This window comes from Chlamydotis macqueenii, chromosome 7, assembly GCF_036417535.1.
Source record: "Chlamydotis macqueenii isolate bChlMac1 chromosome 7, bChlMac1.mat, whole genome shotgun sequence".
Taxonomy (NCBI): domain Eukaryota; kingdom Metazoa; phylum Chordata; class Aves; order Otidiformes; family Otididae; genus Chlamydotis; species Chlamydotis macqueenii.
In genome coordinates, this window is record NC_141562.1 from 23,614,631 (window position 1) to 23,758,068 (window position 143,438).

At 38.1% G+C, this 143,438-nt stretch overlaps 2 protein-coding genes across 2 annotated transcripts; both read right to left on the bottom strand.

Moving 5' to 3' along the window:
- Positions 1-43,491: 43,491 nt before the first annotated feature.
- Positions 43,492-44,510, bottom strand: LOC147600099 (homeobox protein HMX1-like). Its single transcript, XM_086752004.1, has 3 exons — positions 44,297-44,510; positions 43,919-44,139; positions 43,492-43,803 (listed from the first exon to the last, which is right to left on the bottom strand). The coding sequence occupies exons 1-3, from the start codon at positions 44,508-44,510 to the stop codon at positions 43,492-43,494; spliced, it is 747 nt and encodes a 248-aa protein (XP_086608130.1).
- A 14,059-nt stretch (positions 44,511-58,569) lies between these two features.
- KNDC1 (kinase non-catalytic C-lobe domain containing 1) lies at positions 58,570-120,954 on the bottom strand. Its single transcript, XM_086751981.1, has 30 exons — positions 120,798-120,954; positions 115,827-116,025; positions 112,540-112,598; positions 97,843-97,989; positions 95,557-95,674; positions 94,186-95,201; positions 86,135-86,249; positions 82,949-83,020; positions 82,785-82,846; positions 80,494-80,652; positions 80,032-80,109; positions 79,312-79,405; positions 78,972-79,134; positions 78,047-78,876; positions 77,786-77,930; positions 76,343-76,434; positions 73,965-74,365; positions 67,930-68,023; positions 67,715-67,812; positions 67,207-67,418; positions 65,777-65,890; positions 65,239-65,386; positions 64,840-65,019; positions 63,472-63,687; positions 63,076-63,158; positions 61,656-61,806; positions 61,092-61,214; positions 60,930-60,989; positions 60,134-60,291; positions 58,570-59,861 (listed from the first exon to the last, which is right to left on the bottom strand). Exons 1-30 carry the CDS (start codon positions 120,894-120,896, stop codon positions 59,630-59,632), a joined length of 5,718 nt encoding a protein of 1,905 aa, XP_086608107.1. The 5' UTR covers positions 120,897-120,954; the 3' UTR covers positions 58,570-59,629.
- Between the last annotated feature and the right edge of the window lie 22,484 nt (positions 120,955-143,438).

Genomic DNA, 143,438 nt, shown 5'->3' on the forward strand with positions numbered 1-143,438 from the left:
CCCAAGTTCTCTGGGCAGCCTGCTCCAATGTTAATGCAAATCGGTCCTGAAACAGGATGACTAAACTATCTCCTTTGTTTGATCAGACACTATAGGGTAGTAAAAACACTAAAGGACTATGCTGAATTTTGGTGTATAAAAGACGTGAAGTCTGATTCCTGGCAAAAGCAAAAAATCAAACAAATTGAACAGCTGATAGACATTCAGCAGGGCACTTCTTCCTCACTTAAAATGGCCATGCTGGGTGAGGCTCTGAGCAACCTGACCTAGTCAGGGATGTCCCTGCTCCTTGCAGGGGGCGTTGGACTAGATGACCTTTGAAGGTCCCTTCCAACCCTAACCATTCTATGATTCTATGATTCTAAGAACACCCTTGTAAATACTCTTTGAAATACTGACCACTTCTTTGCCTTTATTCCAAGTTATCCAATTTTTCTGCTTACCTTTTTTTTTTTCCCCTCTGACCTAATCCTTCTTGATGAGAGGCAAACTGAGAAATTCTGGACAGGTGCTAATTCAGGTAACATCCATAAGGCAGTTTTTTCTTAACATTCAAATGGCTGTACATCTAAATAAAACAAGACTGAAAAGAGCAGGTCTTAATTATTTCTTTCAGCAGCATCATCTGGCAGACTGCATCTGAAAAAAAAATTACAAAATTAACTGGTAGGATAAGAAATTGGTTTGATCTCAAAACACTCAACTGAATTATGAAGTAGCCCCCTTTGTATTTAACTGCACACAAATGCTTCTTCTCAATACCAGAAACCATGTTAAGGCCCAAATAAAAATCAAGACTGAGGCACTCAGAGAATACTCAACCTATATTTAAATAATTTCCCGTCTAAATATCTGTATAAAAAGAGCAAATTATGCATATGCATTATCACCTTCCATAATTGTGCATTTCACTCTCTTTGGCAGTAGGTAAAAGAAATTAATATTCAGAATTAATTGCTTAATCTTTTCCAAATTCATTATTTCATTTTTATTAGAAAATACATTACACAGGTCAATTGTGAGAAACAGACAATGGAACTTTAAATTCTTTAAGTAGGATTAAATACGAAAATCCTTGTGCTTTGAATGAAAAGCAATATAATATGAAAAGAGAAAAAAACATTTTATACTGAAAAATTTGGAACTAAATATTGATACTTGTTTGCATTTCTAACTTTGCAGCTATCAGTGATCAACTGGAATGCATGTCTTATTTTTTTTCTCAAACTCAGCTTCAGAGGAGCTGTATGGGCTTCAGTCATCACAGAGCAAAACAAAGTATCTTCTTGAGAAGAAAATACTAGATAATAGGGAATTATCTAATTCCTAAGGAAGAGCCTAACAAGAACCAATAACAAGAAGCTGAAAAAGACAAAAATGCAAATCAAGATCTTAAACAACGTGATTAATCAGAGGGGACAGGGGGAAGGGAAAGGGGTGATAACAGAACTACCAAGAAAAATAAGAGTTTCATCTTTTGATGTTTCAGTCAAAACTAGGTAATATTTTAAAAGACAAACTATGGTAAAACAAAATTACTAGGCTCAACAGCAAAGGTGACTGGGTGAAAATTAACAGCCTACTAAATGACCACCTCATATTAAACCTTCTAAGACTTCTTGTCACTTCGAGTTCCACAAATTCCAGCTCATTTGCAATGTTTTTGCATCAAAACAAAATTATACTTTATAAGTTTCAGAGTACCTTCTAGTGTAATTATAATAGGAGAGAGGGAATCAAAACAGAATTAAGCCAGATCTTAACTCAGGGAGAAAAGCAGAATAATCCCAAGAGGTTTTTCTTTTCTAAAGCTTAACATCTTCAGAAAGAGTTCATTCTAATAAGAAGATACAAATCTTTCCACTACATTGTCTGCTAAGACTTATTTTCTGGCTATAAAATGCAAAACAAATGTTGATATTCCCCTTCAAAAGAGTAATTTTTACACAGTAATTCTGGTCATTTCTATGTAGTCCTAAATTTCACCAGTGTATTTCTGATTTGAGATGATGTTTTGCAATAGTTTGTGAGCAAGGGCACAACATAAATGGCTTTTGAGGTTATTAATAGATTCTTTCTGAGAATCTTTTCCATCCAAAAAGTCCTTTCTGCAAAAAGGGAAAACTTTTCACCACAAAAAAACCATCAGTGTTGTCAAAGTTCTGGTTTGTATACATTTCAACAAGCTTCAAATATTTATTTTTACTGACTTATTTGTAAAGATATGTACACACTGAAAAAGGAATTTCATTTTGTATTAATAAACCTTTTCAAAATAAATTCAGTGAAAAAATAGGTTTAAAAAGTAAGTAAGATACAAAATAGTGAAAGGTCTTTAAACTCTACTCAGTGAAACCGACTGGGAAAAAAAATATCTTCTATTCAGGAAAATATTTTTAATAGTTAACTCTGCCTTAAATTTTTAGTCAAAATAGCATTAGACATTTTTCTGATCTGTTTATGGCACACACGTATCACCTAACATGCTTCAGAACTTGGCATAAAGAGTTAAGATTTGAAACAACGTCTAAAGAGTGATTGTTTACTGCACAAAAAGGAAATATTTTTCTTTTTGCTGTTTATCAGTCTCTCTCTCAAAAAAAAAAAAAAAAAAAAGGTTGGTGCAGATGGTACAGAGGCTGCTTAGAGATATTCTCAGCCACAGATACTGCCAGACATTGATTACATTTGTTCACAAACTGAAATAGTTTGCTTTTTTCTTTCTCTGTTTTACGAGCTCACAGTTCTGCTATGAAGGGGAAGAAGTCTGTTACAATTGAACTTATGATTGAAGAATAGACCATTGTGTAATCTTGCACTGGATAATTTTTTTTGGGACAAATGAGCCATTACCTGGTACTACTTATGGGAATCCCTCAAAGCAAAAGAATATGTTGTCTGTCTGTATAACTACAGATGTGTCAGGAGGCTCTTGGGTTCAGGAGCATGAAAGACAGTGAAATCATATCTGAACAAATCCATGTGGACATTTGTAGCAAAATCCTGGCCTAACTGCATCCATCAGAAAAATATATTTTTTACTCCAATAGAGCCATAACTTTTTCCTGATGTCCATCTATTTCTATCAGTCCTTAGTCTATAACAACTTTCTCTCACATACCCCATATAAAGTGATCAAATTTACATACACATGAAGACAGCTTTCTGTCTTGTCAAAAGGGCAAATCATCATATTACTCTCTCATTAAAATTGAGGGAAACATTTAAGCGGTAATATAATTTTCTCTAATTCTTCAGCAAACCAAGCCTAAATCTTGAAAACCTAAGTAAGTAAATTTTGCCACTGCAGTTGTCACACTGATACAAAAGGGCAGAATATGTCTAAAAGCTCATGAAAGTTAAAATCCTTCCAAAATGCATTTATTCTCATGCAGTTATTCACTATAATTCTCCTTCTTTAACTTCATATCTCAGTCCCCTTCATGGCTGTATAAAGTAACTTCTAGCTAATCTAATATTCCCCTGGATAAATAGAAAATTGAGTCATTTTTCACTTGTTCTTTATGTTGTCCTTTTCTCTTTCTACTTGCACATGCTTGTTTTGTTAAGTGCTAGAATGCACCAGTAGAAATTTGTTTTTCATCAGAATGGCAAAACTGTCCATCATCATCAAATGGCCAGATAGAAGTTTTCAGACTTCAGTCTTCAAAGTACGTTCCATCTCCCATGCAACAGAGAAAAATATTGCACTGTAATTCATTATCTTCTTTAAAGGTTCTCCAAAGAAAACAAATGAAGTATGAACTGATAAAATCACAGATCTACAGAAAGAATGTATTTTCAGTGCAATATTATACAGGAGTTTCTCTATATGGCTTCTGCAAGCCTATAAACACTTAATATTTTAATAGCTTTAATTCAAACAAAAATGTTTACTTTTAAGAATAGTATTGTTCCAGAATAGCATAAAATATATTCAACCTTTTTCTATGCACAATATATGCTAATAAGCTGAACATAATGTTTAAATGGCTCTGAAACAGTCACAGAATAAACAAGATCACACAAAACACGGCCTTTAGTCACTGCTGAATATATGCTAGTGGGCCAAAGTAGCTCCTACAGAGTTTAAGGGGAGCCTCTTTTCTCATAGTGAGTGAGTTTCTGGGTTAAGATTCCCAGAAGTTATTAGAAATATAAGTGCCTCATTTACATATGTGCCAAATTTCATGGTTCTATGAAATCAGATCTCATTAAGAAAATTCTGCATTAAGACCGCTTAAAAAAATGAGACATCTTAGGGGCAGCTGTAGAGGAGACATTCAAAATCACTAGCAACTTCTTAGTACCTTGGGCTTGTTTTTTTATTAATAGGATTGTTGTACGTCCCAAAAATGTTTACCTCTAATTAGATTACAGCATGCAAGCTTGCAGGATCCTGCTGTCAGCTACATTTACAGTTATGTTATTGATTAATAACATCCTGAAAAAAACTAAATTCAGTGTAGAGATACTCATTTGTAATGTAATAACTCTATACGGTGAGAAAGGCTGAAAATTTAATGATTTTTTTAAAAGTTTCTAACGAAGTGTGAATTACACTTGTTACTGAACTCATATTTTTCTTTAGCTGTTAAAAATGAACCCGGAATTTTGTGTTCTATGCTAAACTTTGGAGGAGAGGTACCTCCCCCCAAAAACCTGAAATACAAAAGAAAGGAGATAGCAGCTACATTTCTATATACAGAACAGATTTCACCTTTCAGAAACAGAGAACTGTTAAGTTGGTTCAGCAGTCTGAAAGAACCACGCCTGAAGGATGGTCTTCCACAAGTTTAAAATGTCCTAAATTTTCAGTCCAAAACCTGTTGTGTTGCTCAGGAGATTAAACTGGCAAAACCAAATACGTCCCATTGCAGGATTTCCTGTTCTTCATCAACACTCAAGAGAAAAAAAAGCTACTGCTAAGCTGGGCAAGTACTCCATTTATTTTTCTGATATAGAAGTACTTTCAAAATAAGTACTTTCCAAACATTTGTTGTCTCTAGAAACAGAAAACTTAGGGAAAATGATTTATTTTTTTTTTTAACAGCTCAAATTAGGCTGTGTTACGTCCAGGTACATTTATACCTGTGCTTCTTACCATGCAAGTAGAAATGCATGTATATTTGCTATAAGCTGACACATTAACCTCTAACGCAAACATGGTTATTTCCATCCTTCATATAAATTAGCAGACTGATTTCACCGTAATAATTACTTCAAACCACTAAACTTCAGGGAAGCTATAGACAACTAAATGTATTTAAGAATATTATGCGTTACTCACTGTGAGATAACCAACATATGATAAGAATACTTTTTCCTAGTAAAGACTATTTAAATGGCCATGCTTAGTTCACATTTAGCCAGTACTTGTTAAAATTGAGTTTTGAAAATAGAAATGCAATGCTTTGTGGCTCATTTTAGTTTTGGTTTTAGTATAAAAATTTTCCTGTAATACTATATATCAGTTATGCCATAACCATATTTAAACTAAGACCTGAAAACATATAATGAAGGCACCAAAATTATACCCTAGGACATACTATTTCTGAAGGAACATAAATTCAAAAAAATAAGTCTTCTTAAAAAATTGAGAATAGAATACTTTTTATCATAACCACCAAATAGTAGCAATTGTGTTTAAGTTAGTATGCCCTATTGACCTAAACATTATATTAAAAAAATCTCACATCTGGAAATATGAATTCCAATCATGGCATATGGAACTTGTGGTTGATATTTTCAGCAGGTTACTACAAGTAGGAAAAAAAAAAAAATCTCAAATATATCAAGCAAGTTTGAATTTTATTCTTACTCCACTTAATTATTTAATTTCCAGACTATCTGAAACCGAGCTTGAGGCAGGAGCAAGAATTTTAAGTTTGACTAAGCTTGAGGTGCCAGGTTTCTGACATGTTCAAATAAGACACCTGAATGAAACATTGCTTTTATAAAGAGAGGTGAACAATATTATAATTTAACAAATCCTTTGATCAGGCTACAGGAAATGAGAAGATACTGTATTTGCACTCAGAAATCTTAGCACAAATAAGTCTGCTGTAACATTACTTTAAAAACACAGTAAATAAAATAAAATGTAACTGCCCACAATCAGTTAAGAACTGTTGACCTCTTCATATCCATAACTTTAACATTGTGTCATACTGTTTTCACAAGCATGCTCTCCAAACAGTTTTCAAGGTTAATTTTGCTGTTACTCCCTCTGGCAGGGTAAGAAGATAATTCTGTCTCCTCATTAATTTCTTTCCCAGCTTGTTTGATATCAGTAACTTGTACCAATGCTAAGTGAAGTTTTCCAAGGCCACTGTTTGAATTTGTCTGTCTGTTGTATTTCTAAAGTTAATGTTGATACTTCAAAGGATGTAGAAAACACACAGGATGTTTCTTGTTAGTGAGATTGCTGAGAATGTTGTATACCTTCAGCAACAACATTGTAGGGCAAGCTGCTGTATTTTTCCATTTCTGTTTCTGAGTAATTAAAATTAAAGAGGATTTGCTTGAACTTGATCAAAAGTATTTGCCTCTGCGGATGTATAATAGTTTGAAAAAAAAAAAAATCTATTAGCCACAATGTCAAACATTAAGATATAAATTAATTGTATAAGCCTTAAATTTTTACTTTTCAGATCATATCCACAAAAAGGTGTTCCATTCCTCATATTACTCATAATTTTTTTTTTTTTTTTATTTTGGTGAGGGGTGATGCTTTTGGACACAAGCAGCTTAGTTGTTGACAAAATTAGTAGATTCAGACTTAAACTAAGGACTAGGTGTAATAACAGTACTATATATTCAGAAATCTCTTTTATTGATGTACATCTTTCAAGCTTGAACAAGCTCCTAAATACTAAAATATGAACTTTAGTTCAATGTACAGCACAAAAACTTTTTGGCCTGCTGCTGTGGATGAACACAATTTCAGCCCACAAATCTCTACTCGTTTACACCAGCTGAGGATCAGGTCTACAGGAGGTGCATTACTTTGCATTTGAGGCTAACACATTGTTCAGATCCACTACCACCATTTCCTAATCACTCAGGAAAATGCTTGAAGTAGTCAAAATCTTGTGAGCCAAGTCACATATTTAAGAGTTAAGGAAATAGTCACATCTTATAACACGTAGGTATTTTTCTACATGCATCTGAAACGCATTTTTTTTTTATTTTATCCAAGGACAATAATAATGTGTAATATATATGGAACTATTGCATTATCTATAGTAAGAGCTCAGGCAAACAAATTACAATGAAGGCAATCCACACTTGCTAATGTTTTATATTAACAAAAGGCCTTCAGCTGATAAACTGACATAGAGCTACAACAACAACAGAGAAATAAAATAATAACAAAGGTTTTGATTTCACTATGCTGTTTAGCATACATTACCTACTCCATTTCCAGTTGGAATAGAGACAAAACCCAGTCTGTGGGGATTGCACACAGTTACCAGTTACACCATTCTGAGACAAGATACAGAAAAATTACTATTATTCTGGGTATTCATACTTTGAAGGTGTGGTTCTGCAATCAGGCCAGCTGATCTTGCTTTTACTAAAATGAGGACTCATTATTTCTCCTTCTTTTTCCCTACACCTTGCTAATCTGTCTGAAAGCTACTTTTCTGATTAATTAATCCTTCATTGAAAACTAATTAGTGAGTTGAGCTAGGTTATGGAAAGGTACCCCAAAAGCCAGAGCCAGTGCAGAATAAGCAGCAGGAGCATGGGGCTGGCATTCAGAGAGAAAGAAAAGAGGTAGCAGTGAGCTGTTGAGATTATCTCAGCAGATGTCAAGAAACTGAATCTTTAGAAAGATTTATAGCTGACTCAATTAAGGATTTGTCTCCACCGGTATCTTCCTCTAGATTTCCACAAACTTGAATAGCGAGGTTTAACTTTCAGGATGATGGCTTCCCCAGTATTATTTGTTAGTACTTCAATTACTGTACTAATGAAGCACAATGAATGAAGACAATGGTCACAAGCAAACAAAGACAAATTGAGAAGAATTTTAAAAACTGTTCACACATGCTCCTTTCTCATGAAATACAAGGTGCCAACGGTTCAAATATTGCTGACAATGCTCAACTTTAAACATCACTTTTTTTTTTCCTTTAAGTCAATGAGTGTGCAGGGACATAAAATGAAAATTACGTAAGACTATACCTACATTGCTGAATTAATCTGAGTGATCCACTCAGGTCATATAGGAAGACGTAGTTCAGATATGAGAAGCTAGTAATGCAAAGCCATTTTGTAGAGTGCTCATTCTACTGTACATATTTGATAGTGATACAGAGGCTTGGGACAGCTTATCCCCCCAAACATAATATTACAATAAGCTCAACAATCTTTTCCAGGGAACTGTGGAACAAGTTGTTTGCCCTACTGAGGACACAAGGGAATTGTCGGCTACTGAGCTGTCTACCCTGTTCCCTCACTGATACTCTGAGGAAGACCCCTGCCTGCAAAAGCATCTTGCAACCTTTATCGTATGCTTGAGTCGGATCACCTAACACATGAATAATGGAGCACCACATTTTAGTTCAGAGATACCACTTGCGAGGGACAGAGTGGCTGGCATCAATACTTCAGTAACAGTCCAAGTGTACCTTGGCCTAATGTGCAAAATCAAAACCAGCTATTTTTTTCCCCTCTAAGAAAGTTGAACTGGTATCCTGGTAGCCCTTGAAACTTGCAGTTTAAGAGAACTCTGTGAAAAGTACAACTGTGTATGTTCAAGTTCTACTAACAGATCACCCACACAAACACACAGCTAAGCATGAGTTAACAGTATTTAGGGAAAAAAAAAAAAAAAAAAAAAAGAGTCACACTTGCAGGAAAAAAAAAACTGATCTCAAATAAAGTATTTAAAACAATGACAGACTTTCCTTCTTAAAAAGAGTAGCAGGGGGCAACTGAGAGGTAGAAAAACTTTGTTTCGGTAGTTTTGAAAAATGCTTGTATTGGTTAATATATATCAAGTAGAACTTAAAAATAATCAGATGGAATTCTATTAGTTGTGCTGAATTTCTAATGCATCTGTACAGTCAAGCCGGGTTTCAGCTTTGCTTTGTAAAATACTGCACTTCATACATTATTCAGACAAAATGAAAAAAAAAAACCAAAGATTTTATTTGAGGCTTCTCTAAAGTGCAGTGTTTTCACTAGGATTCTTTCACTGACTTCAGTGAATACAATCAGATCTCTGAATATGAGTTTATTCCAGTTTAGTTTCATAAGCTGTTTTCTGCAGTTTGCATACAGTCAACTTTGTTCAGCCTACTTGGCCCAGAAAAAGTTTTGAAGGCCAGCTACTGTATCTTGCATTCTTTTAGTAGTTAAGGTGCTTGCCAAGTTCTTTCAGACACGAAATATGCAAGCTTTCTTTCCAACATCTTTGACCATTATCATTCATGTCAGTAACACATTTTTTATATTTATGCTTCAACTATCTGGGCACAGTCCATGGATGTTCATTTTAAGACAATTTAATTGAAAAAAAAAAACCACAGAATAATAATGCATCTTGTTACATAATTAGAACTTGGCATTTGCAAACAAAATGCTCATTCTCTTTTCCTTATATAATGCTTATATAAATGGATTTTATGCAACTTATATTTTTTGCAAGGATCACTCACCACTTGCTTTTATGGATTCAGTGTATTTTCCTGAAATAAACTAGCGCAAGTCCTACTTTTAGCTAAACATCTAAGACTTTAGGCACTGATTAGTGAAAGAATTTACATCCATTAAAAAAGGCTGAACCTAGTTAGAACATTGCTATATGAAACTTTCAAAGCAGCCTAATTTTACATACAAATACCGTATACATCTTCTGTATTTTTTGTTATGCTCAAGATTATAAAGTTTACCTCAAATACTACAAATAATAGTAATTTAATTACATGTTTGTCCTTTTAAGTATGTTATGTTACAGAATAGATTAAAAACTTACAACCTGACTGGGTCATAATTTAAACTCAGCAGTTTCGCCTCTAAAGCCCTTGGCAGGTCCCTCGACCATCTGTTAAAAGGCTCTATGTTGATTTTTGTTTGGTGAAACACATAGAGCAATGCAGGGCTGTAGTTTCATTGAAATTCGTTAATCATTAGAAAGAAAGACCCTGACTGGATTCTATTAAGCACATTACAGAATGAAAAAAAAAATTAATTCTTGCTCCATTCAGTTAAGTACAAAAGAGAAGATGGGGAGCAGGTGAAAACAACGACACAATTAGTCTCACAAATTAGTGCTGACAAATCAGTCAGCATAATGAGCAATATCATCAGCTCTACAGCAACCTAGCTATCAAGAAAGTTCTTGTAGGCACGATGGCAAAAGGTGAATTTTAACAGAAGATTTCTGGAAAGCTAATCAGAAAGATTTGTAGATGTAGAAGCAAAGCCACATTATAGAGTAGAAAGCCAAAGATTCCGGTTTGAAAAAGAAACAATGAATGTCGTCATCCTTGGGTAATCAGAGGCATAAATCAACTTCTCAGTAGTGAATGAAAGGAGACAGATACAGGTACTGATTGTGTAATGAAAGGCCTTGAAAGCAAAAAAAAAAAAAAAGCAGCTCCTGTTTTATACAATAGGAAAGACAAAGGCAAAAAAGGCCACAACTCCCTTCTAAATAATATTGCTGTACCTGATGTCAGATATTTTACCTTACATAGGGCAACATATTAAGAAACATTCAAACCATGTCCAATGTTTAAGAAGGAATGTCTCTCTTAGGCACTCACAGAAAAAAAAAAGTTAAATATAAAAATATTTCTTAAAGCAAGAAAAATAAGTCATCACATGCCTACATCACAAAGTGCATATACATTAGTCCTAAAAGAAATCCCAACTTATGCCACTGTAACTCAAAGCACTTTTAGAATACAGCAACAACAATTCTTCAGAATGTTTTTAAAACTATCTTGAGAATGTGCATTTTAATTACACTCATTCGCAGCAGCTTAGCATAGTTAAAGACAGAAACCAATTGAAATCACACATATATACCTATACAAACACACATGCACCAACCACACATTTATCAGGAATGTCAAATTCATTGTGGGTATTAAACATTCTTACACATCATCATGTTGCTAATCAGAAAAGGTCCAGTGGTGCAAGAAAATGAAAAAGTATACTTTAAAAAAACTATAGAAGTTAAGATAAAGGAGAGAAGAAACCATATATACGAGAGTGTGTATGTTCAATTGTGAAAGCCACCGCTGTAGGCTGGCAGATCATATTCCAGTTAATATTTCTCTTCAGTCCATATTTAGAAGAGTAACTCTCATAAAAAAAAAAAAAAAAACAACAACAACAACAACAAAAAAAACCCAAGGATTGCTTTCTGATCTTCCTCCTTTTGGACATTACACAAAATGCACAATTATGAATGAACATTTAAGTTTTAATTCAGATGCTACACTAGAAGGTCTAACAAATATTATTTCTACATTTAAAATGTATAAAAAATGCATTAGAGAAGGACCAGCCCTGTTACATGAAAAGTTTTTTGAGAAGCACTGTTCTAAAAATTTGGGCTTAGTTTAATCATATTATCTTAAGATAACCGCTCAAACTGCTACTACATCTTCAACTTCTAAACTATGCTTTCAGCCTAATCATGCTTTTCCAAGCTACCATGCAGGTCCAATGAATTTCATTCCAACTTATTTTGTTTCAAAGCTACAATTCAAGTATTATAAATCTTGTGGCTGATGGCAGATAAATCCGGGGCTTTCTCTCACGTCTGTGTGTTACAGCCCAGTTAGCTTTCCCTTCTGGCTGCATCTACGCTTTAACAATCATTCGTGGAGGGGAAGAGTTTGAAGTATTTGTTTTAGATGAGCAATCTAAAATAGCTTTTAACATTAAAGAGGGATATTCAAACAGAGTGCTCAAAGATTGACAACTACATACAATTAAGAATGTTTTTTACTTAGGCCATTCAATTTTAAACATCAGTTTAAAAATGTCAAACTCCCCCTTCCCAAGGCAATGACCAATAAATTAATGAAAACAAGAACACTGGGATGGCTTTTTTTCGGATTCTTTAACCCTGACAAATATGTATGTCTTTATATTCCATACCATAAGAACACCAAGCACTCTTTTAAAACATCACTTACGGTGATTAAAATGAATTGTTAGTTCTACTTAAAAAAATAACGTATGATACACCATATAGAATGACTGAGGGTTGAATGGAAAAAAGTGCATAGATTTATTCAGGCTATTGTCCAGCCAGTGCAGGAATCAGTTTGGACACGTTTGCCCAAGATGCACATGCTGAAGCTAAAGGGAGGTTGATCACTGACTTTAATGAGAGTACTTTCAATCTTACAACCACTCATCTTTGGATTTGTGTAAGAATACAGAAATGAGTTTGCCAAGCATTTGAAATAACCAGCATTGCCTCACATGTAATGCCGTTCATGTTCATTGCAAATATAACCAAACAGCAAGGTTTACATACTAACCAAGAGATCACTACTTTTCCATCTCTGCAGCTATTTACAGTATTAGGCTATTGAAAAGATAATATTATCATGGTCCTGTCTCTTTGAGGACAGTAAGCTAGTAAATAATCTCTTAATAATAAGTAGAGAGCTGATTTTTTTTTTTTTTTTTTCAGGATTAGGGAGTGGTTTGGGAGAGGAAGTTGTGGGGGTTGGAGGGGGAAGGCTGGTAAGGGGTTTGTGGGTTTTTTGTTGCTTTTGTTAAAAAAGAAATTGATTTATCCTCTCTGGTCAAGGTTCAAATATTTGGGCTTTTTAGGGGGAGCTGGATATTGACAGGACAGAATTTTCACACCTAGTATGCTTGAGACAATTGTTCAAGTAGTCCACTGTCCTGGAATATAAAACTCTTCCTATCCTATTTGTTGTTCAGCATAGAAGCAAATCTCTGCAAGATGTCTTCTGCCTGCTTGGTGCTGTGTATCCTACCATTTTACTGGTAGGAAAACTTCATCAAACACTTTCTTCAGACCTCACTTGCATGTTCCACTGAGATTTTATGTGGTAAATAGAAACTCATGGCAGCCCTCAGCTTTAACAAGACATTGTACCTCAAAATATTCACATTAGAATTTATGAATAATCAAAATATTACAGTACTTCCTTATTTTAGGGGGTTATAAGGGGCAACAAACAAATAGCTCTATACCTCTGCAGGCTGTATTAACAGAAAGTTTTTGATCGGGAAAAAAAAAAGTAGATTCAGCAGTACCAATAAAAGTTTGTAACCAAAAATCCCTTTCCCTTTCCCAACTATGAACTTACTTTATTTCTAGAGGAAGCACTCATGTGGTGTTTTAAGTGAGTCTTTTTCTAATACACTTCGACTTCTCTCACACAAAGCTATAAACACTGAAAATGAAAATTCTGTACAAAACCGTATGTGTTATAATGCAAAAATAAAAAAAAAATAAAAAAAAAAAAACCCAACGCCATTCCCAAAGCAAAAAACAACTTGAGGCCCATAAATCCTTGCAAAAACACACATACACACACAGAACTGCCCATAAATGAATTTTAAAGTCCCTTTCACACTGTTTAAAATGGAGAGCACTGTGGTGTAAAATGATGAAAAATGTGTTCTAGAGCTTCACAAGAACTATAATCTGCCCTTTTGAAAATACATTACAAGATAGTTGGGATTTCTAATTCTTACTGCTAAGAGGAGCCTGAAACAATAAATATCCTCTAAGATAAATTAGTGCTACATAATTCATTTCACTATTTTTCTTTCTTGCTTTTTTTTAAACAGCACTTAACAGCCATGATCCACAGGTCTACATATACACATGAAGTGACGTTTGCATGAGGTTTTTTTTATACAAAAAGGTTGTTAAATATATGCATTTACGATATCAAGTTACACATACAATGCATACAAGTATTGGAGACATCAATCCTTGTATGCATTAAAAATTCAGGCTATTTATTTTACACTAGCTACCGACTTTATGTGGCTTTCAGAGGAATGCCTGAATGGAGTACATTTCAGAAATCATGCCTCGAGGTTAAGAGGGATCAGATCACTTCTTTGTATTCAACATCAAAGGCAAAGATTGACTAGTGTGTTCATTTATTTTTTTTTCTAAAATTTCAAAGTTGCCTGCACTATTTATATTTCTAAATAAAACACATAATTTAACAAGAATTTAATTCTGCAATCCAAATCAAAACCAGTTTTGCTTGTGTTCTCAAGAGAGACTGATAAATTACAAATCAGCTGTACTAGGTATTTCCCAGTCCATATATAAGTAATACCAATGATAAACCACAAAAATCAAAAGGCTGGTCCTTCAAACACAAGTAAGCAATCTTATTACTCTCAGTGAGAACACTTATCTGAATAGTCACTCCTGTTCATCAAGATGGAAGCCACAGACCCCACTCCAGGTTTCATTAAGGTCTGCTGTAGATATAGCCCTTAACCAAAGCTTCACACACCATCTACTGTGAAAACACAACATTCCCAAGTTTGGTGATGCTTTCACCCTGCATTAGACAGCCTATCTAGGCCAAGACTAAAGCATAAAAAGTGCCTATATTCCAGCTGCTAATCCAGCAATTTAGTATTCAACTTCTCAGGAAAAAAATGCACACACCCCCCTGCCTCTATTTATGAGAAGAATACATACCAAACTCAAACTGATAATTCCTCTAGCACGTCCGTTACATGAGAAGCTATTCAGCACTGCTCTGAACAGTCTCTATTTTTGTGCAGGATAGGTTTTCTTTTTCTGGGTGACAGTATAACTGAGTGAAGGCAGAAAGCCCTGCAGAGCTGAAGTAAGCATTGCATATTATAAATCACAACATATGCAATACTTGCTTCAGGAAACAACTAGGATGGCTTCAGGCCAGAAGCACAGAACCTCTCTGAAGAAAAACTGAAATAATAATTGTATCCTTTTTTTTGTAAAAATCTAAGGAAAGACTCATCCTAAACTGAAACCAAAAATACTTTTAATTCAAGACACTGTAGATGAATCAGAATGCAATGACTGTTTGTTATGACAGGAAGGAACAAACTGAACCTGAGGTTACAAAACAAAAATTGGGAAATTAGGGAAACTTTGACAAATTTTCTGACACTGAAAGAGCACACTTAATATATTTCAGGAGTCTCCAAACTTATGAATATATAACAGCAGGTAACAATTAGTATTATGGCTACTTATGACACTGTAGTTCTCTGAATTACTTTGAATCAATTCCAAAAAAAAAAAGTTACCTGATCACTGCGGACTTCTAATACATAAAATAGATCACCCTTACACAGGAGATCAAGTGTTACAGTGTAATAAAGTTCCTACAAGAAAGACAGCAACTTGAAAGCAAATGGTTAAATAATTGGATAGCAAACAGGATTAAATATGGTGAAAGATGTTTCCCAGCCTTGGCACCCAGCAGGGAGCCTCACTGGTGCCTGGATAAGCAGAGGAAAGCCTTGTACGCAGACCTTGATATCTCCCCAGTAAAGTCATATTTGCAGTGAAGGACATTGATAGAGATTCTCAAAAAAAAGTGTGCTGGGGAAAGGGTGGGGGTTAGAGAGAAAACATAGCACAGGCTTTGAGAACAAGAAGTCCTCTCCCAGATTTACATTTTCCAAACACCATTGACGCATGTGAAAGAAAACACAGACGATAAATTCTCATTCTCAGTGCACAGTTCAAGCCATCGCTTTAATTATTCCTATCAGTTCTTTTGTCCACTGCACTCCCATTCCTACCTCCCCCAGCATATGAATGATACTTTCCATGTTTTCAGCAGTTTTACAAAGCAGCGCTTTTTGTGCACCCAATCTGCAGGTGCAGCAAAGACCTTGGCAAGGAGCAAACCGATTATCACTTATGAAAACAGATACACTGTATTGTTCATACTTCTTCAAGGTCTTAAGCAAAGCATAAATTCTCATGAAAACGAAGTTATTGCAGTTCAAGCATCAGACAGCTAACCAGGTAAGTCTTATAGTTGTTTGTAGAGATGATTTTACAGTATTTTGTAATTTTAAAACTTTTTTCCTCTCTCTCATGCATTTGTTCTGTAATTCAAATAGGTATTTTTGCAGCTCCTAAATGAAAAAGCCTCGAGTACTATGCAGTAGTGCAATATACTAAAAACAGGATATTGCTACTGACTTGTAATTCATCTTCAAGTCAATTCTATGGAGATGAGTCTTCATTTTTTCTAAGAACTCTACATTTTCTTTTATGTATTTAAAAAAATTAGATTGCACTGATGAATTCTAAACTGTTGAGTTCCTGCTAAATCCTAGGCATTAATGTTGGTTGTCTCGTACTTTAACCTCTGTTCTAGCCTGCACTAGTTTTTAACAGCCTTATAGTTCAAACTAAAAGACATTGTGTAAAGAATAGAATTTATTTTTATTCTCCTTAATCTATACATTTATATTCCAGGTTGACTTTTGCCAGAAGTGGAGCTGATCTTGATCTGGCTCGTTGTTCCTTTTTCCTATGCATATACTTCTTTGAGAATTTAATCTAAAGAGGCATAGGGCATGGGAAAATGGGGCGACTGAGGTACTTCGCCATTCATTTCAAACAGCATTGCCAAGACGACTGTAGAAACGTTTCAAGAAAATAGATGTATGAAGAAATGAAATGTTAATTTATGAAACTCTCACTTAACTATCAAAAACCGAACAAAAAGATACTGCTGTTACTTAACTCTGATATAGTAGCAGTTGAATGTTGGTTTCATCTTGAAATCTTGATTTATCCCAAAAATAATATTTTAAGCATTTATCCAACTACAATGTTTAATACATCCCTTGGTTTAATGCATTGCTAAGAAGGTCCTTCCGTAGTCCTTATTCCCATAAACCTCCACCTAAAAATAATGGGAATGTAGTAACACAAACTGCAAAAATGCAAGTCTTTGGACCTGTCTCAGCTGCTGGGAATCAAGTCTTCACTGAATTGAGTTAGTGCTGATTCTAGTGTGTAAGGCCCAGTCATGCAAATGCTACCCAATTGGGCTGTCTTCAATGTACAATTTATTCTTAGGACTTAATCTTTTAAGATTCTAAGTACCTTTTACATGATGCATGCATATGTAGAATTACAAATTCTTCTGTTGTACCACCGTTAATAGACAACCAAATAATAAATATGCTATTTTTTTTTCTCTTTTTCACTTACAGGTGTCTTGGAAGTGGAAGTGTAGAAGTTCCCTTGGCTTTTTTCATTCAGTAGAAGAACAGTCATTTAAAATATTTTTTATGTTTCTGTCCAATTACTGTTATTTACCCTAAATAGCAATGTATCACATCACTTCTGGGGGGAAAAAAATACTATTATGAAACAGTGTAACTGTACATACTGCATATCAAATAAAAATCTAACATTTCTTTCGTAGATCAAAAATTTGCATTACCCTGCATCACAAGTTCTAACAAGTCTTGTAAAGCTATGTGTTGAGAAAAAGCAATACTAGGTGCATTACAAGTAATTTTACTCAGTGGTTATTGTTATGCTATACTATTCAAACCTAAATAAATATTTTAGAAGTTTCTGCTTCATTTATCTATAACATAATAGTGTCAGAGGACTATTCTATTACATGTCACTTTTTTTTCTTAAATTAAAAGGCAATAAAAAACTTGCATCCACAACTGTATCTTTATTCACAGATTTCATATCAAAGCTTGTGGTAAAGGGGATGAAAGTACATAAACAATATACAACTTCATTAACTTGTGAGAGAATTGAAGGATTTTTTTAAATATAATAAAATACAAAATCTAATAGCTGTCATTAAAATCAAGAGTAACCTCCAGAATTACTGCACATAAAGGTGTAAAAATATAAATAAAACAAAATATATAAATAAACAAGATCAAAACCCCATATAGTGTTTCATATTCCAGAGATTTCACTTTAATATAACATTTTAAAAATGCAATTGTATTAGAAAAGTGTGTATTTTATCTTTAATACATCTCTTCTATAACTTAGCCTATAACAATTCCCAGAGCCCTATACAATAAGACTACAACTGATGCATTTTTTTTTCTTTTTTCTTTTTTTAAAGACATAGAATACACAGTTTAAATTAAAAACTAATAAGAAAAGAGAATAAAACAATGCGTGTGAGTTTGGAGTGAAAACAATAAAAATATCAGGCTGAAGATCAACCATATCAAACATGCTAGTAGCAAGGCAAGTAGCAAGATTGAACTGAAGGGGTACAACAGGAATGTCAACAAGAGGAGAATTTTAATATTTGGTATATTTTTTCTTTTAATTTAAAATTAGCAGCTTTTATAAAAAGAAAGTGAGAACAATCAGATAAGCTACCTAAAAATCAAACAAGAAAAACAAGGTTTACATTTACTCACTATATTATGGGAATCTTTTCAGGTCAGTTACAAAAACTCAGGGGAGGGAGTGTGTATGAACAGACAGACAAGCATATCATTGATTCTTTTAATGGTTTGGGGTTTGGGTTTTTTTTTTTAGCGTTTTTAAAGTCTTTTGGGGAGAGCGAATCTAGTTCTCACTCTTCCTAAGTACCACTGGTTACTGATCCCAGTTTTCATGACTGAAGTCAAAACTTTACAAACAGTTAACATACCTCTAAATGTTCTCAAACTTCACTTTTTTTTTTTTTATTAAGTGCAAGACATCAGTCTTTGTAAGCATATATAAAGTGATGAAACAACAGAACATACAAATGATAAAACTCAGGACAGATATAGGGAGCAGATCTAGTAAATCTGGAGAAGGGAGGGGACAACAATGAGATAGCAAAGCACAGATTTTCTACAGGCTTTTCCACTCCTATTCAGTTTGTGCTTAATCTCTCAAACACAAACCACAAACCTATGCTTAAACACTTTCCTGAACAAAACTGAAGGCAGAGTAAAAGACATGGTTAAAGTGCAGGTGGAGAAACCTTTTCCCTTTTTCTTTGTGGCACAGTGTAAGATCCAAACTAATTATCATAAAAAAATAATTACTTTAAGTAGGAGCAATAAAGCTAGGAGGTAAGGACAGGAGGATCCCATCCTATAAGCCTAAATAGAAAGGCAGAACCCTAGCTGTAAAAGTCCTTTTTACCTCAACAATTGTATTGCAGTTTGTACCACTGCCTGAGTTAAATGGGCAGTGAAAGCTTTAACAAAATTCCTTTGCAGAAATATACTCCTACTGTTCATCCTGTTTGTCATTTCTCATATAACTGTTGGGAAATGGGAAAAAAAACGGGACACAGGAAAGGGGAATGTGTGAACTTACCTCTATCTGCAGATAAAAGTACAAAATGACCATTACTAAAATAAAATAAAAGTTAAGTCAGGTATAAAAAAAGACAGTGATTAACACTAACACTATATCAGTTGCACAAAGAGGGAAGCACCAACTTGGAAAGGACTTTTTATTATTGTTCTAAAGCATTGCAAATCTACCTTTAATACAATAACAAATCCAGTAAAATTCACTAGCTAAGGGTTTTAAAGTAATTTCATTAACAATTTTTCTTCCCACAGATAGGGTCTTTTTCTTTCTATCAGCAGAAATATGATTAGAGCATTACCATTCCATAAGAAAGCAAAGATTACTAAAAAACAAGCTTTGGTGGTATTACAACAAACACCAACGCTTTGTATTGTAATAACAAGAGTGTAATCATGTCAGGCTCCACACGCTTAACAATTGCTCCTCTGTATTCTGTAACAGGTAACAGAGGCAGATTTTCTCTTTTGGAAATTTTTTGCCATTTTATCTCAACTGAACCAAGATTTGTTTCAAGAGTCTATATCGTACTGATTTTGAACCAGATAATTTGTATGTATTTTATGCACAAATTGATAATATCAGCTTGTAATTACGTGATACTTAAGCTCATCTAAAAGGAGGAGGAGGACGCCTCAATTCTGAAATCAGATGTACAAATAAATGACTTTACAGTGGGAATAATCTAAAACTGGAAGCTTTATAAATAGGAATACTATTATAAAAATAAAATATTAAAATTATCAGCTCAATAAACAATATAACATGTGCACGTCTCAGATAACAGGAGAAATCACTCAGTAAGGAGAGATATATCATCTAGAAATCCTAGTTATACATACTGCCATTCAGAGCAGGAATGTTACATCTAACCTAGTGTTATATCTAACCTAGTGCTATCTAACCCATCTACAGTTCCAGCAAAGCAACAGTCATGTTAAGGTGTGTTTGTCTGGAACACGCAATTATCTTCTACTTTTAACTGCATTGTCCATTCATCTCCCCACACAAATCCCCATTGCAAAAAGAGAAGGCGCACAGTGCTGTATATGTTGTTTATCACTTCTACATACAAAAAAACACTTAAGCCATCCAGTTTTGGATGCGCATTAAATACATAACAGAGGTGATGAAACCAAACACAGCACAAAAAAAAACTACAAAGGTTAAATTGTGAACCACCTAGAACAATAATTTCATTTCTAGCTTCATAGAATAATTTTTCAAATTGAAAAATCCGTATTTCATAATACAGAACAGCCTTAAAATATTCCCAAAACAGAAGACTATTTCATCAGTACTAAATCTGTAATATTAATTATGTATAATATTGCAGTTCTTACAGAGTTATTCTACGTAGCATGTTATCTGTAGAAATATCTGGTAAACAAATATAAAAAAAAAAATAACGCAGGTAATTCCTGAATATCTCTGTTGGTTTTTGGTTTTTTTTCCCCTAAATGCTCTAAGGCACCTCCAAAGACAAATACATTTACCTAAAAAAAAAAACTATTGAAGAAAATATATTTATTGTATATTACTGCAGGGAATATTATGAAACTGATCCATTGTCTCCAAATAAAGAGCACAGCACTAGGAGAAGCAGGAAAGAAATTAGCTTAATTTAAGCTACAATGCCTACAATTTTAAAAATTTCTCAACAATTGGAATTTCTTATTTGTTATAGTACTGCATTCTGTAATCATATACAACTTAAAAGCAATGAAGAGGGTAGAAGGGGTGACATCTCAGCCTCTTTCTTCCTGCATGTACGCTGCATATAGCAGTTTTCAAACTCTTCCATATGTGACTAACTTAGTAATGCAGCAGTTAAAAAAACAAAACAAAACCATAGTTTTCTGTTATGGTAGTGGGTTATGCACTAATAAGGCCTCCTCTAATACGGGAATCCAAAAAGCATCAGTCCTAGCAAAAGTTAAGGAGCAGGAGTGTGCAACCAGCAGCAGTAAAGGTAACTGCAACAGTACTGTAAGCTATTACGGAAGGTCACATACAGTTGAAGAACAGTTCTCTAAGGAGCACAAACAGTTCAGACAAATCAACTGGAAGTAGAAATTACATTTTCTGAAGAAGAAATGCTGCAAGAGAAATTAAATGCTGCTGATAACACCACTTCAAAACAAGTCTCTGGGATCTGACAGAGTTAGAACTCTCAACTAATCCTGTCAAGTTTTGAGCTGGCAAAGAAAAGGTGGCCTTCAGCTGTTTGGTATATTTTGCCACTTCGAAACAATGATTTTCTTAAACACTTCTTCTTTACATATTGGGAGATGCTGATATAATGAAGGAAGAGAAGCAGAAGTTACTTAAGTTGTAAGTACACTAAGGAACATCTCTGGAATTGCAGTTTGAGGAAAGAGAGAGTGTTTACATTTTCTCTGTACTCACTTTCTCTAACACAAATACCTGTGACAGAGCTCCCCTAGAAAAAAAAAAAAAGAGCCAAGACTTGGCTAGAGCAAAATACGATCATCTCTACCTTTTCCAAATACTCACACTCAGGGACATATGTAATTTTAACCCATCTGTAACATTACCTGTCAGCACTGGCATAAGTGACAGTGGTAAAGCAGTGAGGAATCATGGTCTGTTCTGCTACAAAACCCAACGCTATTAGCAGCAACATACTATACCATGAACATTTAGATTCATTTTTAACTTAAACTAAAGCTAAGTATTCAAATTCATGTTTCAGCATCTTTTTTTTTTTTTCCCAGTGCCAAGAGGTCAGTTTCGTTACTACATGTGAACAAGAAAGATGCAGCTCTATGTGGAGAGTTGAGCCAACTAAACAGTTCATAGAGCTGAGAAGTAACAGTCCCTCATACCTTTCTCCTGTGCTTCATACTTACGTTGCACCAATTCAGGCTAGTTTTCTGACCCTCAGTTAACTCTTACCAAAGACATCCAGAAAGAGGAAAATTCTTGGGTTTAGGTTTATTAAAAAAAAAAAACACACACACAAAAAAACCCTCAAAATAACTTCAAATATTTTGCTTGTTAACTTGGTGGGTGGCTTTTTTTTGTTTGGATTTTTTTTACTGAAGAACAGCAGTTTAATGAGCATTTACACACCACACATGCGTGCATAGGAAATGGGGCGCGCTGGTGGGGGGACCAGCCACCAAACCAACCAGGCCTGATTCAATACCTGACCTAGAATCTCAGTTGGGGACTAATCTGGTTTTGTTTGTTTGTTTTGTTTTGTGGTTTTTTTACTACATCAAACAAATGCTACAGCAATTTAATTAATGAGCTCTAAATCTTTCAGTTTTCAATATTTGGACAAGACACGTGGCATAGAAGTACTAGGTGTGTATCTATTCTTTTCCTCATGAAAATTGTGTCAACCTCTAACAAGTTCTAGGTGTACTTGTGCCTAAAAAGCCAAGTCAAAGCAATTAGCTTTCACACGGAGTCCAGAGAGGACCTGCTGAGGTTCAGCATTCTCCAAAAGCTCCCCTCAGCTCAGCTCAGCCCCTCCCGCGCTCTCGGCGCTCCCCCTGCCGACCTCTCCCCGGCAAACAGGGAAGGAGGAACCGGCTGTAACCACGGATGGAAAAACAGCAGATGCGGCGTGTCAAATCAAAGGAGATCGGATTTACAAAAGCAGAGGTGAAGGAAAGAAAGGACTGGATGTTTATGAGGCATATAGGAAGACAAGAGCTATTGCTAGGAGGAAAGAATTTTGAGCCTTTAGTTTTTTTTCTATTTCCTTCCATTTCTGCAAGTCATCTGTTTCTATAATACAATTTCATTTAGAATTTGGGATTACAATGTTTATTCCTGTCAGCAAAAAGTATATTTTACCATCTTGATAGTGAGCTTTGACAGACATCCACATTATGGATTTATTTTATTTTTTTTTAATTAAGCTTTATAAATATTAACCAATCTACTAGGAGCAGAAAAGTTAAAACATACTGGAATTACTCATACAATCTTAATTCTGCTTCATAAAACATGTTACAATGTGGTCTGAATTCAATCCGCTCAGTCCTATAAATTATTACTTTTTTTTTTCCCCCCATAGCCTCCTCGTCCATTGTTCAAGATCAAAGATTTATCAGCTGTAGATATGTATATAAGCTGCACATCAAATGAAGAGAAAGCATAAAGAGAAAGGAAAAATCTTACAATGAAGAAAGGTTAATGGCATATCAAGCAACTTATTTCTTCTGTCAGGGACAGATTTCCTGTGAGATGGGTCAAGGGGTTTTTTACATGTATCCTTTCATTGGTTTGGGGTTTTTTGGGTTTTTGTTTTGTTTTGTTTTTTTGGGTTTTTCTGGTTTGTTTTTTTTTTTTTTTTTGCTATCTTATAATGTGTCAAGGGAGGCTAATTTGAGATTAAGCACTACTTGAATTTTAATTCTAAGAAAGTATTGTTTTGCATTAAAAGTATGTTTTTCCATTACCATATGATATCCATTAGGGAAGAAAAGCATTACCCGCTGTCAGAGGTAGCCTGAAAGCAGTAAGAGACTACCCCTTTATCGGAGCACAATGCACTACTAAAATTAAGCTGTTACTCAACTGTTGCTGAATCACAGATGTATAGTAGTTAACAACTGGAAGTGCATGCTTTTCGCCTTTGAGTTCTGCGAAGTGCCACTAGGCGGCGCAACGCAGCACCACCGTCAGCGGCCCGGCGGCAGAGCAAGCAAGCGGCGTTCAGTTCGCACAGTACTGGAGCAAGGAGCAGAGAAGATACTACAGGGTCAACTAAGCTAATCGGAACATCTAGAAAATCTGGCAAAGAGGAAGCCATGAAAGCAAAAATCATATTCATTTACTAGTGAGTTACATATGCATCTGCACATCACTCCAGTTCTTACTATAGTCTCTCTATCTCAGTGTTACACTGACCCATTGACTGTAAAGGCAGCAGTATTTATTTATATAAAGCAACAAAGCTACTCACTACTAAAATGAGTCATCCTGCTTCTTCCTCTTCCCTTCCATGCTCCAAGCACTCCTCCGTTGCAAGTTATACAGCCCATCCAGCCTTTCAGTGAGTGGGTTTAGCTCTCCTAGCTGTTAAAAAGCGTTGGGCTTTTTTGTGTGTGTTTTTTTTTTGTTTTGTTTTATTTTGTTTTCCCCTGTTTGTTTCCTGCTAGCTTAGAAAACTAAATTAACTTCCTGGTAGATCAGTGTTACCTAAATTCAAAGCATGTTAGAAAAAGCATGCCCAGAAAGAGGGAGGAGGAGTGAAACAACTCCTTTCAACAGCAGAGAGCTCTTAGTTCTGCTCAACACAATTCGTTTAGCTAGGTGTGTCCTTTGTATGAGGCAGAAAGGAATGTGGTACATAACATTTTAATTGAATGAATGCCCTTACTATTTATTCAAATTACTGAATTAACCTGTTTTCAGTGTTTTTCACTGCTTAGATGCTTTCACTGCTAGCATACTGACAAATCCTAAGTACAGCTTCTACACATTAGTATTTTCCATAATCAAAGCAACACCACAAGAATAACTGCTGCTTTTTAGGAAATTATCTTCACAACTGATGCAATTACTAAAAAACATATTGATTACTATGAGACACTCCGTAAAGTTATTTCAACGAAAGACCTAAACAGACAAAAGAAAAAAACATAGCTATAAGTGATACCTACAATTTCATTGAGATCTCAGTCAAGAAATCATAGAATAGTTTGGTTTGGAAAGGACCTTTAGTCCAACCTCCCTGCAAGGAGCAGGCACATCTTCAACTAGATCAGGTTGCTCAGAGAATGTTATCATTAAATCGCAGCAGTAAACTGTGAGTCGGTTACACCTCCACTACACTTCTCTAGCTTGCTATTTAGATTCAAAGTGTTGGTCATTATGCTTTTTGTAGTCTATGTTTTCACAGAAAGTGCATCAATGGAAGATGGGATAAATGTTTCATCACAGGACCTGCTGATAGTTAATTGCTAACTAGCAACACGCAGCAATTATCCTTTAAATTGTAACTGCTCTCATGTGATGGTCGCTTATGGCATTACAATCATTTCATCAAAGTCCTTTGAATGGGAGCTTTGCCTCAAGCCATATTCTGTATCTTAGGTAAATCATGGTAACACTTAATGCATGAACATCAGCATTAAAAAAAAAAAAAAAAAGTAATACACTCCAAGCATATGTTTTCTTGTGTTTATCACCTTCATAGCCACATTGTCTTTTGAAATGAAGGCTTTTCTCCTAAAATCGATTACTCCAATCTAGTCAGATAACAACATGATCAACGATTAAAGGATTTAAAAAAAAAAAGTTTCATTAATACTAAAAGATAAATTTAAAAACTGACATCATAGTGGCAATTCTTTTGTTGCTTAAAAACATTTATTCATCTATTAAAATATGCACAAAAATAATTAACTAGAAACAATAATATAATAAAGGAATTATGTCTAACGAATCCTTCTGATTAGATGTTACCTGTAATACTAAATATATTACAATGATTCACTTCAGAAGTTGTCTATGACTTTATTATTTTTCCAGACCAAACTTTATTCTTTCCAGGACTCTTACAGGTGTGTAGACTAGGAACCATGCTAAGAATATATATAATAGTCCAGTTCAGACAAATAGTTCTGAACACTGAATTATTTCCCAGTACTTTTTCCATAAAGTTACAATAAGGGTTCAAGACCATACCTCTTGATTGTCATCAAAGTAGACTACTGAGCAACAGTCTCCCTCCTGGGTTTTGTTCATTTGTTTATTTTTACCTAAGATTGTTTTTTTTCTGTTAAATGCAGAAAAATAATCTGTAGATTTCTCTGTGGGTTTTGGTTTTGTTTGGGGGGCTTTGGTTTAGTTTTTGGTTTGTTTTTTTTTTTTCATTAAAAAGCAAAGCTGTAACTTCTGACTTGCATCTTAATTGTTTTCAAAAGCTGTAGACTGCTGTGGGTGGAATTAGAAGCACATGAAGACAATGCAACCACCATCTCTATTAGTCTATTCAGATAAGCTTTTCAGTAAAACATAAGTCTGATCTATGCAAAGTAATTTCTTTACTTCGAAACATATGTAATCATCACCTAGAAGTTTCATGCTGATAAAAAAAAAAAGAAAAACAGACTGCCCAGGTGGATATTCAAGAGGATTTTTCTTGTTATTACAAGGAGAAGAAAATATTTTGTAAGTGCAGATGTATGTATGAAGAATATTCAAAGTCAGCATCTAAAAATCTCTTACTTATGTCATACCTCAGCACACTTAACAAAAGAGTACATATATCCCATTACATTTTATGGGAGAAAATATTATTCCTGCCTGAGAAAATACAGAAAACCTTAGAGGAAAAAGAGCTGGAAGGGTAGCACTATCTAACTTTTGCCATCTCCCTACAAATACATCACTGTTCATAGAAGGTGACACGAAGTTCTTTGAAGTCTAAGAATTAACATGTTGTCTCAAACATGTTCAGCTCTGCGTGAAAGCTAGTTCATTATCTCTGACTATATAAACTCAAGCAGTCGTGACTGTTTACTGAAACAACCTGTAAATGTGTTAGCCTGTGTTTGCAGAGGATAAGGACTGTGCCATCCCAGGCCCACTTCAGACCGTAAAAGTGGTTCTTTTCTCACTCTTATCTAAATCATGCTTGAATAGACTGCCTCTGTTCAGAGTTTCCACGCCTCTTCTTTGATCTGCTTTATAAGAACATCAGAACTGTTTACTTTGATATGCACACATTTCTTTCTTGTGGTGCAGGGAAAGGAGATCATGTTTTAAGAAATTAACTGATAAATTCAAGCCAGCTAGTCAGTTTCTCAGTGTTTCTTATCCTGTCCAATACCCTGAAATATAACTGTTCATTGCTTAATCTTATTCTTAAATAAATTCATAAGAATTAACTCATTCTCCTACCTACTAGATAAATCAAAACTTCCCACCGACTTTCTGCAAATGACCTAACAAATTGCCATGCTAACGCCACTGTCATCTAGTTTCACAACTTCTCCCCTTGGAGACTTCTTTAGATCTCTAATACTACATAAACTGAAGTCAACAACTGTACTTCACACTTCAGAGGAAGACGAGAGTCCTGATTGCAGCACTCTGCCCCACGGACAGCACTGAAAAACACATAACCTCGCATTTCCAACTAACTCCTAGTTCAAACATCTACCCACCCTGGCTTGACAAAGAGTAGTGTGTTACTCAGGCATATTGGGAAGATATGAGTCTCCAGTACGTCTCCATAACTTTTGCCTGTTTGCAAACTAGACGACTACTTACTTGTTCCTATCTCCAGTCAATCTCTTGTACTGGTGGAAAGGCAATAGGATTCTTCCAAACTTTGCTTCAAACAGCCAAGAGGGGCTCCAAATTTGGGTTTAGCTCTAATGAAAGAAGCCTCTCTATATCCTCCATTGTTTCCGGTCCTTTCTGAATCCTTGTCCTTCATACCAGGAGATACCGACCGAAAATCACGGCATTGGTTCAAGAGCCGAGGCTAGCTTGGGCAGCACAAAAAGCGCAGGCCATGATGCAATTGCCGGCAGCGACGTGGTCAAGAGACGACTCGGAGCTGAACTTGGCGCCAGGTCAGGCAGCCTTGAGTCCTGCTAACTACCGCGTTCAGAGATTAGGCGGATGTAACAATCACCTGAAAGGGGAGATTAAAGCGCCTCTCAATGGGGCCCTTTGTTCTCGGCCTCATTTGATGCTTTGCGGCCTTTTCAAACCACGTCGCGGAAGGCGCTTTAAATGTTTGCCCCTCAAAGCCGGGGCGGCTCAGCGAGCAGAGAGCGCCGGTAGCAGCGGCGGAGCCGGGAGGGATGGAGAAGGGGCCCTTCTCGGTGGAGTGGCTAGCCCAGAGCAGCCGCGGCAGGCCCCAGCCCATGGCGGCTGCCCGCCGGCCCCGCTCCCCGCCCGGAGGCACCGGCGGCCAGCAGAGCCCGGCGGACCTCGGTGAGTCCCGCCTCTCCTCGCGGGCGGGTCGCGCGGCGGAGCCGTTAGCGGCCGCCGCATGCCAGACCGTCGCGGGACAGCGGCCGCACGTGTAGCTGCTGCCTACGTCACTGCCGGCGTGGCCCGGTGCCCGCACACAGGGGAAGGGTTTCCCCCTCCTCCTTCTCCACCCTGACGTCCCCATCTTGTCCCTGTAGGCGCGCACCGGGACCGGGAGGCCGCGGACCGCAGCAGCCGCGGGCGGGAAGCGGAGACGGGCGGTGCCGTGCCCGGCCGGCCCCGCACCAAGTTCTCGGCCGCGCAGCTGCAGGAGCTGGAGCGCAGCTTCCGCGAGCAGCGCTACATCGGCGCCAGCGAGAAGCGGCGGCTGGCCGCCGCCCTGAACCTCTCCCAGAGCCAGGTGAGCACAGCCGGGCCGCCCCTCCACGGGAGGGGAGACGGACCTTCGGGCCTTCTGCCCTGGCACCCTGCCTAAAATCCGCGGGGGAGGAGAGGCGCCCTCTGCCCGCGTTTGCCTTGGCAGGCGCCTCGTGATCCCCGCGGAGCCGGAGCAGCGGCAGCCTCCGCAGGTGCGGCGCGTCAGGCCACCCCTCAGCCCTGCCCCGCCGGCAGGGACCAAGCTGCCGTCCTTGCTGCAGCGGGCATAGCTCTGCTGCCCGCCGTGGGCTGGGGTTAAACCAGAGACAACACGCAAGTGGAAAACGGTGAATGCAAACTTTAAAAGGTGAAACCTTGTCGGAGGTAAATATAATTGTGCAATCACCAGAATTTCCATTTTCGGGCTAATTCTTCCATAAAATTATGTATATACTTGGTAGTATTGCCGGATTTCTCTCTGAACAGAACTAGCCCTACCCAGCCCTTTTAATCCGACTGCACCAGTCTTGAATTACAGTCCTGGTCTGGATCTGGTGTCTGAGTAATCGGCTTGCCACAGCTCGATTCCTCATTCTAAGACCATTACTTTACACTGAACATAGATCAATGTTATTAGTCCTAAATATCATAGCTGTTAACGTATTCTGTTAGCCTGGTAGTAAGTCTGACTTCAGGATGTATTAATATATGGAAATGGGACAAGTCAGTTGGTTCTTGACTTTTTTTTTTTTTTTTATCCTCAGATAAAAACCTGGTTTCAGAATCGTCGCATGAAGTTCAAACGTCAGACTCAAGACGCCAGGGTTGAAGCTCTTTTCTCAGGCTTGTTTTTACCCTATCATTGTTACCCAGATATTGCTGCCTCCAACTATTCTCACAGAATGGATGTCAATGTCTCTTCTACCTCTACTGTTTCTCTTCACCCAGCTATGCCAAGCCCGGCTTTGTTGTTACCTTCTGTTCCAGCTCAGTCCCTTCATCCAGTTTTACCAAATCCAGCTTTACTGTTGTCTCCCAGCCCAGGATTATCTTGTTGTTCTTCGGTAATTCCAGCAGTGACTCTAACCGATGACCATAAAAGACTGAGGTTCCAGCCTTATCTTCCTTCCTGTTAAAAATGACAAAGATTACCTGTAATCTAAATAATAATTGCCAGATATCTCTAAGAGTAATTATTTAACTTATTTTGTTATATTAAATAGATTGATGATTCAATTTTATTTTTTAATCAAATTTTGGTTTTTATGTTAAAGAAGAAAATAATTTGCCTGTATTAGAGAAGTGATACTAAGAGTGCAAGCAGAGAACTTGAAACTTCCCTTTAATCCTACTGTGTCTGCTATGTGGTATTGAAACTTCTGTATACATTTTCTTATGCAAAAGTTCATTTTCAGAAAACCACCTATAATCATATGGGGATCTACACTGGAAAAGTGGAGTACTGTTGACACTTCAATTTACATAGTAATTTTATCACGTAATAAACAACAGTGTTAAACTTTGACCATTTTACTTGAGTGGGGGTTTTTAAGGTAGTATTTGTAAACTACAGCAAAGGCATTAAAATAAAAATGGTACTAAAGGTGGCAGTCCTATGAACAAAACTGAGCAAGTTGTCCAGTGTTGTCTTTTATCTGTATATTCTGCACCATTCCTGAAGTGGTTTCCCCTGTTCATTGATGTGGATATTTCTTATGCATTGAAAGAGAGGTCAGGCTAAGAAAGTAATTGGCAAGCATGTCTTTTGATGTCAATGTCAAACATATGTGTAATTTAAATCTGGTGATTGAAAACATTGGAGATGTTTGCAAGTACAGGTTCCCTGGGACACTCAAAATGTTCTAGTTTTTACTTGTAAAGTTTCAGCTGTAACTTGGCAGCCTCACTCATTTTAAACTGCAGGATTCTGTTAGGCTTGCTATCAGGTATAGTCCTAAAAATCCTAAAGCAAGCTTTATGGAGAATGCTAAACTGAGCCTTTACAAAATAATGAGGAAAAAAAAAAAAGATCTTGCATCAGCATAAAGCAACTGCAGCAGGTGTGATTGTATCTCCTTCCCTGCCCCCAGACATCTCAACCTACTTGCCAGATGACAATTTGACTACTTTGCCATTGTCCGGAGAAAAAAAAAAGAAAAAAAAAAACACAAACCAGACAAAATCCCCCCTCCCTTCCATGTAGAGATTGCTGGGGGAGGGGGGTGGAGGGGTTGACAAACAGGGCCTACAACAGCCTTATGTCACACCTACCCTTCTTCCCTGCTCTCCCCTTCCTTTAACAGCAGTGTTGTAGGGCTAAAGAGAACAAAGTTGAAATCAGTCTTTGGCAAACAACAGGGATAGAGATACAGGAGGGGACCTATTTCCATCCAAATTCCTGCCTTCTGTATCTCATCTCCTGTCTGATCATAACCTCTGGTGAAAAGAAAATGCCTGGGCACAGCATAGCAGGGCTATCTCTGAACCTGCTTTCTGGTACCCCTACCTTTCCTATGGGGAGAGGGTGGGAGGCATTGAAGGAAGAATTTTCCCCTCTCCCAACACCTTCTCAGTGCCACACCGGGACAGCACTGCTCCGAGGTGCAGCTAGGGAGCTGAGTGGACAACATCTCGGTCACTTTGACCACAGATTGTACAATGCAGGGAAGGTGCAGCATGACTATTAATGAATTCACACCTCACTTTCCCCAACTACCAGCAAGTTTGCTTCTAAGATGTCAACATGGATCCTCTTGCAGTTAAGACTGCATCTGGTTTGGAACAGCATAAATGGAGAAAATTCCTTTTGCTGCTTCCAAATAATCATATCACAAGCAAGAAGCCCCTAGGCTATTAAATCGAAACTCTTGATGGCTCACTGAAGTATAGGGTGGAGGGGGAAAATTTAGACTACAATGCAGCTATCAGTTTAGCTTCTAACGCATTTAGAAGACCCTTTGGGTGAACTAAAGAAACTTAATTAAAGTCTAAAAGATCAAGAAATAAGTGTTAACTAGGTAACTACAGGAGAGAGTGAAATCTGATCCCAGGAAGAACTAAAAAAAAAAAACCCAAATTTCAGGACTGCTAAAACAAAAACTTGAGATATTCCCTTTAAATGTTTCTTCTAAAAGGTTCCATTTACTAAAAGTTTCAAAATACACAATTATCACAGGCATTTAGTGGTGAATCAAAGGCCAATTTGCAAATCCCATTTAGATTATATGGCTACAAACAGAACACGGTCTCTCCATGTTTTATGAAGTATTTGTTTTGATAATTGTAGAACTTTGACATTCTGTACTGAAGGCTTAAACGGTTTAATTTCTGTTTAAAGACACACCTACTTCATTAACCTATGATTAACACAGCTGATACTTTCAAGTGGAAGATGGGACTGGAAATCCCTAGCAGTAAATTGAGTAATATTCAGAAGAGAAACTCACCGTTTATCCTTCCTCCTGGAGGATGCACTTAGCCAAAACCACAGCGCAATGCAACTGGTAAGGTCCAGGCTCCCAAAAATACTCAACAGCAGACAGAACATATCTCAGCATGACTGTAGTTAAGTCGGATAAGATGTATTAAAAAATCAAAATGTTTCTCCATTACCTGAAACCAGTTTGGGTGACCATGGTCATTTTCACTGCGCAAGTGCAACCTTTATAGAGTTGGCACATATAAGTGTTCAGAATTTTTTTTATGTGGATATACATGTAGAAAACTGGGGATGTGCAATGAAAACTAGTTTCTTAACATCCCCAGTTCAGACTCAACTTAATAGCTTTTCCCTATACCATGGGAAATCTGGAAAAAGCAAGTTTCTGCTACCACTTTTTCTCTCTCTCCAGTTCCCTTTCAGCAGCTTCCTTTCAACATTGAAAAAAAAAAAAAACTAATAGCCTATCAAACAAAAAATTACTGAGTGGCATCATATCCAATAAATTTTAATATTGATTAGTACAAATATAATTTTTTTCCTTTTGACATTTAAGTTAAAATAATAAACACATTTTCTTCCAAATCAGACAAGAGATTCTGAGCACAAAATAATACATTACAACACTTTTCCCGTTTGAGTGCCCCATTTTTTCACCCCTATAATGCATATACAGGGTGGCATTGTTTGTCCATTTTGTTCTGGAGAACTGGGTGGAAAGAAGGTTGGGGAAGAAAGCGTTGGTGGTAGAACGGCAGCTCATGTGCCATGAACCCGTAGGTGCTTTGTGATGCATCGTATCTGGGAAAGGAGAAGCTGAACTGCACAGCAGGCAGTGGGGTAAAAGGCAGGAGTCTCTGGTGCTGGGGAGTGAAGGGGTAGCGGAGAGCATCCTGAAACAGACTTGGGGGAGTCCCCGGGGGGCAGCCGTAGAGCGGAGCAGGAGACACGAGGCTGTGCTGGTGGTCCTGTATCTGCCGCTTCAGTTTCATCCTCCGGTTCTGAAACCAGGTCTTGATCTGAGTAACAGAAAGAATGCGATGCGGGGGAGGGGGGTTTGGAAGAGACAAATCAGGGACCTTGCTTAAAAGTAACGTGCAAACTATGAACAACTGTATCTCAGCTGCTTTTGCCATTTTCCTTCACTTGAATTGACAGAGCTGGACAGATGCTTTCGCCCTAGTTAAACGCGGGCAGAGCATCTAGGGATATAGGGGGGGGAAGAGCATCCACGTTCAGCGATTTTAGATTAATCACTTTGAGTCTTTAAGACCGTGTATAAGCTTTGCAAGGTCTACGCAGATCGCTGTACACCAAGGACAAGCAGTTTGCCACATTAAGAAATAAAGGAACCTTGATACCTCCCCCGTAGGAAGTCCACCCCCCAGGTTCCCCGAGTGTTAACTCGTTAATCCCCGAGGGATCCCACTGCAGGCAGCTGCCTCTGCCCAGCTCGGCTAACGCAAGACCGCCGAGCCCTGCTGCCCCTGCCCGACGGCCGCGGGAAGGATCCGCATCCTCCGAGACCCACCTGGATCTCCGAGAGCTGCAAGGCAGCCGCCAGCTTCCTCCGCTCCGAGGCCCCCAGGTACTTCTGACGCTGGAAGGTCTTCTCCAGCCGGCAGACCTGCTCCGAGGTGAAGGCTGTCCGCGCCCGCCGCTGCCGCCCACCGCCAGCCGCCGCCGTCGGCTCCCCGCCCGCGCTCTCGCTCTCGTAGCCTGAGGACTCGTCGGCGCTCAGGCAGCCGCCGTCGGGGGCTGCAAAGAAGGAGGGAAGGGGTGGCGGTGAGGTCTCTTCTCCCGGCTGGGGAGGGGGTGTCTCTCCGCCTTCCCTAGTCCTGCCGGGCAGTTGCCTCGACGGGAGTCGAGGTTGTGTGTGTCGTGTGTGTCCCCTCTCCGCCCCCTCCCCTCTTGTCCCTCCTTGTCCCTTCCTCACCCACCTCGCTCCGGGGGGTGCGGATCGGTGGGCTCCCGAGGACTGGCTCGGTCGGGCTCCGCCGCGCTGGGGTCGTTGTCCGCGGGCTGGCTGGACCGCGGCCCCCCCCTTCGGGGCTCGGCTCTGACCAGGAGGGGGGTGCTGCCGAGAGAGGTGGGGGCGCGGGGAGGGGCCGCGCAGCAAATGTGGGGCCTGACCCCGTGCAGCTTGGACTCTGCCGAAGGGAGTTCGGCCTGGTTCATGGTGCAGAGGGGCTGGGGGACCCCCGGGCTCGGCCCGCTCTTATATGGGCGCTCCGGTCCCGGGCGGGCTCGTTTGCAAGTGTGAACCCACATCAAAGTGGGAATGGAGCAGAGATAACAGCCGCCAGCGAGGAGAGTTCACACGTCTGGCAAATGTCTACAGCCCCTGGCTCCAGTGTGTCTGCGGGGCCGGGGAGACCCCCTTGAAGTGCAAACCTGCTCCTCTCCCCCAGAGGGCAGGGCACGGGCAGGCCCAGCCCCGCGAAGGGACGTTTAGAGATACCGGCGGTGCCGATAAACAGCGCGGTTTTACCTACTCCCATTTCAGCTACCGGGTCCCGCATTGAGCAGGTACCCGAAACCGAGGATGATGAGGGATAACGTAACGCCGGGAAGGCCCACCAGCCCCGTCGCCGAGCACCTCGCCTCGGGGGAGCTGCGGGGACCGGCCTCCCTGGAAAAAGCTGTCGGGGGCCGCTGTCGAGAAGACCCTGTCCCCCAGGCTGAGCCCTCACCCCCGGGGCCCATGGCCGGGCTGTGGGGTTAGCAGGGCCACGGGCCCTCTCAGCTTGAACTTGGCGCCGTCTGTCTAGCCAGAAAACGCAATCGATCCCCCGAAGAGTTTAGCCATCAAAGCGCTAAGTGAGCAGCAAAGATTGCAGCTCATCAGCTTCAAACTATCCCAAATCCACAGGTCACTTCCCGAGAAGGACGATGCCCTTGTAATGCAGGGAGGACACCAAGACACCCCCGCAGCGAGGCCTGGTTGGGGAAAGTCCGGCTGGAAAAAGGGGCATCCGGGCAGCTCAGCTCATCCTCGAGCTCTTGTCTCCAGCTTACATTCAGCTTTTAGCAGCCCCAGTGAAAAAGACCGCACTGACCACGGACCCCACTGGCGGTACGAGTACTTAGATGACACACGTTCTAACACTCAATGCTTCTTAAAGACCAGGGGAAGTCACCACCATCCCTGTAACTGGGTAAATGCACTGACAGGACCTCAATTTCCGCTAAACTCCTCGGGGCTCCCTGTGGGATGCAAAACTGAAAGCAGTGGGCACCATAAACCTACATTTGACAGAGTGGGAGCTTGGTTCTTTCCAAGAACAGAGCAATAATCTTGGTTCCCACACATAAGAGTAGTTGTGAGTTTTCTTTCTCTCTAAAAAAAAAAAAAAAAAGAAAAAAAAAAAAAGGCTCTCTGGGGAGAGACTCTTCAGTGGGCCCTGTTGTGACAGGACTAGGGGTAAGGGTTTTAAAATAGAGGGAGGTAGATTTATACTAGATACTAGGAAAAAATTTTTTACACTGAGGGTAGTAGAACACTGGAACAGGTTGCCCAGAGAGGAGGTGGATGCCCCGTCCCTGGAAACGTTCAAGGCCAGGTTGGATGAGGCTCTGAGCAACCTGATCTAGTCGGGGATGTCCCTGCTCCTTGCAGGGGTGTTGGACTAGATGACCCTTGAAAGTCCCTTCCAACCCTAACCATTCTGTGATTCTATAAAATAAGTCAAACAACCCAACCAAACCAACTCCCCTCAATACTCCCCAGTTTATAATGAGAGATTAGAGGAGAAAATCATATTCATCCTACCCATTTTCATTGTTTCAAGCATTTCGGTAACTTGATGGCCACTAAAACAGACAACACATTATCAATGCCTCCCACCCGCAAAAGGGCCACATCGGCTTATCCCAGCTCTGGCCCCAGGGCAGCGATAAAGCCCAGGCACCAGAGCAATGCAAGCACCTTACCGAGCCGGGGAGCTGGATTCCTCCTGGAGCTTGGCTTGCAACACCAACCCCTAAGGGCAGAGCTGGGAGAGGCTGTACCTGCCCCAACACAGCCCTGATAGAGAAATCGGCCTGCTCCTCCTGGGGTGTTGGGCACAGTCCCTCTCAGTTACCACTGGCACAAGACTGTCATTTTGGCCAATATGCATAAATCAATGCAGATGCCCAAGCTGGAGACCAGACTCCCTCCTTGGGTCAGAAACACAGACGCAACCAAAAACACAATAACAGGGAAGCATTTAAATCCCCCAGCATCTCCTAGACACATTTCAGTCTAGGAAACAAACAGGGATAGGCAATTCACTGCTTCCTAGAACAGCTAAATGCCTGCACATTAATTTAAATAATTTATGGATTTAATAACTACCCCTGAACTATTCCACCTGTGTATGGTCTCTTTTTCTGAAGCAAGCACATCGCCATACTCACTATCTCAATCTTATTTCAGAGCAGCCATTTCTAATTTACCTTATGTGCAGAAAAACCCAAGCAGAGAAAACTCAGGCTCCACCATGTATAAATTCATCCACAGCAAGTTGTTCCTTGTACTAGATCATGTACTATCTGCAGAGTCTGACTGCCTTGCCAAAAATAAGTTTGGAGTAGTAGTACCTGGAAACCACCAGGCTTCAGGAGCTCCTGAGCTGAGCACACATCTGCCCAGCAAGCAGCACTGTCCCCCCAGGGTCACCTCCCACCAGTCTTCAGCTGATGAAACCTTTGCCAAGCCAGGCAGCCCTGGGTCCCTGGTGCCCTTCAGTTCCCCGCAGCCAGGCACACAGTAACCACCAGGGACTGCAGTCTAGGGAGAGATACTTCATTCACCCCTACTGCCAAAACTAAACCAGGCATGAGACGACCGTTCAGTGCTGCTCCCAAAGTGACCAGTGTGCACGTGTGCATTTATACATTTTGTGTCTTATAGAGACACATAACATATAAATGTGAGCACATCTGAATAGCTGCTGCCATTTCCCCTGTCATTTGACATGCAGGGAAGCAGCTGACCTGTCCCACTGTTTGGTGAAAGTCAGTAAGAACTGCCTTTTAATATATATATATTTTAATTTGAATCCAATCTGAATTGCCTATTAAATAAGATGTTTATACCCAACCCTAGGATTCCACACACACACACCCCCCCCCCCCCCCCCGCCCCGGCACGAACATAGCTGCATCTGGGGACCACAAAACCCTGGAACAGATGGGGAAGGGGTGGGAAGTGTTATGGAACTGTTGTAGCTTCCATCAGAAAGAGGTGGCAGCTTGAGAAACTTTAAAACTTTCACAACCCTGGGTAGACAGAGGCTCTGCAGCTGCTGTTAAATCCTCCCCTTACCTTGCAGAAATACGGTGCTTATAGGAGACAAGTTTACTTCCACGCAATTCTTTTTTATCACTTGAAAAGTTTGTTATCATTCATTTGATATATAACCACGATCAAAAATAAACTTAAATTTTTAGGGTAGTTAATGTCATTTCATGTAGAATTCTGTATACCTAGAACTTGGGGATATTGTAGAATCTCGGAGTATATATATTTTTTTCCTACATGATTTGTATTAAGAACATAGCACACCCGTTTATCCAAATCATATTTCAAAATATTGATCGTTCTGCATTTGCATGTAAGCCTTACAACCATAAGAAACATGCTTGCTTCAAAAAAATTACTGATAAGTTATGTGCACTTGTAACTCTGTATGACACCCAGAAATCTGAGTGCAGTGATTAGTGCCAGGATGTGAGAATTACAACTAAGGTAATCAGGATAAAGTGCTCTTTTCATGTGAGCTCTACAAGACTTCTAGGGACAAATGGTAGATTTATCTCACTCATACACAATGGGGCTTTAGGCATAGACATGAAGCACAAGCCCGTGAGAACAGGCAGGACTGTAGCAGCTCTACACTCATGAATGTGGTGTTGCAGGGAAGTTTCAGTCCATTATCTATGCTGCAACATTTCCTGCACCAGTTACTAGAAGCTCATCCTTTACTAGAAGCTGACGTACTCCCCAAGAATGCTGTTGGTGTGCCAAGACCTTCAACATACTGTCACACCTGATTTTGTGTAACAGCGTAAGAAAAAAATGGCCATGAACTGTAAAGAAGAACAATTCTTCTCAAGAAAAATAATTTCTAGCATAATTGGACGAATCTTCAGGTTCCAAACTTTCCTCTAATAGCCATATTTGTAAGAAGTAGCCCATGATTAAAAAAAAAAAAAAGCAAAAAACAAAAAACAATACACTGAACAAACTATTTATCATAGATTAAGAGCCGTGTACTGGGTCACCAGACTCGGGACATGCTGGGCTACCGAGTTACTGGCTCCATCATAGGCAGATCTCAATTTATCTTTCCAAAAAGCAAAAAGATTTTAAAGTCTTCTTGGCAAAACTGGAGACGTGGGGATAATAGAGGACGCAGTAAGAACAACTACAATGCCACCCCACTCCCCAGGGGAAAAAAAAAACAAAGACAAAAAAAACAAAAAAAAAACAAAAAACGAACGAACCAAAAACCCCACAACACACCCAAGCCCAGTCCCCCTCACTATATTTTAGCTGCACAAACAAGCAGCAGATTTTTAGGAGAGAGTGTATGGTGGCCCTTCAGCTGCACGCTGACCTTCTGCGGGGAAGGAGGGTGACACTGGCGGGGGTGCAGGGCGGACGAGCCCGTCCCCAGCGCAGGGCTGTAGCTGGTGGCAGGGCCCGGGCTGGGCTCCCCTTAAGCCGATGGGACCAGCGATGGCTGCTCGGCCCCTCCTCGGCTCCCTTTGGAAATGCTAACTAGGTTATTCAGCGCCTCCTTTGATGTCCTGATAGGTGCTATTAAATAGTCAATTAGGCATCAACGAGACCGATTGTTTCGGAATAGATGCTCTTCTGTTTGAAGTACCCGTGAACACTAACAGGGCCATCACCCACTCGCTCCTCTGCCCACGGGAACAATGCGGGCTCACACGTCATAAATAACAAACGCTACTGACTCACTCGACGCTGCTCCCCTCCGGCTCGCACGCCCAGATATTCCCACTCAGCGGCTGCGGGAGCAAACAGGCGCTTTGCATTCAAAACAAAACAGCTCGTCGGGGAAATCTCATTCAGTTCTTTGCGCAACCGACGGACAAAGGGGCGAGATAAATCAGCCCGAAACAAACCGGCGCTGGAATTCCCATGCACACACCATCACACGTTGCCTGAGGACTTGTGACACCTCCGCAGTTGTTCAGAAGTGCCCAGGCCGAGCAGCTAAGCACTAAAACAGGAATTAAAGCACTTCTCCTACCTGAATACCAGCGACCTGCCGGGATAAACACCACTAGAAGAGAACACGAAGTCTAAGTCTAGAAATATAAGAAATAGCTATAAAGAGAAAAGTAGTAAAATCCGTATAAGGAACAAGTCAAGACCAAAAGATCTCTCCCCATTCTTCCTACCCCCGGTCCGGTGGGATTTATCAAGTTAATTGTCATCTAATTGCGTATCAAAGAAAGAGATAATGGGCAGCAATTAGGCGTAATGGCCTGCTAGTGCGAGATCTCTCCCGATTAGCACACAACGTCAAAGCGTTTCACCTGGTTTGTAAAGAGGCCCCTGGAGAGGCTCCAGCGTGTCTGGGAGCTGGGGTGGGGTACCCCCATCCCATTCCCGCTTCGGCCAAATCGGGACAGGCGCTAACGAGCGCGGGCTCCCCGCCATCCTCGCCGTGCTAATTTAATAGCGTTCAGTGGAAAAAAGCTTTGAAGTCGGTGCTCTGGCAATTCCCCCCGTCCCCAGCCCCCATTTTCCTCCCCGGGGAGCCCAGTTTCCAGGTCATAGAGCCCCTTCCTCGACAGCCGTCGGGCTGGGAGTTCCTGCAGTTTCAGCGCACAAGCGTCAAACCCTCCCCGCCCGCCAGCTCGGCCTCTCCGTCGGCAGCTTTGCTTGCCGAAGAGCACTCCGGTACCGGCTGCTGTTGGGGTGCCGTTAAAGGGGGGTGCGGTGCCAGGGCGGGACCGCTTTGCCCTCGGCCGAGGAACCCCCGGTTCGCGGGTCTTGCGCGGACCCTGCTGCGCCTTCACTGCACCTTCGCTGCTGCCGGGGGTAAACCCAGCAGAGCAGAAATTCAAACGAGCAGAAGCGAAACACCAAGGGTTGTCTGGGTTTATTTCTCCTAGATCAAAGATAAAACTTGCAGCCGCGTTTCGGGAACAGAATTCGACCTCTTTAGCAAAAGTGAAATGATTTCACATGCAGTTTTCTAGGTCACTGGCATGTAGTAGTTACCTTCTAGATAAAGCCAATTTTTTGCAGGTAGAAGAGGAATTATCATGGCTTCTGCCACCATTAGGGACTCAGCCAAGGGAGCATCACCTCTCGCCTTCATTTGAGCAATTCTCCGGAAACAGAACAATATTTGCAGGCTGGCCCTGCCAAAACACAGGCGAGGCATTTCGTGTGCTTGTTGAGTATACATGCGGCCAAGGAGTCATTATGTTAAGTGACCATTAGCACCTTTTCAAATAGAACCCGGCTTCTCCCTCGCCGGCCGCTCTGCAACTCGTACCCCCACAGACCGGACACCCCGTTAGCCCCGCGCCCCCGCCACGATACCCGCCCTCCTTCGCAAGGCTACAGGGAGCCGCATCCACCCACCTCGCAAGCAACGCCTCTGCCTCCGAGATTGCCCCATAGCCGTGGTTGTCCCAGCGTGGTCCCCGCAATCCCCTGGGGCTTGAATCGTGGCAAAGCTGCTACAGGCGTTTCTGGACTGTCGAAACACCGGTTGAGCCCCATAGAAAGAAGCCCTGATCAGAACACAGCGTTCAAATAATGAGAAATGCAGAGGTATGGTTGAGCTGGGATAGCTGACTTCACACTGAGGGTGGTGGAACACTGGAACAGGTTGCCCAGAGAGGTGGTGGATGCCCCATCCCTGGAAACATTCAAGGCCAGGTTGGGTGAGGCTCTGAGCAACCTGATCTGATTGAAGATGTCCTTTCCAGCTCAATCAATTCTATGATTCTATGAAAGACTGCGACACTACAAGTTGTCCCGGCAGCCTCAATTCCCTCCGGCCTGCTCTAAACCTTTGCACAGAGTGGCAGCTGCTCCCCCACCACTTCCAGCCCCTCCGGACCTCCGTCGAGCCGAGCTCCGGCTCGGCTGGCTCCACGCTGCCCTCCCACGGCCCGGCCCTGCCCGGCTTGGCGGCTGTGGGGGAGCCCGGTGCTGCGGCGGGGCCGGGGGGGCAGGTCTAGGGGAGGACGGGACAAGCACCCCGGGGGGGCTTAGCCGGAGCTGTCTCCGGGAGACAGCTCACCCGGGGCATTTGGAGACCGCGGCAAGGTGTGCTGCTGCCTCTCCCTTACTACCTTGGGGGGGGGGGGGGCTCCGTCCCCGCACAAGCCCTGTCCCCACGGAAGCAGCTCCCCTCCACGGGCGGGAGCACTTTGTTCTCCCTCTCTCCTCCCGAGCCCTTTCATCTCTCTCTCACTTCCCCCGGGCCCAGCTGCGACGATGCCCGTCTCTCCTTCCTTTCCTCCCTCTTCCTCCATTTGGTCCCGTGCTGGGGCCCTCCCAGTCCCCTCGGAGGGTGCTGCCACCCTGCCCGGCCCCCGATAGCACTGGCTCTGGCTTCCAACAGCAAGAAGGGCTGTTAGTATTCCTTTTCTAGGGGGTGGGCAAAGTGTTTTGAGGAGAAGTGGGGTCCTCCTCTGCGGCCATACAAGATTATTAACGGGATCACCTAACCCCTCTACCACTCTCCCCTTGAACACAGGATAGTCAAATGGAGTCTCATGCTTAAGACTTTTTATTTTTTAAAGCTAAATTCTGTATTTATTGACCTTGACTTTTTATATTTAAAAAATGTCACTGCTTTAGAGCAGAGAAAAAAAATTCACCATTGCAGAGCTCTTTCTGGAAACACCCCAGTTCCCTAATTAGGTTTGAAAGAGTCAGAGAGAATTGCAGATTTTTTTTTTTCTTCGAATCAATACAGCCATTTAGTAATGCCTGACTTTGAGAAATAAGCCTCCCTTCAATGGGAATTCTCGTCTCGTGTCAACAAATTTCCTTAATCCCAAACTGCATCATATTCCTGAAGAGATCTCAGTAAGATTGGCAGCACCTAAACCCTTATTAGTTCTCTGGAACTCTTGCATTAAAACCACATTAGTTGTGCAATTGCAAACAGAAGCCTAGAAAAATACGGCATGGATTACAAAATAATTAAGGAGACTCCCAAATGTGACACTCTCTCAAAAAATCAAAGGCCACAGCCTTGAGTGGCACATAATGTCGCTTTTTACCAGACAAGCATACTCAAGTGGCAGATTGGCCCCTGTATACAAAAGACAATAGGTGTGTTCAAGGACGACTGACAGAGAACCTTCAGATCATTCTTTATACGAGCCCAGATTACAAGTCCGCCGGAAATTTTCTAATAACCCCTGAGATCAACTCTAAGTGATGGAAATTTTTATTGCTCTTTTCATGTTAGTTGACAATTGACTTTGAAAGATTTACAGCAACTTACAACAGTCAAGGATCGTTTCTCTGAGCCCTTTCTCTAGCCTGAAATCAGGCCATTTTGGTCTTAAGCTTTCTAAAGCATTATGCAAATTTCAAAAGTGCATAGCAGAACGGTAACAAACTTTACTGCCATTCAGGGAAAACCAGTTTTGGAATGTTGCATTTCTTTTGATAATCATCCTCGCAGCACATTAGGTGCATGTGAGATGCTGAGATACAGTTTTGTTGACTCTTTAGTGGATAAGAAATCTTTAGTGAGATTTCTTGAGGTTGAGACTCTTTAGTGAGACTCTTGGCTAAATAATTTCCAAGAAACGTTTAGGCAAGGGGCCCTTACTAATCTACTGAGGTCATGCGCGAAAGCATGAAGATACATTGACATGTTTATTTAGAAAGTAACTTCTTACATCTTAAATAATATTCTATATGCTATTTAAAAGGCTCCAACAGAAAGTATCTGTTCTGCTGCTATAGCAAATCCAGTATTATCAGCAACGTGTCTGGTTAAAAGCATATCCCATTGGAGAAAGTGCCACCTGGGAAGTGGCAGAAGGGGTTGGATACCTGCTTTAGAGGACAGGGGGAAATTAATGCTTTTTGGCACTCACCCTCAGTAAATTGCAGGGGGCCAGAGAATAAGGACTCTATACTTCCTTTTAGGGCAGGGTGAGTAGCTTGTGGAAGGAAGGAATTCAGATGAAAGCTGGAAACAGTTTAGGTTTATTAAAATATGCCATTTATATTAGTGTTTGTCCCAGCGTGTTTCTATTTTACATGGTTGCCTATAAATGCTAGGGCCCGAAGTCCGTGATCCAGATTGTCCGTTGTCTCTGTAATACTTGGCTCAGTGCTGCGTCGTAACTCCACCAGCCAGTTACAGACAGAGGCAGTCCAGATCGCTATCAGTAGTGCAAATCCTCCTTAGTCATAGTCCGTACCAGAGGGTCAGACACCCAGCAAGAAAGCTCTGGGATCCCTGTACCCTACAAAGCAGGGTGCCCCGCAAAAGCCCACGGGCTGCGCTCTGCAGCCGCTGCTGATGTCCAGGGCGGGTGCCGGCAGCGCCGCCAAGGTGAAGCGCCCGGAGGCAGCCCCTTGCTGGGGCAGAGGCGGTGGCTGGGCCAAGTATGTGAGCGGCAGGGACAGCACGCCTGGCTGAGTTCCGTAAGGGAGAGGGGGGCTGCAGAAAGGCTCCGTCCTCAGCTCCTGCAGCTGCCGCTTGAGCTTCATCCGGCGGTTCTGAAACCAGGTCTTGATCTAGGGGAAAGGGGAGAAGGAGAGATGAGGCTTCAGCCCCCACCCCGTGCCTTGGCCCATGCCCGTGCCGTGGCCCATGCCCGTGCCGTGGCCCGTGCCCCCCACCCCCGCTCACCTGCACCTCCGAGAGCCGCATCCTCCCCGCCAGCTTGCGGCGCTCGGCGGCCCCCAGGTAGCGCTGCCGCTGGAAGGAGCTCTCCAGGGTGCTGAGCTGCTCGGCGCTGAAGGCCGTGCGCAGCCGCCGCCCGCCCCGGCCGCCGGGCTCCTCGGGGCCCGCGCACTCGGGACCCCCCTTCGGCGGGGGCTGTCCCGCTCCCCATGGCCGCCCGTCTACTCCTGCGGGGAGAGGGAGAAAGGGGTCAGCCAGGCCTGGGAGCCGCCGGGTTGCCCGCCCACCTCCGGGCAGCACCCGCGTGTTTGGTCCTGTCCGTCCTCCCCGCCCCCCAGCCCAGGAGCACCGGGATGCCCCGACGGCCGCGGACACCGCCGTTACCTGAAGCAGAGAGGGCCGCCGAACGCTCCCTGCTCTTGCTGCCTCTCCCGGCCCGCGGGCGGGCCGGTTGCTCCTTGCTCCGCTCGCCCAAGCCGGGGCCGGAGCCGGGCTGGTGGGCCGCGGAAGATGCTCGATGAGGGGAGCCCTCGCTGGGGCTCTTCAGGGCCTGGCTGCTCTGGGACAGCCACTCCACGGAGAAAGGGGCCTTGGTCATCCTGCCTTGTTTCGGAGACGCCGGGAAGGAGGGTGTCGGAGAGCGCAGCTCCTCCTTTATACCGCAAGTCCCAGAGGAAAAGGTTGTTTGTGTAAATACACATCAAAGGCCAGATAAGTATCATCTAATTGCCATCAGTCGTCGTCGTGTCGTCCCCCCCCCCCAAAAAAAAAAAAAAAAAGATACCGTTCACACATTGCCACAGCTCGCGAAGGCTCGGCTCCGCCGTGTCTGCCCCTGGAGGAGTCCATTCTGCCGTCAGTGATTTACAGCTCTTGTTACATCCTATCCCCATGTAAATGGCATTTATAGAGCTGAGCGGCCTCAAATGGCGCTGGGGAATGCACTTCCCCGGGGCAGGGCACAGGGCCCAGCATCCCTGGACGCCGCCGGGAGAGGGGACGCTGCTGCTCCCGATCCTCTTTCCCCTAGAGCTGGCTTTCTCATTCCCCTTCAAGCAGAAGATCCACTGACTACAGGGATCTTCCCCAAGCTTGCTCCTCTCTGGGCTGAGGCGAGCAAGTGGATAAACTCACCCATTGCATTCTGTTGGGACTGCAGCTTCAGTTTATAAGCACCAGGCACAGGGTGAAGGGTTTGGAGAAGGTTGTGGAACAGAAAAAGGTAAAGGTCAAGGCTGTTTGGTCGTAGTAACAGGCCGGCTGCTGGCTGCTTGTATAAAGTATGTTTTCTGGACTGAAGAATCAGAAAAAGACAGTTGTTGCCTCTGAATGAACATTCTGCTGAGATTTTTGCTGAGGTTACAGAATTAATGTCACATCTTCCCTCCCAGATCTCTTGCCACTGTGCAGGTCACACAGATTGCTCTGCTATCTTACTTTCACTGCCTTTCCGATTACAACCTTATGCACGTATTTCAAAACCCAGTCTCTGGGTTTTGTGTACACCAGAAACACTTGGCTGCTGCAGTAATGCCTCTGTAGTGTATTGATAAAAGGTTCCTGGTGCTTTACAGGCGGTTTTCACTGCAGGGTAACCATGCATTCCCCCGCCCCTTTCCATCCTCCCCTCCTGTGTAAGATCAGAGTGGGACTACTGCACCATTGATAACTCCTGCCACGCTCCTATCACTTGGTATCAGTCTGCCTCCAGAAATCATGACTGCATGTCTGATTTGTCTGTCCTCATTCCCGCTTTCTGCTTTACACTCAAACTCTACCACCTGCACACACAGTGCTCTACTGTCCATTTACTCTGCGACTTGCTCTGTCATTCTGCCACTCCTGATGGATTTCTCAGCATTCCCTTTCTCCAAAATGGAGAATGGCCTGGTTAATGTAACCATGCCTCTATTTCTTAGGCTGTCAGTGAGGTAGAGGCTTGAAGACTGAGCCCCTTCTACTTAATTAGTTTATGTCTAAATATTTTAATGTATTCAATTTTAATCTTATAAAGATATGTTTTTCTTTATATTAATCCAGTAAAAAGTTTTACTCAAACCCTCTTCACCTATCTTTTCCTAAAACCAACATTTCAACTTCCTGTTTGCTCAAAGTATGGTTGCTGTATCCCTCCATCACTAAATACACTGTTTTATTCACTGTATGAAAGTGTTTGCTATCTAATTACTTAAAACCTTATCCATTTATCCTTCCCAAGCACTTTCTGATTAACAAGAGAAAGTTTACTTGACCAAAATGTATAACACTGGTTTTAAATTTCCTGTATTTTACACAACAATCCCCTGCCCATTTCCCTACCCCACCATATATATTCCAAGCACAGATTCTTAACTATTCTTTTTATTTGGTAAATGTGAAGACTTCCCCCATCACAAACCTGAGGAAATATTTCAAAATAACAGAGCTTCTGAGCATCAGCCAATTCTGGTGTCAATGTATTTCATACAGCAGACCAAGCAGGCAGGAGATGGAGGGGAGACATACAGGAGTCATCTCTGTTAACTGAGTTACTACATGACTTCCCTTGAGTTAGCTCTGTTTAACATGTGCCCTGGAAACAGCCTCTCCAGTCAGAAGTGGGAATACTAGTGCCATTGCCTGCCTGGAGAATCCTGCCAAGCCTCCTTTGCAGTCAGGCAAAATGCCTTTCTCAAGGACTAAATTCTCATGAACATTAGAAAAAGGAAGCGTAACTTTCCTGCCAACTTCCTTCTCAATTTAAATCTTTCTCGTTACTTTAACAGCATTCTGTATCACAGGTGGGACAAGATCCCATCCCAAGGAGATAAACATGTCCCTTGTGCCCAGAACTATTTCCATTCCTAGTCCCTACACAATATTATAAATACCTACAAATATAAATAATACACTATATGCTACTTACATACTTTATATAACATATAAACCTATACACCTATATAAAAATACCTTAAAAAAAGTATAAACCAGTCTATCTGCATGCATTAATTTTTTCTAACTTCATTTTATGTCAACAAATAAAGGCACTTGGCAAGCTGTTGGACAGGACAAAAAGAATACATGACATATGATGCCGCTCTAAAAAATAGAAAATCTCAGGCTTTAACATCCACTGATAGATCTGTCACATAGTTTCTTTACAGATTTTAAGACATTTTCACCATCTGAGCTGCAAATTACATCTTTATACACTGCTGGTTTATTAATTGCATTTTATTGAGGCAAATGTCACAGCCAAAAGATGGTGTCAAATGTTGAGCTCTCAGAGACACAAATAGACCTCACTGTGACAAGGTTAAACCAAATCTCATTTCCATTATACATAAAACATATAAGTATCCTGGATAGATGGCAGATGACTTCTGGATGTAATGACCGCTACAATATTTAACAGCTGTTGGTTTAAATTTATCTAATATTCTTAAGCTGCCTTCTTTCTGTTTCTATCTATTATTCATTAGGTGTGTGTTTGAAAACTGCCTGCTAAAGTGTGATTCAGAAATACCATGTTTAAAATCAAGTGGTGTTGCCAACAGGATGAAAACCTGCTCATGCTAAAGTCCTCGGGAATCTGTCAGAGAGTGAAGCAGGAATAGGCAGGACCTTTCACTCTGCTGCTCCAAGGAGGTTAAGACAAAGAGCTCAGACACACCAACATGCCTGCCACTAGCAGAAGTCCATTTACTTAAGATAATGACAACACTTCATGCAGATGTTTGTACAATACATAGTTGCTCCCTTTGGAGGGTCAGCATCTTCTCATGAAAATAAGGACCATCAGCTTCCTGAAGACCAAAGGAAACCAAGGATCAGAACACCAAATGCCACCCCAGGCCAGGCCACTCACTGGGAGGTGATGTAGAAAGGAACATTTTAGCATCCAGGGGAATTAAAGGGAGTTAAGATTTGTCACTTGACACTGACTCCTATTTCTTGTGAGCAGCAGCTGCATTCAAAGAGGCCGAGAAGTGGCCTTATAGATGTCTGCCTGGGACAGCTAGGATGGGATCAAGGCAATGGTGCTTATATGCAAAGCAGCTCTGCAGAAATGTGTACACACAACACTGATCTCAGGCTGAGGAGGTTCTGCAGAGCGAGCTAGTCCTGCTTGGATGCCTACTAGGCAGTTGGTAATACATTTTTTAGGATAACAGCCCAGCTTCTGAGAAATAATCGCTGCTCCACATCTTCCAGCCCAAAGGCCAGATCTGCCTCAGTCAGCCAGCTCAGAGCCCAGCAGAGGGGCAGAGCTGAGCTCTGAGATATCCCCTTCCTACTGAAGCTTTGAAGGAACTGAAGAGAGCATAACCCTAAGGACCGCCAAGTACCTTTGGTTCCCCACAGGTACCGGAGGAAACTGTCATGGCTTGACCTTGCTGCAGTTGACATACACAAGACCAAAGGAGAGGACTGCTGTTTTGTAAGAGCAGATGACCCTTTCTCCTAACGGTGACAGGTCCTGTGACACTAGAGTAGAGCAAACGTGTGGTCCTTAGACTAGCTAGGTGATGATGCAATTCAAAGAATAAAAAAGGCAGCTTAGGACACACAGGAGGATGTGTGTTCATCCGTGGACATGCAGATTCCCTATGATGGTCTGCCCAGTGAAGCAAGGGCTTCTGGCATCTGCTATACAATTTATAGGGGCTTTGCCCTGGCATGTTTATCCAACCATTGTAATTTCTGAGAAATTACTCTTTAGGACTTAAAAGCATTACAAATGGCCTCTAACCGATCTCTTTATTATCAATTATTATAATCTTTCCTCTTTGACAGAATAAGAGCTACTTTTCCATGAGGAATTAAAAGACCATATGTGCAGAAATACCAGGAGGGCTTGGAATAAACACAGTGACAATGCATAGATTAAAATTAAATGTCTCATCATGCCTGGAATTGATCTAAATCAACACAGCTCTCAAAATGCCAAGAGCTCCCATGGCTCCTTACCATAAGGCTATTACCAGCAGCTAAGCAGAATCAGTGAAATGTTTTAAAAAAATATAAATTCTGCAAAGAGATGCCGTAAATGTTAGGAAGGAAAACACTTACATGTGTTACGTTTTTAATAGTTCCTTACCCTATTTAAGCTTATTAAAAAAGTAATCAATGCTGATATGAATCAGGACCACATTTGAAACACATACCACTGTTGTTACAGATGCAAGGTTCACCAGCAAATTCTTTCCTTCTTTTTTTAAATTTATTTTTATTAGACAAACTATTATAGTTTTAAAACAAGCCAAGTTTCAGGCATACAAATCCTTCTTTGGCACTCATTGCTGTCATACTGTCATTGAGAGAGATCTCCACGAACACTGCTCAAATGAAACTGCTCAAAAGTCTGTATTTAGTTTAATTCTGTCTAGACTAGTATTTAGACTTTAAAAACTATTAGTTGAAAGGAAGAAGCATGGAAAAGGGCTTTAGAAGGGGCTTTACTTTACAAAGTAGATAGAGATTGTTAGGTACACAAATATGCTTTAGGATATAGGTTGTGTTAAAAATATGAATTATCTAGGGACATGAGATGCACCTGCAGAGAATAACGTCCATATGCAAATTCACATAAATCTCACTGGTTTTAACAATTGTTGAGAACACTTGAACTAACAATCTGATCAAGACCACAAAATCTCACACTTAGACACCCTGAAATCTTTTAAAAACCTAACAGAGAGGCTTACTTCACATTTTAGATAAAGGCCTTTTTCATCAGTCTTTGTTGAAGGATAATTTTTTTCATGGTGGTCACTTCTACAGTTACATTTAACAACCTATTATATATAAAACTAAGAATGAGCTAAATCAGAAGTGTTCCATTATTTTTACTTCTTGTTTCCCACAAATATATTCTAAAGAAATTTAGCTATAGTATGACTAAAGCATTTATCATTTCTGAAAGTAACTTTTCACTTTCAACTATTAAAGAATTAATTATTTTTTTTTTCTTTCTCCTTGTTTTTAGAGTTAGCATTTGAGCATGATGAGTCAGCAGGAGAATGAGCTACCACAGCTGGCAGCCCTGGGTCATCTATCACCCTCTGCCCGTCCTGGTCTATGCCATACAATGCTGCCTTGAAATGCATTAGCCTCAGCAGCAAAAATATTTTACTGACTTTTCCTTCCCTTAACTTATACCTAATATAAATCGGATCTTTGTACTGCTCCAAAACCAGTCCATTCAAATTAAATGGAAATAAATGTTACCCCCCCCCCCAACTTCAAGGCTCTTCTCCATTTCATGTTTTTAGTTATTTCTTCCTCTCTTCTGTATCCCTCACTATACACTGTGTCTTCTTATTTTCTTTCTTCCAATCACTTCCATCAAGTATCCTGCAAATGGTACTATTAGCTGAGGAAGAGATTAACTTAGGCAAGATGCAGAACTGTAGCTAGAGAACACAAATGGTGCTGTTGGTCTACCTTCACTACACCCCAAAACAGAGAGCACACACTTGTCCTGATATACCCTCTCAGTTTACTGACAAGGGAAAAGCAGGGCTATAATGGGTGAGGACAGGAATACAGTTAGGTAAGATGATTAACACTGCCCCTGTAACGTGTAAATTAATGTCTATGTTTCCTCCAAGCAATGCAGAGTACTTCCTTTGACAGATTTTACACAAATGAGTACATAACACATTGGCAGAAGGCAAGATTTAAAATTATGAAGCTGCGTGTGCATGCATTTCTTTAAAAGGATTAAAGTGAGCAGCTGAATGTAAACACATGTTCGTTTTAAAAATGGAATACAAAAAATCTCTGCCGTTTCGTGTTTGCCCATTTCTAATGGCCAGATTTTAGGCAGACATCTGGAAGGCTGCTCGTTTTTCAGGAGACCTTTGCTCACAGTGCGGCATGCACATCTAAAAAGCTGCAAGGGGCTCTTGTGCCATCTCCTGGCTATATCAACACTTCACATCCAGGCAACTGCTACATAAAGGAAGGGAAAAAAAAGTTGCAGAAGTTTAGCTGAGGCAGTGATAGAATCAGAGAATAATTTAGGTTGGAAAAGACCCTTTGAGATCACTGAGTCCAACCATAAACCTAACACTGCCAAGTCCACTGCTAAACCATGTCCTTAAGCTCTCACACATCTTTTAAATACCTCTGAGGATTGTGACTCAGTTCTTGGCAGCTAAGATGACTGATAAGACTTGCTTTCCACCCTTCCCCAACATATGGGTGTGCATAGTCGGCTTTTACCCCTCTGCCGCTTTTAGAACGAGGTCACTTTTCCACTGCATTAGCATATGTATATAACAGAAATTCAGTATCCCTCCAAACTGTATTTTACGTAAGTTCTAGTAATGCACACACCCTGGCAACACCTACTCTTTTTCTATGTATCAGTGGAAAAATGTAAATAAAACCTTGAAAAGTAAAGTGACTGGAATACAATTAAATTAATAACCAAACTAATAGTATTCCCTGATTGCAGGTAAGTATTTGAATTTGTGTCCAAGCTACTTTACTGAGAACACACAGGGACTGAAGTCACTCTCCCTTCCCAGGGAGGGGATCAAGTGGGCCTGGGCACTTAGGACAATTTGATCTGACCTGTTCTTACAAATTTACAGGACCAGGGATCCTACATGTGTGTTACAGGTGAGAAACCCATTACAGAGCTCATTATGAAGCTTTCCAATGTAAAAACTGAAACTGAATCACTCTTGCTTCAGAATGAATACTGCTTGACTTAAGCTTCACAGACCATGGACAAAACTCACTCTGTTAGCTACCACAATGTTTTACAGCAACATTTCACACACACAGTCCTGCTCAATCTCCTCTTGTCTACATAAGTCCAACTCTTTCAGTCTTTCTCTGTTTATGTTTTCTAAACATATTTTTATTCCAGTCCTCTATTCTCTTTCATTTTGCCTGTATGTATCTTGAGTGCAGAGCCTAAATGGTGAGATAATCCTGCTGATGCTTCACTAGTGCCAAACAGAGCAATAGTAATTGCCTTCTGTCATATATGGCTCTCTTATAGTACACCTCAGGTCTTCCCTCTTTTTTTTTTTTTCTTTTTAAAAACTGTACACATGGATTCATATTCTGTTTGTGCTTCATTATGGTCCCCAGAGATTTTTTTCTGAAGTTCTACAGTTATTTTTAATTTCATATTTATCCTTCAGAAATGTAAGACTTTTAGAGCTTAAATTTAAACCACCATCATGATTATTGTGAGTTCTAACCTTATAAGTGTGCTTTCCATCCCATCCTGTATTTCATTAGTAAAAATCCCAGACATAATTTGATCCGGGTCCCACGTGTAGCACGTGAGACTTCACTATGGCAGCCCAGGATAGTTCGCCTCCCACATTGGGGTATGCAGAGTCCCAAGCACATCTTATCTTGTTGTTCCGGTAAGCTCGGATAGTTCGCTTCTTCCCATCCAAGTATGTAGAGCCCCACGCATGTTTTATCTCATCGTTACGGTAAGCCGGGATAGTTTGTTTTCTGCACGTACCACTGCATGGCCGCCAAGGCGAAGGCCAGCTGTGGATCTCAGCATTTGGGCAACAGCACCTGCATTACATCAGTTTGCTAATGAGCAAAACAGGACATTGCATATGTATGACAGCACAAGTTTTATTACCCACCCTCATGGTGCTTTCCCTTGAGTTAAGATCCCGAGCTGGGCTCCACTGCATTGGGTCTTCATTTGATCAGCATCGATGCCCCAGGGTTCCCACTGTGGTAATGCTACGCTTTTGACAAACCCAAAGCTTTCACTTACTGAGAGTTGTGCCTCGTCCCTGAGGGATCCCCACCTGCCTTTCGCTTGTAACATACAAATAGTCCTACCCCTAGTACATCCCACTCAGTTGATCTTCACAATTAACGAACACTGCTAATTACCCTTTGAAATAATGCACTAACTAGTTGTGTATCCACTGGCAGTACCTTCATCTGGATCTTAGCAACCTATATTTTAGTCTTGTTCCTTATTATTGTACAACAGATTTAATCAAAACTTAATGTTTAATACATCTAATCAGCTTGACAGCATCCGATTCTGACCCGCATTCCTGTTTCCTGGTTAACTTCAATGATGATACGCATTGTTCAGAGGGTAGTGAAATAGCAAGCACTTCAGGCTTTTGCATCATCTGATATTTATTCACCTCTCCTGGTAAGCAGAGAACTCTTATTGTATAACAGAAAATTATTTAAGAATCCATTTTTATTGTTTTGCTTTTCCCTTGCTGGCAATAGCATTTTGTCTGTCCAGTTTCATTCCTAACCTGCTGTGCTGTTCTTTTATATTTGTTCTTGCCAATGCAGCTTTCTTGTTCCTATTTTTTTTTCAGTATTCTTTTTATATTTTTTTCAGGTCATTGATGAGCCCCTAATGCAGCCACACCGCTCTATCATTTTTTTTTTCCTTTGTGCGAGGACAGACTGTTGGTATACTTAAAATATGGTCTGTTTCAGAAATCTCATTTTAGAAACTCTCAGCTTCCTGAACTTCTCTTTGCTTTAGAACCCCTTCTCTTGGTACCTTATGTACCAATTCCTTAAGTTTATTGAAGTTTGCTTTTTTGAAGCCTACTGTTATTATTCTGCTTCTCTCATCCCTTTCTTTCCTTTGAATCATGAACTCTATTGTTTCATGGTAACTTTCACCTTGATCAATTTCCGCCTTCAGATTTGCAACTAGTTTCTATTAATCATAGTAAAATCTTAAACAGTAGCTTTTTTTGTACAAAGTCTCCAAACTCTCTTTTTGTCTGACGATCAGTTACAAACTCCATACTATGGCATGTAGTCCTTTTAATTTAAACACAGAAAAAAATATGTAGGCCTGTCTTTAGATTCTAAAACAACTATATACATTTTTTAATATACATTTTAGAATTCTTTCCCCTTTTCTTTCCTTCCTTCCACATGCTTCTTACCTCTAATACATTGCAACAACATTTTGTGTACTACAGGTCTAGCTTTTCCCCGTTATTCCCCATGCTCCCAGCACTAGCTTAGACATCCAAAGCTCAAACTAAACTGTCCCCATGCCAGGCACAGACCAAACCACATCCTGGCTATCATCAGAGGGATAAGCGGGTAGGGATGTGAAGCACAGTGTACTGCAATATGTCCCTTGATCTGGACAAACAAAAAATGAGGGACTATTGGTGACATTTCAAAATACACAGTCCTTGCAATTTTAGGTGCAGCCTAAGATATTCAGTAATGCGTCAGCTATCTCACCTCATGTATTTGGTGATCTGTTGCAGTTCCCCACATCTTTCTCTACATTTCAATCTTTTGGTCAATTATATTTTATTCAAGTAAACTAATTTGAGGGATTTTCTATTCCCAAAAATGGTCTTTAACAGATTTATCCAACCTTTGTCCCGCAGTTTACCTTCATGGAGAAAAGTTATTTTGCTAACATCTGTGGATCTATATACTCATCTCAGGAGTCATCTGCTCTTTTTTGGCCTTCTATCTTCAAGCCCTTTGCCCTTTCACTTCCTTGCATCAAGAAATAGAGAATTAGGAGATATCTTGAGAGGATATCAAGGCACTGGTTCCCTAGCATAAGTGACTTTATTCTTTATCCTCCCTTTTCCACAAAAAAACCAGAAATTCTAGTCTACATTTGTGCAGCTGATTATCCCAGAACTTTGCATGTATCTGCGTAACATACCTTATTTTATTGTGCGTCATTTTTCCAAGTTGTCAGGATAATTTTAAATTTTAATCTTCTTCAGCATCCCTGCAGAGTCCCACACGGAACACAGCATGTTAATGAAGGCATGAAGCAATAGCAAATGCAGCCAGACCTCTTCAGAGCCTTATTGGATAAAATCTTGCATTTTTATAATAAGCCACTGTCAGCCACTTTGTGGTTATTCAAACAAAGGTGGATTTGTCATTTAGTAGTTTTTTTTCTAGACCTGTTCCACTAGCTTGTCTGCAAAAAAAGTATTGAGTATCTCTTACTGAAGTGAATAATTTACTACAATTACTGTTTATGAGCTTTATGAGCTATGATCACAAATAAGCATCTATTTACAGAGATTTTAATTCCAAGTCTGATGCTCAGGCTCACCCATGCCCAGTCAGTCTTTCCAAATTATGTCTCTCTGATAATGGCCACTCAAACTGTCCAGTACTCTGAGCTCTTAGTTTCATTTTGACAATTGAGTTCTACCAGTTTAACAGACAGTTTCTATTTTAGTGTCTAAAACGAGTATGTATTTATTCTACATAATGCCAACATCAGAACAAGATCAACCTTAGCATTAGAATGAAGAATTAAATTAAATACTCTTACAGCTAAGACACAGAACCGATTTACAAAGCAGGAATGAAACTGCTGCCTTTTAGGCAAGTTACAAATGCATAATTTACATTAGACCAAACCAAATAAACAGAATGATGCAAAGACTAGATCATAGACTAGATTACTACAATGGCCTGATGTAATATGGCAACTGCCAAATCCACTTGCATGTGAGACACTGAAATACCACTGAATAGGAAGCACACTGAAATAATGCCAGGCTGAAGCTGTCCTGGCATACTTTCAGGTTGTTCACAAAGAACCTTCACATAATAGCTAAAAGCCTTCTTCAAACATTGCAACAGAATAAACTAAAGAGCTTCTCTCTGCAAACTGAGAGAAGACGATTCTGCAAATCAAAGTTTCTAGTCTATAGGGTTGTTGTCACTCACTGATAGATTAAAAACATCCACATAAAAAGATCTTTCAAACCTTTGTGCTCCGGGAATTTTTAAATAGAGATTGGAAAGGTGGAATTGTTCATTCTCACATGTATTTTAAAGTATCACATGAATTATCAGAGTACAAAATCACATTAAAAAACCAAACGGAATCTTCCACCATGAATTAGTAATTTATTGGTGCTTAAAACAATTGTAAGATCTTTTGGGAAAAAAAAAAATCTTTCATAACACAAACTGTAGTGAGGGCAGTTAAAATGACTATCTGAACATTTCTTACATTTATAACAACTAAATGAAGACAAAAATATTTATAGGTGAAGAATACCTGTTAGTAAAGATGACCACTCAATTAGGCTTTATTTATGGTGCTTGAGTTTTCAAATACTGTTCAAACCTGCATTTCCAATGCTTCATGACTCCTTCTAAAGCTCAACATGTATTTAAAAATAATTATATAAAGTATGTTTTGAGAAAGAAGATTTTCTGGGAAAAAAAAGAAGGAAAAACCCTAAATAGAACACACCATGTAATTTAAACGAGGATATGCTTTGGATTGTATTTAAGCAAGCATGAGCGAGAAAAATAATTTACCAGCACTTCTTCCCTCATCATGATATCAAGGACTGAAACAATCAGTGTTCTCTTTAACACTGAAAAAATGTTATCTTCCTTCCTTTAAAACTGTAGTTTGTTAATTTGTTGTTTAGAAATATATTTCCTAAAATTTTAATCCTTTGCAAGTCACATACAGTACTCACAGAAGTTATAAGTCTCACTAATGCTTATGAAACCAATCCAATAAATAAAAGATGAAGGTAGAAAACTATAAAAGCACAGTTTAGAAGTGGTTGAACAATTTCCAAGGAAAAAAGTTTGTCAGAATCAGGAATCTGTGTTGATTCATGAAATATTGTCCAGCTTCTTGGTTTGGGCTTCTATGGAATAGTTCATAGGCTCCAACTGAATTAATCTCTGTTTCCTGGCAGGCTTCTGCAGGTGTTGGAGCTAGAAACTTGCTTTCAAATGCAGCTAGTGTAACTAGGACACAGTTCCCAGCTATCTAGCAGGAGACCTGAAAACCCCAGGGATCCTGGGGACAGACACCTGCAAGGGGACACAGAAAGAGCACCAATGCACAAAGCAACTGGAAAGGCTCCCAAGGAGCAGACTTCATTTCAGAAATGCCATGGATCACAGTTTGAAAAATAAACAACATAAAAACAAGATGAGGGAAGTGTGGAAAAAATGAAGAACTAGGACAGCTGGTGGCAATTCTGGCTTAAAGAACCAACACCATTTCTTCCCAAACATTCTAATTTGGTATTGGAATGGAAAATGGGGCCAGACTGCACAGTTCCTGATTTATGCAATTAAATTACTTGATGCCAGTATTTTTTTTGCCAACTAGATGCAACTGAACTTTGTTCTTTAACATGTTTTGTCCTGTGTTTTCTTTTCAAAGGACATTCCCCACAAAGAGAGAAAACCTTAGCTCAACTCGTCCTGCTTGTTGGTCATAAATAAGCAGTACAGTTATATGCTGGACATAACTTTATTCTGAAATCTGTGTCACATAAGATGTGCATACAGGAGTGTTCATGGACAAAAGGAAACCAGTTACCTTGTAAAAGAGTGATTGTTTTTTTTTTCCCCCAATAGCTATTTACGTTTGTTGTTGTTGTTGTGGGGTGGTGTGTAAGTACAAAATCTTAAACATCTAATTGATGAAAACACCCTAAAGTAGTACCGCAACTCAATAGTAAGCATTTATAGCAATACAAGGTCTGACACACTGAAGCACCAGGCAGAAGAAATTAGATTATTTTTAAACTGTTGTATAGCACCAGTAATTGTCATAGAATAAACATAATATTTTCTAGATGTAGTATTTGCTTTAAATTCTGATAAAACTGTAAGAAATACGTGAGCTAATTATCATAAGTGCAAAATATAAATGACAAGTAAATCCACAAAAGCAATTTCAACAGTCTGACTGGCAACTATATAAAAATAATTTATTAAGGTCATGTGATTAGCAAGTTTTGTGGAGTTCTTTACAGCAGTAAAGCTTATGCCACTTTAAAATGTACTGTCTTTTAAAGGCAAGGCACGGCTTTAAGCAAATGGTAATTTTTAATTGAGAAAAGTCGAATAGCTACTAATGAAAACAACTATTTAAAATAAATGCACACAGATCAAATATGTGAAATGTATGTCTGAAGATAAGGTTATAATTAATATTCTTAAAGCACTGTATTATATAAAGATATATAATTATTATATAAAGATATTTACCTCCTATATAAAGATAGGAGGTAAAGATTAAATGTTGTCATATTTGGCAATTTGTAGAGAAACAGCAAGACATTTTGCTTCCTTAAGGGTAAGTCAGAATCCTACGATTAGTGACATGCTAAATCTATGTATGGTAAATAATAAAATAAATAATCTTAAAAGTAGAACAAAAAGACCCAAATCCTGTTGAGGACTGAGTTCTCCAGTGTTTAAATGAATAAGAACACAAGAGTTAGTCCAGTATTAATATATTAGTATGAAAAAGTAACTGAGGTATTTAATGGAAAAAATGGACATACCTTGTGTTTGACTGAGAAAGATGAGAAGTAGGTGGCCTGTGATGCATTTATTACCATCAGTGACAAGAGAAAAGGAGAAGCTTTCCTCTTAAACAGTGAAAAGCTACAATTTAACATGTGCGCATGCATTTCTGTCAAATACAATAGTACAATTTGCAAAATACTAGAGATGCGCACATTCTCACTTCTTACATAATTATCATTATCCATCACTAAAACATTCCAAGACAGTTAGTTCACATTTGCTCTCCACATCTGTCAAAACTCCCCCTCCCCCCCATTTTTTTTTTTTTTTTTTTTTTTTTTTAAACCAAGTTCTAGCAAATCCCTTTCCAGGCAGACCTCATCGTAGCCACTGCTTGCCCTTCCCCACTTCTCTTCCAATACTGCCGTTGTTCCCTCTGGTGGAAATACTAGCATTTGTAACTAATTTTTAGCCTTAATATTTTGGCCTTGCATAAACCTGGGTAGCTTAGCAAACTTTCTAGCATCGCATTTCATTGCCATTTAGAAGGTCAAAGTTTTACAAAATGCAGATCCAAATGTCACACAGTTATCTTCTATTTAATGCTGCTGGAGCACTGCAATCTACAAAAGCAACCTCAGGAGCAAAAGCCGTAACCAAATGTGCACACATACACATGTACACAAATTGGCAAAGTGATTCTTGTGCCAAATCCAGAAAAAAAAGCAGTTTCACGTTTATTGTTTTCACAAGGCCATGAGGGCAGAAGCAGCGCAACAAAGTAGCAACATGTAGATTCAGATCTTACTTGCATTTGGAAACAGGTTAGTTCAATGACATGAAAATCAAAACAAAAAAAAATTGCAGCATGGCATTCCTCTCCTTCCTTAGCATGCTCGAAGAAAAAGATGGCCAATTATTTAAGTCAATTATTGTTTTCATAATACACAACATAAAAGCAAGACACACCAACAGTCAAAGGATAGCAGAGGATCTGTCTCCCTGAATTATATGCACACTGTGGCAGGATACAAGTGTTCTATGTTTATATAAAAATATATTCAACTTTTAATGAACTATACTCTGAACTCTCCTATGCCAACTTCGCAACAGAAGCTGTAATTTTAATTTATTTCCACAGTATTTTTTAAATGTTTGTTTGTGAGCTAATTATTTTTATGCTAAAGAACAGTGACAAAATTAATAATCCTTTTAATCTGTACTCTCTCTTTTATCTTTATTTTTATTCTTTTGATCTGCCATCCAGTTGCCAGGGAATCAAATCTCATTAGTCAGCACTTTATAATACCATATTAAGAAATATAACAATATCAACTTGAGATAGCATTTAAAGTCACTTCACTTAAGTGCTTGCTTGGGAACGGTCCAGGAGATGAAGTCAATCTAGTTTTACAATCTACACTTGGAATAGAACAGATGAAATGTAAATAATTACTGAAATGTTGCCTTCATTCTGCGCAGTGTGTCCTGAATTTTTCGAGACTGTTTTTCTGCTGGTATCTGATGGAAGTTGGCACAGTTGTCAGCTGCCAAGGCAGAAATGTCTGCATCTTTAAAATGAGTTATTCTTTGTTTGAGGTAAGACTGCAGCTTGAAATCTGGTGTATATGTATAAGGATTCTCTTGAAATGCATGAACTTGGCTCACAACTTTTGCAATATTTCTTGAAAGAGAATATGGTAAAAAATATTAGTTTGTTTTGCTGATGACAAAAAAACCCAACCTCAAAAAAACTTGCAAAACCCAAACTTTAAAGAAAGTTCAAAGGCATCGAGCATTCTCTTCTACAGTATACATCCCTTTAGTTAGATGTTAAAATGACTGAAACTATTTAAACTGCTAACTGTGAAATGTTGCATTAGCTGTTATTACCCCATTAGACAACATTCTATTTTAAAAAGTTAGGTGACATACATACATAATTAAAATAACTACCTAAGTTTAGTCCACTTGTGAGATCCATTTGTCATTGTGAATCCTCCAGTTTCAAGCTGTTGGACATGCATAGCCAAAACATGGGCTGATGGAATTGTTGGAAGTGTTTTGAATCTTTCTCCTTCCATCAAGCACAAGCTGTCACTTTTTAAAAACACCTAGTTTAAAAATGCACACAGATAAATCTCACGTTAAGTACTGGGGAAGGTTTTACAAGAAGTTCTCCAATTCATGTGTTTAGCACTACGTATTTATTTGTCATGAATTTTGTATTTTGACATTGAAGTTTGAAGACAACACTATGAATTAATCTGGTGGCAAACATTTCAAAGCACACAAATAAAAAAAATTAACTTTAATCAAAAGATACTTCATACTTAGTTTTAATTTCTGAATTACAGCCAAAATCTCATTTGAGAACTTCACTTCACAATTCAAAATTGTACAGATCAATAAGAGAATGCCCGTGATAAAATACACATTTAAGATTTTTCAAAACAGATTACAGCCACAAAGCTCCTGCAGAAATAATCAGAAAAACTGTCTCTAATGTCCAATGTTGCATTGAAATGTGTATCTTGATTTTTAGTCACACATAGGATACATTTTTGAGACCTACTGAGATAAAAATTAATGTAATCTCTCAGAGTCAAAAGTCTTAAATTGAATTAAAATCTCCTTCATAATACAAAGTAATAATTATGGCTTTTATCCTGCAGAGGCACCCACTTAAGCAGATCTTGCATCTTCTCTAACCCCAAAGAAGTATTTTTACATTAAAGACTTTATACTATACCTCAACAGCCTTGAGTTCCTCCATTACTTCAGCTACTTTTGCAGGTAAAATTTTCCAGGCCTTACAATAAAATAAAACATATTTTGGTTTTTCACATTAATGTCTATATTGGAACAAGATTATGTTAAGCAAAAGAGTTACAGAACAGAGCCCCAAACTTACTGGTAGCTGTCGTACAATAAGATTTTCCAAGCCTGCTAGGATTTGCATTGCAGTAGCAAAATTTCTTTGTTCATAGCAGCATTTTGCGATAAGAAGAAATTTTGATAGCAAGCTCACCTGCAGCTGAAAAAAAATATACTATATATATATTAAAAACATACTAAATATATAGCAAATATATGTAAATCTACATAATAAAATTAAATGAGAGGAAAGAAGGAGATGCATTTTTTTTTTGCATTTGTTATCAAAATTGTTGACTGTAGTTAACATTTCCCTCCAACACAAAGTTTTCTCTTTTCTGTCACCAAGGTGTCCTTGTTAAAGTCTGACATCTATTCTCCTCAGGCAACCCATTTCTTATATTTTCTTAGGTTTTGACACCTGCTACTACAAAAGAATCAAGACATCCAAGACCCTCCTTGTGACAACAAAATCAAATTGTTATCTGCCTGCTCACAAGTGTATTTCAGAATACTCCTTGCAGCTTTGCTACATAGCAACTCATATACAATAAAAAAATAACAATTTCATAATTAATAATACAATAAAACAATGACGAACCTTAGACGTGTGACATGTTACAACTTCAGCAGCAACCCAGGTGCTGATACTGTCTGCGTTTCTTAATAACTGTAGAAGATACTGGTCTTGTATACACTTTGACAGAAACAGATTACAGACTTTAAGTGAAACTGTCTCTGTAGAAATAGCTCTATGGAGAAAATAAGAAAAAAGGCAAAAATAATTCATGCTGACTTTCGATATTCAAAGAAAATCTTGATTGTGAAAATGCCAACTTCTAACCATCTAAAGCAACTTTGCAGTGCTTGCAGTCTTCATTTTATAACCTTTTACATAGTACATAGTGAGCTATGTTACTTTTTCTTCCTTATAATTACAAGATAATTATATGTGATTATAATATAAGCATATGCAGTATACATTTCTATAAAGACACCTTTCACCACTTGTTACTGAATAAAACAAGCCATCCAATCTGACACAAAATAACAGCCAGAAATCCAAACTCATTAAAAACTGCAGCCACATAAGAAATCCAGCTCGATACCTAGCAGCATCACACAGTGTTTCCCATGCCTGGACGCCAAATCAGTACAAACCAGCTGATTTAGCCTCTGCCATTTAACAATCCGTAAAATATGAGCTGCTTTAGATGTTCATTCCCTGTCCTTAGACAGAAAAGCCTACTACAGGTAGTACAATTAACAAGTACTAATTAGAAGCTAGCTGAATCCACTGAGTATGTAAGAACTAGACCAAATATAATTAGGTTCACGTGCCTGGATGCAAACATTAATTACTGTTGCACAAGTAATTTAAATAGGTTGGTAACCACTCTAATAACTATAGGAAAATTCTTACCTAGCTGTGAACAGTGATACTTTATCTGCTTATTGGTACAAAATGAACACTTGCAGAGAGAAGTTGTGGAGTCTCAATCCACACTCAGAAACCAACTGCACATGATCCTGGGCAACCTGCTCTAGCTGGCCTTGCTTAAGGCAGCGGGGTTGGACTACATAATTTTGAGAGGTCTCTTCCAATCTCAGCTATTCTGTGACACCGTAATGGGCATTGAGATTTTACATACATGCACACATGCACGATCAAGGAGCGTGTTTCAGAAACCATTAATTTCTTTTCTGCCAAAAGTGAAAGCTTTGAAGCCACGCCCCTAACACAAGTCTTCAGAAATATTTTGGCCTGACCCACTTTAGATTTCAAAGAAATAATCTCGCAAATGTGATCTACCACATACGCATACATGCATAAGTACATATACATACACACATACAGAATCTCCTGAAATTAAAAAAAAATATATAAACAGACTATCCAATCTGTCAAAAAGATATTAATTATTAAAAATATCTTTCTCTTCCTGGATGTATTAAAGGTGTAACATAGTAAGTTATTGTGCATCAACAGAAGAGAAGGGCAGTTAAAATAAGCAACTTACTTTTGGACAGCAACACTTTTGTCTTTAACACCAAGTGCTCTTGAATTTAGAAAGTGTACTGGATGACATTTATGAAATACTTCCTAAACAAAAAGAACAAGATACATCTGTTGTTAGATCTAGGAGTTCTTCCAAAATGCCCTGGGATAAAAATGAAAGAGGGTTCCCCCAACTCCATTCTCTTCAGCAAATTTATCAGAGGGATCACATCCTAAGAACAGAATTAGCCATTCTAAATTTTACTGTAGAGAGAAAAATGGATTATTTTAATTCAAAGTCTTATGAAATAGTATGAAATAAGCTTGAAAGAGAGTTGGGAATTGGTAGAGAAAGGAGGCCAAGTATAATGTAAGACAGATATTATTTGTACTTCCAAATAAACCTAGACCTTTGTACCTGTTGCAGTAATGTCAGCTGACAACAAAGCTGTTGCACACTGTATTCTATCAAGAGATATGGTCCCACTTCATCTGCTCTAGCAAAGGAGACTGGGAATTTCCCTGTAAAACTGTTACAGCGTGGCTTTGATAAAACTGACGAAACAGTGTACAGTCGCTCTCCCTGATACTGTGCAATTGGTCCCGTACGTTTGGGAAGTTTCCAGTTAAAGTTCTGTAGAAAAGAAAAAAAAAACGTAAAACTACAACTTCTCTAAAGCAAACATTATGTCTCCCCTTGATTTAACTTTCTGGAATGTTTTGTCAGAGAAACACCTTTGTGGATGCAAAACTCTTCAGCTAATCTTCAAGGTTAGCCCAGACACTAATTGGTTTATTTAACATTACTATTTTAAGCTAATATAATAATAAGCACAGTCAATGAGTCTGAGCAGGAGGTTGCCAGATCTCAATCAATCAACAATCAGTACTTAAAACAAAGTTCTGGTGTTCAAGCTTGCTGCCATAAAATGGGTTATATTGTGAAGTTCTATATTTTATATTTCACTTCTTACTATCTCTTACTATTTCTTGTAGTCTTTATGCTTAGAAACATAAATCCCTTTCCAAAGAAATATTTGGTTTTCCATTATTTTCCCTTCTTCTGTCTTCGGCTATCATTATGATACAGTGACAATACAAGAAGTCCACGTTTTCTCTATTTTGCTTGCCCTTTATTGGTTGAATCCCCAGTACATCCCATGGAATCCTGCACCTTTATCAAAAGGCTGATACTACAATCAAATTGCACATTATTGACACATTTCACTTCCACAGGTCATTTTGGTCACTCTGTAGAGAGATCTTTTCCTGAAAAAAAAAGCTGACTGTATGCTCCAGCTTCTGGGATTATCTTTCACTAGCACACTATATAAACCAGTAAATACAGACAAAAGTTCTGATAAGATTTGCTACAAGGTTTGAAGTTCTAGCAGGAAACTCCTCATCCCTCACTGTTTTCCTGTATTTATAGACTTACATGTATGTCTAATAAAAAATATTAATGTTTGACAAGGGGGCAAACGTTTCTTAGTAACTATGAGTCACATGCTAGTATCAAAGATGAAGAGTTCAACTCCTCTCAAAATTTTGATTATCTAATCTATTATTATTGAAACAGCTGACAGGGTGCAATTAAGGCTTAAGATGATTTCCACAGTTATAGAACTGTTTAGGCTTTAGATACTTTCAAAAGAAAATTTAAAATGCAGGTACATAAATTTTATTGAATCAGGGGCTAGACCCCAAGTTGAATACTCTAGTTTATGTCAGAAAAAAAATACATGGAAATGTGCTCCGTATACTGTAGTCTGAAGAAAAAACATGCCTTTCCGGAAACATCTTCTGAGAGCTTTTTACATAGAGAATGTAATGTTTTTCTGTCCTCCTCGCCCTCCTCTTCACATTTGTCTATGCTGGAGCACTGATGAGCACTGCCGCTTTTCCTGGCAGAAGCATCCTCAAGCAACAACAACAAGCGCTCACCATAGCCATTTAATGGAGCAACCTGTAAATGCAAAACAGGTTAACAGAATATTGAACTCAATTTCCCATAAATTATAAGTAAGATATATTGAACACAGCTGTCAAAGATAGCATTAGTTTTCTTTTACTTTAACTGTAATTAGGACAGTTTTTTTGTAACAACAATTTTACATATACCATAACTGACTTAAAAGATTTTTTTTTTTTTTTCCTTAAAGCTTCTTTTGAAATTCTGACTTACCTTGGAAGAAATAAACTCTTTTAGAGTACACAAAAGATCAGTATTTGTTGCAAAGTCTACACTGTAGCAGTCTTCAATCCAAGCCTGCAGGATGTAGAAACTGCGGTTACGTATTTTGGTAAGTGATGTGGACGAATCCAGGCTTGCACTGCTGAGAAGAAAAAGGCGCTTATTTCAACCAAAACTGATATTCAATTCCAATTTAAAAATAAGTGTTGAAAAACCCACAAGTATTAGTTGGTATTGACTATGCTATCTTAAATTGGTACATTTCACATCTCTAGAATCCATGTCACCATAGGAACAAAGCTGTGGTTGTATTTACAACCCATCACTGAACAACTGACAAAAGAAAGACTCAAATTTCAGATTAATATAGCACTTGCTCTAGTTTCACTCTCACCTGTCAAGAGAGTCTTACAAAGACAAACATCAAAATTCAATTTAATGAAGTAGTTCTTTTCAGAAACAACTATTTGCCACTGAGGGGAAAAGTCAATTGTGCTTTGATAATATTTTTCACAGGAAATTACTGTACCTGGATAAAGTGCTGCTGATCCTATCAAGAAGAAACTGCAAAAATTCTTCTTGTGTGCAGAAATAGCGAAATGTGTAGAGAAATTGCTGTACGTAACCTTCTAAAAATGCATTTCTGTGAAGCACAAAAAAAATTTCAGACAAGCAAGAACACCATTTCTTCTTGCATTAGAGTACAGCAATAGCAAAAAAAAAAAATTCCTCAAAATATCAAGAATTAGTAGGGATTTGAAATTCTCAAGCTCTACATTAAGCTTTGATTCCTTTTTGTTTTATTTTTACACATGAAATAGTGTGGTTGCCAACACTGAAAGCATAATTTGTTTAAAAAAAAATTTCTCTACTTGACATTTCTATTATTATCAAAAGTTACATTCTATATAGTATGGAAGAACATACTTATTTTTCTTTCATCTATCATTACACTTAATGTCATTTAAAAATATTTTAACAACAGCACAAGAAGTAGATACTTTAAGCAAGAAAATATTTCCTGTAGGTCTAACTAGAGCAGTAGTTGCTTTAAGAACAGAATATACTTATTCGACACACATTAAAAATGAGTGTGTTTTATTTTTTTTATCTATATACACAAATACACTCTCAAGGTCTTAATATAGGTTAATTGGCATGTATCCCTGATGGCTTACAGCTAACCAAAGTTTGGGTTCAATTAATGTTGAAGCTCTGTTCACAAAACAATTTGTTCATTTTGTACAAAATGTTAAGCACCATAAAAAGCAGCGCTAAGGATAAGGAACTGGGTCTCAGAGTCAGGATGAGCTGGGAGAAGGAGCAGGGAGGAAGTTGCTCCCTCTACAGTGGCACAAGCCTGATAGAGTCTCTCAGGTAGTTTTCACCTTCATACTAATTGTGGCTCAGGTTCCTTAAAACAACACTGTTCTCACCCTAGTTGGACGTTAAAGGACAGCTTTGTCCCCATTGAAGCCCTGAGACAGGTCTGCATCTTCATCAGTCCCAAGGACTGGGGCAATAATCTGTAAAACAGAACCTATACATTTTCACATCCAGACCCCATTAATAAGAATTATAAAATTACATGTTCTGAAGAATTGTTATACTGCTGGCAGTAAGATAAAGCCTAGATTCCACGGCAACTATCAGAGCAAAACCTCAAACAAGTAAAGGATAAAAAAGTTTAAATTTATTAGTTTTTGATTTATTATCAAACGCTTCGTTTTAATAAAATCCAAACGTAGCAGTTTGACTTGTTTCTTATCAGATTGTCTTTTGCCATTTCCATGCCCATTTCTGTAAATAAGTGTTCAGAGAAATAACACTAAACTTGATACAAGAGATGAGAATTTATGCAATGTTGAGTAACTGAGATTTATAACAGACTGCTTTTTCCTGAATTAGCAACTATGCCTCAACCCACTCCCAATTAAGGATGTGCAAAGTATACTATACCTAGAATATAAATAAGCCATTAAACCAAGTGGTGTACCAGCCTGCAGAACTCTTATTCCATTTTGATTATTACATTGGTGTTTCTCTGTGTTATAGTAAAGAAGCCATGACGACTCATCCGTTGGCGCCACATCCACGGCATCAGTTCTCCTGTTGTAAATGACTGCAGGCAGCACACAGGATTCCACACCCCACTGCTCTGCATACATGATCTGCTCAAAGACGAAAGCCATGAAAAAATAAAATGTACAAAAATAAAGAGGAAAATCCACACAAAATGCAGTCAACTCACCTTAAAGCCAAATCACATTTTATACAATTGCATTTCTTCCTTTTTACACAATACTAGTAGCAATTACCTTTATTTTAATTATTATTTTAGATCCCACTTAATTTGGCACTTGGACACAAAACATTTCATGTTTCATATACTGACTTGAGCAGCCAACTATACTGATGCAGTAATGAAATTACAAATGAAACACAAGCAAAATCAATTCTGACTTGCCTGTATGTATTTCTTCACCAGTTCAAGAAACTGCACTTTTGATTTCATCTCCTGTAGCTGTCCTCGCAATTTGGGCAACATAGATTTAGTTTCAGGACCTTTAGATTTAAAACACAGAGCATAAGAAAATCCATTATTCTGATGTACAGAAAAAAAAAAGTCCTTACAAGTACTGTACATCCCATTTCATTACTAGCAAGTTGCTGTAACCTTACCTTTGCCTCTTCTTTCTTTCTGCAACAGTTTCTGGTAAAATGTTATGGTCTTTCTATAATTTTTTGTCTCCATCATTAACAATTGTTCTAGTTCCTATTTAAAGAGAAAAAAAGATTCTGATCAGAATGGTAAATGCAAGGTTCTAGTAGGAAACTAAAGTTTTAGAAGATAATTATTCTGTATTAAAAAAAAAAAAAAAAAAGATCCAAACAGACAACAACACGATATGAATCAGGAAAAATTACTGTTCACTCCTGTGCTTACAGGCAAGTTACAGCAAGCATCACCTGTTCCCAGAAAAGCATTAGTTATACCACAGTTCTACAACTTACTTAAGAACTGGAGCTGGTTTGCGTATAATGAGATCACACTGAAGTTGGTCTGAATCCATTTAAATATGTCTTTACTTATAATTGCACTGACCTGATTGTTTTTAATAGCATTTTTAAGTTACACTCAGAAGTCATCCAGAACTAAAAGTGATAGCTTCTGAAATCAGTGCAGACCCCAGAAATGCTCTGTTAAGCAGCTGACCTATATTTGCAGCAATAACTGAATGTTTGGCTGAAAGCAATGGTTTCCAAACAAGTATAATTACATTATATTATACAACCAAGTCAGAAGGCAGAGACAGGAGAGTTACTCTATAAATAAAGGACATATCAATTTAGAAGTTCAGCTTACATATTTTATATTTATACATTTTACACAATGAAAAAAGAAACTGAATTTCTATAGAATTACGTAACTTAAGCAATGGATAGAAACACAAGTATATCAGGCTTCTCACAGTAATATCAAATTGAATGTAAATATTTATATTTGTTTGCACAGCAAAGGTTTCATTATTTTACCAACCAATGAAAATGGGCCATCCACTTTGGGTTCAGCTTCTGATTTATTATGAAACAACAAACATGATGTGTATTGTGTTTCATAAAAGTGGTGGCTCTTGTACTTGGGTCCTAAGCTAACTACCAATGACCCAATTAGATGAAACAGTATTTTAAATAGAATAAGTTCACTGAATGCAGCAGACAGAACTCCCACAAGCAGAGTGATCAGAAAACAGATAGCTCAGAGCTAACATATCAAACAACAGATTGGTAAATAGGTTAGCTTTAATGGGATGGACTTACTAGAAATTAATTTGAGTTTGAGAAAAACCTGTCACTGTTTTTCAGAAAAGCTCAAAAGGTTTAACAACATAGTTTGTTAGCAAAAAGAGTCACAAAAGCCCTGTGGATTTTTAAGACTTACCACTACACAGGCATCACACAGAGAATAGTGAAAGCACAAAAAAGCTATTATCCAGATTTTGAATTGGAAACTATTTGCTTTTACTTAAAGGTTTATGATTTTTTTAATCATTCAAAGTGAAACCAAGAGACTACAAACACAGAAAGGGAATTTTCTGATGTTTGGAATCTGATGGACAGAAGTAATTTGCCCCTAAATAACTGCAGGTGAGTAGCAACAAACTCAGTAGCCCATCCATTCCATAACATCTTCCATTTTAGGTAGGTCTAGAATACAAACATTTTTGATTAAGCTGTATATTCAATTGTTCTGCTCCATCTGAAGTACATTTAATTGGTCTGGACTTTTTTTTTTTTTTTTTATAGAACACCCCTTAGTCTAGGGAACAAAATAATACAGTGATAGAGTGACTTTGTTAACTTGAGAAAATTGCAAATTCCAATCTGTCCTTGAACCATAAGTTTTTTACATGGTGAAAGGTGGTTCCACCAAAGAATTCAGAATATTGGCAGAAGGGAAAGGAAAAGAGAAAAGGAACGGGAAAACTGTGGCCAGAATACACTAAACTTGCAGTAGAAACCTCCCAGTCATAGCTTGGGTGCACTGAAGTTTGGTGAACCTTACAAGCAGCTTATGGGATCTAGGGGATAACAGAAACCTAGTGTGGGCAAAGAGGAAAAGCGCAAAGGCGAAGGGTAAAGGGTTGGGGCTCTGAAAGATCTGAAGCCAGCTTATCAACTACAGGAAAAAAAAGTTCTTCTCATTCCGAGGGCAGACTTGGACATTGCTCCGGAGAAATGGCAGCCCTGGTAGCTGCCTTCCCTTCTTGCTCTGCTGCAAGGACTTAGTTTGGTTTGCCTGGACGTGCTCTGTATGAGGGTGCAAAATCAGCAGTTCTTGGACTAGAGGTGATGTGAGACAGGGGACATACAGTTGCTTGCCTAAGGACTAACTTTTCTAAATGTAGATTAACCTTTGCTAACCTTATGAACCACAATGAACCATCTGATAAACACCTAACACAGTAAACCACTGTTTTTATGACATTTGAAAGTGTTACCTTGGTCCATAAATACTTTTTTATGCTAGTTATTTCTCACTCCTTCCAAACATAAGAGTACACATTACTATTTTTTGAATCATAATAGCTTGATTAATTCTATTGTTAATATTGTTTATCATATAACAAATGTTTTACTTTTTGCATCTTATTAAACCACAATCTATCTAAGGTGCAGAGAATATCCAGCAGAAAAAATAGAAAAGTTAATTATTTCTATGGCAGAATATTTAATTCTGCTATAAATGTGTGTTCTGGCACTCAGAGTTTTTCAGAACTTGCATGTTCTCAAACCTACTTACAAGTAAACTAAGCTAAAAAAAAATAAGAAGGTGAATAAATAAACATTTGAATGACACAAATATTTTAATTTGAGAGATAAGTGTATTAATGACATGTATATGTCTCCAAAACTGTAATTTGTTGTGTAGTTAGACTCTCATTCAGGACTCAGTTCCAGGTGCAGACTAGACCTGAACTGGCCAAGCAGACGTATCCCTATGAAAGGGTAGCAGCACTAAGTCAGGACAAATGTAGTCAAGCCCAAATGTCTAACTTTAAACATTCACTCTTCCAAATAGCAACTCCTAACCACAGCTTTAGCACACTTTAATGCAAAGCTGTAGAATGAGATGAGCTTTATTGCTGACTTCAAAAAAAAAATCTGTCAGAGACCTAGGTGGAAAAACTAGGTGGATATAATCCTTGCCAGACAATGAAAACTAGACTACTACTATCACCTACATGTTCATAACTGAGTGTCTTATAGCTAGGAATCATAGTCTCCTGACTGCTGCAATAGTAGAAAAATAAATTTCGGTTTCATATTTTTCCCCTGTCTTTCATATATATATTGACCAGTTAAAACTTCTAACAGGTCATCTCGTTTCAACAATATTGCTAATAGTTTATTTCAGAAATTGTCATGACTGATGGAGTCTGGAAAAACCGCAGGACTTTAGGAAGGTGGGTTTTATTTTTCCTCAGGTTAAATGTTAAAGATTGCTGCAACTGGAACATTATGATTCTGTAAAGTTTTTATTTTAAACAAATTTGGAAGAAGCTGGGTTTCCCAGAAAGTCAGTGTTGTAGTAACGCGAGCAGAAAGATTAAAGTTGTTGATGCTAGGACAGTGAAAGAAATACATACGGTCACAAGACCAAAAAGTAACTGACATTTTAAACTATCCTCTGTTGAATTTGTTGTAACAAGACACTTTAAAAGTAATTTTAATCAAAAAAAGAACAATTAACAGTATTATAATAATATTAAGATTACATACCTCAATATTCTACTATACAAAGACTCTTTAATATAAACAGTGCAACAGAGAATATACATATCTGCACATACATGCTTTTTAATGAAAATTAACTTTTTTTTTGCAATGCATTCAAAACATTTCTATGTTGCACAGGAGTATTTAATCTTCTGTTAACCTTCTTTGAAGAAAATGGTGAAAGATAAATTGAATTTGACTTCATAACTGAAGATGACAGGTTATAACTGTATTCTTTGTAAACTGGACACAAAGGGATCTCACAAATTAGGAAGACTATTTATATAAGATACCAAGCTTCCACTGTCTGCGAATAAGTACTTTATTCTTGTTTGTCCACCTGGCCTCATACGCAGTCCAAATCACATACCTTATTTCTTCATTACTGAGACAGAATAAGACTGGAATTTAATTTTGGTCTAGCTATTAAGATTTCACACTGATTTTAGATAACACAAGGAAGTTTAGTTGACTTATCCTCAGAGTAGTACGCATCTTTTTCAGCTACCGGAATGTGCATTCTCTTCCTCTCTAAATGAATTGTTTACTAATTGCTAAACTGAACAGATTGCACTTTGTATCAATAGTAATTTTCCTCCAGTGGAATTTACTGGGCACAAATACAATACAATTTTCCACAGAGATACCTCATGACTATTCCTCCCCAGCCTCTTGTATGATTGTTGGGTTAGCCAAGTTCTTGCGCATTAATGCATATAGTAGCAATGTACAATAATACGCATTAATTTAATAAGCAAATTTCAAAGCAGATTGTAGGCTCCATAAATCTTGCTTCCTTCTTTATTGTGTGTCTGTTAAATAGGGAAAACAATTGCCAAGAACTCAGAAGATAATTAATTCTTTTGAATCCATCTAAATTGCTGAGTAGTCTGTAAAATCTTAAAGTAAAAAAGACTGCCAGTTGAAACAGAAAAATCTATTTAGATTATTATGAAAACTCCTTACTTCTGAAAAATCTGTTCTGCAGTCAAGAATTAGTCTTTCAAGTAAGGGAGATTATGCAAGCCCCATTTTTCTACAGAAAAAATGGTAGAAATGCTTACATAAAATTGAATGCTTACGTTCTCTAGGCATGCTTACACAAGACTGAACAGCCCTATAGGATTAGAAATAGGAATTTCCAAGTAGACGGAAATTTGAGACTGACAGTCCTGCAAAATTATTTTAAAAATTATTTATTTATTCTTTACACAAACCAGTAGTAGGTAAAATTTCTTACGCTATTTTCTCCTATAGGCTTACACCTGCACATTAAGGAGCAAAAAAAGTAGAACATCTTCAGTGATTCAGGCTTTAACTTGCTTAATAACAGAAAAAATAGTTTTGCTTTGTTTTGCTTTTTACTGAAAATTGAAGTAAGATTACAGAGCTTAAAAAAAATAATGTAAATAGATTCATTGGGATTTAAACTGACTATGTGGAAATAGAGAAGTCTAGATAATTTACTCAGCTGTTCAGTTCTACTTTGTCATGCTCACTTCAAAAATACAGCAACAAATTCAACTAACTGCCCATAGCAAGGAAATCTACAAGAGCAGTGCAACTCCTGCTTCATCTTTATTAAAAGTGTATCTGGCAGAAACAACAAGGATACAGAAGTAGACAATCAACTGTTCTCAGGGATGCAAAAAGATTCCAGGTGTCCCTATACCAATAGATCTTCCAGTATTAATAACCAATTTATTTATTTTATTTTTTTCCTTTTCCTTCCCATGAACCAGCTTCAACTATACAGATTTTTACAGTTTCATTATTATACTTTGTGGCTTTGGACTTGAAATGTTTAAAAATATATTTATAGATCAATATACAAATGTAAAAATTAAGTAAACATGATCTTTAAGGGAATGGAAGACCTTGCTCACCTAAAACAACTCAGCCCTCTACCCATGCTCCCCAGGCTGCTTAAAAGGCACAAGGCTGCATTCATCATGATGATTAGCTGCCTCCAAGAGAAGATGTGAGCAAATAACTGCCATTCTGCTGGCAAATGGTGAGAAGTGTCAGAAAATTCACCATGACCAAGGAAAAGGACTCAGAACACACGACAAGGAGAATCTCTCGAGAGCTTGTGATACACACCAGCCATAGACATTCTTAGCTCCTTTCTATAATATCACCACCATGGGGTTGGTGCAAATGGCAGATGACACTTTTCTGGTCAACTTCAGGAACAGAAGATGGCTGGTAGGTCAGTTATAAAAAAAATTAATCTCAGTGCTTTTTATTTTGGAATACTACCCTTACCTGCTTTATTGATAAGACATCACAAATGTTGAGGATTTTAAAACACTTAAGAGTCAATATTTAAAAGAAGAAAGGGGGTTTCAACTCACTATAACACAATAATTATTATTATACTTTTAACCAGCAAGTAGAGAGGTATCTTAATGATTTTAAATCAATGTACTCACCACTTTTTTAGCATCTATATTTTGTGACTCACTTGATTTCTGCTTTCCAAGGTTTTTCATGTAACTATGAACTTCTGAATCAAAACATTCAGCTCCATAAAACGCACTGCTCCAACCAGGACTACAGCTATGAAAGTCAGGTAGATTGGGAGACACAAGGTAGCTGTTTCCAGATATCTTTATTACGGTCTCTTCCTTTGGATCTATATTTTCTTCTGCAAAGCCTGGACCAATACAACAGCCGTTGCTTTGTAAACATTGCCCTCTTTTTTCTATAGGGGTAGTACTCTGCAGCCTCAATTCTTTTTTGAAATTATCCGAAGATGACTCATCAAAATCCATTTCAGCTAATGATGTATTTATCATAGGCTCAGCCTTCACATCAAAGGTTGCTTCCCCTTCTGCTAAAGAGGGTGTACGGGGGGGAAAGAAATAACGGTCATGTGCTGTGATGCATGCTTTGAACTTAAACACTACACATACAAAATACAGTTATGAGACTACCTACACCTTTTAACAGTAGTGTTAGATGCTTATTTTGGCTCTGTGCTTTCTTTTTCTCAACTACACATTGCAAAATCATAAAGGCTAAAGACACTTCCGAACTATTAAGCTTTGGTCACTACATTTCTGAAAATTACAAAATATGCTCTGTGCATATACAGTAAGCACTTAAACAAAGCATAGTACAGAAGCTTTAAAACAAAAGTTAAGTATGTCAGACCTGTACATGCATTAGTAAAAAGCCTAGCTCTTGAGGTTTTTTCCTTTGATAAGTCTTGAAGCTTTTATTCCATACACAGAGGGCAAGAATACTTGATACAGCCAAAGGAGGCACATCTTAAAGTTTCTACTCCTACAGGACTCACTCCCTTGAGCTATGATGGGACTTCTTTGCAGTTACAATGACTACTACCAACCTTGAGGGACTGAGGTGACAGTCAAAGGTTGGTATGATACTGACAGGAGCTTTTATGCCTGTCAGAAGTCTCCCTCTTCACTTGAGCAACACTCCAGGGCTTAGATACGCCACCCCGGAGTCAAACGGACCTAAATTATTGGTGCAAAGAAATCACATACCCCACGGGAAAGTCTGGCTCTACATTTGCAATCTGAGCCAAAATGGAAAAATAGAATGACAGCAGTCAAGTGCAAACTTAAAAATTTATGTTTTGCCATAAAAGTTAATAATGTAGGGGTATAAGCCTTTCTGTAAAGAATACAGTTTAACTTTGTTCAAAACAGAGAAGTAACCAAGTTTAAATGCTGAAACTTGGCTGAACTATGTTGGAAAAAAAAAAAAAAAAAAAAAGAAATAATGATACAACAGCACCTAAATACAACCTGTACATGAATACACCAAACCTAGAAAGGGTAATAGTTTTGTGATAATAATGGGATTTACCAGTCCCAGCTCAGTTTTGAGTTCAGTTACTAAAAGACAAAATATTTTGTAAACCTTCAATCAGGAAGTATCCCAGGAAAAATGCAAAACACACACTGAAGAAGTACAAATAAACAATCCACTAATATAACCTCAATGACTGCCCTGAAAAGGTGTCCTGTAACCAAGTTCGCGATCAAAAGGCAAAACTATCTTGATTACCAAATCATTTGATGCACTGTTCATTTTGCTATCTATCTTTAAAAAAGCACTCCAGTGCCTTCTTTTTTTACCTGTTTGTGAAAAATTGTTTTGATAAATAGTTAAAAATGCCCATTTAAATAAAAAAAATTTTCAGTTTCTAGATTTCTGTACAATTCCCACCCCTAGAATTTGTAAATAATTTTATTGACAATATCATTTTTTATTTAATACATTTTGTTTAATTTACTGCCTAGTTTTGTTTTAATTCTGATAAGCGAACAAAGAAGGACCAGATCTGTTGCAGTCATCCTTCAAACAATCCTCAACTTTTTCAGTAACACCTAAGGAGTCATAAGCATTTTCTAAAGCTCTCATCTCAGCCTAACTAAGCTTGTAATGTTGCACGGACCTGACTCAGTATGACTGTTCCCCTTTTCTCTCCCTGCTTTAAAGCACGCCACTAGAACATCTACTAGATGAACACAAGAAAACCACATGTAGCAGTTAGGATTTTGTGAGTTTTTCAACAGACGTATGTATGTAAATAAAAGTAAGTAGAAGTAAATGAAACAGGCATCCCATTCAATGATATTTGGTCATACGTAAGCTTCATACAAAAGACAACAGGTCCCCGAGGCATTAATAATGTTCAGATTCACTGAAAAATGTTCGTAAGTGCTAAGGTGAGTGTTTTTCTGAAGACACATTCAAAGTGCTAATCTCTCAAAACTTGTGTCATCGATAGATTCCAAGCACACAGAAAGATCCAGAACATGAAATCCCTTCTCACCCTCTGTCTGATCACTGCTTGCCAAAAAGCTGTTAGATTTCTTCAGATCTTGTAATACTATGCCACACTTTGATTCATCTGCCTCAGTTATGCTGAACAAACAAGAAGATTAGAAAAAAAAAAAAGTTAATGTTTCATATACTTTTATATTTACATCAGTAAAATGAGATCTTACAAATGACTACCATGTATATGAAGGGTTTCACAGCATTCATCTACCTCCTGAAGTTTGCATGTTCAGCTGCAGTTATTTTACAAGAAAAAAAAATGTTCAAATGGACATTAAAGCACATTAAATAAGACAGAGATCTTCTTTTACAGCATTTGGCAAAATTCCAACAAGTATCAGAACACGTACAAACAGAAGGCATAACTCCAGGCATAACTCTAGACTGCAAATTACTGTAATGGGGTTTTTACTCAGGATTCAACCTCTAGATAACAGTCTGACTCTAAGTCATTCTTAATAAGAATAATCATAATTTTAAGTCAAAGAAGGTAACAATTAAAAACTGCTATATTCTTTGTCTAAGGAATGTTAAGTAAGCAGCGTCTGAGATTCTGAGGCAGTACTGTGTGTGATCTAAAAGCTAAACCTGTATTTTTATACTAGATAATAAATGATTATTTCCTTTTCACTCCTGCTTTCAAAAACTTACTTTGTAACAAAAGTTCATATAGAGGATGACCTCTTCATATATGACAGTAATTCAGCTGCAACAGCTCAAGTTTCTCCTACCATAACATTCAACTCTGGGGAATTAAAAGCCTAACCTCCAACCAGTTTTCAATAGCTCCTTAAAAATCTCAACCCAAATGGGAAATAGGCCAGCATGTCAGGGTCTGATATCTGGAGGGTGTAGTCTATTCTCTGAAACTTGCTGGAGCGATAATACATCTTCTAACACTGAAGTTTTTCTAGACCATATCTACCAGGCTTTTTTGTAGTTCCAGACCAAGACAGACAAAGAAAACATACATAACTTTCACACATAAATTGACTACTGTTTAAAATTTAATTTTCTTGTTCTTAGGTGTGAACAGAACAAAAGGATGTATAAAGAAATAAATTCAAACAGAATAAGCAAATTGAACAGTAAGAACAATACATTTCACTTCTGATTGAACAGCCTCTTTCTAACAAGACTATGAAGCTCTCCATCAATGGTTGAAAATAATATTGATCAGAATTAGGTCTCAATTATTCAGTTATCCTAAGAAGCAGTTACAGACAAGCTCAACAGAAAATACTTTCTGCTAAGCCATTAAGGAATGTTTGCTATGGGGAATGTCCTGAATTATCTAACAGACTAGGAAATTAACAGTTGGGAGGAAACAAGTAAAGATATCTGAAGAGAAGCAGCATATCCTTTCCTGCTTCTAGGAGCAGGAAGAAAAGTATTAAATTGAACTGTAAGAAGGAAAAAGTTCAAACACACCTACCATAAATGTGATGATCTTTCTCCATTTACTACCTGATAGAGATTCTCCAGTAATTTTTCGTCCCAGTAGAGGTCACAAAACTTCTCACAAATTGTAGCAGAGAACATATCAAATTTAATTTCCTTTAAGTTTAAAATGAAGTTACCTTGTTTAAAAACAGAAAAAAGAAACAAGCAAACAAACAAAAAGAGTGAAAAAAGACATTATTAGCAATATTCTTACACATCAATGATAATAATACACAGAAGAAAATGTACATACCCATATCAAAAACTTCAACTCCATTCTCTAGATAGCCATCAAATGAAAATTCCTCTTGTATAAGATGAACCACTTTCTGTAGTAAAGTGGCACTTGGGCTGTTCTGTTGGGGCAGGACTTCAACATCAAAGAGATGAGAATTGTCTTGATTCACCGAGGTACATGGTGTGTGTTCTTGTTCAGTGAAAATACTGTCTACGCTGGCAGCAGACTCAATTTCTTGGCAGTTGGTTTGAAAAAATGGGTTACTTTTATCAAACTTGTTCTGTGTACTAATAGTCTCACAGTTTTGCGTTTTGCAAAGGGAGGCATCATTTTTTTCTTGCATGCTCATTTTATAACTTGCAATAGTACTTGAAAGTAGCACTGGCAAACTATGATAGCAATCATAAGCAATTCCTGAACGAAGAGGCTTATTTGGTATTTGCTCTGATACAGCTAAATGTACTGGCACAAATGTCAAAACTCTTTTCTCTGAGTCCCGTTTGAGAATGATGTTATTTATATGAAGAAAATTGGGAGATGTAGGGCAAGCTAGGGAGCTTGGAGGAACTTCAGATAAAATGCTATTTTCCTGCAGAATATGTGAGGAATCAGTAACTACAGTAGTAAATGCATTGCCTGACTTTTGCTCTTCTGAAGATACCTGGGATGACTGGCCTGGAACTTGTAAATTGCACTCGAGTATTTCAGGTGCATTTTCAACAACATCTGTGTTCTCCGCACCACAGCTTTTAGAGTCTTCTATATGTCCTGATTCGTTGTAGTTGATGTATTTTTCTTTTCTTGTTTGTTTTTTAAATTGCTCAGAAACTGGTATGTGAACCTCTCTGAAAAGGAACAAAGAATTTTTTTTGAGGACAATTCCAGTACATTTAATGATGCAGTCTTAAGTTTAACTTATTCTGCTTTAGGATATACTAACTTTGTTATAGTTGCATCTTGTTCCAGAATAATAGGCTTAAAGTGAGTTGCAGGAGAGGTGAATGCAACAGGTAAAGTAGCTTTCTCATAATTTAGAGAAATCTGGCATGGTACTGGTCCTTTAACTGCTACAAGTTTACTTTCACTGGTAATAGGCACAAACCCTAAAAACAAAAACGCAGTTAGAAAGATGAACAATGTGTTAAATATAAATGCAAGGTAAATAACAATCAATTTAGATTAAAAAAAAAGTGTGTACCTGACTGAGAAAATCTTACATGAAGAACTGAGCTAGAGAACATTAAAACAAAGTAGACATGTCAAAAAGTCTCACTGCTTACCTGAAGTTGACTCTGAAGGGTCCATTTCATGGCTTTCATTTTTAAATTCAAAAGCAACACGATCTTGAGAAGAGAGTACTTCTTCCTCAACAACCTAACAATAAAAATTAAAGTCCAAACTGATTTTATTAGCATTTTCTTTTTAAAAATTCTTCTCAGCACACTAGTTAAAAAAAAAAAAAAAACCAACAAACCCAAAACAATGCCATATAAACATAGAGTTTTAGGATTTTCAATTTCTGTAATCTGCAAAGCAGCAACCTAGTCATGCTGAGGTAGAGAATTAAAACAAATTACACTCAAAACTCTAAGGACTGGTAGAACTGTTTGGAAATCTTGATAACCCTCTGTTTCAAACCAAAACTTTTAGATAATCGAAGTTCTGAACAAAGTCAGTTGCATGGATTGACTGAATGTAGCATCAACTACATATTCTGTTCTGATATGAGGGGTGGTAAAAGAAAGTGAGATAATGAGATTAAGTCACTGGTTCTTATTTCTGAGCTCTCACCCATGCAGACTGTGAAGTCAGAGCACCAAAATCAGGACACAATCCCACAGCAAGAATTAGAAAAAGAAGCAATACTTAAAGACTACTTGAAACTTGAAAGAGAGAGAGAACAAATTTAACTATACTTGCAGGAGCCAAAAATCTTACCGGGATACAATTTACAGAATTCATGGAAAAAAACAGAGAATTAAAAAAGGTGGCACTCTTACCTTACAGGCAGATGTATTCAACAATGCCAAAATATTTTTGCTGTTTATACCTTGTTCGAGTAAATAACGATTGCATGTCTAAAAAAAAAAAAAAAAAACAAAACCAAAAAACAAACAAACAAACAAAAAATTAGTAATTTTCAGTCACTAAATCAGTTTTCAATCAAGTGAGGTAATCTTGGACAAGGACAAAGTCAAGGTAGTCAATTAAAAGTAATCTAAGTTTAGGGAGTCTTATAAACCTATTCTGAGTAACTTATTGACATTTTAAATACAAATTAAAAACACACCCCTTTGTGTCCCTAGGGAGGCAACTTTAAAAATGAACCCCAAAGTGACTGGTTATCATTTAATTAGGTATCAGTCTATTACAAAAAAAAATTAATATTTTTATACTCAAATCACTAAAATGAGACTTTAGACACAACTAAATTTCACATAAAATTGCTTAAATCTAGTAACCTTAATTGCATCAGCTAGAGAAGGTCTTTCTTCAGGATTTTTTCTTGCCATATCCAGCAGAAGTTTCTTAAATTTTCTTGGCAATGCTAGTTTGTGACTTGGTGGAACACTGTATTTTGCAGCCATCCACAGGACTGCAGCAACACCATAAATGCAGACCTATTGGTATATTGTAAGAGACAGAAAAAATGTAAACAGATAAAAAAACCCTTCCAATTCCAGTAAATCATCCAAAAGTTCTTCTCATTCCTTGCAAAAAATGACAATGAGTAGAACTTCCAAAGTACAGATCACATTTGGCTTTTGAAGATGCTGATGAAAATCCCAGCCCATTTCAAAAACTAGCTGTTACGCATGCATAACCAATAATAGTAGCTAATTTTCTATTGTTGGAGCAACAGACATAATTTGTCTTATCCTTTATCTAGGAAAATTATTCCTGAAAAAAAGTGGGTTTAGAACCATTTTGAAGAATTCCTTTCTCATGCAAAAACTTTGATTGCTGCAAGCCATAAAACCAGCCACAATTTACTGAAAAAAGTTCATGATAATTCAGCAAGTAAATGGCACACAGTAATTACAAGCTAGCCAGTACAAGTCATATTGTACAGAGAAGATTACACTTATCAGAAGAATGAGGTACTGTATATTTATTTTAGCAATTATTGTTCTACCTGCAGCTGGACCAGCTGAAGGTGCCATGATGAGGGACCTTGAAAAGTACTTGATTTTCACAAGCTTTCTTGTTTTATTTGAAGAATGACGATTTTCAGACAGAGCCAGATTTAGTCTACTTTATGCTTAGTTTACGTAGGTTAACATGTGCTACAAAGGCAACTTTGGCAAAGAAAGCATTATGCTTCTTCACATTGCCTCTGAAAGATATAAAAAGGTTCAAGGGACAGAAACCTAAGTACAGTACTAAATAATGTGGTCCTATAAACCAATGTTTTCTAGCGCTCTTTCGAGCAAAGTGAACAGCAAAGAACACAACGTAACAAAGAAGTTCACTATAAAGAAAATAACCTACGAACCATTTAAACTGTTAAACAAAAGCTACTAATAGGTACAAAAGTATTTGAAATAGGAAAAAAGTAGCTCCATCAAAACAAAAACCAGTTTCTTCTTAGGCTGAGAATTCCAAGAGATCAATGGGATCACAATTTTAAACTAAATTTATTTTTTTTTAGGAAAAGCTTGCCATCCAATCCAACATATCCTTAAAAAAAGCTCCTTTTACTGAGGGTACAGTTACTGTGACTGGCACTACACAGTCTTGATTCCCATACCATAATTCTAACTAAATGTTCATAACAACCAGAAAGTTATATAAATATCAGAAAAAATCCCCCAAACCAGGTCAGCTTCTTCTATATATTATGTAGAAAAACAAGGAAAAAAGATTACTTTCAGATTTTCTAAAGAAAAAGAATAAAGCATAAAGACTTTAGGATTATTAATTCCTACTGTCTGGTGAAACTGCTGTATTATATTTCAGGGTTAGTTTAAGCTTCTGAAGCCTTTGAAAAACCTGCACATCGGATCAAAGCAATTTAAGATGAAAAAGTAAGTTTAAAGAAGAAGATATATAAACATCTTCTAGTTGCAGATTTTACAGAAAGCCAAACTCTGTATTTAGTAGATTTTTAACAAAGATTTTTTTTTTTTTCTGCTTCATGACTACTATGTCTAACTGTTTTCCTGACTCTTTAAAATCAATGTGGTACAGTTTGGAATTAGAAGCAGTTGCAGTGAAGACAAATACTCACCTGATATTCATGAACTTTTAAATCATCTTTGGTCTGAGAGCTCCTTATGGCTTATATCTACAGCAAAAAATAACTCTAGGAAAACTGTATTGGTAAGAGACATAATTCATAACCTTCCCATAGTAAAAATATGCTGATAGTGATATTTTTATCCAGTCTTCCAAATGAGATTAACATTTGGGCTTTAGCCTAGACAGTCTAAAATACTGATCTTAGTGTGACCTCTAGAATGTGAAAACATGATTTCAAAGTCTGTCTTACTGCCACCAAACTGAAAATAACCACGCCTTATGGAAAACAAAATTGTTACTCCAACAATTTTGGAGGGCAAAATTATTTTTCAGAAGCAATTAATTTTATGGGAGATCAAGATATTAAAAAAAAAAACACAGACAACCAAGAAATACTGGGAAAAATGGGAAATATTTTCAGAATCTTAGAAGAGATTAGCTTTCAAGCAGCAGAGGGATACAACTGTCCTTTGATAAAATGCGTACCAACCTACATAACCTACCACATTACCTTCTCAATATCCACATCCTCTTCTTCAATTTCAGGAGCTAAATAAAATACATCACAGGTTTCTAATGAGAAAAGAAATCAGAAATAAAATGTAAGATATCTGCTTTCTTCTCCACTCCCTCTCAAAAAGAAATAACAGCACAGCATGTAATGTATTAGTTTACCTTCAGCTTTTGGAGCAGCAAAGAGGATACTTCCATGACAGTCAATTAGCACGGAGTCCAAACATAAGATCACTGCAAAACAAGACATAAAATGGCAGGTATCTGTTATTGTAACTATTTGACACTAATAAAAATAAATTAAATAAATTTCAAAAGAATTTGCAATGTCAGCAATTACTCTACGATAAATGATACTGTAAATAACACTAATGCTAGAACAGATACCACTCAATAATTAAGAGACAGCAGATGCATAATCACCCAAAGCAATTCCTGCAGAACAAAGACAAGGAAATAAACCAAAATGAGATCACAATAAATAAAAGGGCTTAGAATCCTACAAGTTTATTCTCCTTAAACTCAGCATTGAAAAGGAAGGCCAGGAAAGGAACAAAACCAAAAGAAACACAACAGCAAGATGTACTCTACTCTTCTTACAAGGTACCAACAAAAGGTAGTAAATTTATCTTAAGCATTTAATTTCTACTCTCTTGCCTCCTTCAATCCCACCAAAATAGAGGGTCATTATCATTAGACAGCCAAGACATACGTGGCCAGATCCAGAACTCCTCTAGGTGGGGTAGGATATGGTGTGGAGTTTTGCACAAATAGTTACAATCACACGCTCTCCTACTGAAGAAGTGTTACGTAGATTGGTATTCGCAAGGCCCTGAAATTTTCCATAGTTAGGAAAGAAACTTCTAAAACTACTTGAAATGATCTGAGATCTGAGATCTTCAGGAACTTAATATAATGAGATCATATTATATAAATTCAATAATGAAAAACTTGTGGTAACGCTGTGTCTACCTGTTTGATATCTTTAAAGCACACTGTAATTTAATGTGTCTCAATATAATAAGCCAATTGGCTAGCAATGTAGTCCTGCCTTTGTAGGCCACCATCAAATACACTGTTTTCTTATTAAAAACAGAGTACTAGGAGAATAGATTTTTACATTAAATTAAATAAGAGGTTAAAACATTACATTTATTGATTATTAAATAAAATACTAAAGAGGTCTACGAGTAAAACAAATAATTATTTATCATTAAACAATAAATTGAAGAGGTCTAAGAGAGAAAAATAAAGTAAGAAAAAAAGGAAATAATCCTTTGCTCTGCAAAGCACATCTAAAGTCATTAAATTGCTCACTATGCTTGACAGAAATAAAGGCTTGCCTACTACCTTCAATAATATTTAAGTTGGACCTGAACTACGTGTCTCGAAAAGCAAAGCTTTCCCAAACTGGAATCTTTCCTAGTTATGCCTGCAGAGGCAGCTCTCCTGAGGACTCTTCTGCTTCTCAACAGTTAACGCCTCTGGCCCTGAATCTGCAACATAGTTCAAGCAAACCAGAACTCAGTAAGTTCAGTACAACAGATAATTCTCACCTGGGTTGTCTAAACTGCCAGTGAGCAATATGTAAGCAACATCCCCTGATAAGGAGGAATTAAGTAAAACCTCAATGAAGGGTACAAACAGCTTTTGAAGCAGGATTGAATTAAAAAAAAAATAAATGAAGAAGCTAGCCCTGGGGTATGTTTTCTTACCAAGATAATTCCTGTTTAGGATAGTGAAAGAAGTGTAATCAAGGAAGGATTTGGAGGAAAAGGCTAAGTAAATAAATAATAAATAATCCAGCTTGTTCCACATTTCATATACTTTAACTATGACTCACCAGCTACCAATCTTACTCTACCAGTATTAACAAAAATGATATTTTAACACTTTATATGATATCAGCTTCAACTTTAATAAGTTAATATTATTCAATAAGAATGCTGAGAGAACTTTATGTCTGTGTGTGTGGGCAATGAAGTAGTTAACAGCACTGTAAGTCATTGCATAATGCACAATTGCTTTCAGAACAGGGAAGGACTCCTCTGGCAGAAATATTCTAAATCTGAAAACAATATTCAGCTTCAAGGTAGTTTTATTTGTCAAATATTGAATTTTAAGTAAGGTGCGTTCCATTTACATGGAACATGGTTTGTAGCCTGTAAAAGTGAACATAATGATACATAAGGTTCAGGTCATAATTCAGCCTTTAGTATCTTGAAGACTTACGCATTCTGGGTGCATATAAGTATAGTAGCAGCGGCTGACTAGGCATACCAAATTAGAATCTGGACAACTATGTGCAGTTTTAAAACTTTCACAAACATTGGGAACATTCTATGAAGCTGAAATAATCCTTCTGTTGTAAGGTATATAAAATACTTAGTTTTAAGGGTAACATTGCTTAAAGTGCTCAGAAATCTCAATTTATGGCCAATTTCCTTTTTAGCAGCTCTGTATCATAAAAGATAAAACAGCTGAAGCTGAAAACCAAAAAGAAACAGTAAGTTTTCTGTACTTTACTACCCAATTGTTTATATTCAGTTACAGACTTCAAACTTATCCCTGTCCAAATCCTCAAAAGTGGCTTTTTAAAATCAAGGAAAAGGAAAGGTAGGGTGGTGGTGGTGGTAAATTCTGCTCTGTTTATCAGAAATGCTACACATTAATTATTGATATAAGCTAAACCAACATTCAGAATGCCTATGGAAGCTTAGGATGGTCTTCTCTCAAATCATATACAACAAATTCCAATTCTGTCAAAGGCCAGTTCCCCATTCCTCTCTCAGAATTTGACTTCTGATATTTCTTCTACAAACTGAAGCATAGGGAATGTGTAAGGAGTAATGTCAGGACAAGACCCTGTCCACTTTAAACAAACAAAGCCCTGTACCGTCAAAAACAGGTGAGGAATCATTTGTCACAAAGAAATCCAGGCAAGAGAGGAAATTTTATGTTTACATATATATAAAACTTATTTCCTCCTACTTTAAAGATACAAGTCCCAGGCACTTTTCTTAAAAGTCACAGTACAGTTTCTCCATCCTCAAAATGTCTAAACACAAACATGGCTTCACTGCTTGAACTCCTAAAGATTAGTTTCGCTCACAAAATCCATGAAAACTCAGAATAAAGAGAAAATACATTCTTATATATAAGGAAGAAAACTCCAAATTTAGTAAAAATTTTGAGTCATAATTTAAGAGAGTGAAGATATACTGCTTTTTATTTTTTCTGTACACAAAATGAAAGTCAAGATATCTTGCATCCACAGACTAAAAAAAATAAATTAATATAGTGAACAAAAACAACTAAGCAAATATTTTAAGATAATTAAGACTATACCTGGATAATCAATGCAAGTCTGCAGAGTACATAAACACTCATGACATAATGCCCAGAGTTCATAGTCTTTCAGAGGTTTACCATAACAGGACAACAGGAGTTTTAGAGAGATCCACTGCAAAAAAGAATGAGGATGTAGAAAGTTATTAAAAATTATCACAAACCAAAAATGTTTACTGATACAATTAAAAAGTAAATCCTAATATACAACACACTCACCTAAAAAGCATTAAGGTATTTATTATACTTGCCAGTAATGAACTAATAATGCTTCCTATTGAAAAAGCATTGCACAATTAGCTGTATAAATGAACCAGTAGTTTCTTAATTCCACAACAAATGTGTAATTCAAGTGAGATTTCTGTGAGAATTGAAGAATTTCAGGAAGTGTGAGGTGTTTGGAAGTTCTTTCTTATCACGCTAAGGAAAGACTCTTAAAATGTCAAAGATAACACACAATTACAGAGACACCATTGAGACTTAAAAAACACAAAAATCCAAATGATTACCACCAACAAAAAAAATTCCACATTCAAATCCTTATTTACCCGGACAGTTGTGTTACTAGTCTTACCTTAAAGATTTCATCAACATTTCTTGTTTTTCTGTGAAAGATGTTAACAATATTGACAGAATTAATGACAGGTTTATTTGAAGTTCGAGCACGTCGTTCTGGTTTTAATCACTGGCTGCTCAATTTGTAGTAACAGCATTTGTTTTTCTGACTATCCATTTAGCTTTTGATACCTGGCATAATATCTTAATGGGACAAAGATACTACTCCATGGAAACTTACTGTTCTTCAAAGAATCCGTGTTTAACATTTTGCAAGGTTTTTTTTTTTTGCGAATATAAGAACTTGACATTGATAGTACTGCACAGACACCTTCGTGATGAAGCTGTGCTAACAGAAGAGCTTATCACTACTAGTGGCTCTTGACATCAGCTGGACTTCACGATCTCCATTCATCTACCAAAGGAACAGTAAAAACTTCACTCTAGGCAGAAACTTCTGGGTTAGAGCAGACCCATCCAACTATTTAAAAAAACTGTACAGTGCATTTTCTTTTGCATATACAGCCCTAAGATAGTAAACCATCTCTAAATGTCAAGGCTACGTTGGGGAAAAGAACTACCAGAAGCAATTCAGGATTAACTGTGGAGAAAACCCAAAAGAAAAGTGGAGCACAGGAGACAGAAACAAAAAGTAAACCCTCTGAGCTGTTCCATTGTTTTTACAGACACCTTTACATCCCAATCAAAGTTTGTAAAATCTAAATAACTAAGGGTCTCTCTCACACATAATGTAGTACATCATTACATTTGACAAATCAGTCTCTGCACTGTCATTTGCTGCAGTCAATTTTTCATGATCCTGGCTACACCCTTCAGTGAGGCACTATTTGGATTTTATCATAAAATATGTAATGAACAGACTACTGCATTAACTTTCATCAAGATCAAAAACAGAAATAGCTTCCTTGCAATCTCTGGGGAGGAGAAAAAGAACCACATTAATTTCTGTAGCTGAAACTTTGCTGATATTTTAATTTTCACCAGAAGAGCTTCTCAAGGAACGTTAATACTTTGGGCTCGTACTGTTTAAATATTCCTTGAAGGTGAACCATATAAACTATAAATTTTTAACAAAAAAAAAATTTGCTCTACCAGCAAACACGTCTTTTGATTTACTCTAAATGTTTTACAGTCTACCTATCTCCAACATACATAAAAATAAATCTGGTGCTTTTATTCTGCTATTCCCCATTGTGGCACATCACAGAAATTAGTAACTTCAGCATAGACAGATTTGAACCCAGGTAATAAAGTTAAGCTTAATTCTCAAATTTTGCTATCACCAGCATCCTGGAGTCTAGAACTGTCTGATAAAAACAACATCAACTACACAGCAGAAAGGAAGAGATAAGATAGTCAAAAGAAAGAATTAGTCTAGAGAATACTCAAAATAGAGCTTCACATTGTTGACTGATTACTATCCCTGATCAGTGCTGTGTTCCCTCCTCCATAGCGTCCTGGTTCTCACATGCCTCAAATGTCTTTGCTCACAGACACTTCACAATGAAAGAAGCAGCCAAGTCTTCAAATTCACCCTGCACAGCTGACACAAATGGAGAGAAATCAGGAGAGAAATTCCACAGACTGACTAGAACATTAAGAAGCTTTTGGGATTTGGGAATATTTTTATAATAAGAACACACCATTGCCACATGTTTCTCTGTAAGAGAATCCCTCCTCTTGAAGTTTATGTCCCTAGAGGCTCTAAAAGCTGCAGCAGGGAAAGATGGACTTCCTCTATTGCATATACAAATCACCTCTCACTTCAGGAGAAGGTGATGAATGGCTACCAAGGGTAAGAAGAATTTCTCACTAAACTGGATACTGAAGTTAGTTGTACAGCAGAAAGCTGAAAGGCATTTCTCATCACTTGTGCGTAATCCACTCTCTCTAGAGGAAGAAAGAAACGAGAGAAAGAGATTTAAGCACAGCAGGAAAATAGGAGTAAACCCTAAGAGCAGAAGCAAAAGTTTATGATTAGAAAGCAGAAAGTGTCAATGACAGATAACAAAATAGAGGATGAAAAGGCACCAGAAACTGAAATTCTGTTTCAGAAGAAAAAAGCATGTAGGAAAAGCAAACCTTAGCAGAAGCGAGAATCACTGCCTTCCACAGCATGGCCAAATCAACCCCAGTCAGGAAAAAGTCTGCAGTCCTATTGGTGAACTTTACTTAAAAGGATGCCTTCATTGTTTCTTTCTGGCAAGTATCCTAAAGAAAGATTAAACTTCAAATATTGCTAGCCAGTATTCATATACCACTTGTTCTCCTGTGATACTAATAACTGACTGCATTGCTATTGTTCCTTATTATAATTCAAGTCTCTCCCCACCCTATCAAATGATCATTTTTATTCCATAATAAAAAAAAAAAAAAAAAAAGCCACTGGAGAAGGTAATTCTTTCAGTGTCCTAATTATTCCAAATGCTCACCTTCCTATACCAAAAAGACAGAATTCTGGAAGACTTAATCTGAAGACTGAGGGTTCAGACCAGCCGGGGACTTGTCCTTCTATCTTGTAAAAGTTATCCAATATAGTCAAGGTAAATGATAACACGTTTCATCACACATTTATATCTGATGAGAAATACATGCAATTTGGCTACAATAGTTTCCAAAAGAAACTGTTAAAAGGCAGTTTTTATTTAAGCCTCAAAGCAGGTGTTTATCCCAATGTACATTCAAAGTCCACTGAATGTGTTTATGTTTTGGTAAACATTTAAGTGTAAAACTCTTATTTAGGCATCTGTCTCAGATTTGGTTGTTTTGTTTTTTAACACGTAAGTCTCCGATTCATGGCTATTACTATTTCCTACAACTTCAAAAAACCCCATTCAACCACCAAGAAAAAAAAAATCTTAAGTGCTGGAAAACATATAATTAAAATTCTTATTCAAATTGCCTACAGCATGCATTGTTCCTTAACTATCTGACACTCTAGCAAAGCAATCTCAAGACAACTGTTCAGTACCCATAAAGCCTCAACATTTATTATTACCAGTGAAATTGCACTAAAGAGCAAACAAAATTATAATCCAGTGCCTCTTCCTGCAATTTTTTCTTCATATTCTAAAATAGACCTTTTCATAACAGAAATTATATAACCTAGTTTTTAAAATAAAGAAAATGGTTTTCACAGCACAGAAATTGACAGAAGATATGAAAAAGCCAAGACTGATCATTGCCTATAGCTATATAGTGGTGACATTTTATTCTATGTCAAAAAGACCACATTTTAAACTTCACTTGTTGAAAAAGTGATTTTTTTTTCTTCAGTGCTGCAAAGTTAATTTAACAGATCTTTTATTTCATTGTTGGTACCAGAATTTTAAAATCAAACTTTTCAGAGCATTCAGACTATGCCAATATACTACATTTTCTAAACATAATGCTGGCACATCTTAAACAGCTAAAACAAGCAAGATTTGCATTATTCTTTTCTTAATAAGTACTATTCTGGGAATAGACAACTTTGCTTTCCCTCAAGTGTTATTTCCCCAGTGTTCAAGAATAATTCTCTAGCTACATCGCTTTTCACTTCTCTCATGCTTGACTGGGTATAAATGGCCAACAGAAAACAGGTGTGTATATGCCAGATTCCCATTAACCCTTCCCATGTAAAGCAATAGCACCTGAATCACATAGAAACATTTAAAGGTATTAGAGATGAGACACACCTGATTGGAATAAAATTGGTTAGAGAAATAAAAGATCCCCACTCAAACTTGAAGTGAAAAATATTTATTCATGGCATGCAAAACTATAAAAATTACTAGGAAAACCCTCACAAGATACATTGCAGTAGTCAGACAAAAGCAAGCAAATATTTTTAGTAATGCTTCCTAGCAGTAAAGCACACAACATTAAGAAGCAGTGTTGGGGTATTCAAAAATATTGTCTACTGGAGAAGTATTATTGACAGGTAAGAAAAACTGTCTGTTCTCCAGAATAGACAAGGTTGATCTTCAACCAGATGGGATTGCTATTGCATGTTCTCTAAAGCACAAGAAATATTTAAAGAGATGCTAGAGATACTATTCTAAGAGCTCTATTTGCTGCAATCATGCTTATCTTTTATAGAAAACCAGTGAAAGAGCAGCACTGTAAATCTTCTGAGGTGTTTTACATTTAGCACAGAAGATAGAAATCACATTTAGTTGGGGCTTCACACTTTTTGTGCTTTTGCAGTAAATAAACTCTTTGACTCAAGTTTTAGCTTTTTAGCTTATATTAAAACAACCAAACATTTTTAGGTATTTGGTAAAATTCTGTCACAGAGAAATGAAAAGGAACTTGAAAGTGTACAGAGATATCAGTTGTAACTTTTTCACATAAGGGATAGCATATATGGCTTTATTTTTGCAGTTGTCAGGAGGTAAGAGAGACAGGAACTGCTATGCTTCAGAAGCCTGAGCAATAAAATCTGTTTTCCAGAAGAGGGGAAAAAAAAGCTGAAAAAAATATATATAAAAAAATCCCTCCCCTAAGAAGACTTCTAATACAGTGTGCCATACAGTTCAATGACTGCTGAAAATGAGTGACCCTCCTTCAGAAAACAAAGATAGATTACTGGGCTAGAAGCTCTGCATTCAGAGAATAGACAACCATTTCAGAAACCTAGGTGTTGCTCACAGATGTTGATATATTTAAATGCTTTTTTCTCCCTACAGCAGTTAAATAACCAAAGAGATTTTTTTTTTTCCTTTTTTAAGACCAACGTAGGATTTTATCAAACTTTAAAGAGCACAATATTTTCTATGTGGCAGAATATGAATATTTGCTAGAATCGTTTATTAAAATAGAGCATGAGTCTATGAAAATCTTTCTTCTACTGAAAACATAGCTATAAAACTCTAGTTTTATAGATAACAACACCCTGCTGTCTTCATTTCAGATCATATGTATCATGACACTGCTCATTAGGGTAACTGGAATAAAGTTACCTTTTCTAATTCACTGTGCTTGTCCTGTGATTTCAGTGGGAGCAGGATAACCTCAGTTCTACTAAGAGCCTACTTACTTGGAAGAATGAAATTCTGTTCAGGCTGAAAGAACGCTTTATTTAAACTGATAAACTGTCCAATGAAAAAGAGGATTTCAGAAGAACGGCAAAATAATCTGTAAACATATTTTGGTTTACTTTTTTGTGTGCCAATCTGAAGTGCAGTTGCAGGAAAAGCAAATAGGACTTCTGTTACAGCTTTTAAATCATGGAAGAATTTTGAGAAACTAATTCTCAGCAAGATTATTTTCTTGAAAGTATCTCCATGTACCTAGACTTAAACTGTTGTCCCGATAACCCAGTAAGGACAGAATATAGGTCTTATTTCAATAGACTTTTTCTTCCTTAAAGATGAACCCCTATCAATACACATAATTTATGTTCATAAGTGATAAGGAGCTTATTCTCCACATCTCTCTAGTTAACACAGAGGCCTAAATAAGCTCACTTCCACCTCAAGGCATGTGACTTAAGTGTGGTATCTTTATTTCTTGCCATGGAGGGGGAAAAAAAAAGCAAAACAAAACAAAAAAAAAATCCCACCCCTAAACAAACAACCCACCCAAACAAAAAAACCCAACAAACCACCTTCAGTGTTTTTATAGTGGTCTGATGGCCTTATCATAGCCATCCTCTGCATGACAAATGAACTCCTAGGTTTATACAGCTTAGCAAAAAAAACCAAAACCAAACAAACAAAACCCAAAAAACCCTGTCCATTCAGAAAAAGAAGAAAAAAATAAAAGAAAAAGATTTGCACATGAGTTGAAAGACAGTTGTTTCTGTTGCTTGAATACTAAGACATATCTAGATTTATGTATACTAACAAGCTCTCTCACAAGTCAGTGAGTGCAATGGGTATGATCCTTGTTAGAAGTACAAGCACATCTACCAAATGAAGCAAGTTAATGTAAATCCAGAGTAACAAATGACATAGCAAAAGCAGAAGACTTTGTAACGATTACAAATTTGACTATTACTCTCCACTGTCTTCTGAATATGTAAGGTTGCACGGTCTACAGCAGAAAGAAAAGAATACCCACAAAAGATATGTCTACAGGAATTGGAGAAGAGTCTGAAGAACGAACCTGCAGGATTTAAAAACTAAATAAAGGACTCAATACGCACACAATAAGTAACTCCCTCAGAGAGCAAAATCATGCCACGTGGTACTTATCCATATTTACTATCCTCCTGCACTACAAATTTAGTGAGTGCATGTTATTGAGGGGAGAAGAGACAGGAAAGGGAAAAAAACCGAACAGTTAGAACAGAATATTCAGTGCTGCATTAATTTTTTTTAGCTATGATGAACCGAAGGATCTTTACATACTTGACAGTCCTACGTTACTACTACAGTGGAGGTGCTTGGGCAAGGTGAAAAGAGGGATGGATGCAGACTGAAAATAACACTAGATGCCACTGCATGGGATAGCTGGAAGACTGGCTATTAGGCAAGGAGAACAAGGCTGAGCTGTCACTAGACAAGTAAGCAAAAAACCCAACATCTTCACCAAAGCGTAACTTCTGGAAATGAAATGTGTGACGTTTGTGCTGCTCATTTTTATTAAGTCACAGCAAGGCTGAAGAAATATCAGCCATCCTGCATTTTTAGCCAGCACCTCTCCTATCACATGGATTTGCCATGTGATAGGAGTGCGGCATAAGAGAAAATCATCTAGTCAGAGACCAAACTTGTCCACCCTGAAAAGACATAATTTGAGCAGAGAAGACACCATACTACACTATCAACAAATTCTAGTAGACTAATACCAGGTCTCTCTCTTATTTTGCTATTTAGAAAGATGAAATTCTTGAGACAACATATCCATCATATTGTGCACATATTTGAATTCTATCATGAAATATACATAACAAACACAGAGGTGGTTATTTAAGAATATGGAACAGATACAGCATACGTACAATTTTCAAAAACTTAAATGCACACGTAGATTAAAAAAAATTTAAAGAGTAGAATTTTTCACCTCCCGAAGCCGATGGGATATTGCCATTGATTTCAATGAGGTCAGGTTTACAGGTCAGGAATTCTACAGTTTTCATAAGCACCTGGGAGGCCCACTGCAAGGTAGTTACCTTTATGCATTGACAGTAATGTAAAGAGTTAAAAAAAAAATCTACGTATGCTTTGGTAATGGTCTCTTACAAATGTAATCAACTATTAAGTATGCTGCTCTAACACATTAGCGAGAATACTCCATTTGGAAAAAAAAATTAAAATGAAAGTTGATTTTGCAATAGCATGAATTTCACTGTAGCACTTTACTTTTAAAGAGGAAAGAAGGATCACCATGTTTCCAATATTAACTCTTAAAGTATGCAGACTAGCGAAATTTGATTTTCCAGGATGCTAAAGGCAGCAAGGGGGGAAGCAATCACACAGTATTTACGTCATTTCATCTCCACATAAGTGACTACAGCAACTATATAATGAAGACTTTATTTTTACTACCTGCTCATTACTTTTGATTTCTGACCCTCTGCCTCCACAAAGATTATCTTCATTATTGTTTGCGCTCATCGCACCGTTGCTTAATTCTGGAGACCTAATTAGGTTTGATCCATATCTGTTCCCACTGGGTTTTGTCGTTAACACTGAAGCCATCTGGTTAAAGTGTGGTAAAGAATTTTCATTTGACCCTTGAAAAGTTTCAGAAGAGTCTTCCAATGCCATGTAATTGTCTAGCATTTTTGCTCCAGCAATTGATCGATTTGGACCTTTTAGTATATCAGCTGTACTTGGCATTTCAGAGGTAGCATCAGAACAGTCATCTTCAGATGAAGAAAAACCTATGTTTTTACCATTAATAAGTGACACATGTTCTTCTAGGTTCATGCCAGACACCTGTGTGCATACACACGGAGCTTCTAAATGAAGATCATTAATCTGGTGATTCTTTGGTTCTAGTTTTGGTGGACTACTAATATCAAATGAATTAAGATTTCCCTTTGAAAAAGCAACCTCATTATTATTGTCTAGAGGTAGTGACTCTTGCGTTAGAAAGTGTTTTTTCCTAGCTAGTGGTCCACTGTTGGTTACAGAAGAAAAAAAGTTATTTGTATCTGCAGGTTCAACTGGTAGCTTTGGAAAGGTTTTAATTTTTCTCAAAGAACCTTTCTTAAAAATGCCATCTCTCTCCAGGTCAGTAACACATGATTTTATATCCAAAGAAAAACTAGCAAAACTGTCAGTATACACTGCATGTTTGTCCTCCTCTTTGCTCTTTGTAGCTTGAATTGCAAGTTGTGAATGTTGAGTTTTCTCATTTTCCAGATCAATTTGCATTTCCTTTAAACCACTTCCTTTGCCAGTCACCATAGTAACTACAGAAGAGTCCTTATGACAGGTAGCTGTCATGTCTTCCACTGCAGACGAATCACCTGCTATGTTGTTTTTCTCATTTGAATATAATTTAGATCCCAAACTTCTCTGACACATTCTTCCTTTCCACATGTTATCACAGACATCTAGATGCAAAAAACAGATGCTTATATTAAATGTGTATTTAAACCTTCTATTCTTTCCTAGTAAATCTTTATACCGCTTTTTCTGCCTCTGCTGTTACATATCTTCCGTGTGTTACACAAATTACTTATTTCTAGACAAGTCACTTTTAATCATAAAGGATACTCTATATGTAATGATTATGTTAAGAGTTGTACGTCCCCTGCTCCCCACTCCCAATCCACAAATATTTAATAATGAATTTTTGATATCTAGAAAAAAAACCTATTACAGGGAAGTATACAAACATAGTATTTTAAAAATCATTAGATACGTCAGGCAATCTAAAATTCTCAACTAAATACATTTTAAAGTTACCTTGAGAAGCACCAAATGATTCAATTGAAAGAACCCTTCTTCCAACAGCAGACAGGCTTCGACAAATATTACTTGATGAAGCAACCTTCAGTTTTTCTTCACATAATGACAAAATGCTCTAGAGAAAATTAGTGTTAAATACTTATTTAATAATGAATAGATCTGTGAATTTTTACTAAAGTGAGTCATGTTAACTCACAGTACATCTGAATTTATACGATGCTACAAGGGAGGTCTTTGTTGTGCTGTTCATTATACTGTGTGTTTCTATTATGTGGATGAATTAACTTCTTATTTTAACCACAGGCTATCATGAAATTTTTTAATACAGTTTAAGTTCCAGCCTACAGCTAGAACACTAAGAAAAAAATGATAAAAATTAATAAACTTAAATGTTATCCTCTATGAATAACACACTGACAATGTAAAAAGCTAGAGTGGATTATTTTTTAAACAGCCAGTGATTCTCTTGAATTAAATGACATAGGCAGGATGATGACTATTTTTATTAACAAAATTACATTAAAAGTAAATCCTGAATCTTTTAAAAACTGCAAAATACAAATATCTAGAAAGCACTATTCACAATTAGAGAAAGCAATCATTATCAGATCACAAGAAGAAAGTTTTATACATCTCTAATCTGTAGCCGGAGCATCATTTGATGCTATTAGCAGTGGTCTCACACACAGTTAACTACATTCACACATTTAAAAACCTGTCACCATGAGCAGGAAGTAGAAGAGAGCTGCCTCTCCAAAAGCATCCCACTGTTTCCTCAGTAACTGTTCCTAGATAAACACTGATATGACCTCATACAGCTCTGAGGAGCTGCACTTACTTCCCCATTAATCTGCTCTACCACTCTTCCACTGTTGCAAGTGGAAGGAAGAAAATGGCTCTGTTAGTTCATGTAACAGATTGAGGAAGGACATGAAAAAGTGAGACAGGTACCCGGCTGCGTTGGAGTCTAATGAAAAGCCTAGAAAAGAGTATGGGTTTTCCCTCCATACAGCTCCCTCCACTCCTTTCCACCAAAGAAAGGGCCCAGTGGAAAAGGAACGGAAAAGAACAGATAGTCACAAAGTGACCTTCGCATATTACCCTAAACCAGCCTTGATCAGCTATTTTTGGGCTAATGTAAGTAGCCAGCAATAGCTTTCAGGGACTACAGACCAACTGGAGATGATAGGGAGTGCTATACAATCCCTTTTCCTGACTATGCTTGAAAGGAAACAAATAAGAATACAGGAGCTGATCAAGAAGGCTCTATGTCGGGAATGGTCTCCTGCCCCGGCAGTCCTCAACTAGGTGAGACAATATTATTTGCTGCATAAAAATGAATCTATTAATTCTTCTGTTGCAGCATTCTTTCTGCAAAGTATTGATTATAGGTCTTATACCATTTAGAATATACACTCTCAGCTCAGAAGAAGAAAAAAGAAAAAACAAACCAAAAACAAAAAACAAAAACCAGAAAAAGTAGATAGCTCTATTCTGAAGTAAAAGAACTGAATCAAAGTGACATTTGGACAACTGTTACTCTCTGGCTACAGTTTTAAAGTATGCAAAACCAATGCATTAAAGCTAAACTTTCACACATTAATGTCAAATAACACTATATTAGGTAACCAACATTTAGAATATAAATTATTTGAAAACATCTTGGGAAATCCACATATCTTCAATTTTTTTCTAAAAATCAAAGGTAAAATTAGAGGCTAAATAGAATAAAACACAAAAACAGTTAAGATATCTAATCAAACACTACTAAACATTTAAATATTTACAGAAAAACTAGCTAGTAGTAATGCTTTGAACAACACTGCTTTGAACACGCCAAGGAACAGAGTTTTCTTGGGGCATGGCTCCCTCCGTCCCCTTCTTAAATGTGATCCAAACGTCATTTAAGGCACCACACGAATTTCACAGGACAATGCCTGTGCTCCTACTTTTAGCAAGCCTCTCTCTGTAAGCTGAATACTAAATGGGAAGAAACAGTTAATGAGAAAATTTAGATCCACAAGTGTATTAATCCAACCTTCTTAAAAATCTATTAACTTTAAAACATTTACATCTGCTTTTCAGGTTGTATCTCCCTTAGAATAGGAAGAAAAAAAGAATTTATTTCTTCCTATTCTTCTTTAGCTCAGTCTGGGAAAAACCTCAGCTTTCTTGCAAAATATGAGCATACACATATAAAGACCATCTCTCTACTTATGAGCACATATGCAGAAATATTTTTGTCATTTTTTTCAAACAGAAAACTACGTAGGGCTGTTTTACCTCAATATCTGGCCTATTTTCAGGACTCTCTTCTTGCATTTGCTCCAGTAGCGTATGCAGATCTTGCCCAAATGCTGATTCTGTCTCAGGTTCTAGTATATATTCTATTGCTGCTTTCAACGTTGCACCCAAAGAATAGACGTGTGCCTGCAGAAAGTTTGTTTGTTTGTTTTTAAAAAAAAAAAAAAAAAAAAAAAAAAAGGCATTAGACATGCTACCAATTCTCTCTCTCGCCAAAAAAGCTCTCAGATCACAATGGATACAGCTTACACTGTTTTCCTTTTAAACTTATAAGGTAACACTTTACTGGAAAGGCGGTTTAATTTAAAGAGGAGGAGGAAAACAGGCTGCAGTCCTGCTTTGGGGGAAATGCTTGTGGCAAACAAAAAGAAGCAACCCTTTGGGATCCAGCTAGAACAATTTTTCTTTCTCAACAGTAATCTGTGTTATAATTCCTCATCAGCTATAGTTACATATAAAACTGTGTTTGTCAAGTAATATTTAAATTAGAAGCATGCTGGGAGATTGAAGTGGCATTCCTCTTAGCGGGGGGGGGGGGGGCGGGGAAATAATTAGTGTGACAAAAAACTTTATATATAGCAGTATTTTGTAAGTGCTATCAAGCCTTGCCTCAAGAAAGCAAGCAGAAACAACATAGCACAGTATCACTTATCTCTGAAGACATTTATGAAAGAATTTTAAGAAATACTCCACATTTGCCACCTCTGCTTCTCTTAAAGCCCACAACCTCATGATAAGCTCCAATAAAAACAGAGGTGAGCCAACAGCCTTCTTAAATCTATTGCTAATGCATTAGATTTACTATGCAACACAGCAACCACTTAATTTTAGAAGTTTTCTACTGCTTTTTAGGAGGGGAGAGGAAAAAAAAAAAGTGAAGCCTTTTCAGATGTGCTTTAGTACTAAAGCTAACTTATCCATTATGGCTTGTATTTATATTTATGTTCCATTCAGAGAACATAATTCAGTAAAATTTATTTATAACCGAGACTTTAAGTGCAAGTTTGTGTAAAGATTTCAATGGTGATGCAGTACAGCCAGGAATTCAAGTGTACTGACCACTGTCCTCTCAGGTTTACAAATACATACATAAACAAAAGAATGACCAGGTTTGTACATTAAATCTGGTTGCATTAATGCATTTGCTATATGCTTTATTACTTTTCACCCTAGAAAGAAGACTGACTCTAAGGTCAAAAGTAATTTCCTCCCTCCATCCCCCCAATTTTCTCATTAATGCATATTATTGTTTCTAAATTGTCTGAGGAGGAGGAGATGACTTGTTCAGCAGGTATGCATATATTTACTTTCTAGTGAGACAGGGCACCTACACAGAGGGGAGTGCAACACTGCCTCATGAAGGAGCTGTGTGTATGGCTTGGACAGTTCCACTTCTCCCCCCTCCTTCATGCCTCCCTCAAATGAAGAAAGCATAAACTACTGCTGACTGCTGGATCTAAAGTCTTAATTTACTCTTGGGACATATCAAGATTAGGGCAAAGGTCAGAAAAAACAAACCATATGCCATCTAATCTAAAAAGAAAAGACCAAAAATATTTTTTGCAAAGCAGTAATTTCAGTTTCAACTTCTATGTTATACAACTTCACCACTAAGCAGAAGAGGTAACTGAAGACTTTTGTTTTTCTCTTGAGCATCTCAGAAGAACTCAGATAGGAATTGTTACATTTTTTTAAATTTTGATTTAGCAGAAGAATGAATACCATTAATGTACTCCAAAAGTAAGAGTTACATCTGCCCCTGTCCCACACCTTGCCCTCCCTTAAGCTACTGTAACTCACTTTGTGGCAGTAGCCATACTGAACTACACTGTCCAGACTCACATGACTTTTTTTTCCCCACTAAGACAAACCAGACTATACTGTAAACAGGATATGAAACTATGAAGCCTGAACACAAGGTGATGGGAAGACAGTTATTTCTTCATACTTCCTGAAGTTACCACTACCTCCACCCACACTTATTTCAGCTGCAGAAAATTAAATCTACCCTGGATTAATAGAGCTACTCACAAAAGCAGTACAACTCCTATTAATAAATGTTTATAGAGAATGATGGTCTTCCAATCCACACAAGTTAATTTGCTATAAAACTAAATAGGTATAAATCAAGACCTTTTAAAGACTGCCTTTTAAAATTTAAAAAAATAATCTAGATTTGTACTTTAGTATATTCCAATCTGTGGAAGAAATGTAACCAAAATTTCTTCTCCAACATCCAAGAATTTATCAAGATTTTAAGGCTGTTTTTTTTTTTTGTCTGCAGACTGTTTCATAAGCTTTTGAATAGTGAAGAGGAAGTGTAGAGTGTAGAACTTTACTTTGATGTTAAATACTCAGTTTCAGTAAGCTATGTCATTTTGCATTTCTCAATGGACAGTAGAACAGAAAACTCAACATAAAGTTGAAAAAGAACAAGGAAACAAATGACAAACTCTTAAAAATACAACACAGCTCCATTTAAAGAACTTTTTGGTATAAATGTAACATTGTACTGTGGTAGTTTAATATACTGGATACTAGTAAGTTACTCAATGTATTTGGTATGATCTGCAACAAGTGACATCACTTCTGTTCCACAAATTTACGTTAGTAAAGGAATAAATTCATCACTCCTCTAAGAGCCGAGGGGAAAAAATCATAATGTACAAGTTATGGATGTACACTACGCACACCAAGCAATGTCAGAATACCAGATGAAACAATGCTAACATCAGGAACGGGTACAAGAATTGCTTTATTAGGAAAGTTTGCTTTTATACTTTAACATCCACTATGAAACTGACACCAAGTTTCACTGATAATAAAGATAATACATTGCTTGCATGCTTTTAAATCACGTGGCAAAAGCAAGCAACACATTACATTTGTACTCTATCAGCAAATCTTTCACATCTATTTATTCAGTATAGTGTTCTATTTATAGAAATGCTAATGTTAACAAAAGCAGCAGCTGCAAAAAAAAAAAGTTAATCTACTTATCCATTCTTGGGGTGGGGGGAAAAAAGCCACTAAGACTCAGCCTTCAGAAACAGATAACGTCGTAACACTTGGCCTCTCCTTAACAACTCAGATAAGGGACGCGCTGTAGCCATGAAGTAAAAAATCAAAACCAGTTTACCTCAAATTGTCAACTTACTTGATGTATTTCTTTTTTCCCTGCTGGCATTTAGCAAACAGAATACTTGTGGGAAACTCAGTGAGCTAGGATATGGATGGAAGAGATTCTTTTTGTTCAGTTCAAAAGTGGTATTTCACATGTGCCTACAACATCACTTTCAAAGCTATTTTGTCATTTGGACATTACCTGTATGTTTAAGCCTCTCCAACAGATATGTGTGATTCGTCAGCATCTGAAGTGTCTATTCCAAATACACAGTGCATAAGAATAAACAAAGAGTTTCTCTAGTCTTCTCTCAGTAGGAAGTTTATAAGAAAAAAAAAAGTATTCCTTATAATACAGAAGAATAAGGAAGCATACTTGAATATAATCTCATTATATACAACTCAAATATCAACTTCAAAAGCAGGACAGAAAGATGAGGAAATTTACTTTGAGGGAATAAAAAGTTTGCCTTTTGACAAATTTTCTTCATCCACATAAGGACGGATGTGGACATTATAGGACACAGGAAAAGGAATGGCAGAACAACATATTATCTCATTTTGCTTTTTCCAATTAATAATTTCTGTTTCCTGTGGAGTATAGCTCATCCCCTAGTCTGCCTTTAAAAGCACAAGTCTTTGAGATGCAAGTGGACAGGCTTCCACTCCCTCCATTTTGCTGTCCTGTTCTAAAGTTCACTGCATCTTTTCTTGTACAAGGGAAAGGCCAGTCTCATACTGAATAAAGAAATAATTTTTTTCCTTGCACTGAAAATTGTTCTATTGGAGATACCTCCCTTCCTCTGACACTCAGGAAAGCCAGTTTTGAAGACAGCCATTTCAATCATCATAGCTTGTAACTAATTTCTTATGTCAAAACATTTACTGGAACTTTTCAACATCTTTTCCAAATTGAAACTTTCTTTAATGTACATCCCTTTTTAACTTTCCCCTCTCCCGGCTCCCCAAACACCACCACTTCCACAAGAAAAAGGGGAAAGAAAATCCAGCTTAGATTTCAAATTCAATTAATTTCCTGAGCTGGTAGTAAACATAGTTAATATGTAAGGTATTCCCACATAACCTTAAAATCTCCTGTCTGAACTGGAGGAATGAGAAAACGAGTTTGTGATCATCCACTAGGTGGGGCGTTCCCCAAGTTTATGCATCAAATCTGCTTCTACTTATCACACCTTTTAGGCTTAGGAAGAAAAATTCACTTCCTGGGAAAGGAGAGCAAGACGGTAAATGCAGTAAATAAAGCAAATTCGTAAGTATAAAATACCTACTGCTCACTAGAAGGGACTGCTCTCAATGAAAACACTCCTACAATTAAGCTAAGATGTTAGTACATTATAAGGATAGTAACAAACAGGAAAGGGCAGCAAGCACCTTTTCTCCTGGAAGACAAGAAAAAATTGGTACAGTATTGGCAGTTAGGAATTTTCTTAAATAATTAAGAGGGTTTTTCTTCCGTAGTTTCTGCAAAAACCTCACTTGTTTTAAATCTAGCTAAGGAGAATAGTTTTTGAATTATAGGAACTTTTGTATTACAGGATAATAATATTAATAGCTGACAAACAGCATGCATTTCAAGAAAGATTAAAAAAACCAAACAACCCAAAACAAAGCAACCTCTTCACAGTTCCTAAATAGACCTTAACTTAAAGGACTAAATGTAACTTGTTACAAAAAATATATATATAGACGGTGAATGGCAAGACTGCACTACAATATCAGCTTTAAAAAGGATGGGTGAAAAAAGAGAGGAAGTCACACTAGGAGACCAGTTCTCCAGATCTGGTCTTAAGGGAGTACATCTACTCTTAGCCCAAAGGTAGCAAATATAACAAGAACTGTAAGCAAAATCATAATGGTATGCATCACTGAGAAGGCCATCATGGAAATAACGTGTCCTTTAAAAATCAAAATGGCAACATGAAGAAAGGATCTTTGAGAAAAATCACAAGTATAATTTGAGGTCCTGAAAGTCTCCCTTTCAGCAGCAGGCTAAGGGAGCTCAGATATCTCAAAGAAAAAATTGAAGGTCATAATCATACAAGTAGCTTCACACCAAGATAGCTTCTAATACTAAAGTAGTTTCCAAGACACAAAGGCATAACAAGACTCAAAAGTAAATAAAAATAAAAACATAAAAATTCAAAAGGTGAAGATACTACATATTTTTAAAATGTCCAGGCTAGGTACTGGAAGCACTTACCAAGCGAGAGGACAGCTTCTGCCATAATGGTAAGATTTTGTATCATGAGTGAAAAATATTCAAAAAGACTTCTGTTAGTTCCAGTCAAAAGTTACTTGGCTTGCTGCATGCCATTTTATGACCATTTAACACTATGGGAAGTGAAATCAGAGAACAGTAATCATCTGCTCTAGTTTCAAGATCTGCAAATCAAAAGATCAGGAGAGGAAGTAAAAGCTTCAAGCCTACACACAGAGTGTGACAGAGGCTCTGTTGTATTACTGCTTGGCAGAATTAAAGAACTAAGCTTCTATAGGAACTGATACTTGCAGACAATTACTACAGGAAAAAAAGCTGACAAAAGAGCTTTTGAATAGAGACTGCACAAGCATTTAGCATATTGCAATTACAAATAATGACCATTTATATTTTGTATTGAGATTTCACTGAGTTCAGAAATGTAGGTCTTCAGCAGAACTGAAAAAGACAGACCATAATTGAACTAATACTTCCTGTAATATATTCCTGACTAAATAAGAAGCTACAGGAATAATGTAAGACAATTATTGGGTTTGACTTTTATAGATGACCCTTATTTTACCTTGCAGTTTTTTTTTTTTTAATTGAGCTTTCTGCACATACATAGATGCTTCCAGCCTGTCACAATTCAAAGCATTTAAATGAAATTAAATGAAAGCTTCAGTGTTGCTACAAAACTCAAAGACTCAAAGTTTTATAAACAAATTCAAGCTAATGCTTGAGAAAATTACTAGTGGGAGAAAACATGTAATATTTACCTATGCCTTCTTTCAATGTACTCAATCTAAAATACACTATTTTATGCAAAATAAAGTCTGACAGTAATAGTCTTCAGCAACAAAATGAAAGGGAAATAGGCCTATTATTTTTTAATACTTTCCTTCATTACAAAGGGACTAAATGTCTTTCTGCATAACTGTAATTACTGGAAGGCACTGTACTAAATATTAGCTTTTTATTCATTTGGAACATTGGATGTGTAGATAATTAGTCTGCAGATGTGTGAAGAGTGCTAAACCACTGTAGATTATTCAGAAAACATATACTCTAGCTTGAAATATTAGCAATTGCTGGAAAAGCGACATTTTCAACCAAATCTGTACCTGTAGCTTGTGCCTTCTAACTACAGTTCCTACTTAGCTTTCTCTGAAAAACTTCTTCCCCAAAAGACTTCTATTAAAAAAAAAAAAGGCACAAAAATGCAGCTACAGGTCAGATTCTCTCAAATAATCCACTCACAGTTGAAGTTTGCAGGTATTTAAACTCTCAAATTGCCTTTTAATTTATCTAACAACTAAGTGAAAGCTTTTAAATATGTTCTTAGCCCAATGTCAAGTGACCAGTTCACAAAGTACAACAAGGCTTCATAGATACAATCGTCTAAAAAGCAATGCTACAACATAAGGAGAAATGAACCAAGCAAAATGTAAATACACTTGGAAAGAGCATGCATCCCATATACTATGCCTGAATGTTGTCTAGTCTCTAGATTTTATTATGTTTTAGTCTCTTGTGACCTCTATTTATATAATCCAGTTTGAACTGAGGAACTCTACCTAGAAAATCACTCTAATTTCACTGTTTTGTAGTTGCAGGCTTTTTGCCTGTAATGGTTTATAACAACTCTTATCTCCATTAATTTGTCTAAGCTTTATCCACATGCAACCTTTTGCATCTATGTTTTGCAGCATGAATTTCCACAGCTTACTGCATAACAAAGAAGTATTTCCTCTTGTCTGAGTCCACCTGTGTTCATCTCATTGTTGCCACCTACTTCTTCATTTATGAGGGCTGGCAAATACTCACGCTATGGCGGTCGCCATGTCATACTTCAGATTTCTAGCATAACTTCTCCCTCAGGGCATTCTCTTCCAGTCTAAAGAATATTACCCTAAGTAATTGCTTCTTTTACAAATGCTGTTTCACCATCTGGTCCTGGAAATTTATTTTACTGCTGATTTCATCAACTTGGTCACTAGACTGTTCTCACACTCTTATTTGAGCCAAATTTTTGATAATTTTCCATAAAGAAGAGCTGCAATCTGAGAACCTCTTGAAGGTCCTACAAGATGAAAATGGGTTAAAAAAAAAAAAAAAAAAAGTTTTTCTGCTATGGATTTCTTTGAAAAGCTCTTCTGTCTCTTGTTCATCTGCAATCATTGCAGACTTTGGGGAGCATTTCTGTGTTTTGAAAGATTTGAAAAAAATTTGCTAGTTTTTCAGACTTCTGTAAGCTTTTTGTATACTTTCTGACTTCTAATCACCTCCTTAGGCTGCTGTATACAAACTTATTTTCAGGTTTTTTTGGTTGAGATTTTTTTTGATAGGAGATATGTTTTTAAGAATAAAAATTAAAAAGTCACACAACAGGTTTCCAGCAATCTCCATGCTACCTGCAAGTACTTTATTTTAACAGCCAGATATTTTGGCTTTACATACGGCTATGTAAAACACAGGTGACTGCTGTCCATAGACTAAATTGCCAGGATCTACAGTAGTAATTAATTTGAAAAGCAATATTGTCGGTCCAGAGCTACAACCAGAGAGAGAGGGAAAAAAAAAACCCAACCCAACAAGAGTCTGAAAATACAAACTTTTCAACTGGATCTCAACATAGTTTCAAGAAGCTGGTACCTTAACTATTGTAGCAAAAACTGAGATATATTTGTCCTCTTTCCCATAGATTTTTGCTCATAACAGAAACTATCCGCAAATTTATCCAACACAGCTCCTCAGGCTTAAAGGAGTAAACTTCAATTACCACAAGAACCAACTGTTCTAAGACAGAACACCAAGTTCTCCTTCACTCTCAATCTTTCCCTCACAAACCCCAAATCCTCAAATAAGATGATTTGAAAAATGCTTTTGTACACCAGAGGATAACCTTCCTCAATCTTAAGGAAAAGATATATTTTCACTTTAATAATGCCTTCTTATAGAGACCTAATAGCCGAGTAAGGAAGAAACCTAAAATACTAGGCATTTTCATTGAGCAAGTTACCTGCACTGTCAGTCATTTCTCTTCTGAGGACACTTTTCTACCTAAGAGAGGGACTATTCCTGATAAAAATACAAGTCAGTCTGTGAAAAGTTGTGTTTCAGATTTAGAGGCAAAACTGTAAAAATACCAGCAACATGCTCAAAAACCCAGCTTGAAAAGACAAATATGACAACTTTGCAAGCCCAACTTCAGAACTAAGCAACAAGCTGCAGGTTTTTGAGGTAATCAAATTATAAACTTTAAGATACTCTATGCATCAAGGAAAAAAAAAAAAAAAAGCCTGCTGTTAAAAAAAATAATCTCATCGCCTCTCATTCTTCCTGTGGTTAGCTCTTTGTGTAACTCAAGAGTAATATTTGCCTGGTACTAAGTTCCTGACTGGAACCTCAACTAGGCCAATGATGTAAAAGCAAGAGCAGGAAGATTCCATTTCCTTTTCTATAGCACAGTAGAGACACAGGCAACCAAATAAATAAAAGTAATCTATTTTTGTCACTGACGGAAAAGACAGCTTTAAATAACACTCAGAAGATAGAATGGTTTAGACTACAGGAGGAGATAAGTTACCATTTGCTGATGACAAGCCTTAGATAGAATTAGTCTCAAGAGGAGGCTACAGGAAATTAAGGGAAACAGAACTCATGAAAAAAAGGCACTAGGTGTTTCAAAAGACTTATCTCTGCCATCAGATAAAAACAAAACAAAAAATCCCTCTAGGAGAAAACGTAAAAAGTTTTATTTTTTTCCTCTTGCACTGAGAGCTAAAGAAATAATAGAACAGGAGAGAGAATCTCATTGCATTCAAAGCTACTGCTTTAAAAGACCAGGGAAGTGGCAAAGGCAAGACTTCCTTTATACTTTCTGCTCTTCTGATTTGGGAGAAAGATGAAGGCTTTCATATATAGAGAAGGACCAACAGCTGAGACCTGAGCACTAGCTCAGTAATGATCAGCTATTGGGAAATAATGCAGCAAACTGTCAGCTCAGTTTTCTTCAGTCGGATGAACATACATACACCCTGAATCGTTCTTTCTTTATCTATTCCCTAGAACAGTAGGTTTCATTTGGCATTTCAACATATGCATTTATATGCATATAAAATATTTGTATTTCTATGGTATATATCAGTCCAACTGCCTTGCCAAATTCCATAGGAATAAGACACATGAATCTTAAATACTTTGTTTTCAAAAAAAAAAAAAAAAAAGGTAATACATTTTAGCTTGTCTTTTCTATTTGCAGTAGTTATACCACTTTGTGTAGAATTTTTTATTTCAAGGTTGTTGAAACACTTGGATTTTTTTTTAATAATGTAAATCAACTATAACCCATTGAGAACTAGATGTCAACAGCTGTCACATTCTAGCAAAGAGACAGGCAATGTTCAGCCTTTTCTAGTTCTGATTCTCTCCCAGGTGAGACATCAGCATACCTTGGTCCTGCCGTGATAGCAAAAAGCAAAAACAAGTTCTAGATGAGAAAACAGAGAGAAGTGTGAACTTCACCTTCTTCCCATTCTCTATCCCATATTTCCGCTTTCTTTTCAAGATAGTATTCAACTCTGTATCACTTTTTCAGTTCTTCTATTTCTGAAATGTTTTAATCCTGCTGCATACTGACATTTCTGAACTACTGCATTTTATCAACTCTAAATAATGGAAGAAGTCAATAAATAGAAGCATTATCCAGTCTGCTTTAGATATTAAAAAAAAAAGGTAGATAAGACTGAAAATTCACTGAGTTCTGTTACAGAGGTTCACTAGAACAAGCAAAATTGAATAGCTACATTATTAAAAGATTGTAAATGCAAGTTCACACATGGCAGACATTGGTCCGTCATCTCACTGAAAGCTCATATCTTAGAAATGTGGGGTTCTACATCAATGAACCTCTGTGTTAGACTCAATGGCAGTTTTGTGATGCAGACAAATAGCTATTTGAAACTGGTTTGAGACAGCTAATGTTTTTAACCTGAGGCAAACTCGTATTGTAGTGATAGAAACAAGGCTATTAATGAACTCACCAACATTTAACTATTCCTGTTGGGCCTCCCATTGGTCAAATTTCACAAGTCTAGCACTGTACTGCCCAGAGCAAGAAAATGAAATAGGAACAATTTTCATTAGAAAAGGTTAAAGCTCTTCATATTTAGAGGAGGGAATCAGGAGTTGGTAGTAGTTTATACTGAAGATGAATTGTTTGATAAGCCTAGTATACAGTCAAGCAGGCAAATTTTAAAAGAAGCCTCAAATCTGTGTTTTTCCATCTCAGCCTCTTAATGTTTTTCTAGAACAGAAAAAAAAATAATCACATTCTATACTGTTCTCTACAGTAGTATACTAGTAAAATACTACAAAATTAGACGGTAATCTTCATATTCAGTATGCTTCTAACTGACCTCTAGCTCAAGGTGCAATGAGAACAAAAAAAGTGGTCAGTACTCACTATAGCAAATACAGACACACCTTCCAGCTTAGAGGAGAAGCAGAAAGTGAAGTCCTTCCATCAATGCAGGTAAGAAACAGCTTTAGTCACCAGAAAGCTTTTACTGAGCACAGCCAAATCACATACCTGCCTATGTATTAAGAGAAATGAAAATAATAAGTGTACTGTATAGAAATTCACTTTTTCTTTGGATCACTATGGATCACAACTGTGAAGTTTCTCTACACTTAACAGTGCAGTTACTAGGGCACAATGGTAACAGAAGTTTGTAAGGAGATAAAGTTTGAGGAAAAAAAAATAATGTGAACAGATACCCCGGAGATTCTCTGGTTTAGTCCAACGCTGTCCTAGAGGCCAACGGTACATGCTTGGCTGCCTTTTTTGCCCTTGGACTGAGACAATGCTTACAACAGGAAGAGGAAGATGTAACAGAACCAACCTATTAAATGCTGCTCCAACTGCTTACAAGGTGTCTCAGGACCCTCAAAAATGGCAATCCTGCCTCCAGCCCTGCAGGGTGGAAGCGTGGCAGCACTAAAGAAGTCACCAGTTTGAAAGCTCAGCTACACTTCACTGTTGACACCAAAAGCCCCTTTCACTGCTACTTCCTTCTTAGTATATTTCTCTCTAAAAAGCCTATTCTACACCTGACACTGAACCTGATAGCTCCCTGAAGGGCTAGTTTTTACCTTCCTATTCTAAACAGTAACTGAAGTTGGTGTTACTATTCCCACTTTCCAAGTGGAGAGCAAGTCAGGAAACAAGGCACAAGACTAAAACAAACCACGTGAAATCTATTGCTTTTCAGTCTTATGCATTGTTATTTGGACGAAGCTTTAAATCTCTTACTACTTGAAATTCCAACTAGAAATTGAAATTTTTAACAGTGTTGTTTAAGACACCAGGATAGTAATGCATTTCAATTTGCTTCCTGTGTCTATTACCCTTGTGTGCCAGCTAAGTTTAGTAACTAATGAGACTAGAGTCACAATTCCATTAAAAGGTCTGGATCAGTAATTCACCAAGCAGGAAACAAAACATCTCTTGTTGAAATGACTGTAGCTGGATTTGAGAGATTTCTAAAAAATGAGTTTAAAGAGGAAGAAGTCATCCAGTAGCTATACAAACCTCACTGTGTGCTTCCATTTTAGAAGCCTCAAGATAAGTCACACTCAAATCAAGTGAAACCTCTGGTTAACATAAGTATTTTAAATCAGCTGAGCTCTGACACAATCAAAAGATCACCCTGAACATAATTCGTAGTTCCAATACGATTTTTTTTCTTCATATTGAAATTGGACAGTTTGAATACAACACTACTTCCCATTGTTCCCAACAAAGCATACTACATAGCTGCAAAAACACTCCTCTAACAAAGAACAACTGAGTAAGATCTTATCAAGGAAGAAACAAGTAGTAACATAAAGTATTTCAAGCCCCTGCAAAAAGGGCAGCTTATCAGTATAGTACAAAGAATCTTATAGTACTGAGAAAGCACAAGGGCCCAGAGAGATGTACATAAACCAGTGCTATTCTGGTATTGCATACTAGGAGGTTACAACTATGGGTGAGGGGATAGACAGAAGTATCAGTAACTTTGAAAAAGAGAAGAACTTTAAGTGCTAGCATCAAGAAAGAAACAGTTAGCTTGGAAAGATTACAATATTATAAAACCCTTGTTACAAGTACATAAGGATTAACCCACTGTAGGTCTTAGAAACTGCAAAAGCAAACAGAGGTCAGTGTGGAACCTCTGGCAGAATTTAATCTGGTACTAAAAGTACTTAAAATTGAACCAAACTCTACAAGTGGTAAGAGGTAAAGCTTTGAAAGTTCCACAAATGCTCAGAATCCCATAGCTGTCTGGCAAAATACACATAGATTGCAGAATAAAACAACACACCTCTGCCTCAAAGGGGAAAGCCCTGGCTTTTCAGTCTTTGCCCTAGGATGGTCAACGGGAAACAAAAGGATCCAACAGGACACTGTTGTAACACTGCTCTCCTTGCTTTGCAAGGCTCCCCAACTTGCTAGAGAAAGAAATCAGAGCAATGGACAGAGATCAGCACACCTGGCCCTTTCCCCACTTCACAATAGACAAGGGAAAGCATGTTAACTTGTTCCACACCAATGTGCATCTACATTTATCTTCACTGATCTTTGAGGAAGAAAAAAAAAAAAAAAAAAAAAAAAAGTCAAGGGGTCAATGTTCAGAGCCACTCCTGACCCAAATAGCTTTCACTGACTGTATAATTTTCACTGACTGTTTGTGCTGTGCTTGGTTTTGGGATTCACTGAGGCTTAACAGGCTTGTAAGTATTACCTAAAGACAAGAGTTAAATAATAAACCTGTACACAGTTGAGTTTTACCCAAGATAGATACAATAGCCTTGTATATCAGACAGAACCAAAATGTCACTTAGTATTCCCAGAGTCTTCCATAACCTCCATTTCACCTTGTCCCATCCCCTGGATTTTCAAACTTCTTTCAGTGTATCTATTTGCTACATGCATAAGAGTTCAGCAATTGCTAGAAGAGGAGAAAGGGTTGGGGGGAAATGCAGGTTTGCCAGAGGTGCAAGAAATTTGAAAAACTGTGTTTCTGTGTCAAGTCTTGGAGGCTTGTTAAGGGGCAAGGGATGGAGAAGATATTTATGTAAAATCTTAAGACCAGCTGCAGAAGTACAACAAAAAGAAAGAAAGAAAAAACAGTCACCTTTGGGTGACTTTGGGACTTGCTTTCCTCAGCCACATCTGAATATAAAGACTACTACAGTTGCCAAGTTTATACACAATACTGGTCACCTCCTAACCACCCCCCACCCACATTGGCCCCCTGTTCCCAAACAAAGACTTACAAAAAACCAGCCGGGGGGGGGGGGAGGGGGGGGAAGGGGGGAGAGCAAGCACAAAATCACTAGAGCTCTGCTGTCTATATAACTACATTAACAAAGCATAGCAAGATGAAAAAATGTTGCATCTCTAACCTTCAAAGGCTGTACTACTTCATATTCTACATTACTACCCTTCCTGCCTTACCGTTCTCATCTTGTAGTACTTCACACTTCCAAGGTTCACTTATCCTTGCCCCCTCCCTCCCCTGAGAAAATACAGAGAACTATAAACATGACTATGAAGGCTATAACTACAAAAAGTAAAAGGTATTTGTATTGAACTATAAAGAAACAATAATTGTTTTTATACCTTGGATAGAACATATTGCTAATTAAAGCATTTGAATTATCTAAGAACACATGCCAGAGAAAATACTATATTAAAAAAAAGAAAAAAAAAAGGTATTAAGCAAGCAAGCGCTCCTACAGCATGCAATGAGATGGCTGACTTGGGAGGCTAATGAATTAGTATAAACAATTTAAATCTAATTTAATTTAACAATGTAGAGCACTTGTGCATTGCAAAGCAACAGATAGTAATTTGTTTCTTCATTAAATCAAAGATAAAATTGCTGATTACCCTTCCATGAATTATTTTATTGAAGAGGGTGGCAAACAAATTTCATATTTAGTTATAAAAGTTCATGGGTAGTCCCTAAAAAAGCAAATGTAACCAGTGAAGGATACCAGTGAACATAATATAGACCAGCTGTGGTGTAGGGCAACACATTACTCAGCCAAAAAAAAGATACTCATATTTTAACAGTTAGTGAACAAATGTTTATACAAAAAATTAATATAGCATTTTATGATTACTTGTTATTTACACAAAATATACCTAAACAGCACAGTTTACTATTCACAATCTTTAAATACGTTAAAATTATACATTGAGAATGCTGAGCGCTTGGTACTGCTAGAAGAACTAAAATGATTAAACTCCTCTCTATTTACAGATAAATTTATGAACTTGCCTCAAAAGTGTTACCGGTGATATCAAATTCTGGTGGAACAAAGGCACCCTCTGGATCATCTTTGAAAGCAAAAGGAAACATGTCAGATTAGAAATTAGTAGTCTTGTTTGTTTAAAAAACAAACCAATGTGATGATACAAATTTAATGATACACTCATATCTGATACAAAAGAAACAATGTATATAGCAGTATTTTTGTTTACTCATATCTGATAAACAAAAGTTGTTATCCATGTCTCTAGTACTGTAAGTAAAATAAAGTGCTATTTTCAAACTTTCTGCAAGAAGATACCATGCTTTTCCTACCAAGAAACAAAACAGACAAAACATCCTCAAATAAATACATGTACCTAACCACTTCTTGCCTTCAGACATTTATGTTTGGATTAAGGTATCACCTAAGCTGGTGTGGCACAGCTGTGGCTTGCAGGTTTGATTTGATTAATGGGACATTTCCACTATTTTTCAGTACAGGCCTTAGGGGTAAGGGTTCAAGCAGCAAAAACAACTTGAACAGCTAATTGCCACTTCATCTACAGGCCAGCTTAGAACGTTGACCTTTCCACTTTGTTTTAATTGTGATAAAAGAGTTGAGGAAGCACATTCCCCACCTGTGTGTTGCTTAGCAGAGAAATGAGCTATTGCAGCAGTTCTGAGTGAAGAGGTGGAAGGAAGAAAGGAAAAATTTGAGAGAGACTGGCATCCAAGCATGCATGTAGTATCACACTGTACTGATGTCACACAAACCCAGTAAAGAATACCAAGGGGTTACAAAAAGTGTCTAACTAAAAACCTACTCTTTAAGTACACCTTCAACTCACTCAGTCTATCCTCTGTGAAATCAATGGATGACAGATCATTTACAAGCAATTTCTAAGTTTCCCTTCTCAACAGGGAGGAAAACCAAAGTATGCTCACAGGCATAGCATACTAATTGTAGCTTTAGCTCTAATGGAACTTTTGTGCTTGTATTTTAGAAGTGAAATGCAAAGCTCTTTTTTGTGAGGATATTAAACTCAGTTATACAGTAGAGAGTACTTTTTTACATATTCATATATTACAGCTACTTGGTATGGCTGACTATCCAGATGCCACTAACTGATTTACAGTTCCTTATCATGTTTCCAATTCTACTCTGCCATTGAAAAAGAGGGATATGCAACTAATTCTGCATTCCCTCCTCATATTTTTTGCTGATATTTGGGAGGGGGGCAGAAGAGGAAGGGAAGTAATGAACAGATGTTTTCTCCTCCCTGCCTCGCAGACTGCTGCTCCTTCTTTTCATCTCCTCTCTACCTTCTCCCTTTCTTTTGATAGAACGCTTTAAAGGCTGTACAAGCATATACTTTTTTTTTTATCAGTGGTAAAGTGCACTGTATTCTTTTCTTACAATGTTTACAGTGGAAATTTGCCTGATTTTAAGGGACAAGACAACATCAGAGCCCTTGGCAGAACATCCTATTGAATGTTTGCCACTTTAGCACCACAGAACCTGCAGGAAGGCGACAGGCTGTTCATTTGCTCTCACTGGCAAGCAAATCCAGAGGTTATAGTTTTCCTTTGAAAGAATAAATCCATAGGCAACAACTATAGGGAAGCAAAAAGGACAACCTCCCAAGTGCCTAACAAACCGTATTTTAACCAGACACTAGCAAAACCTGAAGGAAAGTGGAACAGAAAGAGTCAAAGACACAGTGGAGTGTGTGTGTGGAAAATAGAATATATACATAACTTTCTGCAGTCCTAGGAAAAACTCGACTTTCTTTAAAGAGAGCTAATGAAAAGTCTCTTCCTCAGAGACCAATGTGACTTCAGGGAACAAAGTATTTGTACATTTGCTTTGCACAGGAATTTGTTATCCCACATTTTAAGCACTTGAACGTGGCAAATTCCTGGATCAATTGTTTGCCAGCTATTCCATTAGACTAAAACATTTAAGAAGAAATTGATTTTTTTTTTTCTTTCCCAGCTGCAAGCAAAGATCTTAGTTGAGGGGCATTTTTCATCCACTAGATTTATTCTCTTCAACAAGTCTTTCACATACCCTTACCAAAAAAAAAGCTGGCTTTGTATATCTCAAGTTATGACAAATAACTTGAAATAAAGGAAATTGATTCCACATTACCCTATTAACATGGAACTAAAAGTTGATTCACATATATTTGTGGAATTCAGGCATGAAATAAATACCACAACAATTATGAAGATACATTTTCATCTTTATAAAATGTTTTATTATGTTACATGCTTATTTGAAATACTATCTTTAATTTTAAAGAAGGCAACAAATATTCATTTGTTGCAAAGTTACCTTACTCCATTTTTTAAGTACTGTGACCTAGATTTTGACTAAAAGAATAAACACTTATTCTGACATAGACTTAAAAATAAATCACATTAAAGAAAATGTAACAAAAACCTGAATAGTGTGTACATGGACTAGAATGCTTCTTCTAGTTACAAGCTAACATAATTTTATAGACCTATAGAATAAGAGCTGGGGGGGAGGAGGGGGTTTGTTTTGTTTTGCAATATCCCCAATATGCTCAAGACAAAGACTTTTGAGATGGGTAATGTGAAAAGGGAACAGCAACAATAACATGCTTTTTTGTCTGTGCTGAAATTGGAAGTAATTTTTTAAGTTAAGTATCCCCTCATTTAAGCATCCCCCCATTCATCTGCTACAATACCTGAAGATCTTACATGGTACTACACACCGTTTTTTAGCATATTAAAATCCATTTCTCAGTCAGTCCCCACACTTGCTGAGTCTAAGAATCATGACTTAAAAAAAAAAAAAAAGACTTTATTCAAAGAAGAGCTTTCCTTTCCAACAGCAAATATGGACTAGAATTGCTCCACTCTCTACAGACACAACCAACAAGGTACACTGAATGTCAGACCTCTCCAGAAGAACAACATATCCACGAAATGAGAAGAACTGGAAGAGACCAAGAATGTGCTTTACATAGATAGAGACTTGTGCCCACAGATACAAAAATATATAACCTACAGTGTTTAAAAATGGAGATAAATTACATTCCCCTAGATTAGTATTAAAAGAACTAGGAATAATCTTCTAAGCAAATTCTAAAAGCCTTTGTTCATCAATCACAAAACTGAGCATGTAGTTCCATCGACCTATACTCACCCATTTCTAAACAAGTTTTTGTTTACTCTTTATTTTAATTACAAGTCTTAAGAATATAATACAATGCTTTACTACAGCCTCTTACTATGAGTTTCCACAGTTCTAAACCAAATGGTCTGGAAACACAAATACTTACCACTGAGCTGTTCCATGAAGCATACATTGCCATTGGTGTTAAAAGCCAAAGTGTCAGGAGTGATGCAGAGCGTCTGGAAGATTCCAGAATGGGCAATGCTCTTCAGAGAATGGCAACACTCCAGGCAAATTGCCCAGATATCTTGCTCGGTAAGACAGCTATCCCGTAGTGACAAAATATCAGCAAGGGACACATTCTCCTGCCAAGATATGAATTCATAAATTACCCTGGATTTCACGACACTACTTTGTGTATCATAGATTACATTTGACACAATTGGCTACGAGTAATGCTTCCAGCAAGTTCTCAGACTTTCTAGGACGTTGATTAGCACCCCAAGAAATACCAAGTGCATGACTTTGCTCTTAACATAGAGAGTCTCTTAAGAAACACATTTAACCTGAACAAAGGTATCACAGTATGTTAACATTTAAAAAAACAAAAACAAACTTGCTGTGGGAGCTATGTAAGTTACATAAACACTGCATGAAAGTTAGGGAAATAGACCATTTGGAAGTAAAAGCAGAGACTAAGTTAAAACATTTGGTTTAACCCATGTCTCTCTTAAGGCTTCCCAGATGCCTTTGGATAAACTACTTAAAAATTCTCTTCACAGTAGTTTTCCCTACCATTTGTGATCTGGGAAAAAGTACCCTCCAAATTAGCCTGTCTTAAGAATGATGCTGTGGTGAAGTTCAGTGGTGTAGACTATTTAATAAACTCTCAAAAGCTAAACAAGCTGTAGGAAAAGTGTTCTTATAGTTTGACTTAGAAAAAAACACTTTGGTTGTCCTAGACCTGTCCATTACATCCAGGGCTCTTAGTGATCAAAACAGCTCATGGACTTTGTTTCTGAGTTACCGTCCTAAACTGTAAGTCAGGTTCCTTTGACCTTGTAATCACAGTAAGGCTATGAAGAGCCCAGTTCAAAAAAAAAGTCAAGATGTACAGAAACAATGCTTTGTCCAAAACAGCTAGTCTTTTAATGTACTTTTTTAGAATACAAAACTAACACATTACCCATAGCTACTGAATGTTTTAATGAACTTAAATGAATGACAAAAAAAAACATGCAAAAAACCCCGTAAATTCCATCTGTAAGGAAAAATAAGCTAACAAAAATGGAAGTATCTACAGAAGTTACTTTGCATCAAAGCTATACTATAGCTATTATATATAATATTTTTACATTTGTATGTAGTAATCAAGACTAAAGACTTTATTCCTGAAGGATATTAAATATACCTTGAATTGAATATGCAGCTGCACCTTACTTAGAATACAGAAAAAAAAGAAAGCATGCCTTTGTCAGCAAAACAGAATGTGAAGTATCTCACAGCTCAGAAAACTATAGTGGTTTAAACTTTTAATCCCTTGGAAAATACTGTTATAACTTTCTTTACATACCTCAGTACTGGAGAACATCAGTGATATTTGGATTGCCATTTACAGAAGGGTTAATAGTCTGTTAATGTGTTTTTCAGAGAATGAAGTATTTCACTCATAATATCCTTCAAGCAAAGACCAATTCTTAGTCCAAAAAAATATTTTGCTTTTTAGTTTAAGGTATAATACTTAATAAATTCAAGAAAAAAAAAAAACAAGTAGGAAATAAAGCACATTTACAATTATTTGGGAAATTTAAACTTCTATTTTCAATGTTCTAGCTTCTATCAGTCTAGAGATGGATGGATTGATTTATTAATGGCAGCATTACTACTGTGCCTTCTAGCACTAATCGTTGACCCTGGTCTCACTGAGTTCAGTCCTGCATAATAACAAACAGTGAAAGCCCTTACAGTTCAGGTACATGAGACAAAAGATCTCATTTTCTCTGTGCTGTGCTCAGCACCATATGCTTAATGCTGCCATCAGATTTTGAGGGTGCATGAGGAAGTTTTGCACATCTTTATGGGAAATTTCTTCCAACCATGAAGGCCAGCACAGAGGTTCCTGTATCTGAAAACAGAAATATATGACAAAGAACTGGACCACAAACCATTAGGCTTTGAAGCTGACTAAACTGATAGGTAGGATGAGGACAGAGCTTGGAAGGGAAGGATAAACTTCTTATTCTGTAGCCAACCAAAAAAGTTTGGTTGTTTTTTTTTTTAAATAAGTTCTATGATCAAAGTAATGAGTCATTAATTATTGTTAACACTCCTAGGATCATCTGGCTAGGTGACATGATGACATTTGTCAAAACTGCAAAAAAGAATGTTTAAGTAATCAAGATGCAAAATTATGAGAGTTTCATCTGTGCATATGGACAGGAAAGGCTCAATTTAGACAGAGTAAGTGAAATAAATAAAAACTGCAACCTTTAAGATAGTCTCAATATCAAATTCCAGCCACAATCAGGACTTGAAAGAATTTGGGTCAACCTTTGAGGTTGAGCTTTAGAGCTGATATGAATAATCAGTAGCAATATCTATACAGTTTAAACCTACAAAACCATCTTTGTCTTGTGGTTATTTGGGGAATAAATGAAAGATAAGTTTGTCTGACATGAGACATGAGATCTGCCTTGCAGGAGAAGGGAAAGTTAAGTAATATGGGCAGGGGGAAAGAAGGAAACAGGAAAAAAGAAAGAAAGGCTTATGAATGTTCAGTGGCTCCCATCAGCAATAGATGGCTAGGTGAAGATAAGAAACAAAGCAAAACACCACTACCACCACAACATACAGTAAGCCTTCCTCTTTCCAGTGTTCCAGGACGTGAAGTTATTTACTTCACAGAAACCATGTATTTCTCAAATGACCACACTATCTCGACCTTAGTTATTAAAGCTGCTATTGTGGCAGCACAAGGCCTTTGTGGAGAACAAAGCATCGAAAACAGAGACATGCATTTGATTAGTTTACATCACCAAAGCAATACAGAAACAAAAGTTTCCATCGAGAAAAAACAAACAAACAAACAACCTTTAAAAACTATAACACAGTAGTTTCTGGCAAGCTGAAGCTTTGGGCAAGCCATGGCTTCGGTATTTTGGACCACTGAAAGTTAGTTCACTCAAATGACAGGAAAACTCCAGTGTAGTATAACAGAGATGTTGATGCCTTTTCTCTCTTTTCTTGCTATCAGTAAAAGACACTTGTAAAAGCAATTACTGCTTAATAACCACAAAAAGTGAACTGGTCAGACAACCATGCTTTAATTATTCACTTTAGCTCTCAGTTTTCCCTTAGATGTTCTTCAGAAAGTATAAAACAGTTCAGTAGTATATGTAATTAAGCAGAGGAAGAAAAAGCAGGAGGAGAAAACAAATTAATTGGCCACAGACAACTTCTTAAAAGATTTGAAATTAAATATTAAGGAGTATGAGATGAAGAAAGTCCTAGCAAAGAAAGGCATTTGAAATACACTCAGTATTTCCTACTCTTCATCTCAGGCAGCTTCTTGCTTCACATACCAGCTTTTGTAAACTGCATACATTGGACACCAACCTCATTCCTCATACTAAGTACAGCAGATGAGAAGCACAGGCTCCACTAAATGACTAAGCAGCTCAGAGTTAGGTACATCAGCATTCACAGCTCTCTAGCACCCATCTTTTTGCCAAGGTAATTCACACAAACTTCAAAGCAATCTATTTCAGGAACCACGGAAAATGTGGCAAGCACCATTCATTAAATTCACTGCATTTGAGGAAAAAAAAAAAAAAAAAAAAAAGAAACCAAAAAACGCTGGGTTGCCTGGGTAAGCTGAGTACTCTTCAAAGTGGCCCTTTTTTATTAGCTTCTCTAATCACCAGGTGATAGGTCACTCTCACTCTCTCCACAAGAATACTGAAAATACTCATGTGCCTGGAATTACTAAATAGAAGGGACTGGTGGGAATCCACAATCAAAGTATATACTGACCAGGTGAGAAAAACGGGCCCAGGTCTTCCTCACACAGAAGAGTGGACCCTCAGCCTTCTCATATTCTGAAGAAATACTCTAAATATTAAGCTAATGTGTAAGAAGGAGGCCACTACCACCTTCCTTCTGTATTTTGCATGGGCCAGTCTGAGAGGGCCTACTACACTGAAGGCTACAGATGATGGGAAGAAGAGCTGAATTGCTGACCCATTACATGGCTTATGAATGCTACAAAGGGACTTTTCATTCTCAAATACACTTTTAAATCCTGAATCAGCTTGGGTTCTTGACATAGCAAATAAGAAAGTTTTCAAGATCTGGTTTGGAAAACAAGTGGCTTACATATGGCTCACCGAACTTTTATTTAAAAAAAAAAAAAAAAAAGAGAAAACCCAAAACATTTTGCCCAAACATTTGCTAGGGGGTAAGGAACACACTTCACATGGAAAGATACAAAGAAAGATGAGCAAGGGCAATAAAAAACAAGTGCAAAACCAAGTACAAATCAAGACAAATGCGATGACAGAACTTGGTTTAGCTACAGGTTACTTGGCCTAACAACTGAACACACAGATTTAACAGTTTGTGGGTTTTTTTTAATTACCCAGTGACATTGGCTTTTTTACATAAGGCAGCAAGAAATGGTTGCACAAAAAAAATCTGGTTATCGGCTACTGGAAGCACTTCCGCCCGTGAAGAAGAAAGAAACAAGGCACGTAGTGCCCGCCTGCAGCGGTAACCCGCGGCTACAACAGGAGTACGAGACAACCTACACTGGAGACTATGACTTTGCTGTTGGGTGGGAAAGGTGCCGGAGGACGGACCAAGCCGAACTTGGCAGCTGGGAACACCAGGCAAGGAGAAAGCGAGGAACCCTCGGTGAACACTCGGAAAGCCAACGGTCATGTCGACACGGCCTGGCCGCTCCCGGCGGGGCGGGGGAGCCCCGGGGCTCCGGCTGCCGCGGGGGCCCGGCGCGGCCGCGGGCGGCGCCCACGGCGCGGGCAGGAGACGCCGAGGGGCCCGCGGGCCGCCCCTGAGGCCGCCTCACCACAAGTGAGCGCAAGGGCGGTGGCGGCTCTGTCCCCGCACCTGCCTCACTCACCTCATCCTCCAGCAGCGTCGGCAGAGGCTCGAAGTCGTAGCAGTTCACCTCCTCCTCCTCCTCATAAAACACGTCCTCTGCGGCGTCAACGGCCTCCATTCCGCCCGGCGAGGGAGCAGAGGCTTCACCCCCGCAGCCTCCCTACGCGCCTGGAGCACACCCCTCGGCCCCCACCGCGGCTCATCCCCCACACTCACCAACAAACTGCCCACAGCAGCAACCCCGCACGCCCGCCCCGCTTTAACCCCGTCCCCTCCCGGCGGGGCCCGGCCGCGGGGCGCACCCTGCCTCTCCCGGCGGCCTGTTGCCGGCCGCCTAAGCCCACGGCTGGGGCAACGCTGCCATGGCAACGCGGCCCGCCGCCGCCTCGCCCGCGCAGCGCGGCCTCACTGCGGCGGCGCCCGCCCTCCTGCGGCGGCGCCCGCCCCCCGCCTCGCCCCGCAGCCGGGTCGCTGGGGGTCGAGCGCGAATCGAGGTGTGTCCCCCGCGCCTTGTCGTCCTCGCAGCCGGCAAAGAGGCGGTGGTGTGGCGGTGGGTCCGGAGGGGTCCCGTCCCCCGCTGGGCTGCGCTCTCCGTGCGAACGGAGGCGGCAGGAGGAAGGGCTGGTCCCGGGCGAGAGGCCGGGGCGGCGGCGTTGCCTGGCGCCCCAGGTGCTGACAGTCGGTACGGACGGAGAGCTGCTCCCGCTGGCGAGCGATTTCCTCCCGTGAGGGGCACCTCGGGCGAGCTTGAACCCCCGCCCGGCCTTCCCGTTGGCCCCGGCCTCGTTTCGTTGCCATCGGCTCTCCAAATCACTGGATTTACTGGATAAACCCCAGCGTTTATAATTAGGCGGGTGACCAGGTACTTGCGTGATGGTGGCCACAGCTCCTGACGCAGTTGAAACCAGAACAAGCACAAACAAAAACCCAGCTGATACTACCGACTTTCTTTTCAATAGCCCTAGCCCAATTTTGCTATCCACAGGACTCGGGGTGCCTAAAATAACTTCACTAAGACTCCCTTTGAAACTGACGCTTAAGATCAAGGATTCCTTCAGAAGTCCCACCTGCCTAGGCACATGGTTTTGTTTCAAGTAAACCCCCACTGGAAACCACAAACTGTATAGTGTGAAGAGGCTGTAGCCATCCTCCTTTCTGCATGGGAATAGGAATCGGAATCGGCAGTCAGTATCGGACTGGTAACTGCCTGTGTTGCACAGTCTCCTGAGCAGGTGTCTCCTGATTGAGCATGTCTGCAGCCACATTGAGATCTCACATCTCCGTTATAACCAGCATGGTGGATAGAGAGAATAGAGTGTTTTCTCCTGTGAGTAAATTTCACAGCTACAGGTACTTGGAAAATAATAGTGCCATTTTCATTCTTCTGTTTCCTGTATTCCTATAATTCTATGTCAGAACAGAGTATGTTAATGAATCAATCTGTGACAGTACATCAAGCAAAGCAAGAGTTTTATATTCTATTTTGTATGTAGTACTCTTTGGAAGAGATTAATTATTAAAATATACATTAACAAACACTGTGAAGCAAACAACACAAGAAGGACATGGACCAGTTGGAGAAGGTCCAGAGGAGGGCCACGAAGATGATAAAAGGGCTGGAGCACCTCTCCTATGAGGACAGGCTGAGAGAGTTGGGGCTCTTCAGCCTGGAGAAGAGGAGGCTCCGGGGAGACCTGATAGCAGTCTTCCAGTACCTCAAGGGGGCCTACAGGAAAGATGGGGAAAGGCTGTTTAGTAGGGCCTGTTGCAATAGGACGAGAGGTAATGGTTTTAAAATAGAGAGGGGTAGATTTAGATTAGAAATTAGGAAAAAATTTTTTACGATGCGAGTTATAGAACACTGGAACAGGTTGCCCAGAAAGGTGGTGGAGGCCCCATCCCTGGAAACGTTCAAGGCCAGGCTGGATGAGGCTCTGAGCAACCTGATCTAGTTGGGGATGTCCCTGCTCCTTGCAGGGGGGTTGGACTAGATGACCTCTGAAGGTCCCTTCCAACCCTAACCATTCTATGATTCTATGATTCTATAAAGATTCTTTTATTAACTGCCCCATAAAAGTCATCCTGCAGCAGTCGTAAGATTTCTCCCAATTAAAACATTAATTGTATATGTTCCACAGTTACGGCATGCTACTGAGAAAAAAAACAAACCCAGGCAGATGGGAATCTTTCATATATATGCTGTCTTCTTACTAACATTTTTAAACTAAATTGATGTGAATAGAATGTTTTTCATTATTACAAATGTTTCTAATCTATATATAGTTACAATTTAGTAACTCAGGCTTTTAATTGTGAACAAATATTAAAGCATGGGAAACTAAGCACCTGGTGCTTCTGAATATAAATCCCAATATGACTCAAATAACAGTACTATTTACTTACAAAATGTTTCTTAAAATTTATTTCATCAGCACATTTAGCAAAATGTTTTCCTCAGGCAGCACGATCTACCCAAGAAGAACCCTACATTCTGGACCCTGGTGGGCTGGACTTGTAGCTGCATTGTAAAGGAAAAGAAAAGAGAAAAATTTCTCTGGTGTGTAAATTGGGTCTAAGATCTACACTCATCCATACATACATCTTAGATAACCACTCCATTGCAATCACTACTTTAGCATTCATAAACATTTCGGTAAAATGATAGTTTAAGCCAAACCTATGTGTGCTACATGGAAATTCACATGCTAGTTTTGAAAGGATCAATATTTTTTTGTTGAGTAAGAGAAATTAACTTGCTAAAAGCCATTAGTAATTGAGTGATAGGGCATTTCCCTGTAAGGTTAGCAGACTCAGGTTCAGATACCTACCCTGCATTATTTGGACCTTGAATCTGGGCTTGGGTAGATTTTGCCAGAGTAAGTGACTTAACTGACTGTATCCAAGTGATTTGAAATGCTTGAGATCTCTCTCTTGCTTGCTCTGGTTAATTTCCTTGCTCTGCTGAAGAACTATTTATACCAAGTGGAATGTGTACAAAGTGGAAAACAAAATGCAATAAACATAGAGGGATCAAAAGAGACTGTACTCCAAGTTATAAAATACAGCAAAGCAGGATTCCTCTGTAAACAAAAACTTGTAGTGGACTTTGCCTTATCACAAGGGCCTTGATAGGCAGGACAGAACAGTCACTGGAACTGATATAGTTTGGTAGATTTTTCCAGAAAAATTGCTATACTAAGCTTCTGCTCTCGTCAGTAATTCTGTTGTTTTGTTTTCCTTGTTGGTCTCACAGTTGAAGCAACTGTCAGAAAAGGCATTGTCACTTGTTTGACACAGTCATGTAACAATTCTCACACTAGAATATTCGTTCTTATTAACATCTGCAATTAATCATGGCCTGTGGGAATTGTTGGAGGACATGCAACACTACACAGTTCAGCATTAGAAAAAAAACCACATGTTGATGAAGCTGACAGTTTCTCTGCAGTCATATTTTCTGTTTGTTCTTTTCTGCAGTATTGCTTAAGAAAGGTGAAGTTCTGAAGAAGTCTTTATAGAATATTGTTAGGCATTTTTTTGAAAGACATTTTGATAGATATGTCTGTGGAAATTACCTTCTGAGTCAGGTTGACTGAACATGCAAATGAATGTCATATTAAAACCAGAAATATATAGAACGGCAATCAGGTTCTCAAAGGTGAAGGTTGTCAAAAGGCAGAAATAAAAACATTATTTTGCACTAATAATACTTATAGCCTGAAAAGAAATAGGGAATGTTAGCATAGATTAAAGGAACATACTGTGACTGAAATTGTTTTGGTAAAGGATAGTTGAAACAGGTTTGATTATGGAAGTACCAGAGAGAGGTTTAATTTCCCTGTGATCAGATTTTGAATATGAACTGAGATCTCTTTAGTAACAATAACGCCAGGATTCACAATTATTAGAGTTTTTGACTTCTTAATTGTAGATTAGAGATTAAAAACTACTAAAGAAAAATAAGCTCCAGGTATAGTGTAGATATTATACATAAGAAAACCTCTTGACCAAAAAGTCACCAAATCAACATGGAGTTTTGTGCATGATCACAGACAGTGCAGAGGGACTGGATCAAGATTTCAGTCTTGTCACAGTTTTAGCATGCTCTCCTTAAGCTGTATCTAATTTGTAGTAAATGCAGTAGAGTTAGGGCTGTTTGTAATTTTCAGATAAGCAGTGTTTGCAGCAGAATAACTGACTTGACTTCTATCTCTGAAAGCAGTCGATAGCAGATGTCTAGAGGAAAATGTAGGAACAAGGTAGTTATGTATTATGCTCTTCCAGTACAGTCTCTCAGCCTCCAAAGAGTCACAGTTCAGATATTCCCTAAGGCAGTGGTAGTGTCTATTGATTTAAGAGACACTGGAATATTTTTCTTTAATGAATTTGTCCATTCACTATTTGAGTCTGAATAGTTTTACTATCCACCATGTACTACTGCAAAACTCCTCAGCTGAACTGCACATTGCGAAAAGTGAATTATTCATTTCATTTGAGGCCTCTAATTTCTTGTATTTGAAAAGGTAGTGGATAGATTCCCTATTTATCATTTTCCTATCATTTATCATACTCTAGGGTTGTCATATCTCCCCTAGTTCATCTTTTCAAATTGAAAGGTCTTGGTCTAGTTGTTCATTCGCAGAACAGAAATTATTCCTTTATGTAAATCATACTGTACCACTTCACAGTACTTTTTCTGATTGTGTCATTATGTAATTAAAAATTGTGCAAGAGAAGGTTGAAACCTGAATGAATGAAGGAAGGAAGGAAAGAAAGAAAGAAGGAACTGGTAGATTCTCAAAAGATTTTTGAAAATAATACATCAATGACCTGCAGACTGCCAGCACCTCTGTCTCTGCAATGTAATCTAAATACAAGCTACAGGAGAAGGAAATTGTACAGAGTTCTACTGTTATGCCACTTTATGCCATTGGAGCTGTCTTTCATGTTCTTTTGTAGGTTTTTCCTTTTCATTATAGCACTTTGGTTATTCTTTTTAATAGATTATATAATCATAATTGACTATTACAATTTTGGAGTACCAGCCTTGTAGATGAAAGGTACACATTTGTTACACTATAATTGGATTGTACATTCTCCTTTTAAGAGTTTTTGTTTAATGGCAGTTTGCCTGAAGGTTCTCGTTTAAATTAAGTTTGGGAGAAACTGAGGGAACTGAAGGATTGCAGTATAAAGAGTTGGGGTTTGTGTGTGTATAACTTATATCCTTTTCAATTGTTTGGGTTTTGTTAACCAGAGATGGCTTTAATGCCATGGACTTTAATACTTCTACAGTCTGTGAAACTACTGTTCTTCCTTTAGCAGTTTTATATATTTCAAGACAGAAAAGCTTTCTGTCAGCTGCCAACTGCTGCTGCCTTTGTGGCAGCAGTGAGAAAGCATTGTAATAAAAAGAAAATTATGTGTTGCTGCTACTGAAAAACCTGAAAGAATTCAAAGGTAAAGACACTGCAATTTTTTTAACCAGCCCCATTGCTGCTACAAGTGGTATATGAGCATAAATCTGCTTGCCTGAAGTGGCAGGTTAGTTTGTATTTCAGATACTTCAGAATCTTACAAAGGCAATAGGGATGCGTTAGCTTTGCATTTCTGAAGAGAATCAGAAAATTATATGCATAGACTTACTGTATGGGGAAAACCATATATAGGCATTCCCTTTTCATAGGGTAGAAATACAAACTTCAGAATCATCAAGCACAGTCTTTGGTCATTATAAGCCCCTGTCACATCATTATTTTCATAGAAATATCAAACTCCACCTGTTTCTAATGTTAAGAATCTTCTGATTTCCAGTCCTTAATTACTCACTTTTGCACCAACATTGTCTTTTATCTTTTACTCTCAGTTCCTATTTCTTTACAGATTACCATATTACATGTGCGTCTGTTCTGTTGCCTTTGACTTTGTTTTTGTCTTTTCCAAACAGTGCATTTTCTTAAACCTATGTTCAAGTCATGATAGCTTTTCTACTAGACTACACTTTTGTTGTCTTTATAATACTAAAAAACCTTAAGTGCATAATTTCCTCAGGTGCTTAGGAGATCTGAAGTTTTCAATAGAGTCCTCTTATATCTACCCACTCAATGTATTTTTCTTAATGGAGGCTTGTGCCTTTTTTTTCCATCTTCATAATCTCTTCTCATGTCCACTGTCCAAAGACTTTGATTTTATTGCACCTTCTTTGAACAGTAGTTTCATTTGTCCTCATATGAAAGACTATCAAAGGATTCTTCACTGTTCTCTTCAGGACATCTTTCAGTGATCTACTATGTTTTCATCTGAACTGCAGCTGCATCTTCAATTCCTGTATTCTTTCTACATGAACTCTACTAGGTGGCACTCCAGGCATAGGTAGCTCCCATCAGGAGCTACTTCAGGGTAATGTGCTTTGCATTTAGGAATCTCCACTTTGTCATTTTTTAAATATCCTCTGTTGTTGCAGTTGGATATTACCCTTCTGTACCAGCTGAAATGCAGGGAGAGACAGCAGAAGTAAAAATATAATTTCACCTCAGTTGAAGTCAATAGCAAAACTGTCTTGGCATGATTTCCATTGAAGAGAACTCATTTTGATGCAAGATCAAAGACCAGAATTGGTTTTATTTGTATATGAATGAGAAAATAACCCAGTAATGATCCAATATGCTAACATATGGCTTTCTCTTCACCACTGGAAAATTAGGACTAGAGGATATATGAATCCAAAATCAATCCAATGCTAAGTCTGGTATTTGGGAATTTCTGAGTCATTGTCTCATTAATTCAATTAGATTATTAGGTTTTTCACAGGCAATATCTATCCAGAAATATATATGTATGTGTGTGTATTCATACACTTATATACATAAAGAGAGATTAATAGTAGGATTCCTTCTATTGTTGTCATGCTGCAGTGTTATGTTACTTGCTTTATCTCAGTCTCTTTGTACATCCCAGATATTCCCACAATAGTCTTGTATTGCAAGGTGGAGACAGCTTTGCTTGTTTCACACGGTAAAGTAAGGCGCCATGAAAATAAATAACTTCCAATATTACTCAGGAGGCTCATATCAACTGGAAATTTAAGCCGTAAACTTGGAGAGCCAAATTTATGCTATAATTGGAAAGTATCCTCCAATTGATTCTGAACTGCTTTAGTTTTGACATTATAACATTGTCTTCATAACACAATATTGTCTTTATAGTACCTATTGGTCTCCCTGCACTTTTAACTCATTTTAGTAGTGTTCATTTGAAAACACTAGAAAAAGTTGCGCAGAAGATCATTTTAAAAGATAATGTGCATAGTAAAGTCTAATATGATGCCTCTGGCAATTTCACACTGGAAAATAAGCTGCAGGGTAATACTAGCCATCCTTCAGAGAAACACATCGTAATAATTGACTAAATCTTAACTTCATATTAAAGAAACATAAAAATTAACTATGTGCAGGCAGAATTCTAAGCCTGAGATTGCTTGTATTTGGCTATTTCCTTAGGATTTCCTCTACAGAGATTTACGAGCTCATTATGACCTGCTCATAAAGGAAAACACTGACAAGACAAAGTATTCTCCCATCCATAGGGCAGTGAATCAAACTGCATTGTTTAAATCCTTCTTGAAGTTAATGAATCATCAGGAAAAGTCCATCCTGAAGACCTAATGTCTCCAAAGCAATCACCTGGTGTCCCCAACAGCTGATAGGAAATGATGAATATCTTTCTTGTTCTGTTCCTTTCCCCAGAGACATGGCCATGGTTATCCTGGTAATCTTTCTCAATAAAACATAAAGACAAACTAGAACATAGATGACATGATCTACTAGCAACAGAGGTAATATACAGTATTTACAATTTAATCTTTTTGATATATTGTGACTATTTGCTCCAGTGAGGATTTAGCTACTGTGTTTCATGCTTGGGTCACTACAGTTCTTTCTTCCTGCCACTGAATTGGAAAGGCATTCAGAAATTCCACCTGTGCAAGACAAAACAACCCAAATCCCTTGGAGCATACGAGGTGCTGTTTTCCATATTCCTTACAGACCCTCCAAAATAAAAATATTGCTAATCAAGCAACCTGTTCTCCATTCTTACCCTAGGAAAACAACTGCTCTCCATGGAAGTCCAAGGGCTGCAGTACTCCACTGTGAAGCTCGCAGGAGCTGAGATCAGACTGTTCTTGGCAGAGGGCCCTATGTTATGTTACTCTGTGCCAGAGCTGATTAGAATGAGTCTGATCACAATCAATTTCAGATCACAAAGCTGAACTCAATCTTTCTGCCAAGCCCTTCAATCAGTAACAAAGATAGTTGAAAGAACTTTCAAAGTTATACATCATCCAATAAAGTCACTTGACCTCACATGAGGTGAAAAGCAGAGGTTTTTTACATACAAACTGAGACAAATCTCATACAGGGTATCAGAGAATGTTTGTTGAAAAACACAGTGGGAGCCATACTGAAGCTATTAAAAATGCAGATTTAATTTCCAAAGTAGTTCCAGAGAGATTTTTATTTTTCATGATAGTCACAACCATAGAGGAAAAGGGCACTTGCTAAGGTTAACCTCTGCTATGATAGCTTGAAAATGCTGTGAGTAGAGTGTGCTCCTGGCAGATGGAAGAAGTCCTTTATGCAGGCAGGCTTTGAGTTTGAAGTCTGGTGCCACACACAGGTGAGTGCCTTTCTTTTTGCATTCTGAGAAAAAACCCAGTCACCTCAGCTACTGCACTGAAAAAAATCAATTATTTGCACTACCAGAGTCTCAATTTTGTAATTGCTGCCTAGATAATTTGCTGATGGATGCGCTAGTAATCTCTATGTGTTGTGCTACTGGGGACTCCTTTATACTGGAAAATGCTCCTCTGAGAAGAAACAGTCAATACCCAAAATCTAGTCATAAAACTTACAAATACAATCAGAAAACATAGTTGAGACTGAATCTTGTACATTACACATGCAGATTAGCAGGAGGAGAGAAACTCTTACTAAAAGAGCTCCTCTTACCAAGAGAGCCCATCAGCAGAAGGGAGAAAATAGCCCCTCAGCCACCACATGATACAGGGCTTGAAGAATTAAGCGGCAGTCTGGTTTACGGGACTGTAAATTTTTAGACTTCCCTGTCTTCTTTAGAACCAAATCAGGGGAAGAGGTGACTGATTTGCAAAGATTTCTAAATACATGATCATTAGCTGTGTGTTAGTGGAGCTCAAAATAGTGTTTAATGAGCCAGGAAGAAAGATAAATTGCTGAGTTCAGCTGAAAGTCTATAGTAGCTACAGCGAGTATGTGTTTGCAACATTTGTCATTAATTAGGCATCATCAGTTACCTCCTGGATGAAGCTAAAGCCATCTTGGGCCTTATAAAATCCATGAACTACAGTATATGTCTCCAGAATTTGATAATCCAAATGAATCAACTGGGCAAAACTCTCTTCCAACCTGTTAGAGCTATTGATTCATCTGGATCTATAACACGTTATTAAATTTTCATTCTTAGTAAAGGCAGTTAAGAAAAAGAAAGAGGAAAAATAGTGTATAGCAAGCAGCTAGGTACATGAATATTGCATAAAGAAACTCTCATAGGACATAGAGAGAGCAGAAGGAGTACAAAGTAGTGCCAATGCCTCCATCCAGTATTGCATAGGATTCTGCTGATTTCATGAAAGTTTTGGTTTGTACATTGGTGTCTCCATGAACACCCCTTTCAAGAGGCAGGAAAGAGTCAGCTACTTGTATCTCAGAGGCAATACATCCCAATTTTAATCTGCCTTACAAGGATAGGTAAATTATTTCAATTCAGCATATTGAAATAAGACACTATTATTTGTAGGAGCATAGCCAGGAAAAATGGTTAAAATAAACAAAAAACCACACCTGCATGCCAGCTTCCTTAGTCAGGCTTGCCTGATCCTGGCCATTTCTTACTACTGCATGGAATAAGGGGGAAACTCTTCCTATCGTGATGTCTTTCTGAATACCCCCATAAGGCCTCTTCCGCTTGCAACCTAAAAATACAAGACTAGATTAACTTACGTATTCAGTGTAACAACCTCCAGTTGTCCTAATGCACCTGATGCCTTCTGGGCTCCCCAGACATAAGTAGTTGTTAGAGTGGCACAGGACCCATGGAATGGCTTTTATTCCTACATTATGCAAAAGGCTGTCTGGGCATGACCAGAGGACTTGGCCTCCAGGAATGTCCTCCTGAAGCCAGAACCTCCTCGGGACTGCTCTGACCAATGTGAAGCCAAACTACTGGACATTTTGTTTGGTACAAAGGAGAGCCTTCAGGTGCTACAAAACCAACACAGGAACATCCAACCCACGAAGTACACATATGACTTATTCTGTCCGAGGCTTGGGGCGGAACGAAGTAAAGCCTAGCAGCAGTCTGGTGTGCCAGTTCCCCTCAGCGTTGCCAGGCACACCTCAGCTGCAGACCACAACCTGGCACTGAGGCTCAATTCATCAAGAGAGGTTATATAACAAGCACAGAAATTGAGCCAGAAAAATTCAAACGTGTCTGCACACAAAACCCTCATTGTCCAATCCAGTCACTTCTGTTCTGCACCAGCTGCTTCTGTGAACAATTTTTCAGCTTACCCTCAAACAATATCTGGCCTTGATCATTTAATCAGTATTTAAAGCTGTTTCTGTAATGTTATTGATCCCACTTGTGTTTCCGATGGAAAATCCAGCACAAAGGGAAAGTGCAGAACACTTTCTCAGCATCCACAAGAAGAAAAAGATGCATTTTTCTCCTTTCTGATTTTATGGTTTGTTGTATAATAGCAATAATCTCTATTGCTTTCATATACTTGCAATAAATGGCTTTTAAGATCGATGAAATGTCTGAGCTTCAGTTTGGCTATTAATCATTCTCAGTAGCCATTTATTGTTTCATATATTACAAATAACAGAAGTTATTCCTTAAAACTACCTAGATAGCTGAGGACTGCAAATTTAAAACCTAACTCTGAGAGACAGATTCACTGGTGGCAATCCCTGTGTTGTCTTTTATAACAGTAAGTAATAACAACAGCACTGTGCCTTCCACCTGCAGATTTCAAAACCCACTACACAATGCATTAAGGAAAAATGAACCTTGCTTCTGTAGTTGAAGGATGGGAGAAGGTGAAGATAGAGGCAAGAAATATCTGTGAAGATCCCTCACCAGTTTTTTTTTCTCATTATCTGAGAAGGCAATATTTGTAACCTGAAGAATTTGTAATACCTGTCCTTGGTGCCATCCTGCTAGCAAAGCTCAGCGGCAGTCAACCCTCTGGCTGCAGGCACTGGCTGCCCTGGGAGAGAGGCTGTGTTGCTGTTCCTGGTCAACATCAGCAAGACTGGTGTGAAACAAATGTTCACTCAACAAACTTGCTTCACAGATTTCCTAATCTGACCAGTCTTCAGTCCCTCTCTTTGCTCCCTACCCCCCACTTCTGCCTAGGGCCTAATCGTGTTTTTTGAGTAATCATAAAATAAAAACAGGCAGTGGCATCAAAGGAGAGAAATTCTCTAAGTTTGGGTTGGGAAAGTATGTTCTAACCGTGAGAATAATAGTGTGAGTCCTTCACAAAGAATGAACTACCATGAACTTGAGCATAGTGTGCTATTCTTTTGTATTAGAGGCTTCTGCTTTGACATTTATCTGCCTCTTAGATGCCTCTGCTTTGATCATCCATCATCCTTTATTCCAATAAAAATACAGAGCTTATTTCTCAGTTCAGTGGAGTTCCGTATTTGCTTACTCAGGTGATGACATCGGCATAATTTCTTTGCCTACACATGGGATTTACCAAGTCTGGTAAGAAACCATCAAAACTCTAGTGGCTGTGACTGCTTGGAATGCGAACGGTCAGTTGCTAAGGAGCAACCAGAGTGTTCTCATGACATGGCACAAAACATCTCACTGTTGCCACAGGCAGCCTATGAGGCTGCATGAGGTCAAGCTGTGCAGGAATCCTGGCTATCTGGGAATAGCAGTTTTAATGGTTGCAACAGCATTTTGATAACAGGCCTAGTGACTAGCTGTTTGTTTTTTTTTTTTTTAATCAACTAAAGGATAGAATTCACTTTCTTCTAAGTCTAGCCTAGATACTCTACTCTGCAATGTTACGTTATCTGTAATCTTGCCTCATGGTTTAAAAACTCTTTATCTGGATTAGCCACCTCAATTCTCAGAATTTATTTTAATGTTTTCTACAATTTAATAATGATCCATCCTGCTGAGTCTACTTCTGCATGTAAAATAGGTCTGTACTATTAACAACAGCAATTTTGTGTTATTGTAGCACACGGTTGCAACAGGCACTGTGAAGAGAAGTTCGCTGGTTTTCAACAAAACCTTTGTCATGTTGCATTTCCATTAGGCTTACATAAAACTTTGTGCCCCCCTGCAAAGTACCTGCATCTTAACTGTGCCTTCTTATTCCATGGATTATTTCACTTTGAATATTAGCAACCATATTTTAATAATAGAAGTAGAGATGATTTGCTCTTTACTCTCTCTAGCTTGACAGAAGAAGATCAGAAAGGGGAGAATTGGTTTCTGTTTCTTATGCATCACTGGCTGAATTGTTTCCACATTTCCAGTCTAATCTAAATTACACTTGTGTAACTCCAGAGTATGACAGAAGAGATGCAGGACTGAAATTGAGAGAGCTCTCACAACTTGCTCTTGGAAGTTTCAAAAAATATTACTGACCTATTCCCCCACGCTCCCTTCCTCTCCTACCCTATTTTTCACAAATACATTTGTTAGGAATGACTGAGGTGGTTGTTCATACAGCTCAACAAGGTCTTGCCAGCCCTCTTCAGAAATATAGTCGACTAATGCATATTAATCATATTAATCAAATAATATTTTACCTCTAGCTACCTGAAGAGGAATATAAACCCTCTTGCCTAAATATAAAAACTGACATACTGTATCAAACCAGAGATCCAGTTAGTTTTCCTGTCTCTGCTGGCCAATAGCATATGCTCAGGTAAGACTATAAAAACACAGCACGTACAGAATGATCCTTCCCCACTTTTAGAAATCAACATTTTACTGTGATTACAAAAAGGCCCTTATTAACTAGTGAACAGAGCACAGGAGTCTGGAAAGATGAGTTTCTCTAAATTACTCTTCCTTTGAATTGCTTTGTGCCCTCAGGCAATTCACAAAGGTTGTGACTCACTTACCAAGAGTATGAAAATATTCCTCAGGCTTTACAAGTTGGTAGGGACTAGATGCCCTTACAAAGCCGTGTGTCACTGCAGCATAGCTTGTGACACAATAGCCATAAAATCTGCTACTGCCAAGAAGGGAAGAATGTGCCATGAAAAGTGGCTTAGAGATGCTCTCATATCTTGAAAACCAAATAGACAAATGAGGTTGTAAATTTATGATCTAGGGAAATTTGTGCAGAGTAGAAATGACAAAGACAAGTTAGAATTATGTGGTTGTATTAAAGTAACTTTTTTTGTGTGTTTATATTTTAATAAAAATAACGAGAGCTAATGAGCAGAGAACAATAGCATAAGTTGCAAAGGAGGATAGCATAAGCACCTTCCAAACAAATGATCAATGAAAATTAGCACTAACATGATCTTGCAGCCCCAAAACAGAAACAAGGAAACTAGTTTTGTATTGATTTGAAACACAAAGGTTTTCCTAAGACTTGTTATGTCCAAAATTCTCTACAGCATCTAAAAAGAGTATGCTATAAATTCTTTCTTCTTACAAGAATAATAAAATTGATGAGTTTTTCTTTACTTGCAAACCGATTTCAGAAACCTCTGAAGTATTCCACAATTATGTTTTGGTCACATTATTTATCACATTTCTATTTTGAAGATGCTGTTCTGAATCCATCAGTATGCCCTCTTGTTTCACAGTCATCTCCCAACTTATTTGTATATCAGTTTTACGTAATTACATCAGTGACCAATTTTCAAAAATCTAGAAAATAGAAATATAACTCTACAGAAAAAACTATACCTCATGTTATGTCTTTTAATTTCTATTTGTTCTTCTAATAGAAAAAATAATAAGAAAAATAAAGAAAACTAATTTACTCAGTGAATTGTGTATATAAGTGGAAAAATATGCATGAGTTTCCTTGCTGTATTCCAACAAATTGCATATGATCCATCAATAATATTATCCAGTCATGTGGAATATTAAATAATAGGTTGGCTGCTTTCCATGAATTTCATCAAATATTCCTTTTATACTTAAAAAAGTTCAATCAGAAAAGTCCAATCATATTCTTCACTATGTCAGATAGAGCAGAGATTTTAGATGTCTGATATAATGGAGTTCTGTCTTGCCTCATTTGATAGGCTGTCCTCTTCTGTATTGACTGCTACTTGATATGGTGCGAAATTCCTCTCTAAAATCCTCCAAACATCTTCCAAGTTATGAAAAATGTATTTTGTTCTGTACAAAACTATAATTTATCTAGTGATAAACTGTAACACAACCCTTAATACATGTGTAGACTAGTATTTTTCTCTTGTTCTTTAGAGTGCCATAATCAAAGCTTATATCCACTGCATTCAGTTTTGCTCAGAAAGAGTAAGAATTAATGGTAAAAAAAATATTTTTGAAAAGGTTCCCCTTCAACATCACCTGCCATAAAAAGGTATTCTCAAGGTTTTTTTTTGCAAAACCTTGCGTGATTAGCAGCAAGGAAATTGCTTCCTATCCAAGTCTGAGTGTTACTGTATGGCAATATTCTCACCAGATGGATTTGCGTGTACAGAAAAGCTGACCAGAACAGTTCTTTTTCAAAACATGTTTTTCTAAAAAAGCTATTTTCCAAAGTAATAGTTTACTTTTTGAGTGCAGGAATGATGTGTCAGAGGGAATGCATTCCACTCAATTTTGTTGCATCAAAATCTCTGCGAGGAACTGGAGATGAAACTCATTCTTTGCCTCAGTCTTTTAAGAACAGCATGAAAGCCATTAAATAACATGACTGTGATCGCAAGCATTTGTGGCACGTGATCTGCCTCCATCCGCAGTAAATCACTGAGTCATCATGTTACATAGACTTCCGAGAATAATCCTTCTCAGATCAATGGACTCATATGGCTTCTGTTACCTATTAGGCACTAGGGAATTCCACCTACAAATCCATTCCTCTAAGTATAATTTAATTATAATTTGCTTTGTGCAAGGGAAAGAGTAGCAGGCAAGTTAAAGAGAAGGATACTCCATTCTTGTGGTTGTCAAGAAAGTGGTCCAGACCATGAGTAACCAAACTCAGAAAAGAAATTCTGTCGTATTGGATAAATTATTTTCTTACTGGGACTCTAAAAGCAAAAAACAATATGGCAGAAGAATGCTCTAATGTAACATCAGCATAACTAGAGAAAATCTAGAAGGATATAACAAGAAGGCATGACATACTATAACTGCATAAGCTCAGAGTGGCTGTCAGTTATTTCATGCCAAAGTCTGTGCTAATAGTGGACTATCAATACCATTATTTTTTTAAAGAAATAAGCCCATCAATTTCTAAAATTTATTTCACCTATCTTCCCAAAACTATGAATTTACCCAGAGTAAGAATAGACCTAGACAAACTGCAGAGAGTTTGACAGAGAGGACACTTTTCTAACTTATGATTATGCCAACAACTATGCCTCTTTGTTCCAGTTTGTGGAAAGGGATTAAGAATGCCTACTCATCATTGCTACAGCACTCTGAGAGGTACAAAAGCCAAATAAATATTACATTTCATTTTGAATAATGTTCAAAAAGTAACTCGTTTTATTGTGCCTTGCTGAACCATCATGTGACTGTTCATCCACATAGACCTGTGTATCTGGGAAGGAAATTGAACTTTATGGAACCAGGAGAAATGCCCTTTGTTTGAGTTATGTCATAAAGTGCTATATTGTATATTTTATTTCTCCTTACTGTGGCCGGTGGCCAACAGTATTGAAACATTGCTTTCATTAACATCTAACTAAATTAATTGCAATGGTCCTATCCTTTGCTGTCATGGGTTGTGTAACCATACTGTGGTCAGTGAAACTGAGTTGAGTTTTCAGCAGAAAGTCAGGGCTACCAGCCTCTTGTCAGAGTTGAGCTTCTTGATGTTCAGGTGTTTTAAAGAGTGAAATGAATACAGTAGTGCTTCCATCAAAGAACAGTGTGTGCTGCATATTGACTGTCTCCTTCATCTTTATGGAGCAACAATATCAGTCACAGACTTCTGGAACGGACCAAGCTGCCCCTCAAGGGGCAAGGTTTTGTCAACCTTTTTACTTCTTAAGATAAATTGTATTTCCATTAATAGGTAAAATGTTACCTTTAGTTCAGGTTTTGCTGTTAAGGAGAACATCACAAGGAACTGCAGGACAATAGAACAGAATTTGCAAGAAAAACCTTTCACAATAAATCCCTTCCAAAAGGAAAAAAAAATATTTCAGTCCTGATGAAGTAGAAGTCCTGGATAGCATCCAGCAAACAAACCTGAGCAGAAAAGCTGCAGCTTAATATCTTCACTTAAAGGGAAGGAAGTTTTCAGCTCCAGTCTGCCTTCCTCTGAGGGTGACCTAGTGCAAATGCATTATCTCGATCCATGCAGTAGAGGACACTATTTTACACATCATCACCTCTCTGGCCAATGTGGTGTGGTAACACAGCCCCTACTTGCATCAAGCACTGGCTGTTCTCCAAATACAAAAGAGGGGGTTGCATTAAGTTGTGGATGAAATGCCATGCATGCCAAGGATGAAATATTATCAAGGCATAATTAAGTAATATCAACCACTGCAATAATAAAAGGATTGAATGGAATTTGTGTGTTAAAGGTGTGTGAGTGTATTGCTTGACCTGAGTTTTGCTGTGCATGAGCACTCTGAAACTCCCATCCTGTTCTTCCTGCTAGCGTTTACCTGCCCACTGCAGCTGAAACCTGGGATGATAAGCAAACTGCCACTCAACCCTCGTCAAATCTCTAAGTTCAGCCGTCTGTACATTCTGAACCCGGAATACATGGCTGTGCTCTGAATTTCTTGGAACTTAATCGGATGATTCTGAGTACAAGCAAGACACAAACACATGAAAATCTAGGGGAAAAATGCATTTATAAAGGTTGTTAAATGATTTATGTCACGCTAGTTGTTTCAATGCTTAACTTAGTGCATCTAGGGAACTACTTAATTAAGTTTTCTTTGAAAGATCCCAACTATTAGCATGTTATAACAGGATTGGGAAATATAACTATATTCTCAGTTGAGGCTTTAATATAAATATGTAATATTGACCTGCCTGCCTCCGAGTAAGACACTGAGGAATACTTTTATAATTGTCTTTATAAAAAAATCATCAGCATAAAAGCTCTGGAGAACTAGAAATTAAGATTTTTTTTTTTTAAAAAAGCAAATTTACCTCATGACCCACTTTTGAACCAGTCGGTCATTATGTGGAGCCTTCATATAAATTTGATTAGGAAACATCAATCACATTATACCTTTGATGCTGTCATGTTTATTTATTAAGAACAGTCAGAAAGTCACGTTTTCTGGAACAGGATAGTAATTAAATTACATAAGGCAAAATTTGGGATTCTCCCCTTCCAATTCCAAGATGCTTTCTGGCAACACCAGAGGTTCTCTCTCCTCCATTTTCTCTGAAGTCATACTATGTGAATATTTTTTACCTTATCTTCGACTCTTTCGTGTTTTCTCTTTGCTTCTCTTTGTTTTTATCTGTGCCTGTTCACAAAGTCACGGTGCAAACAAAACAGTAGGCAGACCTCATGTTCACAGGCAAATCTTGCCATGAAATACCGTGGTATTACTTACTTGTACTGTTTTATATAAAAACCACAAACATGCGCCCAGGTTCTGTTTTGCAAGGAACAGTACAAATGCACCAGGAAAAAATGATATCTAGTTGCATAGACTTTAATCAAATTATGCCACTATTATATTACTTTTCTATGTTGTTAACACTTTTTATTAAACTCAAATTAGATTTGTGAATAAAAGTTGCTAGATATTTTTGTCCTATTGTTGCAATGATAAACAGGTGCCGTGGGTATAAATTTTAGAGAAGAAGAGGGTCTCTGAATGGTCTACAGTTTCACAGAATTTTAGGCTAATTCAGGTTGGAAGGGACTTGACAAAGTATCTAGTCCAACCTCCTGCTCAAATTAGGGTCAGCGTTGACCAGATTTCCCAGGGTTTTGTCCAATGGCGTGTTGAAATCTTCCAAGAATGGAGATTCTTCCAAGAATGAGACTCTCTCAACCCTGTTCCAATGATTAATTATCCTCATAGAGAAATTTTTACCTAATATCTATTCAGAAGCTCTGTTCTGGTTTTGTTAGTGAGGGGGGGGCCTAAGGTGGTAGCTTCTGTAGGAAACTGCTAGAAGTCGCTCCCCTTTGTTCAGTGGACTCGGCCGGGCCTAGGGCGGACCTGCTGCTGGCCAAGGCCTAGCCAATTGGTAGCAGAATGTCCCGTGATAACGCCTCTGCGATAACGTATTTAAGTAGGGGAAAACAGGAAAAAGAGGAGGAGAAGATGTGAAGCAGCTGAGCGGGGGCAGAGAGGGGGAGGCGCGAGCCTCATGGGTCTTGCAGGCCTCACCCTCTGGCCTCCCGCCAGGCAGCCGACTGGGCCCAACTCGGCCCGGCCTGGCTGCAAGAAGTGGAGAGGAGATGAGAAGTGAATAAGATGTAAAAAGGATCCTGAGAGACGTCTGCTAGCCTGTTGTGAGGAACGGCTGCAGACGCCAAGGTCAGTTCAGAAGGAGGGGGAGGAGTAATGCGGCTCCTGGCCAAGATTCCTCTGCAACTCGTGGTGAAGACCATGGTGGAGCGGGTTGTCCCCCTGCAGCCCATGGAGGTCCACAGAGGGGCAGAGATCCACCTGCAGCCCGTGGAGGACCCCACGCCAGAGCAGGTGGAGGCCTGAAGGAGGCTGTGGCCCGTGGAGGGCCCGCTGGGACAGCTGTTCTAGAGGGACTGCACCCCGTGGAAGAGATGACCCACGCCAGAGCAGTTTCACAAAGGACTGTGGCCCGTGGGAGGGACCCCACGCTGGAGCAGAGGAGGAATGCGAGGAGTTCTTCCCCTGACGATGATACAGCGGCGTAAAACAACGCGTGATGAACTGACCGCGACCCCCATTCCCTTTTCCCCTCCGTGCCGCTCGGGAGGGGAAGGTAGTAGAGATAATGTTAAGCCTGGGAAGAGGGAGGGATGGGGGGAGGTTATCTTGTTCCCTGTCTCATTCTCCTGCTAATTTTAGAAATAAATGAATAGTTTTCCCCAAGTCGAGTCTGTTTTGCCCGTGACGGTAACTTTAAGGATTTTCTCCCTGTCCTTATCTCAAACCTTGAGCTGTTTTTTTTTCTTATATCATCTCCTCCTATTCTCTCAGAGGGTGGGGGGAGCGAGAGACAGACTGCGTAGTCTGGTCCTGATCAGGGCTGAACTACGACAAGCTCTCATTTCAATTTATAGACATTGCCTGTAATTTTCTTACTGTAAAGAGCCTATCTCTGTCCTGGTAACTTCCTCATAGATATTGGAAGACTACTGGGTCTTTTTTTTCTGCTATGCCTTCTTTTCTGCAGTCTAAACAAGCCCAATTCTTCTCATATGATGTGCTCCAGGTGCCTGGCCATTGTGGTCACCCTTCACCAGCCTAGCTGTTCATTTCTTTCTGTCTTTCTAATGTTAAGGTAAAGTCCTTCAAGGGAGGCAGATTTATCTGCACCTATTCTAAAAAATAATCTGACATGCTTTTGTCACTGTCTTACAATTACTTGCAAAGGTAAAAATTATCTTTCATATCACTGCCATTAACTGGAACCTCTTAAGTAAGTGATCATATCTAGGCAGAAATAAGAGCCACTAACTTGACCACAGACCTTATGAGATCCTCATGGTTCTGAGTTGGGCAGCACTTACCTAAGGCTTTTGTCAGCATGACAGCAAATTGTCTTCATTGCATTAACATCCAGGCTGCCTTAGAGAGATCTTCACTACTCATGGTAGGTACGACAATCTTCCCAGTCCATTTGGTGAAGCTAAAGGAAGAGGCTTTTCCATCCTGAAAGCTGAAAAAAAAAAAAAAAGAAAGAAGTTTGGGAGGTTAAAAAGAACAAAATGATTCCATTAGAATATATCCCTTATCATCGTTGACCTTACCTTCAGCCAGTTTATATTATGCATGTAGCAGCTCTCTGTATTTATATGATTACTAAATTGCTGGGAATAAAAAGATATAAATAATCTATTAGTACATGTACAGAAAGCTATAAATACATCTATTGGTAATAGAAGGATTTAAATGGACTAGGTTATACATGGTATGCCCCAGCGCAGTTCTATAAAAATTTGAAGACTGAACTTTATTTGTCCATTTCTGGTCTGATAGAGAATGTGTATGTCACGCGCGTGGCTATTTCAGCCCCTGGGAACAATTCCAGTGAGATAATCACTTGGGGAAGGTGTGATTTACCAGAGGCCTGTTTCTGCATTAGTTCAAAGGTCTATTAGCAAATACATGGAAAAACTGCAGCTTTTGAGGCATAATCCTTCTCATTCCAGAGGGATGATAAAGCAGAGGACTATAAAGTGCTGTAATTCAAGGCACGCAGCTTCTTGAAGACATAAAGTATTCCCTTTCTAGGTACCATTAGCAGAATTAGAGTAATAAAATATCCTTCTTTTAGATCTGATACTTCTGGCCCACCTTGTTAATTAGTAAGAATTCTATTTAATAAATAGAACTCCCAGTTTCCTTCAAGGAAGGCTTTGCTAAGATCTGAAAATCAGGATTTCACAGGTTCTGTTATGGTTTGGACATGTCAGAGAGAAGAGATTTACACAATGCATCTTAGTTATTAATTACATCTCTGTAGGCCAGAAATGGGATACAAGTTTCCAGAGGTGTGAGGGGGATGTGTGGGAAGAGCACTCATTAATGGTCCTTGTGTGAAAAATCGGAAGTGGTCTTTCTGGGGGGAAAAAAAAAAAAAAGAACATTAGGTAAAAATACAGCTTTCTATGAAAAATAATCCCATGGAAATAATTTATTAAGTTCTTTAAGTAACTCACAGAAGTTACAGGTAGCATGTCTTGAATTACTAGAATTCTGGACATTATTTCTTGCTTATGCTTCACAGAAATGAGGAAGGTTGCCTCCCCGCTTTTACCCAAGGCACAGCTGTGTGTTTCACAGCAAAATGCATTCAGGCACAAGAGAAGTATCTTTCCTTTTGTCTTGCAATGTGTCAGGCATACCCCAGGCATATAACAAATAATAAATAAAATAACAGCGTAAGCATGGCTGGGATTAGAATACTATTACCATACTCTGGAGTCTCTGTCATGCTCTTTCATCTCACTCTTGGCAACCCGCTTGCCAGTTCACATCATCATTTGAGAAAGATCTGCCAGGATATCAGCCAGCTACACATGAGAACAAGAAACCCACAATATATTTTTTATTAACTTGCTCTCTGCATGGGTGTATCTCAACAAGACCTTTGAACATTGCTTCTGAGTACTGGCCAGTACAGAAAGAGAGTGCAATTTCTAACATTCCTTTCCAATGAATTCTTAATCTGTCTTCTGGAAAAACTGACTGATATCAAGGTAAAATGCAATCCATGAGTTTTTCCTGCCCTTTCTCTGCTCTAATCTTTGCTTGCATGTGACTATATTGCATATGCTAGAAAAATCTGATGAGTACATCTGTCTCTAGTAACAATTATCTAGGTTGTAGCAGTTTGTTACATACAGGAAGATGTAAACTGTGTAAGTAGTCCTGGAACTCACTCTGGCATGGCACCAATGGAGTTAACACAGCTCCCAGCACTGTGACTGCTCCACCTTTATATTTTTATCTGACAGTTCTCTTTCTCTCCCTGGATTGTCATGTAGCCCTTTTGCTCTGTCTGTTCTCATTACACAGTAGCTCCTCTGGTGTCTCTTTCAATTTTTTCCATACAAATGCACTCCATGTGATACATTAAAATTTGTGCACAGAAGACTTCCTTAGGCTCATTGTTGCTCTGGCACACTTATCTTTATGTATAAATAATTAATATTAATAATATAGATTAATAAATAAATGCCTGCCCAAATTTCATGAGCATTTACAAAGGTTAATTTTCACAATATATGACTTAATAGATTGCCAGCATAAAACTTCCCTTGTGAAAGACTTCAAAATTCTTCATAGCTTAACTGGTTTCAGTGTTTGTATCAGCAAGTGGAGGAACTTCCAGTAACAAAAACGGATGGTGACAAAAGCTTTGATAAGGAAATAGATTCAGATTTGTGTGAAAAGACCATACCTGTCCTCAGGCAGGGACAGATAAAGAAAACATTACTGCACATTGCCCCTAATACTACAAGTTATATTACTACATAAATAAGGACTTGGTGAATGGTTTCATTTCAAAGGAGAACTGGCAGCTAACATTTGATATGAGGACATTCAAGTTTTGCAACTGAGAAGTTAACATCTCCTTGAATAACTCCTTGGTACTCCTCTTTCCCCAGATGACTTTGGATGTGATTTGAGCTGACACCCACAGTTGTGTGTTTGAATAGCTCTATTCAGTGCTAGGTTACAGTTTACATGTCAACTTCCCAGACCTAAAACCCATGAAACTCTTGATT

Coding starts and splice junctions, on each gene's coding strand:
- LOC147600099 (XM_086752004.1), bottom strand. CDS start 44,510: ATGACCAAGGCCCCTTTCTCCGTGGAGTGGCTGTCCCAGAGCAGCCAG. Junction 44,140..44,296: donor GGCGGCCCTCTCTGCTTCAG/GTAACGGCGGTG, acceptor CTCTCCCCGCAG/GAGTAGACGGGCGGCCATGG. Junction 43,804..43,918: donor TGCGGCTCTCGGAGGTGCAG/GTGAGCGGGGGT, acceptor CCTTTCCCCTAG/ATCAAGACCTGGTTTCAGAA.
- KNDC1 (XM_086751981.1), bottom strand. CDS start 120,896: ATGGAGGCCGTTGACGCCGCAGAGGACGTGTTTTATGAGGAGGAGGAG. Junction 77,931..78,046: donor AGTTGAAGTTTTTGATATGG/GTATGTACATTT, acceptor TTTTTAAACAAG/GTAACTTCATTTTAAACTTA. Junction 65,387..65,776: donor ATCAGCAGCACTTTATCCAG/GTACAGTAATTT, acceptor TCTTCTCAGCAG/TGCAAGCCTGGATTCGTCCA.